The sequence below is a fragment of the Arachis hypogaea genome, chromosome 17 (genome assembly GCF_003086295.3).
Source record: "Arachis hypogaea cultivar Tifrunner chromosome 17, arahy.Tifrunner.gnm2.J5K5, whole genome shotgun sequence".
NCBI lineage: Eukaryota > Viridiplantae > Streptophyta > Magnoliopsida > Fabales > Fabaceae > Arachis > Arachis hypogaea.
In genome coordinates this window covers 113992199-114136377 of record NC_092052.1, presented here as the reverse complement: position 1 = coordinate 114136377, position 144179 = coordinate 113992199, and the positions used below count along the sequence as shown (strand labels likewise).

The 144179-nt window shown below is 36.5% G+C and overlaps 10 protein-coding genes, 2 long non-coding RNA genes, 2 other non-coding genes and 1 pseudogene across 23 annotated transcripts in view; 9 read left to right on the top strand and 6 right to left on the bottom strand.

Annotated features, from left to right (window-relative positions):
* Positions 1-5959: 5959 nt before the first annotated feature.
* LOC112763690 (uncharacterized) lies at positions 5960-6727 on the bottom strand. The gene has a single exon (XM_029294298.1). The coding sequence runs from the start codon at positions 6725-6727 to the stop codon at positions 5960-5962; it is 768 nt and encodes a 255-aa protein (XP_029150131.1).
* Positions 6728-6976: 249 nt separating this feature from the next.
* On the bottom strand, positions 6977-8302 carry LOC114925654 (uncharacterized). Its single transcript, XM_029294297.1, has one exon. It carries the CDS (start codon positions 8300-8302, stop codon positions 6977-6979), a length of 1326 nt encoding a protein of 441 aa, XP_029150130.1.
* Positions 8303-17772: 9470 nt separating this feature from the next.
* LOC112768327 (small nucleolar RNA R71) lies at positions 17773-17880 on the bottom strand. The gene has a single exon (XR_003185763.1). It is a non-coding gene; the product is annotated as a small nucleolar RNA R71 (small nucleolar RNA).
* A 41589-nt stretch (positions 17881-59469) lies between these two features.
* LOC112765051 (uncharacterized) lies at positions 59470-65803 on the top strand. 6 transcript variants are annotated; one of them, XM_025810913.3, is made up of 19 exons: positions 59596-60337; positions 60551-60653; positions 60922-60961; positions 61055-61371; positions 61595-61672; positions 61784-62004; positions 62229-62321; positions 62513-62596; positions 62706-62816; positions 63130-63235; positions 63341-63403; positions 63565-63618; positions 63799-63856; positions 64129-64205; positions 64593-64663; positions 64741-64801; positions 64907-64966; positions 65105-65167; positions 65402-65803. In XM_025810913.3, the coding sequence occupies exons 3-19, from the start codon at positions 60922-60924 to the stop codon at positions 65528-65530; spliced, it is 1686 nt and encodes a 561-aa protein (XP_025666698.1). In that variant the 5' UTR covers positions 59596-60337; positions 60551-60653; the 3' UTR covers positions 65531-65803. The 6 variants fall into 6 exon arrangements, with proteins under 6 accessions (XP_025666695.1, XP_025666700.1, XP_025666699.1 ...); XM_025810912.3 differs by having other exon boundaries at positions 59647-60337; positions 60566-60653; XM_025810915.3 differs by lacking the exon at positions 60922-60961 and having other exon boundaries at positions 59473-60337.
* A 261-nt stretch (positions 65804-66064) lies between these two features.
* LOC112763689 (uncharacterized) lies at positions 66065-70818 on the bottom strand (annotated as a pseudogene).
* A 1485-nt stretch (positions 70819-72303) lies between these two features.
* Positions 72304-72803, top strand: LOC112763688 (uncharacterized). Its single transcript, XM_025809294.1, has 2 exons — positions 72304-72325; positions 72466-72803. Exons 1-2 carry the CDS (start codon positions 72304-72306, stop codon positions 72801-72803), a joined length of 360 nt encoding a protein of 119 aa, XP_025665079.1.
* An 8635-nt stretch (positions 72804-81438) lies between these two features.
* On the top strand, positions 81439-85207 carry LOC112763687 (zinc finger BED domain-containing protein RICESLEEPER 2-like). The gene is made up of 6 exons (XM_025809293.1): positions 81439-81766; positions 81886-82035; positions 82125-82622; positions 84382-84640; positions 84819-84913; positions 85137-85207. The coding sequence occupies exons 1-6, from the start codon at positions 81439-81441 to the stop codon at positions 85205-85207; spliced, it is 1401 nt and encodes a 466-aa protein (XP_025665078.1).
* Positions 85208-89156: 3949 nt separating this feature from the next.
* LOC112767499 (small nucleolar RNA R71) lies at positions 89157-89263 on the bottom strand. Its single transcript, XR_003184941.1, has one exon. It is a non-coding gene; the product is annotated as a small nucleolar RNA R71 (small nucleolar RNA).
* A 9449-nt stretch (positions 89264-98712) lies between these two features.
* Positions 98713-103066, top strand: LOC112765850 (signal recognition particle 19 kDa protein). The gene is made up of 4 exons (XM_025811711.3): positions 98713-99217; positions 101560-101752; positions 101839-101938; positions 102661-103066. The coding sequence occupies exons 2-4, from the start codon at positions 101570-101572 to the stop codon at positions 102795-102797; spliced, it is 420 nt and encodes a 139-aa protein (XP_025667496.1). The 5' UTR covers positions 98713-99217; positions 101560-101569; the 3' UTR covers positions 102798-103066.
* Positions 103067-103580: 514 nt separating this feature from the next.
* LOC112763686 (kinesin-like protein KIN-12C) lies at positions 103581-113906 on the bottom strand. Of its 5 annotated transcripts, XM_072223313.1 has the most exons (14): positions 113154-113827; positions 112809-112963; positions 108486-109264; positions 107620-108355; positions 107192-107299; positions 106194-106266; positions 106006-106081; positions 105618-105859; positions 105306-105404; positions 105145-105219; positions 105010-105062; positions 104434-104545; positions 104237-104344; positions 103581-104156 (listed from the first exon to the last, which is right to left on the bottom strand). In XM_072223313.1, the coding sequence occupies exons 9-14, from the start codon at positions 105363-105365 to the stop codon at positions 103947-103949; spliced, it is 618 nt and encodes a 205-aa protein (XP_072079414.1). In that variant the 5' UTR covers positions 105366-105404; positions 105618-105859; positions 106006-106081; positions 106194-106266; positions 107192-107299; positions 107620-108355; positions 108486-109264; positions 112809-112963; positions 113154-113827; the 3' UTR covers positions 103581-103946. The 5 variants fall into 5 exon arrangements, 3 of the variants coding, with proteins under 3 accessions (XP_072079414.1, XP_029150552.1, XP_072079415.1); XM_029294719.2 differs by having other exon boundaries at positions 112809-113906; XM_072223314.1 differs by lacking the exons at positions 112809-112963; positions 113154-113827 and having other exon boundaries at positions 108457-109264.
* On the top strand, positions 112250-114209 carry LOC140181025 (uncharacterized). The gene is made up of 2 exons (XR_011875528.1): positions 112250-112590; positions 112719-114209. It is a non-coding gene; the product is annotated as an uncharacterized lncRNA (long non-coding RNA).
* Positions 114210-117671: 3462 nt separating this feature from the next.
* LOC112763684 (uncharacterized) lies at positions 117672-119779 on the top strand. Its single transcript, XM_025809292.1, has 3 exons — positions 117672-118580; positions 118679-119572; positions 119678-119779. The coding sequence occupies exons 1-3, from the start codon at positions 117672-117674 to the stop codon at positions 119777-119779; spliced, it is 1905 nt and encodes a 634-aa protein (XP_025665077.1).
* A 15374-nt stretch (positions 119780-135153) lies between these two features.
* LOC112764198 (uncharacterized) lies at positions 135154-139514 on the top strand. The gene is made up of 2 exons (XM_025809742.3): positions 135154-136828; positions 139148-139514. The coding sequence occupies exons 1-2, from the start codon at positions 135633-135635 to the stop codon at positions 139170-139172; spliced, it is 1221 nt and encodes a 406-aa protein (XP_025665527.1). The 5' UTR covers positions 135154-135632; the 3' UTR covers positions 139173-139514.
* A 1559-nt stretch (positions 139515-141073) lies between these two features.
* On the top strand, positions 141074-142939 carry LOC112766003 (uncharacterized). The gene has a single exon (XM_025811856.2). The coding sequence runs from the start codon at positions 141074-141076 to the stop codon at positions 142937-142939; it is 1866 nt and encodes a 621-aa protein (XP_025667641.1).
* A 554-nt stretch (positions 142940-143493) lies between these two features.
* LOC140181024 (uncharacterized) overlaps positions 143494-144179 on the top strand; it is a 3049-nt gene continuing 2363 nt past the window's right edge. Inside the window, exon 1 of the long non-coding RNA XR_011875525.1 lies at positions 143494-143867. This is a non-coding gene — a long non-coding RNA (uncharacterized lncRNA). The remainder of the gene's footprint in view (positions 143868-144179) is intronic.

Genomic DNA, 144179 nt, shown 5'->3' with positions numbered 1-144179 from the left:
TGAAAATTTTGATAATCAGGCACACATTAAGGGGGAGCACATTGAACAAAAGAAAGGGGGAGAAACTTGCAAAACTTCAAAGGGAAGTTCTCTACCCTAACTCCTTCAATTCAGTTTTAATAATTTTTATCATCAAGGGGGAGATTGTTGAGTTTAGAAAAATTAAGTTAAAATTAATATGATGAACAAATATTATTAAAAATATTATTGAATGTTTATTTAATTATATCCAATTGGTTGTTTGATAAATTTGGTGAGTGTACAGGAAAACAACTCATTCTTCATAATGGGCCAAAAGCAAAACAAGCCCAATTTGATCATTAAATTAATTAAGCCTTGTGCAAAATTAATACTGGCTGAATCTTGAAGTAAAGGAAGAAAAGTCAAGCCCAAATCACAAGCCTAAAAGCCAAGTATGAGGAACCAAAGAGAGAAACCAAGTCCAATTAGTATAGAACTAAAGTTTCATTCGGTTACCTACCCCTTGGTTAAAGTGACACGTTTTCCAAGTTCCAACTCACATTGCAAAGTCTTCATTTCTTGGTTACTGGGAGTTGAAATTCAATTGAGTTTAATTTCCTTGATATCTTCCACCGAAAGCTTTTTCTCCATTCTCTCTCCTTTCTCATGCTTCGGTCAAATCATGAAATTATCTAAGAAGAAGAAAAAAGGAAATAGAAAGATCAGAGACTAGATTTTGAAGAAAGGAAAAAAAGGTTTTTGCCAAATCAAAGTGAAGAAAGGAAGGCTACAAACTGTAGCTACTCTCTTGGTCAAAATACAACAAAAGTTTATTTCCTCATTTGTGCTTCACCAAGGTTCAACAAAAAAGGTTCAAGCTCTCATGCATGGAAGAGGCAACCATGGAGAACGTGAAGACTTCAAGGGTCAGAACCACATCAACGTTCAGAATCAATTCTTGGGGCCAAAGTCAAGCTCAATGGCCAAGATTGAAGAAGATAGATGAAAAAGGATGAGAGAGATGCATGCAACAGATTCGGGCTCTCTCTCTCCTCTGTTGTAGCCGCTGCTACTCTGATGTTGGAGAAGAATTTGCTGGGTTGGTTGAACCGATTCAACCTTGGAAGCTTCATCCTTCTATATTAAGGGTGAATGGCCAAGGGTTAAAAGCAAGGAGAGTAAGTGAAAAAGCACAGAGTTCTCATAGCTAGTCGAAAGCTGCATGAGTTCTTCTCCTTCAACGATGTTCATTTAGTTTTCTTTTTCTTAGTTCTTCTCCTTCAACGATGTTCATTCAGAGTTTTTTTCTTACACCTTTCTGTTGTGAGTCGTGATCCTGTGGGAATTTTCTTTCAAGTTGTGTTAGCACTTTGTAGTTGAAAGCTTGGTTTGAGTCCAAGTCAGATTCGGATTGGGGATAGAATCTGAATTTGTCCTTGATAGGATTGGGTTGATCCTAGGGAAGAATTTGTGTTTGTAATCTTGAAAAAGACAGTGAAATTCCATCATTGTTGTGATGAAGACTGGATGTAAGCTACATTGCACCTAGTAGCTGAACCAGGATATATCTGGTGTCATTTCTTCTTCTCTGCCTCATTTCTATTTCTGTTACTCAGGAGACAAAATGAAAAAGTCTCTCAACTTGTTACGAGACAAAAGTGAAAATATCTCTTGAAGTTTGTTGAAATGGTAAAAGTAATATTCTGCGAAAAGGGAAGCTAAGATTCAATGTCCCCTTCTCTTAGCCACTGACTACCATAAAAAATGATGAAAACTGAGTTTGAATTATGAAATTGAATGAATATAATAAACAAGGCATGACTGTGATTCATTGATGATGAGTATGTTTGTGTTTTCTCTCTGGTTGTAAGGGTGATAGGGCACCTATTCCTTCTAATGGTGGCAGGGCACATAATTCCTCTAATGGTGACAGGGCACGTATTCCCTCTAATGGTGACAGGACATGTATTCCCTCTAATGGTATTAATGCGCAACAGAGAGACAGTGTCTGCGTTAGCTACCGAACATGTCGTGTTTGGCTACATAACTGACAAATGAGCTCATCAGCCATAGGACATGCATACATCATGTGCATTTGTATGTTTTGCTTGAGTGTGTATTGTTTTGGTTTCCTTAATTACTTAACTCTGCTTATCTGCTACTTGTTCTACTTGCTGTAATTGCACCTCTATCTATGATTTCCTTGCTTGAATTTCATGTGTATGTTTTCTGAGAGACCCCTCTTGGCGGAGGTGTGAGGGGGGTGTTGTTCCACCAGTGATTCAGAGGATTGGAGGAGACAGAAAGTGAAGTGTTAAGTTAAAGTTAGATTTAGAACTTGAATACTTTAAATAACTTACTTAATTTCTGGTTTAGCTGGGTCTTTAAGCTGAAATCTGAGTGTCAGAGTTTTAGAAATGCCTCTGGCTTTTTCGGGACCTTTTATATTAACAATGCGGGCACCTTTACCATGCTGAGAACCTCCAGTTCTCATTCCATATATATTCTGTTATTTTTCAGATACAGGTTGAGAGGCACCTCGTTGAGTGTTTGGAGACTCTCCTTTCATGCGAAGAACTGTCTTTTGGACTGTTATATTTTGTTTTAGGCTATGTATATATGTATGTAGAATCTTCGCATGTATATTTTGTATTTTGCCCTCTTAGAGGTTGCTTTTGGAGAAATAGGTGTTTTATTTATGTTTTGGGAAAAACTTTTGATTATATATATATGTATACTCTGGCTGGCCTTTGTTTCGCAGGTCGAGTCTAGAGCTTGATATCTGTGTTTTGGAATTCTGATCTGTATATTATGTTTTTAGCCTTCTTTTGATCTCACCTATCCATTTTATGATTAACCTTGCGAGTGTGACACGATTTTCTGTTTTTGCTTTTGTTTAGCTTATTCTTTAAGACTCCTAGATATGAATTCTTTCATCTATATTATGTACGTATTTTACTTTTAGAGGTCGTCATACCTTGCCACCTCTGCTTTACGATTTAAGCGTAAGGCTTTATGTGGTAGGGTGTTACACTTTTGATTATCAACATAAATAAATCAAATTATCTTCGCACTATTCCTTCATCTTTCACCAGATATCTTATGGAAAAAGAATCATAAGGTTCTTTAATTAAGTCGGTGTTCTCTAAAATTTTTATGATTACTCTGGTTACTACTTTCTGTTTTATTCTTCATAATACATATAATAATATTCTTATAAAATAATAGTTTTTATAAATAATAATTATAATAATAATTTACTCTAATGTAAATGAGTAATTTTAAACAAATATTTAAAACAATATTCATAATACTCTTAAAACTTATTTTATAAAACCTTATATTCAAACTTTTATTAATTACTTTCTAAACTACGAACTCCTTAATAATTTATTTTTAGCCTCAATATTTTATAGAATTACATTTAAACCTTCACTCTTTGTTTCATATTTATAAAATAACCCTGAACTTTTATAAATTACCTGTTTTATCCCTGAACTTTATTTATTACCGAAAATACCCAAAAATTTATATAATTATAATATTAAACTCAATCTTTTCATAAAAAAATATTTACATCCCCCAAAAATAGTTCTTCATTGCTGTTTTTTCTCTTCACAAAGAACCAAAATCCTTCTTATTTTCTTTTCAAAATATACATTTAAATCTTAATCCGTTTTTGCATTTTATGGTTACCGATTCGCCGTAACTTTTATATAATCACTTAGTCACTTAAACTTTATCAAATTTTACTTAATTTTCAACATTGTGACAGCTCAAATTTTGTTAATGCATCACGGTTTGGGATGCTCCTTGCTGGCCGAACCATCATCAATCACCAATTATCAAAGTTTCACAAAAGCTCAACATAATCTCAAGAAAATTCAATCAATGATCAATTCCAATATTAATTCACTTATTAAATATAAATTTAATTGGTGAAAATTTACCGAAATCCTACCTCTGTATGAAATCAAAACAATGAAAACTTCGGAGAAACTTTTTGATTGAGCTGCTGAAGAAAAAAACGTCAGAAATCGTCTGTGTCTCCTAGAACTTCAATTGGCCGAACTCAAGGAGAAGGGGAGCTACGTCACCGTCAACTTCTATCGAACAAAAGTGATGCCAACGTGTAGAAGAGAAAGATATGAATACTTTTATTAGATTAAATTTTTTATTAGAGTTACAGATCACAAGAAATTAAAGCTAGAAGTCATGGAGGTTTCACAGTTTTCTCTCTCTCACTCTCGGTCACTTCTCTTCTCATCGTGCATGAAAATGAAAACCAAATGAAGTTAGACGATGATAATTAGAGGCTAATGGGGTAAACGAAGAGTTTGTGGTGTTAAGGCATTACAGGTGTCATGGTTAATAAATGAAAAAAAGCATATGTCATTATTATATATAGGATTCCGCTAGGGAGACAATGGGCTATTTGTACAATGTGTACAATGGGCTATTGAATTACAAAATGAACATCCCCCATACTATTTAGAATAACCATCCGAGTACTAGCAATAATAAACATCTTTCTAAAACCTTAAACTAATTTTGGGGTTCACCAAGGATCGAACTCTTAACCTTTCGGATCTAAGGCTCTAATACCATGTCATGATACCACTCATTCCAAAAGCTTCAGCTGATGGAAAAAGGTAACACTAATGATTATATCTCTAATACTCCCTAAACCTCCATTGTACACATTGTCTAAATATTCCATTGGCTACTCATACTTTCCCTTATATATATGCATATATATGCTTACATGCCACGTTTCATTTCCTTTCTTTGTTCCCTTAATGGCTTCGGCCAATTGAATGCAACTAATGGCAATGATAATGATTAATGATAATATATTGGCTAGGTGTCAAATTCTGGAGTTGCTGAGTCAGCGATTCAAGTTATAAATATCTTAAACGAATAATAATTATGACAATCGAATATATTAAAACACAAGTAATATATATATATATATTATATATATATGGGTTAATATATATGAGTTACTAATATAAATGATATTAGTAATTTAAGGATAAAAGATATTTGATGAAGCATTAGCAACTCTAAACTCATCAAGAAATACCGATAATTATTTATATCGACAAATATCGGACTTGATAATAATAATAATAATAATAATAATAATAATAATAATAATAATAATAATAATAATAATAATAATAATAATATCTAGGCTCTATTATAATTATAACATGTAAAATAAATTAATAACATAATAATAAGATTGTATTATCATTATTTTACTTCGAAACTCAGAATTAACTCATCAAAATAAAACTAATCACTGAAAATAACAATTTTTGAAAAACATCGCGCTGACATAAAAATTTGGGTTGTTGCAGAAAATGTCAATGATTTTTTTTAATTAATTTAAAAATATACAAAATGTCAATGATATTTTGTATTTTTTGAACAAAAATTTACAGCAGAGTAAAACTCACCTAAAGCCAAATAATCTTGTATAATACACATCTTTGACCAATATTAAAAAAAATTAGCCCATTTTTTAAACAAAGTTCCCAACTCATCATGCATTTGTGCTTCGTACGTGCGTGCGTTGCTTTTTCTTCTTCTTCATCTTCTTTCTCCTCTTTCGTTATTATCGTCATTGTCTTCTTCTTCTTTTATGCACTTATTTCTTTAATGTCGTTGTCATCATCGCTGCCACCACCATTGTTTCCTCTTCTTCATCCTCTCCTTCCTCTTCCTCCTCCTCTTCCTTGTTGTTGTTGTTGTTGTTGTTGTTGTTGTTGTTGTTGTTGTTTAATTTCTTCTTTTTTTTTCCTCATCATCCTCCTTTATTATTATCACAATCAGTGACGAATCCAGAAAATTTTATCCATAGGGCAAAATATATATAGTATAATAATAATTTATATAATTATACTATAGTATTATAAAATATAATTATTCCTAAAAAATTATTTAACTAACAAATTAAAATAATAAAATAATAATTTAAATAATAAATAATTTAAAATTCCATTCTTCTGGATTTCATATTTTGGAAAGATTGAATCTTTTCATTGTCAATACAATCAAATGTTTCTCTTTCTATGTATGTCACTAAACAATCATTTAAAAATTCATCTCCCATACGGTTGCGAAGCCGACTCTTTATGATGTTCATAGCAGAAAAGGTTCTTTCAACTGATGCAGTTGCTACAGGAAAAACTAAAGCTAACTTCAAAAGAAGAAACACTAATGGATAAACAATATTTTTTCGAGTCTCAACCAATTTCTGAGAAAGAGCACCAATCCCATTTAAGTTTGAGAATTGATCATCAGAACGCACATCTAGTATGAAGTTCTCAAGTTGACTATCAAGTGCCAAAAGTTGAGTAGAAGAAAATTCTAATGGATAGAATTGAGCTAACTGGATTAACTTCTCCTTATCAAATGCAAGAAATGAGTGTCTTGGATTCAGACAAGCTATACAAAGAAGTAATTCAGTATTCACCTCTATAAAACGGTTGTTGAGTTCTTGAAGTTGTCTATCAACTACTTGATAGAATATCTCAACTTGAAAATGATGCAAATTTGAGATCTTTTGAGCTTTGCGTCTTGATCTTCCTTGTGACACAAATATATCATCCATTTTTGGAACAGTAATATTATATTTGTCATAAAACAATGAGACTTCGTCAACTAAAAGAGACCAACCATCATCTCTTATAGTTTGCAACCGTTGCTTAGACACTTTAACCAATGCCATAGCATTTACAATGTTTTGATCATTCATTTGTAATGCTTGAGATAATTCATTAGTAACTCCCAAGATATTTTTCATCAAGTGCAAGTTGAAAATGAATTCAAAGGATTGAATGACATTCAATAAATGACATGCTTCAGCTCTTTGTTCTGAATTATTTCCATCTTCCTCAACATATTCAAGAACATTGACCACGGAAGGAAACAAAGAAATTAATCTAAGTATAGTTCCATAGTGTGAACCCCATCTAGTATCTCCAGCTCTTTTCAAAGCTATTTCTTAATTCAAACCACGTCCACTAGCAATTTCTCCACTTTTTAATGCTTCAATTGTCTTAGTCATCTGACTATCATGAAGCATATCTCTTCGTTTACACGAAGCTCCAACAACATTGCACAAATTGGTTAACAAATTAAAAAGCAAAGCAATTTCAACTTGTTTTTTTGCAACCGTTACAAGAGCTAACTGAAGTTGGTGAGCAAAGCAATGTACATAGAAAGCATAAGAATTTTCTTTCAATATCAAAGTTTTTAAACCATTAAATTCTCCTTGCATATTACTTGCACCATTATATCCTTGGCCACGTACTCTTGATAAACTTAAATTATATGTTTCTAATAATGACTCCAATGCTAATTTTAGAGATAAAGCATTAGTATTAGAAACATGAACAAGACCAAGAAAATGCTCCCTAACTTGCCCTTCTTTATTCACATACCTTAAACAAACTGACAGTTGCTCCTTAATAGAAATGTCGCGGGCTTCATCAACCAAAACAGCAAACAATTCATCCCCAAGATCATTAACAATAACTTTTGTCGTTTCACTTGCAGCAGCTTTTACAATATCTTTTTGAATTGAGGGAGCTCTTAGTTTAAGATTCCCACGAGCATTTTTGAAAGTACGACCAATCTCTTCATTATGTTCCGCAAGAAAGTTTAGAAGTTCCAAAAAATTTTCTTGATTAACAGAATCATCTGTCTCATCATTACCACGAAAGGCCAATCCTTGTCGCAAAAGAAATCTAATACAATCAATTGTGGCTGTCAAATGAATTTGATAATTCTTTTTAGCTTGCTCAGATTGTTTTTCAATAGCAGCACTAATATGTTGTTTTGGTTTCATAAGTGCTTCATATTTTCTCCAAGCTTGATTATGAGCACTATCATGAATCCTAACATGAGTTTGTAATCTCTCCTTTTTTTTCCAATTTGAAAAGCCATTGGTTACAAAAGCATCGCCACCTTCAGTCTCAGGTTTCATAAGATAACAACAAAGACAAAAAATAGCATCTTTTGATATACTATACTCTAACCAATTGCCATAATCATCAAACCAATTAGGATTAAATCTTCGAAAAGAAGAACCACAAGCAGTTTGTGAAAAATCATGATTCCTTAGTTGACAAGGACCTTTTTGCAAATATGCACATCTAACTTTGTCTCTGTCATTCGGATGATAACTTGAAATCTTTGGTTGTTGTCCTGGATCTGCTATGAGGCTCTCTACTTCGAATTCTAAAAATATCCTCTTGTTAGAAGAAGTCGATGAATTGTTTTGGGATCCAATCTCCAATGATGAAGTTCTTTTGAAATATTTCTCCATTACTAATAGAATAAAATTATAAACCTAAATTAATTCACAATTCTATACAAATTGAGAAGTTCAGTATAAAATTATAAATATAAAATTGATCAATTAATAAAATTAATGAAAGCTATATCGGTGACTCATTTCTCTGAACTCATTGAAACAATAATAGTGATCATATTTATCACATGTTATACTGATAATATATTGAGAGTTTATACTGATAATATATTCTTACATGATGAATTACTTAATATATTCATATAAAAGATCCATTAAAATAAGAATATAAGAGTATATAGCTTTAATTTATTAGAAACATTTGAAGCTAGCCCTTTTCCTCAGCATATTATAAATACATCATCAATTCATCATAATTGAATACCACAAAAGTACAATGAAGAAAGATATTCAAATGAGATATTACATATAACACAAGTTAAAGAAAATTAAAACGCAAGTCCATAATTTGAATTAATTATCTTAATAGAGATTTAAAGGTACAAATTTTAGTTTCTTTGCCAGTAGCCAATTGTAGATGGCAGAGCTTTGATGTACAGAGTTCATGCTTTGGAAGCTAGGAATGAATGATCAGAATGTACTTTAAAGTGCTTGCTATAAAAACTGAAAGCTATGTACTATAAGCTTCTAAATCATTATCCCTTCTAACATTCATATCATAATCCCCTGATTCCCGTCTCATTCTTATTCATATCATAAGTCCCTAGATCTGTGTTTCTTTATTTTCGAAATAATTCTTCTAATATAAGAAAATGTCAAGCCAATTACATCAAAACACAATTACATTATAACTCCATTAAAATTCCATCAGAACACAATTGTTAATTAACAAAGTAACCAACAATTATATTAGAACTCTATCAGTCTATTAGAACACAATTACATGATTTACATCAGAATAAATTCAATCACATAAAAACAAATTAATCAACTATATCAAATTGAATGAATTAATGAACTATATCAAATTAATAACAATGCAGCAAATGAGAATAAAAACTGAATGAAGCAGGGTACCCAACGGCAGAACCAGCGGCATGGCGGCACCCAGTGGCAGAACCAGCGACACCCCGCACACCCTGAACTGTTGAAGACAGAACCAGATCTACACGCCGAAGGAACGGGAAGACAGAACCAGACGAGAATTTAAGGCTTGCAGCTGTGAAGACCGAGGAAGAAGAACAAGAATACCTCACCATACACCAGACGCTGAAGAAACGCAGCACCAGAACCAGACGCGGGCACGCTGTGATGCAACGAGAAACCGACGGAGCTGACGCAGGAGAAAGACTGAACGGAGTGGGCGAGTGGCGGTAGACGACAGTAACTGAGGGCTGGAGTCTGGAAACGGAGGTTGGAGGCTGGAGCAGAAGAACAAAATTGAAAAAGAGAAGGAGAAGGGTTAGCTGATTAGGGTTGGGAAGGTGGGGAGTGGGGTCAAAATGAATTAGATGGTGGGAGAAAATTAGACAATTCACTAAGAATTACTAATTAATTTTTCCAAATTCACTGGGGGCAGTTGCCCCCACTGAGTGCTGAGTAAATCCGTCCCTGATCACGATCATCGTCATCCTCGTCGTCTTCATCTTTTTCTCCTATATATGTTCAAAAAACTTGGAAACAGAAATTTTGATGTACAACACAGATAATTTTAGTATACCAAACCATATGGCTAGAACATTTTCACCCAACTAACAAAATATGCACAATACAAAAATTTTGGTGCATAGTATAAAAATTTTTTGAATGACTACATGTCCTAAACATTCATACCCAACTAACAAAATATGTATAACACATAAATTTCAGTGTATAGGATAAAAATTTTGGTGCACAATACAAAAATTTTTAAAGGACCACATGCCTAGAACATTGACTCACTCAATCAACAAAATATATTCGCAGCAAAAAATTATGTGCTATGTGTAAAAATTTTTGTGTTATGTGCAAATATTTCTATACTATAGCAATAAATTGGTATTATGTGCAAAAATTTCAATGCTATATCAATAAGTTTCTGTGCTCTCTAACAAAAATTTTTATACTAAAAAAATGTGAAAATGGAGAAGTGGTGACTCATGTGCCAGAAAATGTGCGCATATGTCACCATATCCCCTTTTCTGTGATTCTGCAGCGCATAAATTTTTTAATAAAGAACACATAAATTTATTGATATAGCACAAATATTTTTGCACATAACACAAACTTATTGATATAGTATAGAAAATGATGCCCTCGTAGTCCTAGTAAGTCTTAATCCATCAAAGTAGCTAAGTATTTACAAAATTAATATCAACCATTTTGAACCAACACATATATATTATACAACAAACAGTAACACTAAATACAAACATCATTAAAAAATAAAAAAAATAATATCAATAACTCTAATTAATCAACAATAAAAACTATACAAAATTACTAGAAATACTTAAATAATTAATATCAACAACTCCAAATAATTAAAATAAAAAATACAAAAATTATAGCATATTGATAAATTTCTTGAGATGCGGCTTAGAGGAGGGTTAAGGAGTCTATCTGATCATTATCCGATGGTAGTGGAGGATAGCATGATGGGTGGGAGGCCAAGGCCGTTCCGAAGCTTAGATTCTTGATTCACACATGAGGGTTTTCTTCGATTGGTAAAGGAAGAATGAAGGGGTCTAGGAGATGCTCATTTTACAGATAAGTTGAAGGCATTGACTATACCTTGATGTATGAGTATCATTGGTGCCTTTTTTATGTGATTTATATGGTATTCCATTGATTTATTAGAAGATTTTAGTAGATTATGCCCTATTGGATGCTACTTTGAGTTTCTGTGGCTTTTGATTGATTTCAAGTAGCATCCGGATGAAGATTTGATGAAAGCGCATGAAGAAGCAAATGAGCCTCATGCGTACGCATGCATATCGACCAGCAAGGGTGGTCATGCGTACGCAGGTGCTGTGCGTACGCATGACTGCAAGAGCTTAAATGAGACAATTCTCCTATGGACAGGTGGCGCTAAATGCCACAACTCGGCGTTTAGCGTCAGGAGCTTCGTAATTTGTACCTGGCCTTCTGGACATTGGGTGCTAAACTCCCACTCACCAGCGTTTAGTGCCGAGGACCATATTGTGCGTGCAAGGTTCATTGGACGGCTGGCGCTAAACACCCAATTACCAGCGTTTAGTGCCGATAGTGTGAACAACAATGGGGACCACAAGTTTGCAAGGAATCAGCAGAATGCTTAAAGATTTGATTTCAAATCAAATTACTATTAGAAAAGATTTATTAGGGTTTGATTTAAGTTTCAAATAAATTTTAATTAGTACTATAAATAGGATAGAGATCCATCCACGCAAAAACTTCTCTTCTCCTAATTTTCAATTCCGCACTTTTACACTTTTCTTTGTTAGGGTTTTTTACACACCATGAGCAACTAAACCTCCAGTGTTAAGGTTAGGGGCTTTGTTTACTTTGATGGATTAATAATGATTTATTTTTCTACTCTTGATTAATACATTGATTATTATTTAAGAATTGGTTTCGTTCTTTATCCTACGGATTAGTAAGTATTGGAAAATAATTCTAATCTAACTTGAATTCTATTGAATCTTGAAAAAGCTATATCATTAGAATTACATCTTGAAACTACTTTCTCATAAATTCTCAATTGTCTGGGTTTAATGTGGTATGTGATGTAAAACTGCATCATTCTTGGGTTCTTGGGATTTGTGTGGCTTATGAATAAGAAACTAGACTTAACCCTCTAATACAATTGATTGATCAAGGAATTGACGGTTGGTTGAATTAGACGAGATTAGATTGCCTAGAAATAGAAATTTAATCACTTGGGCTTTGTAAACTAAATCATTGCATGATCAAGGTAGTTGACATTGAGTATTAATCCGGATATTGAAACACCTCCAAAGCCTTAACTTTATTCTCATATCGTTTTATCAGCCATTTATTATTTGCTTTTCTTACTTTACTATCTTTTATGTTGTTTGATAATCAACCCTCTCATTTCAACTTGCCTAACTAGAGCAACTAATCAATAATTACTTGCTTAGTCCATTAATCCTCGTGGGATCGATATTCACTCACCTAAGTTTATTACTTGGTATGACCCGATGCACTTGCTGGTAAGTTGTGGATTGTAAATTCTGCACTAAGTTTTTGGCGCCGTTGCTGGGGATTAACTATGACTAACAACTACCAGTTGATTAGTTTCCTAGATTAGACTTTTTCTTTGTTTCACTTTTATTTTAGTTGCTATCTTTTATTTTTATTTTTATTCCTCTTAGATTTTCGTTTCTTTTTTTTATTTTATTTTGCCTTAATTTTCGTCCTTTAGTCTTTATTTATTTTAATTCTTTTCTTTTATTTTTGTGAGATTCACTGGGTTTCTCTTCACTGTGACATTGAGAATCTCACTTTTCCTTGTTTCTATTTGTTTATGTAGAGAAACAGGGATAAAGAACTTCTTCTATACGATCCTGAGATTCAAAGACTCTTCGAAAGCAAAGGAAACAAGCTAGAGCTCAAAAGGTTCAAGAAATCTTTAGGGACAAGTCTGAAGAGGAAGTTGAATTCAGTATGGCTGATAATATTAAGAATCTTGTGGTCAATAACCCCAATAATGCCCCACCTATTAGAAGAACTCTGGGGTCATGTACTAACCCCAATCCCGGGAATTGTGTGGAAAGCATTGTACCCCCGGTTGTACATGCTAACAACTTTGAGTTAAAGCATCAACTCATCTCTTTGGCTTAGCAAAATTGTCAGTTCAGTGAAAGCCTGTAGGAGGACCCTAATCTATTTATATCTAATTTTATGAGGATATATGATACAGTCAAGACCAATGGGGTTCCCGCCAGCGTGTAGAAGTTGATGTTATTCCCTTTTGCTATGAGCGACCGAGCTAGTCAGTGGCTTGAGACACAACCTAAGGAAAGTATAGCAACCTGGGTGGGCTTGGTTAGTAAATTCTTAACCAAATTCTTTCCACCTCAGAGGTTGACTAAGATGAGATTTGACATTCAGATATTCAGACAACTTAACAGAGAGTCTCTCTATAAAGCTTGGGAGAGATACAAGTCTATGGTGAGAAAGTGTACTCTGGACATATTTGTGGATTGGGTACAATTATAGATTTTCTATGATGGTATCACTCTGGTTTTGAGACTTTCTTTGGATAATTCTAAAGGAGGTTCTTTGCATATGAAGACCAGTAATGAGGCCTTAGATTTGACAGAGATGGTGGCCAATAATCAGTACCTATATTCTTCAAAGAGAACCGTGAAGAAAGGTGTTCATACACCGGTCCGAGTTCTAAGGCCGAGTTTGAGGATGACAAAGGGACCGACCTCATGAAAGTTGGCCCATTGATGAGCGGATAATTTATACACTTTTTGGCATTATTTTTACATAGTTTTTAGTATGATTTAGTTAGTTTTTAGTATATTTTTATTAGTTTTTAATAAAAATTCACATTTCTGTACTTTACTATGAGTTTGTGTGTTTTTCTGTGATTTCAAGTATTTTCTGGCTGAAATTGAGAGACTTGAGCAAAAATCAGATTCAGAGGCTGAGGAAGGACTACAGATGCTGCTAGATTCTGACCTCCCTGCACTCAAAGTAGACATCCAGGGCTTTCCAGCAATATATAATAGTCCATACTTTGCCCGAGTTTAGACGACGCAAACTGGCGTTCAACGCCAGTTCCATGTTGCATTCTGGAGTTAAACGCCAGAAACAGGTTGCAAAGTGGAGTTAAACGCCAGAAACAGGTTACAAACTGGCGTTCAACTCCAAGAGAAGCCTCTACACGTGTAAAGCTCAATGCTCAGCCCAAGCACACACCAAGTGGGCCCCAGAAGTGGATTTCTGCATCATTTACTCATTTCTGTAAACCCTAGTAACTAGTCTGATATAAATAAGACCTTTTACTATTGTATTAGACATCTTTGATCAGTTTTATGCTATCTTAGACCTTAAGGAGGGCTGGCCACTCGGCCATGCCTGGACCTTGTTCTTATGTATTTTCAACGGTAGAGTTTCTACACACCATAGATTAAGGTGTGGAGCTCTGTTGTTCCTCATGAATTAATACAAAGTACTATTGTTTTTCTATTCAGTTCAAGCTTATTCCGATTCTAAGATATTCATTCGCACTTCAATATGAATATGATGATCGTGACAGTCATCATCATTCCCAACCTATGAACGCGTGCCTGACAACCACTTCCGTTCTACCTTAGATTGAATGAATATCTCTGGGATTCCTTAATCAGAGTCTTTGTGGTATAAGTTAGAATCCATGGATGGCCATTCTTGAGATCTGGAAAGTCTAAACCTTGTCTGTGGTATTCCGAGTAGGATCTGGGAAGGGATGGCTGCGACGAGCTTCAAACTCGCGAGTGCTGGGCGTAGTGACAGACGCAAAAGGATCAATGGATCCTATTCCAGTATGATCGAGAACTGACAGATGATTAGCCATGCAGTGATAGCGCATTGGACCATTTTTAATGAGAGGACAGGATGTAGCCATTGACAACGGTGACGCCTAACATACAGCTTGCCATAGAAAGGAGTATGAATGATTGGATGAAGACAATAGGAAAGCAGAGGTTTAGGAGGAACAAGCATCTTCATACGCTTATCTGAAACTCTCACCAATGAATTACATAAGTGTCTGTATCTTTAATTTACGTTTTATTTATATTTTAATTATCAAATATCCATAACCATATGAATCTGCCTGACTGAGATTTGCAAGATGACCATAGCTTGCTTCAAGCCGATAATCTCCGTGGGATCGACCCTTACTCACGTAAGGTTTATTACTTGGACGACCCAGTGCACTTGCTGGTTAGTTGTGCAAAGTTGTGACAAAGAACTAAGATTATGAACGTAAGTATTAAGTTTTTAGCGCCGTTACCAAGGAATGAACCGTCACGATTTCTGCGCACCAAGTTTTTGGCGCCGTTGCCGGGGATTGTTCGAGTTTGGACAACTGACGGTTCATCTTGTTGCTCAGATTAGGTAATTTTATTTTAATTTTAAGCTTTTTGTTTTTATTATTCTTATTTTCGAAAAAAAATAATAAAAATAAATATTTTCAAAAATATATGTTCTTCAGAATTTTTAAGAAAGAATTCTAGAGTTTCATGAAGCATGTTGAAGCCTGGCTGGCTGTAAAGCCATGTCTAATTCATTTGGACTGGGGCTTCCACCTATCAGCATAGAATGAAGTTGGATGAAGTATCAACTGTTGTATGCCTGATTTGTATGCTAAAGCTTGGCTGGCCATTGGCCATGTCTAGTATTTTGGACCGGAGCTTTCACTGAAAGCTTGGCTGGCTAGTAAGCCATGTCTAATTCCTGGACCGGAGCTTTAGACTAACATTGCAAGATTCCTGGAATTCCTATTAAAAATTTTGAAATCCTTATTTTCCTTTTCAAAAGAGTTTTCGACAAATCTAAAAAAAAAATTAATAAAACCAAAAATATTTTATGTTTCTTGTTTGAGTCTAGAGTCAAATTTTAAGTTTGGTGTCAATTGTATATTTTCTAATTTTTCCTTAAAAATTTTTTGAAAATTCATGCATGATGTTCTTCATGATCTTCAAGTTGTTCTTGATAAGTCTTCTTGTTTGATCTTTAAAATTTCTTGTTTTGTGTCTTTTCTTGTTTTTCATATGCATTCTTGAATTCTTAGTGTCTAAATATTAAAAATTTCTAAGTTTGGTGTCTTGCATGTTTTCTTCTATTGAAATTTTTTCAAAACTACATACTTGATGTTCATCATGATCTTCAAAGTGTTCTTGGTGTTCATCTTTACATTCAAAGTGTTCTTGCATGTTTTCTTTGTTTTGATCCAAAATTTTTATGTCTTGAGTCCTTTTGATGTTTTTCTCTTTCCTTATTAAAATTCAAAAATAAAAAATATATCTTTCCTTGTTTTACTCATAAATTTCAATTTCAAAATTCTATCTTTTCAAATCTTTTTCAAAAATAAAATCTTTTTCATTTATTTTTATATTTTTTGAAATTTTTTTTAAAAAAATATTGATTTTCAAAATCTTTTTCCTATTCTTACTTCATATTTACAAAAATCTCACTAACATTTAATTTTTAGATTCAAAAATTTCAAGTTGTTACTTGCCTATTAAGAAAGGTTCAATCTTTAAATTTTAAAATCATATCTTTTTGTTTCTTGTTAGTCAAGTAATCAACTTTAATTTTCAAAATCATATCTTTTTAATTTTCAATCATATCTTTTTGATTGCTAATTTCAAAATCTTTTTCAAAATCAAATCTTTTTAATTTCTTCTTCAATCATATCTTTTCAATCATATTTTTTTTAATAAATTGCAATCATATCTTCTCAATCAAATCTTTTTCAAAATAATTTCAATCATTTCAATCAAATCTTCTTCAAAATCAATTTCAAAATCTTTTCTAACTTCTTATCTTTTCAAAATTGATTTTCAAATCTTTTTCAATTAACTACTTAACTTTTTGTTTGATTCTTATCTTTTTCAAAACTACCTAACTAATTTCCTCTCTTCAATTTTCGAAAATCACCTTCCTCTTTTTCAAAATTCCTTTTTAATTAACTAATTGTTTTAACTTTTAATTTAATTTCATTTTTCTTTTTTTTTAATTTTCAAATTTTTAATTTTAATTTTAATTTAAAAAAATACTTTTATTTTATTTTATTTAATTTTCAAATTCTCTCATCTCTCATCTCTTTCTAATTATTTATTCATCTACTAACACCCCTCTTTCACCCAAGAATTCGAACTCATTCCTCTCCCTTGTGTTTGAATTCTTATCTTTTCCTTCCTCCATTATTCTCTTCTTATACTTACATAAGGAATCTCTATACTGTGACATAGAGGATTCCATATTTTCTTTTTTGTTTTCTTCTTTTTCATATGAGCAGGAACAAGGATAAGAACATTCTTGTTGAAGCTAACCCTGAACCTGAAAGGACTCTGAAGAGGAAGCTAAGGGAAGCTAAAGCACAACTCTCTAGAGAAAATCTGATAGAAATTTTCGAAAAAGAAGGAGATATGGCTGAAAATAATAACAATGCAAGGAAGATGCTTGGTGACTTTACTGCACCTAATTCCAATTTACATGGAAGAAGCATCTCAATCCTTGCCATTGGAGCAAACAATTTTGAGTTGAAACCTCAATTAGTTTCTCTGATGCAATAGAATTGCAAGTTTTATGGACTTCCATCCGAAGATCCCTTTCAGTTCTTAACTGAATTCTTGCAGATCTGTGATACTGTTAAGACCAATGGGGTTGATTCCGAGGTCTACAGGCTTATGCTTTTCCCATTTGCTGTAAGAGATAGAGCTAGAATATGGTTGGACTCTCAACCTAAAGACAGCCTGAACTCTTGGGATAAGCTAGTCACGGCTTTCTTAGCCAAGTTCTTTCCTCCTCAAAAGCTTAGCAAGCTTAGAGTGGATGTTCAAACCTTCAGACAGAAGGAAGGTGAATCCCTCTATGAAGCTTGGGAGAGATACAAGGAACTGACCAAAAAGTGTCCTTCTGACATGCTTTCAGAATGGACCATCCTGGATATATTCTATGATGGTCTGTCTGAATTATCAAAGATGTCATTGGACCATTCTGCAGGTGGATCCATTCACCTAAAGAAAACGCCTGCAGAAGCTCAAGAACTCATTGACATGGTTGCAAATAACCAGTTCATGTACACTTCTGAAAGGAATCCTGTGAGTAATGGGACGCCTCAGAGAAAGGGAGTTCTTGAAATTGATACTCTAAATGCCATATTGACTCAGAATAAAATATTGACTCAGCAAGTCAATATGATCTCTCAGAGTCTGAATGGATTGAAGGAATCATCCAACAGTACTAAAGAGGCATCTTCTGAAGAAGAAGCTTATGGTCCTGAGAACCCTGCAATAGCAGAGGTAAATTACATGGGTGAACCCTATGGAAACACCTATAATCCCTCATGGAGAAATCATCCAAATTTCTCATGGAAGGATCAACAAAAGCCTCAACAAGGCTTTAATAATGGTAGAAGAAACAGGTTTAGCAATAGCAAGCCTTTTCCATCATCCACTCAGCAACAGACAGAGAATTCTGAGCAGAATCCATCTATCTTAGCAAATATAGTCTCTGATCTATCTAAGGCCACTGTAAGTTTCATGAATGAAACAAGGTCCTCCATTAGAAATTTGGAGGCACAAGTGGGCCAGCTGAGTAAAAGAGTCATTGAAACTCCTCCTAGTACTCTCCCAAGCAATACAGAAGAAAATCCAAAGAGAGAGTGCAAGGCCGTTGATTTAACCATCATGGCTGAACCTACAAGGGAGGAGGAGGACGTGAATCCTAGTGAGGAAGACCTCCTGGGACGTCCAGTGACCAATAAGGAGTTTCCCTTCGAGGAACCAAAGGAATCGGAGGCTCAATTAGAGACCATAGAGATTCCATTGAACCTCCTTTTGCCCTTCATGAGCTCTGATGAGTATTCGTCCTCTGAAGAGGATGAAGAAATTACTGAAGAGCAAGTTGCTAAGTACCTTGGTGCAATCATGAAGCTGAATGCCAAATTATTTGGTAATGAGACTTGGAAAGATGAACCTCCCTTGCTCACCAATGAACTGAATGCATTGGATAGGCAGAAATTACCTTAAAAGAAACAGGATCCTGGAAAATTCTTAATACCCTGTACCATAGGCACCATGACCTTTAAGAAGGCTCTGTGTGACCTGGGGTCAGGAATAAACTTAATGCCACTCTCTGTAATGGAGAAACTTGGGATCTTTGAGGTGCAAGCTGCCAGAATCTCATTAGAGATGGCAGACAACTCAAGAAAACAGGCTTATGGACAAGTAGAGGACGTGTTAGTAAAGGTTGAAGGCCTTTACATCCCTGCTAATTTCATAATCCTAGACACTGGGAAGGAAGAGGATCAATCCATCATCCTTGGAAGACCCTTCCTAGCCACAGCAAGAGATGTGATTGATGTGGACAGAGGAGAATTAGTCCTTCAACTGAATGAGGATAACCTTGTGTTTAAAACTCAAGGATCTCCTTCTGTAACCATGGAGAGGAAGCATGAAAAGCTTTTCTCACTGCAGAGTCAACCAAAGCCCCCACAATCAAACTCTAAGTTTGGTGTTGGGAGGCCACAACCAAACTCTAAGTTTGGTGTTGAACCCCCACAGTCAAACTCTAAGTTTGGTGTTGGGAGGTCCCAACAATGCTCTGAACATCTGTGAGGCTCCATGAGAGCTCACTGTCAAGCTATTGACATTAAAGAAGCGCTTATTGGGAGGCAACCCAATGTTATTTAATTATATCTATTTTATTTTCCTTGTGTTATTAGGTTGATGATCATGTGGAGTCACAAAAACTACTGAAAAATCAAAAACAGCATGAAAAATAGCATTAAAAAATAGCACACCCTGGAGGAGAGCAGTCTGGTGTTTAAATGCCAGAAACAAGCATCTGTCTGGCGTTTAATGCCAGAAACAAGCATCTGTCTGGCGTTTAACGCCAGAAACAAGCACCAAGCTGGCGTTTAATGCCAGAAATAAGCATCTGCCTGGCGTTAAACGCCAAAAATAGGCTACATTTGGGCATTTAACGCCAGCAACAAGCAGCAATCTGGTGTTAAACGCCAGGATTGCACAGCAAGGGCGTTTTACACGCGTAATTGGAGCAGAGATGTTAAATCCTTGGCCCCACTGGATCTGTGGACCCCACAGGATCCCCACATTTTCTTCTCTCCTCTTCACACCTTTTCATAACTCTCTTCCCCAAATACCCTTCACCAATCACCTCAATCACTCTTTCCCATCACCTCTTCACCACTCACATCCATCCTCTCTTCCCCATAAACCCCACCTACCTCCAAAATTCAAACTATTTTCCCTCCCAAACCCAACCTTAATAGCTGAACCCTAAATCCCATCCCACCCCTATATAAACCCTTCTTTCCTTCTTCATTTTCACACAACACAACCCTCTCTTCTTACCCTTGGCCGATTACACCTTCTCCCTCCATATCCTCCATTCTCTTTCTTCTTCTCCTTCTTTCTTTCTTCTTTTGCTCGGGGATGAGCAAACATTTTAAGTTTGGTGTGGTAAAAGCATAGCTTTTTATTTTTCCATAACCATTTATGGCACCTAAGGCCAAAGAAACCTCTAGAAAGAGGAAAGGGAAGGCAATTGCTTCCACCTCTGAGTCATGGAAGATGGAGAGATTCATCTCAAAGGTCCATCAAGACCACTTCTATGAAGTTGTGGCTAAGAAGAAAGTGATCCCTGAGGTTCCTTTCAAGCCCAAAAAGAATGAGTATCCAGAGATCCGACATGAGATCCGAATAAGAGGTTGGGAAGTTCTCACCAACCCCATTCAACAAGTCGGGATCTTAATGGTCCAAGAGTTCTATGCAAATGCATGGATCACTAGGAACCATGATCAAAGTGTGAACTCAAATCCAAAGCATTGGCTCACCATGGTTCGGGGAAATACTTAGATTTCAGTCCAGAAAATGTAAGGCTGGCGTTCAACTTGCCAATGATGGAAGAGAACGCACGCCCCTACACAAGAAGGGTCAACTTTAATCAAAGGTTGGACCAAGTCCTCATAGACATATGTGAGGAAGGAGCTCAATGGAAAATTGACTCAAGAGGCAAGCCAGTTCAATTAAGAAGGCATGACCTCAAACCAGTGGCTAGGGGATGGCTAGAGTTCATTCAACGCTCAATCATTCCTACTAGTAACCGGTCTGAAGTTACTATAGACCGGGCCATCATGATCCATAGTATCATGATTGGAGAGGAGGTGGAAGTTCATGAGATTATACCTCAAGAACTTTACAAGGTGGCTGACAAGTCCTCCACTTGGGCAAGGTTAGCCTTTCCTCACCTCATATGCCACCTCTGCAATTCGGCTGGCATTGACATAGAGGGAGACATCCTCATTAAAGAGGACAAGCCCATCACTAAGAAAATGATGGAGCAAATAAGAGATCATGGACCTCAACAAGAGCATGAGAAAATTCTCCACCATGAAATCCTTGAGATGCCTCAAGGGATGCACCTTCCTCCACAAAGCTATTGGGAGCAAATCAACACCTCCCTAGGAGAATTAAGTTCCAACATGAGACAACTAAGGGTGGAGCATCAAGAGCACTCCATCATCCTTCATGAGATTAGAGAAGATCAAAGAGCTATGAGGGAGGAGCAACAAAGGCAAGGAAGAGACATAGAGGAGCTCAAAAGCACCATTGGTTCTTCAAGAAGAGGAAGACGCCACCCTCACTAAGGTGGACTCATTCCTTAATCTCCTTGTCTATTTATTTTACTGTTTTTTGTTTACTATGCTTTATGTTTTATTTATGTTTATGTCTTCACTATATGATCATTAGTGTTTAAGTGTCTATGTCTTAAAGCTATGAATGTCCTATGAATCTATCACCTTTCTTAAATGAAAAATGCTTTAATTACAAAAGAACAAGAAGTACATGGTTTCGAATTCATCCTTGAAACTAGTTTAGTTATTTTGATGTGGTGACAATACTTTTTGTTTTCTGAATGAATGCTTGAACAGTGCATATGTCTTTTGAAATTGTTGTTTATGAATGTTAAATATGTTGGCTCTTGAAAGAATGATGAAAAAGGAGACATGTTATTTGATAATCTGAAAAATCATAAAAATGATTCTTGAAGCAAGAAAAAGCAGTGAATACAAAAGCTTGCAGAAAAAAAAAAGCAAGCAGAAAAAGCCAATAGCCCTTAAAACCAAAAGGCAAGGGTAAAAAGGATTCAAGGCTTTGAGCATCAGTGGATAGGAGGGCCTAAAGGAATAAAATCCTGGCCTAAGCGGCTAAACCAAGCTGTCCCTAACCATGTGCTTGTGGCGTGAAGGTGTCAAGTGAAAACTTGAGACTGAGCGGTTAAAGTCGAGGTCCAAAGCAAAAAGAAGAGTGTGCTTAAGAACCCTGGACACCTCTAATTGGGGACTCTAGCAAAGCTGAGTCACAATCTGAAAAGGTTCACCCAGTTATGTGTCTGTGGCATTTATGTATCCGGTGGTAATACTGGAAAACAAAGTGCTTAGAGCCACGGCCAAGACTCACAAAGTAGCTGTGTTCAAGAATCAACATACTGAACTAGGAGAATCAATAACACTATCTGAATTCTAAGTTCCTATAGATGCCAATCATTCTGAACTTCAATGGATAAAGTGAGATGCCAAAACTATTCAAGAGGCAAAAAGCTACTAGTCCCGCTCAACTGATTGGAGCTAAGTTTCATTGATATTTTGGAATTCATAGTATATTCTCTTCTTTTTTTCCTATTTGATTTTCAGTTGCTTGGGGACAAGAAACAATTTAAGTTTGGTGTTGTGATGAGCAGATAATTTATATGCTTTTTGGCATTATTTTTACATAGTTTTTAGTATGATTTAGTTAGTTTTTAGTATATTTTTATTTGTTTTTAATAAAAATTCACATTTTTGGACTTTACTATGAGTTTGTGTGTTTTTCTGTGATTTCAGGTATTTTCTGGCTGAAATTGAGAGACTTGAGCAAAAATTATATTCAGAGGCTGAGGAAGGACTGCAGATGCTGCTGGATTCTGACCTTCCTGCACTCAAAGTAGACATCCAGGGCTTTCCATCAATATATAATAGTCCATACTTTGCCCGAGTTTAGACGACGCAAACTGGCGTTCAACGCCAGTTCCATGTTGCATTCTGGAGTTAAACGCCAGAAATAGGTTGCAAAGTGGAGTTAAACGCCAGAAACAGGTTACAAACTGGCGTTCAACTCCAAGAGAAGCCTCTACACGTGTAAAGCTCAATGCTCAGCCCAAGCACACACCAAGTGGGCCCCAGAAGTGGATTTCTGCATCATTTACTCATTTCTGTAAACCCTAGTAACTAGTCTGATATAAATAAGACCTTTTACTATTGTATTAGACATCTTTGATGAGTTTTATGCTATCTTAGACCTTTAGGATGGCTGGCCACTCGGCCATGCCTGGACCTTGTTCTTATGTATTTTCAACGGTAGATTTCTACACACCATAGATTAAGGTGTGGAGCTCTACTGTTCCTCATGAATTAATACAAAGTACTATTATTTTTCTATTCAGTTCAAGCTTATTCCGATTCTAAGATATTCATTCGCACTTCAATATGAATATGATGATCGTGACAGTCATCATCATTCCCAACCTATGAACGCGTGCCTGACAACCACTTCCGTTCTACCTTAGATTGAATGAATATCTCTGGGATTCCTTAATCAGAGTCTTTGTGGTATAAGTTAGAATCCATGGATGGCCATTCTTGAGATCTGGAAAGTCTAAACCTTGTCTGTGGTATTCCGAGTAGGATCTGGGAAGGGATGGCTGCGACGAGCTTCAAACTCGCGAGTGCTGGGCGTAGTGACAGACGCAAAAGGATCAATGGATCCTATTCCAGTATGATCGAGAACTGACAGATGATTAGCCATGCAGTGATAGCGCATTGGACCATTTTTAATGAGAGGACAGGATGTAGCCATTGACAACGGTGACGCCTAACATACAGCTTGCCATAGAAAGGAGTATGAATGATTGGATGAAGACAATAGGAAAGCAGAGGTTTAGGAGGAACAAGCATCTTCATACGCTTATCTGAAACTCTCACCAATGAATTACATAAGTGTCTGTATCTTTAATTTACGTTTTATTTATATTTTAATTATCAAATATCCATAACCATATGAATCTGCCTGACTGAGATTTGCAAGATGACCATAGCTTGCTTCAAGCCGATAATCTCCGTGGGATCGACCCTTACTCACGTAAGGTTTATTACTTGGACGACCCAGTGCACTTGCTGGTTAGTTGTGCAAAGTTGTGACAAAGAACTAAGATTATGAACGTAAGTATTAAGTTTTTAGCGCCGTTACCAAGGAATGAACCGTCACGATTTTTGCGCACCACCCATCGCCGGCCTTTTTGCCAAAGAGCTCGGACAAATGCACTGAGGCCCAAGAAGGCCCAGAGACAAGGAACCACCGACCACTAGAAGGCGGTTGACCCAAAGATATGATCTCACCCCTAATAGATAAGATAAGATAATAACTTATCTCAAAGGAAGATCATCAAGTATTACTATAAATACATTGGAGCACCCAGGTATAACATATACTTCAATTCTACTAAAAACATGCCAAAAAGCCCGTACTGACTTAAGCATCGGAGTCTCTTGCAGGTACCACCCCCCTCCGGTGATCGAGGACCAGCCGCATCTCAAGCTCCAGCAAGTCGGGCACAACAGCCTTGACCGGATCAGGAGGTCTCATCCGAGATCAGCCTCCCTGTTTCAGGTAACCCTCGGAACTTTGGCGTCATTGCCGGGAACCTGAAAGTCATCCTATCACCATGGAAAGTAACCCTGCCAACGACTTCAACTCTAGATTAGAAGAAGGAACGCCATTCAAGGACACGAATACAATACCAAACTCCCCAAAGGATGCTCACCATTCTAAGGGAGACAAGCAGACTCAATGCTGAAATTTTTTATGCCATTCATGAACAGCAAGATCGCCTCAAACAGCTCGAACAAGAAGCCGAACGGCAGCGTGAAGCCGAGCGAGATCTCCGGAGAGAAACTAGACGGCGTCGAGAGCTGGAAGACAAACTCTTAAAGCTCGAAGCCGACCTCAAAACTAAAGCTCCTCAGTCCAACTGCGAAGATAGCCCCTGCAAGGACCAAGATCCATTCATAAAAGAAATCATGAAGGCTAAAGTCCCGAAGGACTTTAAAGCCCCTGACATGACCCCATATGATGGTACGTCCGACCTGAGTCATCACCTTAGCAGCTTCAGAAGTCGTATGTACCTCACAGATGCCTCAGATGCAAGGTCAATCACAAGCTTGCCACCAAGGTTAATCACAAGCTTTGATGACCTCGCCAAGAAGTTCTTAGCCAGGTTCTCCATCCAGAAAGACAAAGACAAACACACTCCAAGCCTGTTAGGGATTAAGTAAGGAGATCGGGAAAGCCTCCGCAATTATATGGAAAGATTCAATAAAACATGTCTTGACATACATAATCTCCCTATAGAAGCAGCAATTATGGGACTCATCAACAGACTACGAGAAGGACTCTTTAGCCACTTCATATCCAAGAAACACCCAATATCTCTGAACGAGGTGCAAGAACGGGTGAAAAAGTATATCAATATGGAGGAGAACTCTCGATTAGGAGAAGCTTCAAAGATCGGATTCTCCTACCCACCACGGGACAAGGATAAAGAGTCCAGGAAAAAAGAAGACCAACCCACTGAGAAACCTAGAAAGTACCATAACTACTTCCCTCTTCAGGTGTCCCTTGTGGATGTCTATCGAGAAATATGCAACACTGAGAAGATCCCACCCCCTCGTCCGATCAAACACAAGAGAGGAGGAAGTCGGACAGAGTATTGCGAATACCACCGAATCTACGGGCACCCTACAAACGAGTGCTACGACCTGAAGAATGTCATAGAAAATTTGGCAAGAGAGGGGAGACTAGATCAGTTCTTAGCCAATAGAGCAGACGAACCAAAATAAAGAAGAAGGAACGAAGAGGGCGAACGAGCTGAACGTCCCCCTCACACCCCTGAGAGACATATTCACATGATAAACGGAGGATTCGCAGGAGGAGGGATCTCTAATTCATCCCGCAAAAGACACCTTAAAGAGGTATACCATGTCGAAGGAAGGGACAGGTCGGTCGACCTCCCACTATTACCTTCACTTAAGAAGATGCCACAGGCATCATCCCAGGGCATGATGACCCCGTGGTCGTTACCATCATACTCGTCAACGCTAATCTCCACCGAACACTAATCTGCATATATCCTATTCAAATCTATCTTCGACAAACTTGGCCTACAAGAAAAGGAACTCAAAGCATATCCTAATAGCCTATTCGGGCTCGGAGATGCCCCAATCCAACCATTTGGGTACATCCCATTGCGCACAACCTTTGGAAAAGGGACCCGATCTAGAACTCTAAATATAGACTACATCGTCGTCGACGTGAGCTCTGCATACAACGCCCTCATAGCTCGGACAACGCTGAACCAGCTCGCCGCGGTAGTCTCCACTCCACACCTGTGCATGAAGTTCCCAACACCAGAAGGGATCGCCACTGTAAAAGGAGACCAAAAACTCGTGCGACACTGTTACAACGAAAGTCTGAACCTCAAGGGTGACCCCAGAGGAAAAGAAGCTAACTCTATCGAACTCGGGGGAACTCGAGCTCGTGAAGAACTTCGACCCCAACCGGAAGGTGAGACCAAAGAAGTTTAGATAGGAGATACCCAAGACAAAACAACAAACATATAGGCGAACCTAAAAGATGACTTAAAGGAGCTGCTGAGAAAGTTCTTAAGGGAGAATTCTGACCTATTCGCCTGGAAGGCCGCCGACATGCCCAGTATTGATCCCGGACTAATGTGCCATAAATTGGCAATATACCCTGGATCTCGGCCAGTACAACAGAAACGCAGAAAGCTTGGCCCAAAAAGATCGCAAGCCGTGGAGGAACAGGTACAGGCCTTATTAGAAGCAGGGTTAATAAGGGAGGTCAAGTACCCATTATGGCTGGCCAACGTTGTACTGGTCAAAAAGTCAAATGGGAAGTGGCAGATGTGCATTGATTACACCGACTTCAATAAAGCCTACCCAAAAGATCCCTACCCACTCCCGAATATAGACGTCCTAGTCAACGCATCATCGGGATACAAATACCTCTCTTTCATGGACGCCTACTCAGGGTAAAACCAAATACCAATGTATCAACCCGACCAAGAGAAAACCTCGTTCATAACCCCAAAGGTAAACTACTGCTATGTAGTTATGCCGTTCGGACTTAAAAACGCAGGGGCTACATACCAAAGGTTGATGAACAAAATTTTTGCCAACCACATTGAAAAACTGATGGAGGTCTATGTCGACGACATGTTGATAAAGACACAAAGGGAAGAAGGGCTACTACTCGACCTCGTCGAAGTATTTGACATTATAAGAAAGCACGGGATGAGGCTAAATCCCGCAAAGTGTACTTTCGCAGTAGAGGCCGGAAAATTCTTGGGCTTCATGCTCACACAGAGAGGAATTAAAGCAAATCTAGATAAATGTTAGGCCATATCAGCATGAAAAGCCCGACCTGTGTCAAAGAGGTGCAGCAGCTAAATGGAAGATTAACGGCTCTGTCTAGATTCCTAGCTGGATCAGCCTTAAGATCTCCTCCTTTTTAGGCAACATTAAGGAAAGGAAAGAAGTTTGAATGGACCCCAGAATGTGAACAAGCCTTCCAGGACTTCAAGACATTTTTGGGACAACCACCCATCCTAACTCGACCCCGGCTAGGAGAGGAATTGATCCTTTACCTCGCCGTGGGAAATCGGGCAATAGCCTCGGCCCTCGTCAGGGAGGACGAAAACGGACAACAGCCCATCTACTTCATTAGTAAGGCTTTATAAGGGGATGAACTCAACTACCAAAAGATAGAGAAGTTCGCCTACGCTCTCATACTCTCCTCCTGACGGCTCCGACCATACTTTCAGGCCCATACCATCAGAATACGGACCAACCAACCCATGAAGGGTATCCTACAAAAAACTGACTTAGCTGGAAGAATATTGCAGTGGGCAGTGGAGTTGTTTGAATTTTACCTTAAGTATGAAGCTCGAACAGCCATCAAGTCGCAATACCTGGCCGATTTTGTCGCTGAGTACACTGACACCCCAGACACCCCCGCTAACTGGAACCTCTATGTCGACGGCTCATCAAACAAAGCTAGAAGTGGAGCAGGTGTCATCCTGGAAAGTGACCAAGAAATCCAACTCGGACTCTCTCTAAGGTTTAAGTTCCCTGCCTCAAACAACCAAGCCGAGTATGAGGCCCTACTAGCTGGTTTAAAACTGGCTAGGGAAATTAGAGCTCAAAAGCTTACAATATTCAGCGACTCGCAAGTAGTCACCTCACAAATAGAAGGGAGCTATCAGGCCAAGGATCCCACTATGAAGAAGTACCTAGACAAAACCAAAGAACAACTCACAAAATTTATGGAATACGAGATTCGACATATACCTCGGGAACAAAATACCCGAGCTGATGCACTTTCAAAGATAGCCAGCACCAAACCAGGGGAAAACAACAGAAGCCTCATCCAATAAACATTGCAAAATCCGTCAACCTCAGAAGAAGAGTAGGTCCTAACCATATCAGATCAAGACCAAGGATGGATGAATCCCATAATCAACTACCTCAAATCTGAGATACTTCCCCACAGACAAAAAGGAAGCGAAAAGGCTTATAAAGAAGGCACAGTACTACACCTTGATGGATAACATCCTATACAGAAGAGGGATCTCAACACCCCTCCTCAAGTGCATCCCGACCTCTGCCACAAAAGAGGTCCTAGAGGAAGTCCACAGTGGCATGTGCGGCAACCACCTTGGTGCACGAGCTCTTTCTAAGAAGGTTCTCCGAGCTGGTTTCTATTGGCGACCTTACAAAAAGAAGCAACAGAGTTCGTCAAGACATGTCTCCCATGTCAGAAGCACGCCAACTTCCATATAGCTCCACCTGAAGAACTCATCTGCGTCGCCTTACCCTGGCCGTTCGCAAAATGGGGGCTCGACCTCCTCGGACCATTCCCCCAAGGGTCAGGACAAGTCAAGTTCCTCATTGTAGGAATCAACTATTTCACAAATGGATTGAGGCAGAACCATTAGCCACTACCACCGCCCAAAGAAGTCGGAAGTTCCTGTATAGAAACATTGTCACAAGGTTTGGAATCCCATACTCCATCACCACTGACAATGGCACTCAATTCACAGATCCAGGCTTCAGGAACTTGGTAGCCGACCTAAAAATCAAGCACCAATTCACCTCGGTGGAACACCCACAAGCCAACAGACAGGCGGAGGCCGCTAACAAAGTTATATTGGCCGGGTTAAAATGGAGGCTACAAAATGCAAAGAGAGCTTGGGCTAAAGAGCTCCCGCAAGTCCTATGAGCATATCGGACAACATCACACTCTACAACCGAAGAATCACCTTTCCGACTTGCTTACAGAATGGAAGCAATGATTCCCATAGAAATAAAAGAAAGATCCCCTAGAGTGATCCTCTACAATGACAACACCAACTCCCAAGCACAAAGGGAGGAGCTCGACCTACTTCAAAAGTCCGAGAAGGAGTCCAGATTAGAGAGGAAGCGCTAAAGCGTCGAATGGCTTTAAGGTATAATCGGAAGGTAATCCGACAAAGCTTTACTACCAACGATCTCATTCTAATCTGAAATGATATCGGAGCAGGTCAGTCAGGGGAAGGAAAGCTAGCAGCCAACTGGAAAGGGCCATACCGAGTAACAGAAGTACTAGGTAAAGGTTATGGTGCACGAAATTGTGATCTCAGGCAACGGCGCCAAAAACTCTGTACGCACGTCTTAATAAATCGTTTTTCATTCACAACTTCGATACAACTAACCAGCAAGTTCACCGGGTCGTCAAAGTAATAAACCTTACGTGAGTAAGGGTCGATCTCACGGAGATTGTTGGTATGAAGCAAGCTATGGTCATCTTGTAGATCTCAGTCAGGCGGATATCAAATAGTTATGGAGTTTTCGAAAATAATAATAAATAAACAGAGAATAAAGATAGAAATACTTATGTATATCATTGGTGAGAATTTCAGATAAACATATAGAGATGCTTTCGTCCCTCTGAACTTCTGCTTTCCTGCTGTCTTCATCCAATCAGTCCTACTCCTTTCTATGGCTGGCTTTATGTAAGGACATCACCATTGTCAATGGCTACTTTTCATCCTCTCTATGAAAATGGTCCGATGCGCTGTCACTGCATGGCTAATCATCTGGAGGCATCACCGTGGTCAATGGCTGCATCCTATCCTCTTGTGAAAATGGTCCAAATGCTCTGTCACAGCACGGCTAATCATCTGAGGTTCTCGATGATACTGGAATAGGATTCACCCTCCTTTTGCGTCTGTCACTACGCCCAACACTCGCGAGTTTGAAGTTCGTCACAGTCATTCAATCCCGGAATCCTACTCGGAATACCACAGACAAGGTTTAGACTTTCTGGATTCTCATGAATGCCGCCATCAATCTAGCTTATACCACCAAGATTCTGATTAAGAGATCCAAGAAATAATCATTCAATCTAAGGTGGAACGGAAGTGGTTGTCAGGCACGCGTTCGTGGGGGAATGATGATGATTGTCACGTTCATCACATTCATGTTGAAGTGCGAATGAATATCTTAGAAGCGGAACAAGTTGAATTGAATAGAAAAATAGTAGTACTTTGTATTGATTCATGAGGAACAGCAGAGCTCCACACCTTAATCTATGGAGTGTAGAAACTCTACCGTTAAAAATACTTAGGTGATGAAGGTCCAGGCATGGCCGAATGGCCAGCCCCCAAACGTGATCACAGGATCAAAAATACAATCCAGGATGTCTAATACAATAGTAAAAAGTCCTATTTATACTAAACTAGTTACTAGGGTTTACAGAAATAAGTAATTGATGCATAAATCCACTTCTGGGGCCCACTTGGTGTGTGCTTGGAATGAGCTTGAAGTTTACACATGCAGAGGCTTCTTCTGGAGTTGAACGCCAGTTTGTAACGTGTTTCTGGCGTTCAACTCTGGCTTGTGATGTGTTTCTGGCGTTTAACTCCAGACTGCAGCGTAGAACTGGCGTTCAACGCCCTTTTGCGTCGTTTACACTCGGCCAAAGTATGGACTATTATATATTTCTGGAAAGCCCTGGATGTCTACTTTCCAACGCAATTGGAAGCGCGCCATTTTGAGTTCTGTAGCTCCAGAAAATCCACTTTGAGTACAGGGAGGTCAGAATCCAACAGCATCAGTAGTCCTTCTTCAACCTCTGAATCTGATTTTTGCACAAGTCCCTCAATTTCAGCCAGAAAATATCTGAAATCACAGAAAAACACACAAACTCATAGTAAAGTCCAGAAATGTGAATTTAACATAAAAACTAATAAAAACATCCCTAAAAGTAACTAGATCCTACTAAAAACATACTAAAAACAATGCCAAAAAGCGTATAAATTATCCGCTCATCAGGTTACTACAAGGTGGCCGACCTAGAAGGACGGGAGCTACCAAGGTCATGACACGCCTGTAACCTAAGAAGGTACTATAGCTAGAAAGATATCTCAGGCTAAGGTACACTCTTTTTCCTAAAAAGGTTTTTTAATGAGGCGCCGAGTCAAGATCTACAAGCTGCTCGAAATAGAAGGGTAAGAACTCACATGTACATACTCATTTATACTTTTATCTTATTACTTGAATAAAATCTTTTAGATTTCCTAAAAAATTTCCTATCAAGACGCATTAATTTACGCTCAAAAACGCGAAATTCATCGCCCGACCACAAGAGGTCGACAAGGTGAAGCGACAAAGCTCAAGATTAATGTAAGACGTTATAAAAAGTAACCCATAAAAAGTGACCTGACGAGGTCAGACTAGAAATGGGATTACTAAAAATAACTTGAGAAGGACCTACAGAGAAGTCGGACCAAGAGAAAGGATCACTAAAAAAGGGGAACAAACATCATACAAAGGCCAAAAGGGATGAAAAAACCAAGGCCGAAGTGCTTAGCCAAAAGGGGTGTTACCTAAAAGGCAAAAGCACGATCCCAACACTAGGCTACAAAGTCGTCACAAAAGCTAAAAAGGGTTCTATGCAAAGAACATTAAAAAGTTATTGGACATCGACTAAAAGCCTGGGCTGCAAAGACAGGTATAGCTGATTGAAGAAAGGATGTCAATGCAGTCAAAGAAAAGGCATAGTTAAAAAGGCCAAAAAGGGAAACCCATAAGGTAAACGCCACCTCAAAGGGTGTCGAACCAAGGAAACCCAAAGCACCTACATAAAGGTTGAAGAGTAACCTCCAAACAAAGGTTGAAAAATAACTTCCAAATACACGCATATTGACACAAGCAAAGTCAATGCATCACTCAACACAAATTAAAACATTAAAAACTTAAAGGCTACCTAAATGGCAGCCCAATATTTTAAAGTGTGTTTTAAGTTGCGGAACAGCAACCAAATGTCAAATAGTTATCCATCAGAAACATTACAAAACTAGAAGTTAAGATCCACAGACCGGATCACATCAAAATACAAATTGAAAGAGATATAAAAAGAGAATTATAAGGGCTCCAAGTCTGCCTGATGCGAGTGAATCCGTCGGTTAAGAATTCCTTCTTGGTAAAGGAGAAATAATCTCGTTGCAAGTATAGTTCTCAACCAACAAGTAACGCTTGATCAAAGTTTATAATTTCTAATCTAAACCGAGATCGAGAGAAATTCAAACCTCGGGTCGTTCTCCCTAGGAATGCAAATGAAATGTTACGCTTTCGGTTGTTAAGAGAACAAAAGGGGTTTTGTAATCAAAGAACAAAAGATTAAAAGAGCTAAGCAATAAAAGAACTAAGCAATGATCAAAATTAGAATTAATGCAAGTAAGAGGAAGACAAGATCAAAACTTAGTGAAAATGCTATAAATGCAATAAAGAGCCTTGACTTGGGAATGAGTATCTAAGGAATCCTATCATCGCCATAACCTCAACTATGGTAATTATGATGAGTCAATCTTGCCTAGTCAACCCCAACCATCGAGGAGTAAGTCAAGCAAGCATAATTGACCTTAATCCATAAGTCCTAACCAACTTACCAAACTAGTTGATAAAAGGCTAGCGTCAATGGAAGCAAGAGTAAACTAACTACCTAAGAATTACCACTAAATATCGGACATTATGACTCTAGTATCCTAGGAACTCAAACCACAAGCCAAGGTGGGAAAATCTATTCAAAATCTAGAGTTGGCATTTTCACAAACACCTTGTATGCATAAAAGTAAAACATGGAAATTTTCAAAGTAAAATGGAAAACTATAACCAACTATCAACAAAATCAAGCATAAACAAGCAATCAAACATAAAGGAAGCATGAAACATAAAATTCATTAATCAAAACTTCAAGAAACACAAAATTGCAATATGAACAAAGTAACTTAAACCAAAAGGAAGTGAAAGTAAAAGTGCTTTAATTAAAGAGGAAATTGAGAGTACTTACAACTGAAGAAGCAAATTCAAAATCAAAGCTTGCTATAAAATGCTACAATGGAAATTGATAAACCTTAAGAGAGCTCTCTACTCTACACTACTCCTACTCCTAATTCATTTTCTATCTAATCTACCCTAATGAAAGCTTGTGTTAATATGTGTTGAATCCCCTTATATAGCACTCCAAAATCAACATCCAAGCCTTCCAAAATGGGCCAAAAGCCCTCAGAAAATGCAGAGCACGCGTTTCATTAACAAAATCACGTGCAGAGACCTGTGCAGACGCACAGATGTGTGCATCCGCACACTTGCCTATTTTGGCTCCTGTGCGTACGCACGGGTACTTGTGTGCACGCACGCATAAAAATTTCCTCTTGTGCGTACGCACGCTGGCTTGTGTGCACGCACACTTGGCTGATGCGGTCTTGTGCGTACGCACGCTTGCTTGTGCGCACGCACACCTTGCTGTGGTTTTCCTTGTTTTCTTCATGTGTTCTCCCTTCCACATGCCTTCTTCCCCTTTTGCTTAGCCAATCTTGCCAAAATGACCTGAAATCACTCACAAAACATATCATGGCATCGAATGACATAAAAGTGGAATTAAATTACTCGATTTAAGCACAAAAATGCATGTTTTCACATTTAAGTCCAAATTAGGGATCAAACACAAAAGTATGCTATTTTGGTGCTTAAGTGTGAGTTCATGTGCTAGAATCCATCCAAATTGAGTCAAAATATATCATCAAATATGGACTCATCACCGCCCCAGTAGCTGCATCCTTGGAAGGAGGGGGAATCATTGATATCGGGGTGGCTCCAACAATTCCGTCTAGGCTATTAAGGATCTCCACATCAGGATCGGGCCTAGGAGGGATCACCTCGGCAGAAGAAGCGGCAGTAGCAGAAGCTGAGGAGGCCTTCATTGGTGGCACAAGAGGAGGACCTTCATCTTCATCATCTGGGGCAGGCACAATCTTGCCATCCTCCACCACGTTGTCCATACTAAATAAAGAAAGGTCGACGTCAGGAGCAAAAACTCGGACCTGGGCCTTCAGGTTTTCATACATGTTGGTCATACTGCTCACCATATGGCCCTGTAGCTCGGCATAATCATCCTGAGCAGATTGAAGTCTCTCTCTAGTCTCCAACAACTCGGCATAAGTCCGAGTATAGCTTTCCTTGTATTTTTTAGCTGTCTCCTCGGACAGGTTAGCAGCTGCCTCCGCCGTAATAGCTCGAGCCTTCTCCTTCTCTGCATCAATCTCCAACTTAACAACCTTGGCATCCAGCTCACCTTTCAGACTCTTCACCCTGTCATATTCAGCCTTGGCATCCTCCATAAAGGCCTTGGTAGCATGGACCGGGGTCTCCCGGACAACTCAAGATAAGGTCGCGCTAAGGTTGGCCATCCGAATACTGTTGCTTGATATAAAATCAAGATGGTTGAGGATTGACACGTCGTCCAGAGGAACCTTTCCATGAGGAGCAATCAACTCCGTGGCAAAAGCCACACCATCAAACTCTTTATCATTCAGATTATAAGCCCCAACAATTTTTAGTTTCTTAGGAGGGGGACTAGCAACAGTAGGGGAGGAAGCAGCACCCGAGGTCGACTGAGGCGGTTCAGAGGAGGCCGGCTGAACTCGCGGGGTCGGTATAATCTTCCTCGGCCCCTGAGATTCAATTACCGATTTCTTTAGAGACAGCTGCTCCGAAGAACCCTCCCCTGAAGTCCTCCTTGACAAATTCTGGGCAGCCACTGCTTTCTTTGCTTTGCGAAACATTTTTATTGAATCGGAAGAAGACACCAGCTCTGAAAAGAAGCCAGCAAAATACTCATACAGTAGAATGACAAGATCACAATCAATAAAAGAAAACTAATATGAAAAAGAAGGTCGGACACTACCTAGTTCGGACCGGAGAAGGGAAGGATCTCCTAGAAATCTCTTTGTGTCCAGATGAGGAGGTTCCCCCCAATGCTCCTCTAAAACACCCACCAAGGCCTGTTCTACTTTATCTAAACTCTCCCAAGGATACTTGAGGACTATAGGGTCTTTTTGCCACCATAAAGGAAAGGTTGGATCATCATTTTCATCCAGAAAAAAAAGGTTAGCACCCTCAACAGCTCGGACTTTGAAATAATAATTTTTAAAGTCCCGAAAGGAGTCATCAAACATGGAAAATACTTTTCTACTTTGGGTAGCTCGAAAAGAGATCTAAGAAGCTTTCTTCCTGGTCGCCCCAGGTTTAGTTAGCACAAACAAGAAGAGAAAAAGAGATAGGGTAGGTCGGACACCTAGCTCTTGGCATAATAGTTGAAAAATCTTCATAAAAGCCCAGGAGTTCGGGTGAAGCTGTGAAGGGGCCACATTACAATTCCACAAGAGTTCGGTCTCAAAATCAGTAAAATGAAGGGTAATACCTAACTGGGTAAAGAAGTAGTCATAGGCATAGAAAAAAGGATGCTCTGCCTGATCTAAGGGAGGGAAACTAACTCTCTACTAAGGATCGGGCGATACTAGTTCATAATTCTTCTCATCATCCCTACTACTACAAATCCTATGAAACCTCCTAAATTTCTCACAGTACTCAGGGTCGGCTACAGTAACACACATCAGGACTATGGAATCTAACCAATCGGTCATACTAGCAGGGACCTTTGTGGACATCTCGACAATATTCTTACGAGAAGACATATAGCAACTACACCTACAGCAAAAAAATATAAACGGTCTCTACCAAACAACTCAGACAGCAATAGAAAAGGAAGAAACAACCAACAAGCCACAAGTCTGGCAGTAAAAGGGCACCCTATGATTCACATAAAGCAAAGAAATCAACACCAAAAGCCCATGGGCACCCTTTGGAGGCAACGATACAGAACATAGAAAAAGAAATATTGCAGAAAAATAAAACCCTAAGTCCCGACACCAAAACCCAAAGAGAAAATACAAATGGTCCACCCAAGCATCGACATTTTCGCAAGAATAAAGCAACAAAGATAAAAATATTTCAGAGAAATAAAGCATGCAACAACCATCAGAAAGCAAAACAGAGCAGTAAGATAATACAAAGAGATAGCAAATAGAATAACCAACCTGGAAGGCAGGAGGACAAATACGCAAGCAGCGAGTCACGAACAACCACCACGGAGAGATGAAAACTCCGAAAGACTAAGAAAGAAACAAAATCTTGGGTGTTGGTGCAAACAGAGGATGAAGGAAAGGAAGCTTCTTTCGCTGAGCAAATAAAACGCATGAACGATCTAAAAGAAAAACTCCAGGAAAGAAGCAAGCTTGGGGCAAAATCAAAGGGGTCAGACGAACGAAGTTTTGCAAAGAAGCAAAGAAGCAGGGAAGCAGAAGAGAGAAGGAAACGGAAAAAGCAAAACCTCTTCTTTGATTTCAAACAAAGTTTAAAGAAGGAAAAGAAACGGCAAAACAAAATAAAAATCCCAATCAATAGGCATTAAAAGCGCATGCGTATTCCCAAGGAAGTAAAAACACAGCAATAAAAAAGCGAAAGCAAAACGCTTCGCATTAAAGAAAAAACAGCGCCAGACTCGCACAAGGAGGAGTAAATCAAAATCAACCAAGTCAAATGCTCGAGCACGACTTTCCTAAAAGATCAAAGCTGGGAAGCACGACCTCATGGGACGATCGAATCTTAAGCAGAGGCACTGTTTATATACCGGTCCAAGTTCTAAGGACGAGTTTAAGGATGACAAAGGGACCGACCTCATGAAAGGTTAGCCCATCGCCGACCTTTTCGCCAAAGAGCTCGGACAAACGCACTGAGGCCCAATAAGGCCCAGAGACAAGGAACCGCCGACCATTAGAAGGTGGTTGACCCAATGATATGATCTCACCCCTAATAGATAAGATAAGATAACAACTTATCTCAAAGGAAGATCATCAAGCATTACTATAAATACATTGGAGCACCCAGGTATAACATATACTCCAATTCTACTAAAAACCTGCCAAAAAGCCCGTACTGACTTAATCATCGGAGTCTCTTGCAGGTACCACCCCCTCCAGTGATCGAGGACCAGCCGCATCTCAAGCTCCAGCAAGTCGGGCACAGTAGCCTTGACCGGATCAGGAGGTGTCATGGAGTTGGATGCCTTGGTGCTATTTTGGCTCAGAACAAAGCTATGTCTCAGCAGATTAATGCCATCACTCAACATTTGGGAGGTATGCAAGTGTCCTCTGTTGCTACCTAAGATCCTTCTTTTGACATGAGTGGTGGAGTGTCTCAATTTGGAAGCTTTGGTTATGAGCCACCCCCTCTTGAACAAGTTAATTACATGGATAATTCTTCAAGACCAGCTAATAATGATCCCTTTTCTAAGACATATAACCCGAGATAGAGAAATCACCCAAATTTTAGCTGGAAAAATCAAAACCAGAATCAAAGGCAATCCAACTTCAACAACCAAAACCAGTTCAACCGGCCAAATCCTTTTAACTAGCAATATCAATCCTTTCAATCACACAATTCAACCCCAGCTACTCGCCTCAGCATTGGAAGCATCATTAGCAAAACTCTTCAAAACCACTCGTAGTTTCATTCAAGAAACCAGAGCTACAATTAAAAATTTGGAGGTTTAAATAGGACAGTTGAGCAAGCAAGTTGTTGAGAGGCCCCCTAATACATTCCCCAATGATACAATTTCAAACCTAAGAGAGGAATGTAAGGCCATCTCTGTGATAAGTGGAAAATGGGTGGATACCCAACTCTCTAGTGATGAGGAGTCAATTGGAGAAAGTATGAAGGAAGCTGGAGACTTTGAAGAGCCCACTCTCTCTCCCTACACACACCAAGATTGAGCAACCCAAGGTGGAGAACACATTGCTTGAGCACAACCCAAGAGCCTCACCTCTTCAAGAGCTTCAGGAAGAACACAAGATTGATTAATGCTTTAAGATCTTGGAGGTATTTAAGATACTACACATTAACACCCCTTTCATAGAAGTTCTTGAGAAAATGCCTATGTATACTTACTTCATGAAGGAGTTGTTGTCTGAGAAGATATCTCTGAAAGGAGACCAAACAGTGATACTAACTAGAAAGTATAGTGCCATCATTCAGAAAAATTTGCCAAGTAAGATGCCAGATCTGAGAAGTTTTCAAATCCCATGTACTATTAGAAACAACACCTTTGAAGGCATATTGTGTGATTTAGGGGCAAGCATAAACTTGATGCTTCTCTCTATGATGAAAAAGTTACAAATTCAAGAGGTGAATCCACAAGGATAACTCTTCAATTGGTAAATAAATCCATAAAGCAGGCACATGGGTGGTGGAGAATGTTCTAGTCAAGGTGGAAAAGTTCTTCCTTCCAATAGATTTTGTGATCCTTGACGTGGAGGAAGATGAAAATTTCTCCATTATTCTGGGAAGACCATTCTTAGCCATTAGATGATCTCTCATTGATATGGAAAAAGGTGAATTAATATTGAGAGTGCATGATGAGCACTTGGTCTTTCATGTCTTCAAAACCTTACATCACTCCAATGAAGAAGAGAGGTGCATGAAAACTGAGTCTACTAATCAATTCCCTCCAGAATCACCTGATAATACCAAATATGAGTTACAATCCAAAGCTTCTATGGTAAAAACCAATAAAATTTCCCCTGACATCAAATCTAAGTTTGGTGTTAGGTGTGCGGCATCAATTCCGAAGGAGCCTCACAGGAAGAAGGCACCCAGGGGTTGGAGGAACAAGAAGAGCTCCACTAAAGATTTGTCTCTTGGATTGAAAGTTGTGTTAACTCACCATCCAACATTTTTGTATACAGTGAACAGAATTCTCTCGCTTGAGCATGTTGAGTTAATTCATGAGGACACATAGAGAATATTCACAGTGAAAGGGGAGGAGTTAAAACAATATGATCAACCTCTTCCTTAACAACAGGGGTAAACTATCAAGCTAATGACGCTAAAGAAGTACTTATTGGGAGGCAACCCAATGCTTTAGTATCCTTTAATTATGTTTCATTCTTCACATTTTATTTAGTTTATTTTCATAGTTCATAGTTTTCCTTATTTTTAACTATATTAGAGTCATACACTTTGAGAAAAATAGGAACAAGTGCGTTTGGAACGGAGCTGGGAGCGCGAAGGAAGATTTTGATTCTGGTGGTTGGGTGCCAAATGACAGGACCTGGCGTTTAGCGCCAAAGGGCACGTCATTCGAAGGGGGAGCTCACTGCCACCCTGGCGTCTAGCGCCAACTTTGGGCGTCTAGCGCTAGGGGTGGTAATTTTGTGAAATTGGGCCCTGCCACCTTGGCATCTAGCGCCTGCTTAAAAAAAAAGGGTTGGGCGCTAAATGCCAAGGGTTCGGCGTTTAGTGCCAAGAGCACAAATTTGCATGGAATTACTTTGGGAGGGGCAGCACTAGATGCCCGCAACCCGGCGTTTAGCGCCAAGTATGCTCCACCAGCTCCCCCACCCTTTTTGAATTCAAATCCTCACCAACCCTCCTTGATTCCCTCCCCATGCCCCTCCCTTTTTTTTTTTATCAAATCTCTCCTCTTCCCATATCTTCTTTTCCCCATACCGCCTCCCCTCTTATCAAATCTCTCCTCTTCCCCATACCTTTCTCACCAATCCCATCACTTCCTAAGAATTCCTCCCCTTCCCAATACAACCCACCAACCCCCTTCCATAAATCCCCCTATCCATCCCCCCCCCCCTCTCTCTCTCTCTCATTCTTTTTTTCCCATCTTTCCACACAACCACAACATTCCTTCATCATCTTCTTCTTCATTCTTTTTCAAAACACATGTCCCTCACTTTCCTTCTGTTCTTATTATTTATTTTCTTCTTTTTCTATTCCCACCACCACTCCACTTCCAACATCTCAACCTCCTCTCCACATCTTCTTTCTTTCTTCTTTTCCTACCTCACCATACCAAACCACTACTACTTTTTCTTCTTCAATCTTCTTCTTCTTCACATGCCACTCCTTCTCCCCTTCTAAGCCTAAACCGTGACCTCCCACTCTCCTTGCTCTATTTTATTTTGCTCAGAGATGAGTAAACTTTTAAGTTTAGTGTTGTTGCGCTGCTCTTCTTCTATTTTTTCATCAATGGTACCAAAAGGAGGAGAATCATCCTCAAGAAAGAGAAAGGGAAAGACACCACAATCTGGTGACTTTGACTCATAGGTTCTCCTCTAAATTACATGAGGGGCACTTTTTCGAGATCACAAGCAAGAAGAAAGTGATCCCGGAAGTGACATTCGACCTCAAGCTGGATGAATATCCGGAAATTTAGCAACAAATAGAGAGAAGAGGTTAACAATTTTTGAGCAATTTGCATACCGATGTGGGCCAGCTAAAGGTGCAAGAGTTCTACGGTAATCCGTGAATCACCTACAAGGATCTTGTTCGTGGGGTGGATGAGAAGAACTACCAAACCTATGTAAGAGAAAAGGTCTTGTACTTCAATCTAAGAATGGTTAGGGTCACCCTTCGACTACCACCTCCAAATTATGGTTTGGAGACTTACAGTGAGAGAATGAGCCAGGATCGGAAGTATGACCAAGTGCTTGCTGACATTTGCCTCCCAGGAGCTCAGTAGAGGTTGAGTTCAGACGAGCAGCCGAACCAATTGGGCCGACATGACCTCAAGTCGATTGTTAGAAGATGGTTGGAGTTCATCCAACGCTCTATTATCCTGCTAGCAACCGCTCGGAGTGCACAGTTGAAAGAGCCATCATGATCCATTGTATCATGATCGGTTATGAGGTGGCGGTGGAGGACATTATCCCACAACAAATATATAGCATTTCCTCTAATGCCAACACACATGCTAAGCTGGCCTTTCCTCACCTTATTTACCGGCTTTTTGAGGTCGTAGAGGACCGCTTGGACAATAATTTTTCTATCCACATTGAGCGGCCAATCTCAAGAAAGACTGTGGAGCATGCAAAAGAGTATGCAAGGGTTCCGACGGGAGGACAAGAGTACTACTTCCCATGCCAAGAGTACTGGCAGCAGCTGACATCCTCCACCACCACCACCTCCCATGGCTCAAGAGCACTACTTTCCACCTCAAGAGTACTGGCAGCAGCTGACATCCTCACTCGAGCAGATGGGGGTCACTCAAGATAGCCACGGCATCCTCCTCCATCAGATTGTGGCAGAGTAAGAGAGTCAATACCACGAGCTTCGCCAAGTGAGGCAAGACATAAGGCGTCCGAGAGGACCATATGGAGCACAGCCTGAGGAAGGAGATGGCCACCGCAATGACTGAGGTGGTTGAATTTCTTTCATTATATTTCCCTTTCCATTATGCTTATGTTTATTCTCCTGTTTCCTATTTTCTAGTATTTACTATGTAGTGCATGACTCTTAATTTCGATTTCCTTTAGTTTCTAGTCCGTTTTTAGTTATGCTTTTATTTTCAATGGTGTCTCATGTACCGTCCTCAAGAAAATCTTCCAAGAAAAAGAGAGAAAAAGTGGTGTTTAATGTTAGAAAGTTGAGTTTATTTTACTATTATCTTGTTACATTGCATATGGTAGTATTCATAATTGTGATTATGATTGCATTAAAAGAATAATGTGTAAAGTTTCTTGAACAAGAGGAATGTTGACTCTTGAGGAACAAAAATTTGGAAAAGTGTTATGAAACCTCCCCAAATGAGCAAGAGGATGATCCATGAACCAAAAGAATTGAAAAGAAAAATAAGAAAAATAGAGAAAAAGAAAGAGTAAGAAAAAGAAAAAAATAATGACAAGATAAAAAAGAAAGCTAAGTTGCAAAGTTCTGAGCATCAAAGACTGAAATCCAAATATGTGCCTGTGGTGTTTATTGTCCAAGGACGGCTTGGGTGATTAGATCCAAGGGGTGCTTCATCACCCGATAACTTGGATCAACTGGTCCGAGATTGTCGATTGAAAACCTGCTACTCGAGCCACCTTGAGATGAGACATTTTGCAGTCCAAAGAGGCTCTGGGCAATGATGGGTTTGGGATCAAAATCTCGGTTATATGCTTGTGATACGACCGTGTCAAAGAGAGGCTTGAGCAAGTAGACCTGTAGGGTGCTTTATCACCCGGTAACTTTGGCCAACTGGTCCGAGATTGCCAATCGAACGCAAACTATCAAGAGTTGCCTTGAGAGGGAGTATTTAGAGTTGTCAACAAAAAAATTCTCTCTAAATTCAAAGAAAAGAAATTCAAGGATCAATTAGAACTTAATGGGAGTGAGATTTCATAACATCATCCGGGTTCTAGTTCCTTTTAGCTGTTGACATCCGCAAGAGGAGGACACCTAAGGATGCACTCATGATTACAATGATTGATAAACCCTACTCTTAGAACAAGAATAAGCTTTACTAAAACTTCAACTTTTACCCAAAACCACTTTAGTTTTCAGTGTTTAAGTTGCTTGAAGACAAGCAACACTTCAAGTTTGGTGTTGTGATACGTGAGCATCATTGGTCCCTTTTCTATGTGATTTATATGGTATTCCATTGATTTATTAGAGGATTTTAGTAGATTATGTCCCATTGGATGGTACTTTGAATCTCTGTGGCTTTTGATTAATTTCAGGTAGCATTCGGATGAAGATTTGATGAAAAGTGCATGAAGAAGCAAAAGAGCCTCATGCGTACGCATCATACATGCGTACGCATCACTGGAGCAGCAAGGGAGGTCATGCGTACGTAGGTGCTGTGCGTATGCATGACTGCAAGAGCTTAAATGAGGCAATTCTCCTTTGGACAGGTGGTGCTAAACGCCACGACTCGGCGTTTAGCACTGGAAGCTTTGTAAATTTGAGCCTACTTTTTTGGACGTTGGGTGCTAAACGCCTACTCACTGACATTTAGCACTAAGGACCATATTGTGCATGCAAGGTTCACTAGACGGCTGGCGCTAAACGCCCAGTCACCGGCGTTTAGCGCCGATAGCATGAACAACAATGGGGACCACACATTTGCAAGGAATCAGCTGAAGGCTTAAAGATTTGATTTCAAATCAAATAACTATTAAAAAAGATTTATTAGGGTTTTATTTGTGTTTCAAATCAATTTTAATTAGGACTATAAATAGGATTGAGATCCGCCCATGCGAAAACTTCTCTCTTAATTTTTAATTCCGTACTTTTATACATTTCTTTGCCAGGGTTTTCTACACACCATGAGTAACTAAACCTCCATTATTAATGTTAGGAGCTCTGTTTACTTTGATGGATTAATAATTATTTGTTCTTCTACTCTTGGTTAATGTATTGGTTATTGTTTAAGAATTGGTTTCGTTCTTCATCCTACGGATTAGTGAGTATTGGAAAATAATTCTAATATAACTTGAATTCTATTGAATCTTGAAAAAGCTATATCATTAGAATTATAGCTTCAAACTACTTTCTCATAAATTCTCAATTGTCTGGGTTTAATGTGGTATGTAACATATAACTGCATCATTCTTGGGTTCTTGGGGTTTGTGTGGCTTATAAATCAGAAATTGGACCTAACCCTCTAATACAGTTGATTGATCAAGGAATTGACGGTTGGTTGAATTAGAGGAGATTGGATTGCCTAGGAATAGAAATTTAATCACTTGGGATTTGCCATAAACTAAATCATTGCATGATCAAGGTAGTTGACATTGAATATTAATCCGGATATTTAAACACCTCCAAAACCTTAACTTTATTCTCATATCATTTTTTCAACAGTTTATTGTTTGCTTTTCTTACTTTACTGTCTTTTATGTTATTTGATAATCAACCCTCTCATTTCAACATGTCTAACTAGAACAACTAATGAATAATTGCTTTCTTAGTCCATTAACCTCGTAGGACCGATACTTATTCACCTGAGTTTATTATTTGGTACGATCTGGTGCACTTGCTGGTAAGTTATGGATTGTAAATTCCGCATCATATCTTTGAGTAGATGGCATAAGCAACACTTTGTTAATGTTGATTTACGGATAAAACAATTTGAGGATAAAATAAAAAGGGTAGATGATATGGTCAGTAATGGAGTGTATGATGGTATAATGGATGTGAGAAGAAAATCTCGTTAGTTTCTGTAAGAAATGGTATGTTTGGAAGGAAGTACATTGGAAGCAGATGTCAACATCTTGGCATACTAAGCAGATGGATAAGAACACAAGATACTTTCATCATTTAGCCTCTGCAAGGAGGAGAAACAATAGGATTTAAGCTCTAATGATAAACAAACAGTTGGTAAGGAATCAAGCTCAAAATAAAGATTGTTATAAAAGAATTTTACAAGAATTTATATCATCAGGAAGCTTCGGCATTGATTGGTTTTTGTGATGGGTTGGTTAATCGGATACATGAAGACGAGATGGCTAAGTTGGAGAGAATGGCATCGGTTAAAGAAATAAAGAAAGCAGTATGAAATTGTGAGTCGTCGAAGACACCAAGTAGTGATGGTTACAATATGAACTTCATTAAGAAGTGTTGGGGAGATATTGGGTCAGAATTCACTACAGTAGTGGTGGATTTTTTTTAGACTGCGAAGCTACCAAGAGACTCTAATGTTAGCTGGGTGGCTCTGGCTCCTAAGTTTATTGGGACAAAAGATATCAAAGACATTTGCCCAATCAGCATGGTAGGATGTGTGTACAAAGTCATATCAAAGGTATTGGTACAAAAAATAAGGAGTGTAATGCCAGGATTAGTAGGAGAGACACAGAGTGCTTCTGTGAAGGGAAGGAAGATACTTGATGGAGCTTTGATTACTTGTGAGACTATGCAGTAACTGAAGACAAGAAAAAAGAGTTCGACAAGAAAAAAGAGTTCAACAATAATTAAGTTGGATTTTCAAAAAGCGTAGGACATATTTGATAAGGGGCCAGATACCGATTCAGAAATTGACTAGTTAAAAAACTCGAATCTCGTTGCAAGAATAGTTTCAAACCGGCAAATAGCCCTATCAAAGTTTAATTTGTTTGTTACGAATGCAAACTAATAAAAATCAAGAGTATTAGATCTCAGGTCGTCTCTCAAAGGAATTGGAGTGAGGTGTACGTACTATTGGTTATAAGAAAACAGGGATTTTAAAGACAAAAAGGCAAGAAACTAAATTATAAGAAGGTTTAATTACTCCGTTGGTACCTATAGTTTCGCAAAATTTTCAATTAGGTCCCTATACTTTTTTTTCCTTTTAATTGGGTCTTGCACCAATTTTTTTTCAATTAGGTCCCTCTTGGTAGTAATTGGCTTAATTGCATAGGGATCCAACTAAAAAAAATTGGTGCAGGGACTCAAATAAAAGGAAAAAAAATGTAGGGACTCAATTAAAAAAAATTGGTGCAGGGACTCAATTAAAAGGAAAAAAAGTATAGGGACCTAATTAAAAATTTTGCGAAACTATAGGGACCAACAAAGTAATTAAACCTTATAAGAAAGTAGAGCTAACAAATGCTAAAAAAGTATCTTGGCTAGGATTGAGAATCAATGTTTTCTATCCTTGTTATTAATCATAACATAACAATGATCAAGAGTAACCCTATTTTGTCATCTCCTACACCGGGAGAAGGTAAAATAGGCATAGTTAACCCTAATTCATAAGTCCTAATCAATTTACTAATTGAATTAGCAAACGATTAGAGTCAATGGAGATAAGATTAACTAACAATTCTAGATTACCAATCTAAATTGGACATTAATGACTTAAGGTCACCTAATTTTCTAATTCTAAGCCAAGAATACAAAAATCTACTCTAAACTAAACCAAGCATTATATCAAATACTTGAAAGTAATAAAATAAAAGTATATTAAATTACAATAATTAAAAAAAATCTAACGCTACCAAATGCAAGAAATAAATAACAATAACTCAAACAAGCATCAAGAAAACATAAAACAACAAATTACATTAAAGAAAATTGAAAATTGACAATTATTCATAAAGTAAAAAGTAGCAAATAGAGAAATTAACAAGAGAAACTAGGCAAATTAAGATACTAGAACAAGAAAGTATAAAGAGAATTAAACTGAAACAATAATTAAAACCTAAATCTAAGGAGAAATTAACCTAAGAATCCTAAATTCTAGAGAGAAGATGGAGCTTATCTCTTTAGAATTCTAATCTAAACTATGCTCTAAACTATACTAATGGCTTCCCCTTGATCCCTCTTGAGAATAGCTTCAAATACTTCAGAAATAAGTTGGATTAGGCCCAAGAAAGCCCTGAAATTGCGACCCACGTGTCATTTTAAGTAAATCACATGCTGACAGTTATGCGTATGCATCTGCCATGCATCGCCCGACTTGAGATTCATGCATACGCATAAGGCATGCGTACGCGCAATTTGGGATTCATGTGTACGCATAAGGCATGCATACGTATGACTATGAGAATCTCTAATATTTATTTCTTCATGAATTCTCCACTTTTGCATGATTTTTCTTCACTTCCTCAAGCCATCCTTGCCTTCTAAGGCTGAAATCACTCAACAAATACATCAAGGCATCGAATGGAATTAAAGTGAATTAAATTTAGCAATTTAAGAGCTTAAAAATCATGTTTTTAATCATGAAGCACAATTAGGAGAAATTCATAAAACTATGTTATTTCAATGAATAAACGTGAGAAAAGTCAACAAATTTCACTCATTTAAAGCAGATAAATACCATGAAATGTGGATTTATCAACCTCCCCACACTTTAACAATAGCATGTCCTCATGCTAAACATAAAAAAAAGACAAGATCAAAGGGTGTTCAAAATTTATTGAAAGAAAACTATCTATATCTATTCTATCTATCTACGTATATGTACCTATCTACTTGGTCAAAAGATATTAATTTCTAAGAAAACATATAAACAATCAAGGGCTTAACTAAGATATCATTCAATGCAATTCCCATGAATCAATTTGAGTTCTTAAAGAAGCATAATAACTTGCAAGATAAGAGATAATAACAGGTGGAAACATAGAATTGAGCAATCAAACCCCTCATCGGATGTGTATACTCTCTAATCGCTCAAGTGTATAGGGTTGATTCGCTCAATTCTCTTTTAATCTTGCTTTCTAAGACCTGTTTCTCATCTAACAATTAATAATTATTCAATGTATGCATACAAATATCATGAGGACTTTTCAAGGGTTATAATGGGGCTAGGGTCAAGGTAAGGATGTATATGGTTAAGTGAGCTAGAATTTGAATCTTTGATTAGCCTAAACTCCCACCTAACATTTAACAACCTATACAATTCTAATGCAAATCTAACTACCCATTAATTCACTTTTCACACAATCATGCATTCTTTTCAATTCACATCTCATGCGCACTGTTATTATTACTTTTCTTTAGGGTCTTTGTCCCCTTTTTATTTTTTTCATTTCTCTTTCTTTCTTTTTTTTTTTTATAAAACATCGAATAGAATAATACAAAAATATTAATGTATGCGGTTTAAACATTCATGCATGAGTATGTATCCAATTTCCAATATTTTCAATAAAAATTCAAAACACATTTTTATCTCAACCAATGTTCCCAAATTTTGCACACTTAAATGATAGACACCCTCACTAGCCTAAGCTAATCAAAGATCCAAATAAGGGACATTTATTATTTTTCACTTAAGGCTAGTAATGTATTGAAGTTAAGAACAAAATGGGATTAAATAGCTCAAAATTGGTTAACAAAGATAGATGAAAGGTAGGCTATTTGGGTAAGTAAGTTAAATAAAACAATGGCCTCAATCATATAATTTCATATATACATAGAATAATGGACATAAAGAATTAAACAAGTCAAAGATTACAATCATAGAAAGAGAATAACACACACAAGAATGGAAATAGTGGTTAAAATGATGCAACCACACATTAAAAGCTCAAAAATTCACAAGATTGTGTGTTTTAGCTCTACTATATTCCACAATATTTTTCAAGCAAGTTCAATGAAACATTTTTCAACTCAAATCAACTTGGGATGCCCTATAAAGAATGTTTTTCTTAGAAAATTCATTTATTTGACTAAGCTTATTCTATATATAATAATGTGATTGGATGAAAAATCATCAAAATGTGTAAGTTCATTTCCTATTCTCAATCAATCCAAAACATCATGATAGAAAATTAAATTAGGTTCAATTATCACATTATCCAATCACAACTAACTACTAAAAGCTAAAGATATATATATGTACAAACCAAAATATGAAAATGCAATAAACCAAAGTAACTAGACTATGTAGCAAAGATATATACAAACTAAAATAACAAAGTGAAAAAGCTAGAAAAGTATCCAAAATAACAAAAATTAAAGCTAAGAGTGTTCAGAACAGAAACAATTTCACCAAAAAATTTGTCAATTCGGTCAGACGACCTCCCTACACTTAAAATCAACCATCGTCCTCAGTGTTCACATGGAATGGAAGGAGTCATCGTCATCTCCATTCAGCTGGCAGATCCTGCTCCTCCTCCTCACTAGGCATTGATGAGGTGTCCAACTCCTCTATCATCTCATCTCAATCCCAATCCCAATCCCGGTTCTAGCGCTTGATGTTCTCGTAGCAGCGCTCCAAGTGAGCTATCTTCTGAAATAACCGGTAGACTAGATGGTAGATCGGATCTCATGATGACGATGGTGCTGCTGGTGCAGGTGGCGACTGCTGATGATGCTGAGGTCTGAAGGGCCTGCTTCTCTTGTGGATGTTGGCTAATGGCGGCCTATGTGTCTAGTGGTTGGCTGAGACTTATACCAGTTGCCATGTGGTATCACTTTCTTTCTCCTAATGAATGTTGGTCTCTCATCAGTGGTCAGTCAGATAATCTCGGCCTCCGTAGCTAACTGGGTGATCAAACACGAGAAGGCCAGGTTGCCAATGTAGTGAGCCTGACTCATATGCTTTCTGATGAGCCTTGGAAGGTACAGCTATTTACCCTCCAAGACACGCCAGATCAAGACTGTCATGTATGCAGTAATCTCTACCTCGTGGGTGCTCGGCATCATATAATTAGATATGATCTGCTGCCATATCCTAGCTTCCATCGTCAGCGCATGAACTAAAATAGCTTTGGGAGCTGTTTTGTTAGATCCATATATCCACTGACTCCCAGGCTTCACAATGATGTCCATCACTTTATCCCAGTTGAAGGTCATCATTTTTCTCTCACTTTCTACCTATTCATAAGCATCCTTCTCAACTGTCTTAGGCAGAAAGTGGAGGATTTTCTTGATCGACTCCTCAGTAACTGAGATCTTCTTGCCCTTCAAGGGAATTGGATTGAGGGCCCCCTGTAGTAATTGACGTAGGACTCACGGATCCACGATGCATTCATAGCCACAAGTTTCCTATCTGGGAATACCCATCCCCATTGAGTAATCTGATCCTCAGTATATTGTTACAGCTCTTCGGGGATTTGGAGCTTCCTCTCAACGTGCAGACTGCATTTTCAAAAGTCCAGGAACTTCAGCTCTGAGTACAGGTTAGAGAATTTGAACTCATCACTAGGAGACAAACTTTGATTCTCTTTATCTCTCCTACTGATGGTTCTTTTTTTTTTAGCCTCATCTGCTGATTCAGCGGCCTATTGTGTTCTCTTTCTTTTACCCGACTCTATGGTCTTACCCTTTCCTTTTCTATCAGACATCCTGAAAAAGAACAAAGGAAACGGGCATATGAAATGCATTCTAAAGGCACACAAAGTAAAATGATATAACAAGCAGGCAAGAATTAAGAAACTGAGGTAAATAACAACATACTTGTGAAGTGAACAGAGAAAATATAATTGATTTGAAGTGTATGTGAAATTTAAAACAAAACCAAAACTAAACAGAAATAACACTGCAATCAATCAAAGTTAATTAAAGTTTGTTAACTTGCCTGTTTAACAAAAAGAAGGTAAAGGAACATTATATTGTTGCTATTCACTTTGAGAAAGAAAAAGAATTAGTTGAAAAAGAAAATTTAGTGGTTACGTACATAGCAAACATGGTCCTTAACTCGGAAACGTTTTCAAAATGTGCAAAACAGGCAAGCTTACATTCAACTTCCCTCTATATGCATTATGATAAAATGAGCGGTTTAAAGGTATGTGTAGCGCACATATTCAACAAAACGGTTCAACATATCATTAAAGCATAAGCATAGCAATTGACGAACGAAAAAGCAAAAATAACAATGAAACACAACATTCTCAACCATCAATGCATTCAAATGAACCACAAGATTAATGTTAAAAGAGTTAAGGTTGCACCTATGATAACTCCAACAAACAAGCATGAAGAAAGTGAATAAAACAAGTTACATAGGCTGAAATTTGTTAATATTGTGAATTCAAGTAAAAGAAACCTCAAGTATGTAAAGTATATAGGTTTTGGTCATTTTGGAATTCAAAACAAATATCTCAATGCATTTAGGACAAATGATAGGAAAAACAAGCATTGAAATAGGAAATTGACCAAAAACTATCATTAAAAGCTCTAGAGGTAATCTTGCTTATTATCCGGTGTATAAGGTCTTATTGACATAGAATACCGTCAATGAGAACCTTGCATCACCGGCTCACAAAACACAACTTCAATATATAAAAAAATTCAGCAGCATATAGTAGTAAATAGGAATCAAATGAGCTCAGTGGTTGGTCAATTGAGCATAGCATAATATCATGATAATCTAACACATTATCAAACAATTTTAGCATAATACCTCAGCTCAATTGACATCAATTACTAAGGATGTACAATGAAAAACAATTAAACAATTTCGGTAGCATAAATCAACAAAAACCAGCAACCATCCATGAATTTGACAATTCACCAAATCAGACAAGAATATCAAGTCAATTCATGAAGTAGTCATATAATATCAGCAACAATTTAACAATTTAACATAACATTTTACTTAATCAACCATTTTTCAAATGAATTTAGCAATTCTTTACTTAATTCATGGGAATTCAAACAATTATGCGCAATTGAGTAAAGTATCAAAGTTCAACATAATCAACAAATGAACGATGAAACCATCAATCATTCAAGAAAATAGCAGAAAAATCCAAACCAAACACAATCACAACAACAAAATAAATAGACCTAAATCCACTACATACTATGTTCAACCTACCTAATTCTAATCTAACAAAACTAACTTATTAAACTAAAAATTAAACTAATAGAAAATAAAAAGGAAAATGGTAAAAAACTAGAACAAAAAACTAAACGGAGAAAAAGGAAAGGGAAAGGATAGACTGGCGGCAGCAGAATGGTGTCCAACTAGGAAGATGGTGCAATGGTGGTGCAGCAACAGCAGTGATGGCTACTGGCAGCTAGAGGCTTTTCTGCGAAAATAGAGAAGAACAAGGGCGACAGTTCATGGATAGGAAGAGGAGAAAGAGGAGAAAAAGGGTGGTTGTGGTGGCGTCCATGGCGGCTATGGTGGTCACCGACAGTGGTTGAAGGTTAGAGCTAACAACAATGGAGGTTTGGGGTGGGTTGCATTTAAATACGATGAAGATAAGTGGAAGGGGGTAATGAGTCATACGAATTAGGGATTCGCATAAGTAGCTGAAATTTGAATTTGTGCGTACGCGTGTAAGATGCGTATGCACAAGTTGTATGATTTTGTAAAGAGGTGCGTATGCATTAGTCATGCGTACGCATGAGTGGTTGTGCGAAATGGTTGCGTATGCGAGTAAAGACATGCGACGCGAGCTATTGCCACTGACCCCTTATGTCGCATACGCGAGAAATGGTTGCGCACGCAACTTTGTCAAAAACTTAGTGTTTGCGTGTATGCATTAGCCACGCATGCGCGCGAGCTTGCTCTCATTTTTTTTTTCAAAACTTTTTTCCACTTTTTCACCAAACCAAGAATCTCAAACACCTAATTAAGATACCAAATCAATGTCAGACTTTATTAAACAAGTTAAACTACCAATTAAACTGAACAAACCTAATTAAAAATGAAAATTTAACTTACTTACCAATATATACAAAAGAGAAAATGGAAAGAGTTTACCATGGTGGGGTGTCTCTCACCTAGCACTTTTAGCTAAAGGCCTTAAGTTGGACATTTTGGTGAGCTCTTTTCATAGTGGCTTATGCTTGAACTTATCCTGAAACTTCCACCAGTGCTTGATCTTCAAGTGATTGCCAGAATTTTTAATCAAGTGCACCAAACCTTGATGAAGTTTCACACAAGTCAAGAGCTCCCAAAATTAATCCTCATCTTGTAATCCGGGATCCCAAGTTTTCACACCCGCCTTCTAATTGATTCTTGTGATTTCACTCGGGTGACATCACTCTAGAATTCTCCTTTAGACACCAAAGCACCTCCTAAACCCAATCAATTGAGCACTATGCTAACCTTTGCACTTAAACTTTGAAGTTTCAACCTTAATGAGCATTGATTTATAATGGCAACCACTAACCATCTCTCTGTTACTCTTCACTCCATAAAGAGCCCTAAGTTGACCATCTGTCTCTAGCAAACTGTATTCAAGTGGGACAATAAAGTTAAAGGATACAAGTTTTACCCACTTGAATGATGTGATGGATGGTAGTGTCTTACGAAGAGAGGGTTCCAACAACCTTGGCAATGCAATTTCCATTCCTTGTTTGACAACTTCTTCTAATTCTTTATCACTTATGAAATGTCTTGGAGGTTGTGCACATTCCTCCTTAACTTTGCTTTCATGCCCAACGAAAGAAGGTTTAACAAGATCATCGAGGTGATTGGTTAGTATGGACAAAAAATCATCAATGATGAAATCCATTTTTTTGATAAATTTCTCCCAATTCTTCAACCACTTCTTCAAATTTAAGGATCTCAACATCCTCCACTTGTGGCAATTCATGCTTCCTTTCCTCTTTTCTCTTGAAGCTCAAGACTTTCTTCCAAACTACGCTCTTCGGTTGATCCTTCACATCCGTCAATGGGAGTGCTTTGATCGTATGAACGTAGGAAGACTAAGAGATTCACGGCTTCGGCTATAGTAGCCACCATGGTTTCTTGCCTCTTGTGCTCTTGTTCTTGCTCTTGGAGAAAAAAGCGAAGCTCTCTTTGTTCTTGAAGAGCCTCTTCCAACCACCCTTCTTCTTTCGATTAAGAATTCAAGCTTTCTTCTACACCACTCTCTTTGGTTGACTCTACTCCTGCACATACGTCTAATGGTTGTACAAGAGAAGAGATGGTAGTTATGCTTATGGAAATTCGGTCCATTAATTCCCTGAGGTGATCCGATTGCTCATCTTGTTCTTGAAGAAATGATCAAAGCTCTTTTTGGTCTTGAATTAATGGTTGGAGAGCTTCGTCTATTGAGGGTTATGGTGAAAAAGAAGGTTGATTGTGTTGGAAGTGGTTATCATATGTGGGAGGTAGTTCATATTGGTGATTAGATTAAGGTGGGGTATATAGGAGTGGTGGTTGGGAATATCGGTGTTGGAATGATGGTAGTTCTAAATATAGGTTGTATGGCTCATATGGTAGTGTTTGGTGGTAAGATGTGGCTTGTAAGTAAGGTGGTTGAGGGCTATGTTGAGGAGATTGATAAGCATATGGTGGTTGAGATTGATAAACCATAAGAAGATCTACCATATCCGTTGGATTAGTATGCATTACGGGATGTATTGTGACCATAAGAGACTGGAGGAGGTTGTTGCCCAGAAGGTTGTCTGTAAGCATGTGGCTCCCCGCTCAATTGAATTTCTGATCCATAATGTAATCCATCATTGAAGTTTTCATTTCCAAACTCATAGCTAAAATGGTGAGAATTCAAAGTGAAAAGAAAAAATAAAAAAGGTAATAAGAAACAAAGAAAAACAAACTCCTAAAACTAGCAAAAGCAAGTAAAGAATAAAAAACAAGATAATCACAATATTCAAATATGAACAATAACCAATAACAAGAATACATTGTGAGTTGGATACATGAAGATGAGGTGGCTGAGTTGGAGAGAATGGCATCAGTTGAAGAAATAAAGAAAGCAGTATGAAATTGTGAGTCGTCTAAGGCACCAAGTAGTGATGGTTACAATATGAATTTCATTAAGAAGTGTTGGGGAGATATTGGGTTGAAATTCACTACAACAATGGTGAATTTTTTTTTAACTGCTACCAAGAGACTCTAATGTTGTTACCTAGGTGGCTCTGGCTCCTAGGTTTATTGGGACAAAGGATATCAAAGACATTTGCCCAATCAGCATGGTATGATATGTATACGAGGTCATATCAAAGGTATTGGTACAAAGATTGAGGAGCGTAATGCCAGAATTAGTAGGAAAGACACGGAGTATTTTTGTGAAGGGAAGGAAGATACATGATGGAGCTTTGATTGCTTATGAGACTGTGCAGTGGCTGAAGACGAGGAAGAATAATTCAGCAATAATTAAGTTAGATTTAAAAAAAGCATATGACAGATTTGATAAGGGACTAGATACCAGTTCAGAAATTCACAAGTTATAAATCTCGAATCTCGTTGCAAGCATAGTTCCAAACCGGCAAATAGCCCTATCAAAGTTTAATTTGTTTGTCACAAATGCAAACCAATAAAAACTGAGAGTATTAGATCTTAGGTCGTCTCTCAAAGGAGTTGCAGTGAGGTGTACGTGCTATTGGTTATGAGAAAACAGGGTTTTGAAGACAAAAAGGCAAGAAACTAAATTGCAAGAAAGTAGAGCTAACAAATGCTAAAAGGGCATCTTAGCTAGGATTGAGAATCAAGATTTTCTATCTTTGTCATTAATCATAACATAACAATTATCAAGAGTAACCTTATTTCGTTATCTCCTACATCGGGAGAAGGTCAAATAGGCATAGTTAACCCTAATCTATAAGTCCTAATCAATTTACTAATTGAATTAGGAAACAGTTAGAGTCAATGGAGACAAGATTAACTAACAACTCTAGATTACCAATTTAAATTAGACATTAATGACTCAAGATCACCTAATTTTTCATTTTCAAGTCAAGAATACAAAAATCTACTCTAAAGCTAAACCAAACATTTTATCAAACACTTAGAAGGGATAAAAAAAGCATATTAAATTGCAATAATAAAAAAATCTAACGCTACCAAATGTAAGAAATTAATAACAATAACTCAAACAAGCATCAAGAAAACATAAAATAACAAATTGCATTAAAGAAAATTGACAATTGTTCATAAAATAAAAAGTAGCAAAGTAGAGAAATTAACAAGAGAAACTAGGAAAATTAAGATACTAGAACAAGAAACTATAAAGAGAATTAAATTGAAACAAGAATTAAAACCTAAATCTAAGGAGAAATTAACCTGAGAACCCTAAATTCTAGAGAGAAAAGGGAGCTTCTCTCTCTAGAATTCTAACCTAAACCATGATTTAAACTATACTAATGGCTCCCCCTTGATCCATCTTGAGACTAGCTTCAAATGTTTCAAAATGAGTTGGATTAGGCCTAAGAAAGCCCTAAAATCACGATCCACGTGCCATTTTAAGTAAATCACGTGCTGACAGTCATGCGTACACATCTGTCATGCATACGCGCGACTTGAGATTCATGCGTACACGCAACTTGGGATTCATGCGTACGCATAAGGCATGCGTACGCATGACTATGATAATCTCTAATCTCCATTTCTTCATGAATTCTCCACTTTTGCATGCTTTTTCTTCACTTCTTCAAGCCATCCTTGCCTTCTAAGTCTGAAATCACTCAACAAATAAATCAAGGCATCGAATGAAATTAAAGTGAATTAAATTTAGCAATTTAAGAGCCTAAAAGCATGTTTTAAATCATTAAGCACAATTAGGAGAAATTCACAAAACTATGTTATTTTAATGAATAAACGTGAGAAATGTCGATGAATTTCACTCATTTAAAGCAGATAAATACTATAAAATGTGGATTTATGAAGATTCAAGTGGAGTTTTGTGGATATTGTCCTTCAGAAGATGGGTTTTGGTAATAGATGGTGAAGGTGGGTCAAGGAGTGTGTTTGCTCGGCGTCTATGTCGATTTTGATAAATGGTTCACCATCTAAATCCTTCAAGATGGAACAAGGCTTGAGGCAAGGCGATCCTCTTTCCCTTTTTATCTTTGTTCTTGTTGTTAATGTGCTCCATACGATGGTAGGTAAGGCTGTGAGGAATAGCAGGATTTCTCCATTATTGATTGGAAGGGACAATATTAAATTGTCTTACTTACAGTTTGTAAATAACACCATCATGTTCTGTCCACAAGATGAGGACACAATAAAAAATTACACGATACTTTTATGGTGTTCTAAGGTGATGTCTAGGCTGAGTATTAATTTTGATAAATCAAGCTTGATTCTAGTTAATTGTGAGTGTGAGTAGACACGGATAATGTGCAGATTGTTGGGGTGTAAAAAAGCATCCTTGCTAGTTAAATATTTTGGTGTTCCACTGGGAGCGAATCTGAGACTTGTCAAGACATGAAAATTGATTATAGACAAGATGAAAGAGAAATTCAATTTGTGGAAAGTAAAAATTTTAAATAAAGTTGGTAAGCTGGTTCTTATTAAATCAGAGTTTAATAGTCTGCCAGTGTATTATCTCATCTTATACAAAATGCCAAAAACAGTAGCAGAGAAGTTAATTTCATTGCAAAGGAGATTTCTCTGGAGTAACAAAAATAGCAAACATGGGATACCCTTAGTGAATGAGAAATAGTACAAGCTCCAAAAAAAGAGTAGGAAGTTTAGAAGTTGGAGATGCAGTAATTCAGAATATCGCTCTTTTATTCAAATGGTGGTAGCGGTTCTCTAAGGATGATTGTCCATTATGAAAAAAAGATTGTGTGTTCTTGTAATAATTTAAATCCTAATGTATTGTTTTTCATCAGTCTGTACCTACAAGAGGAGGTCCATGGAAGAATAAATGTCAGTTGCAGATAAAGGAGCAGGAGGTGAGAGATAAGATGATCCAGGGTTTATCTCTAGAGGTAAGAAAAGGTAGAAGAGTCCAATGAAGAAGATGCCATTCGTTTGATGAGAAATAAAAAAGGAATATCGAAAATTCGAGTGGCTGAAGCTGAAGCAGCTACTTTCGGAGTAACAGAAAGAAAAGCAACGACTAGAGTGGGTATTTTATACTCCTCAATATACTCTTTTCTACTCATTCTATTAACTGAATATGGGAGGACAATTGGTTTTCAGGTAGTGTGTTGAAGGACATTTTCCAAGGTTTTTCTCAGTTTCAAATCAGAACAGTTCTGTTATAGGAGATTATATGTTTTGGGATAGGTTTGAGTGGATATAGAACTTTCAGTAGAGAAGGAAACTATTCCAATGGGAGTTGGAACTAGTTAACCAACTTCATGGAGTTCTACGGTCAGTCAACTTAACAACTGAAAGAGAGGATCGACTAGTGTGGAAATTTGATAAACAGGCGTTTAGTTTACTAATTCCTTTGTGCAAGTTTTGCAGGCGAAAATACTTCTAGAGGATATTACAAGCTATAGTTTCACTAGTTCTATTTGGAGAGGTTTAGTACCTCCATGAATTGAGTTATTCATCTGATTTGTGTTAGTTGGTAGAGTCAATACTAAGGAGAGATTATGTAGGTTAGGCGTTATTGATCAACGTGTGTGTGTGTGTAGGATTTTCATCACTTATTTTTTGGTTGTGAATTTACTTGGCAGGTGTGGTGTACGTGGTTGTTTGACTATGGTAGATTGTAGGTTATTCCAAAGACAATTAAGCAACATTTTGAGAGCTGGACAGGAGTGCTTGTAAGAAAGAAGGAGTGTAAAAGGTGGTTAATTGATTTTTTTGCTATCATTTGACATATATGAATAGAAAGGAATAAAAAAAATTTCAGGAGTCAAAAAGCAGGAGTAGCAAAAGTTATCAATAGGTCGCTTATGAGCTACGAAGAGTTGAATAGAGTTGATCCTAATGGTTGTTGATGGTAATGTCAGAGATGACTATAGATTGAACTTTTGTACTTGCTGTTTAGTTTTCTTTTTGTTCTGTTGTTGCTCTACCTTATTATATTGAGCTCTTTTACTTCAAAAAAAATAATCAATAAAATATCTCTAATACTTACCACTAATTTCTAAATAATTATCTAAATAATTATATCTATATTTCTAAGTAAATAACTCAAAATAATTATCTCTATATTTCTAAATCATTAAGCCAAAATAATTATAACAAAATTTTTAAATAATTAAGGATAAATAGTTATTGTTATATTTTTTTAAATTATTAACTCAAAATAATTAACTCTATATTTCTAAATAATTATCTCTAAATAATTATACTTAACAATAATTTTAAAAATATTTATTTTAAATTTAAAAATAACATTAAATAAATTATATAATAAAAAAATAATTTAAAAAAGTTACTTGAAAATTGACATGAGATGAAAGGAGAGAAGAAGTAAAATATAAGAAGAAAAAGTGACGAGAAGAAGAGGTTTTTCTTCATTGGAGTGAGAAATGAGAGAGGCGGGACCATGCGGTTTATCTAAGTTACACAAAATTCGCTGCACTAAAGGCGAACTTTTTACTTTTCATAAAATTCACTGCTCATTTCTGTAAGTTCGTTGATGTATTAGGTGAAGGTATTGCTGCGTCCAAAAAACTGAATCTCAAAAAATAAAGATGGAAAATTTGTTATGAGAAATAATGATTTTTTTTTTTTTCAGAAGAAATCCTCTTTATTGCTCGTACAAGAAGCCTATATTGCTGGTTAAGACAATCTATACGTGCTACAGTACTACCAGTCATGATCAATTATGCTCTATGAGAGAAGAACGCAACGTTGATACAGTTTCAAATTGTGATTAATTATTGTACATTAAACCATTTTCAGGCACGGAGACCGGACCACGTAACATCACTCTAATCAATATTTCCAATATTAACAGTGATAGATTGCCTCGTTTATTACCAAGAAAAAAAATAAGAAAAAGGAAAAACAATAATAGATCAGTCCATATCATGATGTAGATGTATTGTTATCACATCACATGCGCAAAACTTGTGTTGCTCGTGGCACAAGCGATTAAATAAAGATGGAAAATAAAAAGGCATTGGTATCGTATGATTCCGATTTTGATTTGAGTAGTTTTTTAATTTTAGTCACTTTATTTTTATTATTAGTTTCCCAAAAATTGTGGCCGGGATTTACTTATCCACGGCAGAACCAGAAAAATTGAGTAGAAAAATGCAAAAAAGCTCTTACCAGCACGGCTCCCTCGTGGTCCTCCACGTGGCATCATCATCATCATCTCAAATCCCAAGTCTCAACTCACGAAACGGAACCACCCTCTTCTCTCTTCTCTACCCTTCTTTATTTCTCCACCAACGTCGCACATTTTCCCCAACCCACCAAAGCACTGATATTGTCTAAGGAAGATGAATCATCATAGTAGACAAATACAATGCTAGAAGTAATAAATAGCCACTAAGGAAAGGGGGAATTAATTCCTTCCTGAAAATGAATTAATTTAGTACAATAGTGACTAGTGAGTGATTATTATTCATTTATAACCAATTCTAGGGGAGGAATAATCCTTTCCTGATGCGGTGCCATGTGTGATATACCTTCCAAAAATCGAAATCCAATTTTCCAACTAAGCTTGAATATTAAGTGGTAAGGTAAATGCTGGTGCAGCTGCATTTCCTAGCTGTAATTGCATTTGCACCTGAAACGCTCGTTTTGCAGAATCTGATTCCCTCGCAATCGCGGTTTCCACCTCCACGACCACCATCATCATCACCATGCCTATGCCTATTTAACAATCACTTCGCCATGCGAATACCGAAGAAGCCTTTATCGCTCTTTTCTCTCTCAACCTTCTCTTCCTATCAGCTCGCGCCTCTTTTCTCTTCCCGCCTTCGATTCTCTTCTGGAATCTCCGCAAAACCGCCTCGCTCTCTCGCCAACGCCACCTCACGAGGTTCGGTTTTTTCGTTTTCGTTTTTCCCTCTCGTTTGCCTCGATTTCCGAGTTTCCGTTTTCTTGCGCTCTAAGATTTTTTGGTGTCGCCTTGCGTTGTTTGTTTTAAGCAAGTCACTAGTTCGGTCAAGTCTTCATTATGGATTGGTGGTGGGAAATATTAGATTATAGTAGGAAGTAGGAGAACTTAGAGAATTGCTTTTGTTAATTTCAGAAGTTGAATTTCTAGGTGTTTCTTGGAGCCTAGCTTGGGGAATTCCTAGAGTTGGAACATAGCCTAGTGCATTGTGCGCTTTTAATTCTTTCGAAACTAAAAGGTAAGATGTCCAAATTTCTTTCTATTAATGCTATTTTTGTGAGGTCTCGCCATCTTGTTCTTTTGCAGTTTAACTTGTGAGAGTAATTAAAGTTTCAGGGTTTGTTGCTGCATAATTTTGTGCTGAATCATCTAATGTATATATGTACTTCTTTGTTCTAAGAGACTAATTAATCTCTGTTATCCTGAATAAATATATGTCTATCTGATTAACATGTAGCAGTTTTTATTTCAATGAAACCCCTAATTGTTGTCTTTTTGGTATGAAGATGTCTGGTTTGAAGACCAAGAGTGTGGAAAGTTCTTTAGGTTCATTTTAACACCCTGTGGTTGTTATCTATACCAAAGTGATTCAAATGTAATGCCTGAGTATAATTCTTTGTAATGGCTTAAATCTATCAGGAGCTAATCACTTGCATGCTAGACATCCAATGGATGGGAACAATGGTATTGGTGTACATGACCAAACTTTAGTGGATTTGCCTGCTGCTGGTAATGGAGCAAAGCCACATGTATGGTCATCATATCCTGAGCATGGATGTAAAACTGATATACGCAAGCAGATCTTTTGTAACCGGTCACTGAACATGAAGAACATCGTTGCTGTGGGATTTGACATGGATTATACTCTGGCTCAATACAAGCCTGAAACGTTTGAATCTCTTGCTTATCAAGGCACTATTAAAAAGTTGGTTTATGATTTGGGATATCCTCGTGAGGTTTGTCCAATTAATTTATGTAGCACTTCTTTCCATGTTTGATCATTTTTCTTCCTGTAGCAACTATGATGAAAATGCTGTTGGGGTTCACTTTGGTAAAGGATTTTGTTTATTCTACTGTTCTCCATGGGTATAATCAAATTATATTATGACGTTCTTGTTGTTGTTGCTGCTGCTGCTGCTGCCTGGTTATTTAGGGCTAAAAGCTTTACCTCTGCTGCAGTTGCTAAATTGGTGCTTTGACTGGAAATACATGGTCCGGGGCTTGGTTCTTGACAAAAAAAGAGGCAATATCTTGAAGGTTACACTGAACACATTTTCTTTTTCAATGATGAAATATACTGGCTAACTATGATGATAACTAACTTTTAGCTCCTGTTTGGTTGTTGAACTATTGGCTGTATGTATTTAGATGGATCGTCATAAGTATGTCAAAGTTGCCTACCATGGATTTAAAGAGTTGTCAAAAGAAGATAAAGTGGGGACCTATGGAAATACATTAGTTCGTGATTCTTTTGATGAGCCTGACTATGCTTTAATTGATACACTTTTTTCACTTGCGGAAGCCTACTTGTTTGCTCAACTGGTTGATTTTAAGGATGAAAATCCTGGAAAGATTCAAGAAAGTGTTGAGTAAGTCTTATTTTTACTTCAGTTCTTTTTTTTTTTCTTTTTTCTTTTTTTTTTTTTTTTTTTGCTGAACTTTTGTATGCTTTTTGTTTCTATTTTCAAGATGAAACCATATTAGGACTGCTGCAATCATAGTTTGTCTTGAAACCCTCCAATCGGCAGTAAATAATTACTAATATGAGTGTTTTTTGCTACATGCATGTATTCTTTTTGAATGTTCCTTCCAGCTATGCTCGCATGTACAAAGATGTTAGAGCTGCAGTTGATTTGTGCCACCGTGATGGAACATTGAAGCAAATGGTTGCTAAAGATCCAAAAAGGTATAACATAAAATTGCTAACCTATTAAAGTGAGAAATAAATGAACAATTTTGTTTGGGTGGTGAAATTTCAGATTCAGTGTAATAACCCTTTGTAAAACATGCTGTCCCCTAAATTTCTCGTAGTGTATATGAATTTTTTGATGAAATTATTCTGACTTGGTCATTTTTTGTGTATAAATTATATCTCAGGTATATTAATGAAGATCCTTCAATAGTTCCCATGCTTGAAATGCTCAGAGAATCCGGACGTGCAACATTTTTAGTGACAAATAGGTACTTATGAATTTTCTATGTAAGCCTTAAGAAGAAAGGGGTATTAATGACTAGTCAAACCATCTTGTGGTTATTACTGACGGATGGAACATTAATATGGCATTTGCAGTTTGTGGGACTACACAAACATTGTCATGAATTTCCTCTCTGGATCCAGTGAGGTAGATGGAAGTAAAAGTTTTGCCTGGCTTCAATACTTCGATGTTGTTATCACTGGCAGGTCATGTTCTTTTCCAAGGATCTGTATTTGTTTATGTTTGTTTGGCCACATCATTCTGGATATTGTGAATTTTGCCCTATATTATCAAATTATAGAATTTTCATTTCCACAACATGCAAGTTTTATTACGTCCCTGTATTATTCTGTGCATTGTACTTGCAATTTGTTTTCCTTTGATGAGATATCATGTATCACACATTTTATGAACTAGATAATTTATAAGAAACATACAAGTTAAAACTTAGAACATATTTTTATGAGAATATAACATGACTTTTCGTTGTTAACCCAATCAATTCTTCAATTCATACAGTGCAAAGCCAGGATTTTTTCATGAGGAAAATCGCGCCAACCTATTTGGGGTTGTGCCTGAGACTGGAATGCTTCTCAATACAGATAATGGCTCTCCTATGCCTCAGGTTAGCAGTACAGCAGATTATATTATTGATTTCTTCAATGGTCTTGTATGAAAACTTGAATCATCCTTTTCCTCTTTTTTTTTTTTTATTTTTTTTTTATGGAAGGTGGGTAATATCTCTGCAAGGTTATTCACAGAACAGAAGAATCATGCTTGTCAAGTATTCCAGGTATATTATTCATCATCTTACATAAAATTACAAGTTTTTTAAGTTTACGTGGAACGTTTTGAAGGTAGTGTTAATTTAATATTTCATCTGTATCCAATAATGGTTTGATAGTTGAGCATTTCATTCAGAATATATATAGTGATTATGACCTTCTATTGCAGGGAGGCAATGTTGCTCATCTGCATAAGCTACTTTCCATTGAATCAAGTTCACAGGTACTGTCTTTCTTTACGGAGTATACGTGAACAATTGGTAATAACTCACATCATTTTGTTTCTGATTTGACGAGTCGATTGTTTTAATATAATCGTGGTAGTTGATTTAAGAACTGTAGTAATTGTCGGTTGCTGCAATACTAAAGTTTCCTGTGAAAATTTGAATGCTTTTACATGTAGGTTCTGTATGTTGGGGATCACATTTACGGAGATATACTACGCAGCAAAAAGGTTCTTGGTATATCATATGATTCCTTCCAGCTATTATATTAAATATATTTTTGCATTCAATTCTATTAACTAGTCTTTTATGGCATCTCTTCTGGCTATGATCTGAGAAATAGTACAGATACATGAAAATCTGAGACTGAAATTGATTGAATTTTTCAAGAAATGAATCCAATCGCTGCTTGCTTATGTAGAATTCCTTCTTTAAAAATTTATTTATATTTGCGGATTCTTCTTGAAGTAACTTATATCTTATTGTGATGCTATGTGCTCAATGAGCAGGATGGAGGACCATGCTTGTAATACCAGAGCTTGAGAAGGAGGTTCAGCTGCTGTGGGAGTCAAGAGATACCCGCAAGGTACATTTAAATTTTATTACATATATTTTTTATTTTTATTTTTTTATTTTGAAAATTTTGATCAAATGGCCAGGATAAATTAATCCATAAAAGATTTGAGTTATGCTACACTACTAGAATTTTAACAGAGGTCAAGTACAGTCAATTGTTATCATTGAATAGAATAAAGTGGTAGGAATGCTACGCCTATCTAAGAGTCAACAATCATATCAAGCTTTTTGCTATGGTAAAATAGTTCTGGTTGTCTATCATTTTTAAGAATACTTTTTAATAGGCATTTGATGCTTTTAATAAGGCGTTCTTTTGAATTCTTATCCCTCTTGTTGATTGACAATTGACAAGCCAATACACATTCAGGAAGAATTTTACATATATAGTCTTGTACAGGAACTTCAATTCCTGAGGAGCGAGCGTGATCGCATTGAAGATGAGATACATCATTTGAAGTGGTCTCTCAAGTTAGTATAACTCTGGACCTCTCATAAGTCCTGCTCATTTTCTGTCTGCGGTCTTAGAGTAGTGCGTTATTTTTCAGATTCAAAAATCCAGATGGTGATGCCAAGCAGAAGCTATCTACAGAGCTTGAAAAATTGGAGGTTGGGCCTTTACGTCCATGCTCATCTCCTGCTTGAATTGCAATTTCAGAGATTTGATAATAAGTGACTGATTTTTATTATTATTTATTATCATTATTTTCTCAGCTTGAGAGGGAGAGTGTGAGATTAAGTCATCAAGAAGCTCAGCGAAAATTACATCAAAAGGTAGAAAATTCACCTGTTACCTTTTTCATTATCTTTAGTACTCTTTCTAGTAGTAGTGATGATCACAAACTTATAATAGTCAATGTATCAATTCTCATTGAATAGTAGATGTTGATTGTTCTTAATCTATCATTGCAGTTTCACGAGCCATGGGGTCAGCTTTTGAAAACTGGTTATCAGAACTCTCGTTTTGCTCATCAGGTAAAATGTGTGAATAGTCAATAGCACATTGCACTTGTTAAATTTTCCTCTAAGTTGCTGCTAGGGCGACTTTGCAGCGTAATAGTGTTAGACAAATCACATACCAACCCTTGCAAAATCACACTTTTAACATATCAGAATCATGCATGAAGAGGAGGATGCTTTTTATTCCTTAAACATTATCAAAATTGATGTTAATCGATTTAATTCACTTCCGTAATATGCGTGGTGCAGGTTGAGAGATTTGCCTGCCTTTATTCAAGCCAAGTATCCAACTTGGCGTTGTACTCACCAGACAAGTATTACAGACCCAGTGAAGATTTTATGCAGCATGAATTTGGCATTGTGGGATCTGGCTTATGAGCCACGTAAAATGAATGCATGAGTTCAGGGCAGCGTTCATTGGGGTTTCGAAAGCTGTGTTCTGCTCTTCTACAATTTGTTCCTCGTCTCCGCTTCCCTTCACTCTTTTTCTTTATCTTTTTCTGTGGGGTTACATGTCTTTCAATGTCCCCTTTTAAGTCGGTCTTTAAATGGCTGCTGAAAAAATGCTTACTAGATATTAGCCTTGTATAGTTTCATTAGGCGCTTTATAGAATGCAAGTGGTGAAAATACGAAGCCGCGATTAGATAAAATGCCTTTCTTAATTCAATTCAATATAAACTTGCATATTGTAATCTGTTCATTAGTTTTAGTTGCATAACAGGAGGAATTCATACTTTAATCTAAATAAGTCTGGCCGTTAATAGACAAATCATCCTAATCAACGTTGCTAGTTTGATTTTGATCGGAGAATAAAGTCAAGATAAATAGAATCTATTTAGTTTGATATGGTCTAATTGCTCCCCAGCCCTTGCTTCTGTGCTTTCCAATTGGTTTCCAACCAAGCATTTCTCTTTTCCTTTAAATAAACTGAAGCCGAACTCCCTTTGAACCTCCCTGCCCCAACTCTTTCTTTCATTCTCCAAAAACACTGGCAAATTAAGAGAGAGAGAGAGAGAGGACCGCAACAGATTCATACAAGCCCTTATAATTGACTGGACTGGGTGTAGGAGTAACTGAAGACTGACTAGTAATCCTTGGACTTAGTGTTCATCTTGCCTCTCGATGCCTTGCGTTGCCAATGGTTCAGGGAAAATTCCATTGGATGACCTCTTATGGATGGATGAGAGATCCATTCCACCACTACCTTGAGAACCTACTCTTCCTGAGTGTTTAAAGCAATTGGTACCCTCTCTGTTTGTATGCCCTGTGCCTGTGGCTGTAGAAATCTCTGATGAGCTCAGTCTCCAGCTACCCAAGATTGCAAAGCTCCAAGATCTAGATGAACTCGTTCTTAACCTTGAACTATAACTTTCTTCTCTGACAACATTAACAGGATTTTCCAAGGCTTTTAGGACATATCTCATAGGGGGGCGTTTAGAAGGCTTGGGACTCAGGCATGACTTGGCCACAATTGCCACTGCCCATACCTCTTCCAATAAATCATCATCTACTATTAAATTCGGGTCAACAATCTTACTTACTTGATCTTTGTCATATATACTTATGTCAGACAGGGTGTGCTCTAACCACTCTTTAGTGGCAGCATCGTCTGAATTACTGAAACCGATATTACCCGTAATGAGCTCTAGTAAAACCTTTCCAAAACAGTACACGTCCTGGGAACAAGTTGCAAATGATGAACCTGTTCATTGCCACATTAAGAAACGGACAACAATGAATTCCAAATGTTTCAATGAATAAAATACTTCTGTACTAACATGTAGCAGAATCAGAAGTAAAAGTAGGGAGTAATATTCCATGGATTAGCCTTATATGTAAAAAATTACAATTTTTATACATAAGAGTTGCTATTTACTCTTTACTTTCACCCCCTAACCAAACACAAGAAATTTCTTGGCGTTAATTGCATTGATTAATAACTAGATAAAAAAAACCCGTAAAGAATAAAGATTAAAGGTCATGTTTGTATCATTGCCCTGATGAAATCCACTGCAAATGTGGGTAAAGTAAATTACATGGGGAAAAAAAAAATTAAAGGCAACCTACAAGGGCATAAACCAACTTACTCACCAGAATTGCCTTGATCAAAAGATCTGCACATGATAAAATATTTTAAAAAATGTTAGCACGTTACAACTTCGTACAGCAGAATAAGTTTAAACATCAAAAGTAAATACAAATCAGTAAATATATAACAGTGTGTGCTCAACTTTTTTTTTTTGCACTTTGTGCCGCTTGAATATTACCTGTTAATAAGACTACATCTATCTTGTTATCTAAAGAAATTACAGGTATACAATTTCAGCCTCGTGATCCAATCCAGAGACTGAAATTTATCATCTGAACAGGTGATACTGTGCAAAGAAGTAGCCAAATCTCCATTTGGCATATATTTGTAAACTGAATTTCTCATGCTCGTTCTCCAAGCAGTGTCCCAAGGCCGGCACTACGGGTGGCAAGCAGGGAAGTCCGCCCTGCCAGAATCCCCTTTGGCGAGCTAGTCCGCCCCGCCCCGCCTAGTGATGCAGTCTTAGAATCCCACCCTGCGCCCTCTAACTGTGGGCTGGTTGATTAAACCTGCCAAAACTTTTTTTTTTTACTATTAACTACAAAATAATATATATAATTTCACAACCATATTAATAAATTTTTAATTTCTAAAAACATAAAAAAATTATTTTTTTTTATATTCACAAACATTAAAGTTTTTGTAATTATAAATATTGTCTCCAAAGCAAAATAAACATAATCCAAAACATAATTATAAATATTGTATCCAAAGCAACATAAACATAATCCAAAACACTCAATTTTCATCTTCATACTCTTGTAAGTTGGGTCGAGGGAAGTTGGATTTTAGCAAAAAAATTGTAAAAATACTCCCTTGCCAAAAAAAAAACTAAGCCCAGCGGGGAAGCCCGCTCCGCCCCGCCAAAGCCCGCAGTTTAAGCGGTGCGGGTTAGGCGGACTTTTACTCTTTGACGGTCCTAATTTTCCAATTCGGCCCGTTTTTTTGGCGGGTTACGCGAGCAGACCCAGCGGATTTAGGCCCGTTTGCCACCCCTAGCCGGCACCAATCTTGCATGTGAAACCTTACTAAATAGTCCTAACTCTACCAAGTATGATTCTTTCTTCAATACATTCAATTGAACCTTCTTTATAACCACATTACTCCACCTCCCAAGGATCCCAAGAATAGGTCTCTAGAATGACTGATACGTATTTCAAATGTTCATGATATGAAGAGTTCAAATGTTATTTAAAATATATTAGTTTATATTTTTAGAATATTTTAATTTAATTTGATATATTTTGATTTTGTTTATTTAATTACTAGACCGGGTCTTATGTATATGGGTTTTATAGTTTTAGGGTTTTCTTTGTTTTAACCTAATAAGAGGTTATAAATACTTCCTTAACTAATCAACTTGGGTTAGTCGAGTGGTCAGCTCACTCGTCCGTTTAAGCAAGTGTCGGGGTTTCGAATCCCGCCTTGTGCATGCAGCAACCCATCGGCTAACGGCAGCCGCAACGGATTAGTCCTTGACTTATCGGGTTGGGGGATACCGTGGAAAACAAAAAAAAATTCCTCCTTAGCTATTGTAGTCGAATATAGAATGATTTAGAGGTTTAAAAATCACTTTTTGGTTTCGTGATAAAACCATGATGTAGACAATTGAGATTGAGGAGTCCCTCTCTTGTTGCATCGGAGGATTGGGTATAAGGTTGATGAGTTCCTTTGATTCAATTTCCAAACTATGGCGTTGACAAGTTATGTTGAGGAGTCCCTTTTTTGTTGCGTCAAGAAATTGGGTAGAAAGTAGAGTGATTCTCTTTGTCCTCAATTTCAATCTATCATTTTTGTTTCTATTCAATTTTAATGTATCTTTTTTTTATTCAGTTTAAATCTTTATTTTTTTGTTTATCTTTTATTTCTTTATCAACGACCATGTTTGATTAAATTTGCTTCAGCAAAGTTATAAGTGAAATGGAGCATTTGCTCATAAGAAAAAGATTCACCCAAGCTAGCTTTAAACTCATGATCTTTAGGAGGTGCAGTAGGATTTTCCACTTCAGGATCAGTCCCCACATTTGTGGTCCCTCTTTGTCTTTGGATTGTAATGATGCTACCATGATTTTCACCTCTTTTTAGCAGAACTACAAGGACCGGTATAAGAATCATGATAAAGCCAAGTCCAACAAATATACCTACCAGAATGAATATTACTTCTTTATTGTTCCTTGACTTTGAATTTTGCAAGGGTGATTGCGCAGGTCCTTGAGCACTACCTGGACTAAATGCTAATCTCCTCTGAACATAGAACACCCTACATGCCCCAAAATTCCTCTGATTTGGAATCATCCTTAGGCAATTTCTAGCAAGAGCAGTAACATCATTATTAAAACCACCAATTTGCACCTCACCTTGGAAATAACATACCCCAAAATTCCTCTGATTTGGAATCATCCTTAGGCAATTTCTAGCAAGAGCAGTAACATCATTATTAAAACCACCAATTTGCACCTCACCTTGGAAATAGTTATTGGACAAGTCAATTACTTTAAACTTGCTAAGCAAAATGTTATTAAGAGATCCATACAACAAATTATTGGAGACATTAAAGGTGGCACCACTATAATTAACATTGTTTGAGGTAGCCAGTTTTGGCAAGGGACCAGTAATTTTGTATCCGGATAAATCAAGAAATTGCAAGTTGATCCCTGACCACAAGGTAGCAGGAATAGTCCCATCAAAAGCATTCTCATTTAGAATGAGAACTTCAAGTTTAAAAAGGATTGAAAACAAAACACTGGGCAATGACCCAGACAGAGAATTCTTGCTGAGATCAAGAGTGACCAAGCTAGAAAGGCTACCCAGATGAAGAAGGAGTGAACCAGTGAAGGCATTGTCGGAAAGATTCAAACTTTGGACTTTGGAGATTAGAAAGTGCAGCCAAACCAAGTGGAACATACCCAGATAGAAAATTACGAGAAAGGTCAATCCTTGTAAGGTACCTCAGAGAAGACACTGTGTTGGGAACTGTTCCGGTCAGGGAATTGTCAGAAAGATCAAGAACGGTCAACCCCGACAGCCTTCCTAGCTCCGAAGGCAATCTACCCGTGAGTTCATTGCCCGAAAGTGACAGAAACGTTAACTCAGTCAAACCACCAAGCGAAGAAGGAATCGAACCCGTGAGGGAACAAAACCTGAGATCAAGGACTTGGAGCTTGGTAAGGCGCTGCCCGAATCACTCGGGAATGGAACATTTGAGCGCGAAACCGGAAGCACTGAACGAAGGTAAGAAAGTGAGGTTCGTAAGAGAGTGAGAGTCCAGTGCCGACTGCTGAGAAGAAGTGAGGTTATTGAAGAGTATTGATTCTGGTTCGCCTTAAACCAGTGATGTTAAGGGCAACGACTCGACCGTTTCGACATTTTACTCCGGTCCAGTTCCGGCACGGTTCAGCTTTTTTATGGACCAGTCTTTGGGGCTAATCGGCTAATCCCCAACGACTTGCGAAGTTGTACTAACGCTTGCCTTTCAGTTTCAGTGGCGGTTGTTGTCGTTGAGCTGAAACCAAACTGGACGAAGAAGAAGAGTGTTATAAGTGTTACGAACACTCCTCGGTGAAGCTCCATGGCCATTATTATTGCATGTACGTAGGGGTTGTTTACCTATTACTGATTCAGTGATTTGTTTTTGTGAGAAGGTAACAGTGGTTTTGCATCGGATACTGCTTATTAGCTTCTTCGGAGTGTATAGTGTAGTGCAATTTATTCATGATGATTCAAGGGAGGGAGGTGATTTTGCTCTCCTCAACAGCCACATCACTGTCACTTTCAGATTCACCTGTGGTTATTAATGCCAACTTGTCTTCGATTCTATACTAGTTTTAATTTCCCATCTGTGTTAATCAACACTAACCCTGTCAAATTAGGATTAATCCGACTTAAGATTTTTTAGCAATTTTAACGGAATACTTTTTAGGTATCATTTCTAACATTTACATTAACCGAACTGAATTAAAACTAAAATTTATATTTGATATAATATTTAAAATGAGACCGATATCAATAAAAAAGAGATTGTATCACTTTATTATATATTCAACTAATAAAATCTTTGTGATCAATAAGTCAAAATCGATTACATAATCCAGAGAATGATTGTGGAAGGGACAATTCAAAAAGAATTCAAATTTAAGAAAATAAACGCAAACAATTATTTCGTGAGCTGATGGGCAAGTGACGCATTGTGAGATGATCGGGTGTAATCACCTATAAATTGACAATCCGCAAAAGAATTGAGGTAGTGTCAACAACATGGTGTTCAAGCAAGAAGACTCGATTGGTGGTCTTTTTTACTTAGGGTGAACTCAGTTTTAAAAGTTGGTAAACGTGATGTATGAGACAGTTATCGACGTGTTTGAAGGAACGGTTATTTTTAAGTCTGTTTTAAGGTCAACACGTGGAAGTATAGGATTGGTGGAAAGTGCATATAAATAAAGCGATAAGTTGTGAACAAAAAGATTAGAAATTTTACTGAGAAATAAATTTACTCTCTTACACATCCCAACGACTTTCTGTGATCTTGCCTATGTTAGCTTTCTGTGTACGTTTCCTTTCACACTTTCTTTTATGTTCATTTCAATTCTGCAATCTTTATTTTTTGCAAAGTTATATGTTTTGTAACATTGTTTATTAAGTTTACTTCTTTTCATCTTTGTAATTTGTACTCCGATTTGCTATGAAGTTTTAATTTATTTTGCACACATTTTGAATTTTTGAAAAATGTTCTTTAAAGTTATTCAAACAAAGTTTATTTTTACATCATAGATTAATTCTACGGAATTTTTCTTTCTTTATCATTGACAAAGTAAAATATTTTGATGCACATAAAACTGGTATCTGTAAAGAGGAGTAGATTTCGCTTCTAGATATTAGATTTTAAACCACTAGTTTAATTGTAGTTGATCATTACTTTTAATTACTAAAAATTTGCATTACAAATTAGCATGTCTAGTGGAATAACTTTATTAATTGTGCCAAAATTTTTGCTCATTTCAATGTCATCTATATAATGTTTTCTATTGTTAGTGCATGTTATTACACAGTGATAAAATTATTAACATGGCGGAAGAAATTTTTGGTAGTAAGTAGAGTTAAAGTAGTTGTTGCACAAACTTCTGCAAATTCAATATCACATGTAGAGGAAAGTACCCATAATTCAGAAAAAATTATGAAAAAAATATTGTTCAATTTAAAACAATGAAATTGATTCTCGATACATAGGTCCGTTTGAGATCCTGAAGAAGATCGTTTCTGTGGCGTATCAAGTGGTTTTACTGCCACATCTTTCGAACTTGCACGACGTATTTCACGTTTCGCAACTTCAGAAGTATACTCTGGACGCGACTCATGTATTGGATTTCGAACTAGTTCAATTGAAGGAGAATCTAACTTTTCAAGTTGCTCCGGTTCGGATTGATGATGTAAGCGACAAGAAGCTCCGCAGAAAAGAAGTTCAATTAGTTAAGGTGGCTTGGAGTCGATCAGGCATCGAAGAGCATACTTGGGAGTTGGAAATATACATGAGGAAGGACTATCCGCAATTATTCACAGGTAACTAAAATTTTGATGGCAAAATTTCTAATTAGATGGGTAGGATGTAAGACCTAAGAAAATTATAAAAAGATTAATTGGATAATCAATCATTAAATTAAAATAGTTAAAAAGTGTCCAGACGGGGTCGGAAATTAAAACTACATAATTTGAAAATCTAACGATGATATTTGGATTCGGAGAATTTTTTCAAGTGAGAAAATGTAATTTATTTCGGAAAAATGTGTAAAGGCACGTATCTGCTTAAATCCGTTCGGCACTGTGAATGAGAAAATTAATTTATGAGTGAATAAAGTTAAGAAATTAAAATTTATAATTTGGAAAAGTAAAAATGTTTAAAATGCAAATTAAAACACTTATCTTAAAGGTTTTTGCCTAAAGTTAGGCCAAACACACCAAAAATAAACTTGACCACAATTGGACCCAAGGCTCACTCACTAACCCACCCCATTCAGCCAAAGCTAGTACACATTATCCCAATTTCACCAAAACACTAACACTATGCCCTAGGAGAGAAGAGAGGAGAAGAAAGCTTTCACTATTCACTTCCAATTTAAATTGCTCATAACTTATGATCCGAAACTCCGATCGCCACATCGTTTATAGCCACGCGAAGTTCGTCTTCTCCTCTTCATTTATATTTAAAAATTTTGGTAAGTATCTCCCTCACTAAACTATAGTTTTGTTTTTCCTATGAGAATTACATTTTTGGCTTGTTTGTTCATGAAACTTGGTGATTCTTGTGCTTAGGAGAAGCTCTAGGTTGAGTTCTAGCTAAGTTTTATCACTAATTTTGATGGGTAAAGATAAGAAAAAAAATTTTCATGTGTTCATAAAATTTTATGAAGTCCTAGTGATTGAATACTGTGTATATTATATGAAAACAGTGTAAATTGAGTATTAAAGGCATTAAGTAATTGATCATTGGTGGTGCTTGAGCTTGGTGGAGGTGAACTTCAAGCTTAAACTTGGTGGAATTCAAGAATTGAGGATTTGATTTTGGCTTCCTAGAGGTACGGTTTAAGTTTCATTTAAATACCATGTAATGTGACATGAAGTCTTAGGCTAGATGCCCTTAGGAATAAGATTGAATTGTGTAATCGGATGGAATTGAAATGTTGTACTCGATGAATTGTTGAATTTGATTTTGGTTGGTGATTGGTTGATGTTATGATATTGTGAATTAAGTGAAATTATTGATTATGATTTATGAGTCGAATTGATAAATTTTGGGTCGGAGGCCGTGAAAGAAAAGCTTGGTAAGTTGATGGAATGCATTGAATGTTTATGCATGAGATTGAGATGATGATTATGTAACTGAGCATATGAAAATCTGGTAATAAATTGTTGAAATAGAGGAATTGATGAATTAAGATGTGATAATGATGAATTAGAGTTGTAATGTAAATTAAGTAGGCTTGAACTTGATTGAAAATAAAGAAGTGAATTGAAAAGTGACTAATTACTAGGAAAATTGACATTATAGGTCTTAAATGATTTTAACATAAATTGCGAATGATGATGGATCATTGAGGAGGCTTAAAATGTGGTTTAGATTGGTTTTGAAAAGAATGAGTTTGAGAAATGGTAAAAAAATTGAGTTATGCAGAATTTGGTTAAAAAGTGGTTTTTAGCCAATTTCGACGGGTTGTAACTCCGCGCTCGGAGTTCGGAATTAGATAAAATTTATCTCGAATTAAATCTTATTAAAAGATCTTTAAAACCATCTAAAGATGAGGGAAATAAAAATTTTGTAGAGGAAGTTATGGAGGTTTGAAAATGGGTGTAAAAAACTAAATTTTTAAGTAGCAGAAAAATTTGGGGTCACGCGCGCGATAAGCAATCTCGTGCGCTATGTTTACCTTCAGGCAACAAGTCGTGCGTAACACAAGCTGGAAAGTGTGTTGGGTTGTCCGTACGCACGAGGTATGCATACGAACAAGTCCTGTTTTCTTCAATAAGCTCTGTTTTAACTGTTTGGCCTTCCCGGCAAGCTTGTAAATTCCTGTAACCCCCTGTTTGAGATCCAATAACTAGTTCTAGGATTTGGAATGAATCCTATGCCTTTAACCATTTTATTGACTTTCCAAACTTCCATAAAACCCTATAACGAGTATAGAGACGGTGGATTAGAGAGTAGAAAGTGTTGGGAAGAAAACTATTGAGATAAATTGAATTGGAAGTGATTAAATTAATGATTGGATGAAGAAATTGAGTCTGATTAAAATGTACCTGCCTGGGTAGATGCGGTGGCGTTGTTCCACTTGCTCCGGAATGTAGTGAAATATACCTGTTTGGATAGATGCAGTGGCGTTGTTCCACTTGCTCCAGGATGTGGTGAAATGTACTTGCTTGGGTAGATGCAGTGGCGTTGTTCCACTTGTTTCGAGTTGTGGTGAAATGCACTTGCCTGGATAGATCCAGGGACTGTGGCCTGTGTCCCACTTGCTTCTGGTTAAGAGTAAGAGACTTTGTTGACCCTCCATCGCAAGATGTGACTGGGCACTTAGACGTTTTCGGATGTTCCCCATGATATTGATAAATGAATATGAGTATGAGCTTGTGGATGCACGCACCGAGAGACTGTCTAGGGTTCACTACCGGACATGTCGGATTTTGGATTATAACCGACAGATGAGCTCATTGGCCATAGGGCAGGCATGCATCATTTGTATTTGATTAATTTGTTTGTGTTTGCTACTTGTCATGGCTTGTTTAATTGTACATATTAAATGACTATGTGCTAATTTTTTTACCTGAATTTTACTTGTGTATTATTTGTTTGTCTTGCTTGTGTTTGAACATCTGAGAAGTTTCTCAAGCTAGTGTCGGTTGACGCTGAAGGCTGTTCTGTTTAGAGTTTGGAGAGTTGTGGAAACAATGAAAAAGGTGAATTAGATTAGAATTCCTTATGATAGTTGCCTAATCACAGACTAGTGAGAACTTATGATGGAAAGATTGCTCTATGGAAGCTTAAGATTACTTAGAGAGTTCTTGTTGTCTTATATTGTATCTATTTGGCATTTTTACCATACTGAAAATCTATGGATTGGGAGTTCTCATTCTGTATATATTTCTTATTTTTCAAATATAGATCCTGGTGCTCTGCGGTAAGCTAGAGTTTGTCTGGAAGACGGTGAAGTTCTCTTGAATTCTGTGTTGTATTTTGTTTAGATTTCTCTCTCCCCTTATTTTGGAAAACTTAAATTATGTATATATATATTATTTTGAAACCCTGCCTTTAGAGGCTTTTATGTATATTTGGGAGAGATAGAAATTATAATCATTTGTTTTTACTTCTATAACCCTAGCCGACTTAAACTTCGAAGGTCGTGACTAGTGGCTATCATACATACATACATACATATATATATATATATATATATATATATTCTATCTTTACTCTATTCTTCCTTTAAGTTTTAATTTTTATCCCACTTTTCTGAACGCGTTATATTCGATACTTATGTGTTTGCGCTTGCGATTTTCTTTAATTCCTTTTCAAACTTCTCGTTTAATAATTTCTTATAACTATATATGTATTATAACTCCGTCTTGAATCGTACCACCTTATTGTCATTGACTTATGACTCGAGTATAAGAATATGAATGGTAGGGTGTTATAGGGGGGCCAATTATGCACCCCGAAGATGATTTGGAAGTGTGCTAGTTGTGGTAAATAACCAACCACCTTTTTCTTATCCTGACATGAGTTGAGATTATCAAGTCGGCTCATCATCGACTAGTGCAAGATCGATACCTGCTTTTTTTACCACATACGGGTGAAAGCTATCACGATTTATTAAATTTGCTAACTCAACAAATGACTACCATTTTGAACCCTATTATGGCTGATAATAATACCAAGTATGATCAGTTGGCTAGATGGTCAAAAGAATTGCTAGGATCATAGATTATGATGAAGGACATGGTGATCCTCAAAATCTAGTTGGGTTTGATAATGAGGATATCCCACAAAACAACTCAGATGAGAAAGTTCATCCTCACGTTGTTCGACGAGGTCAAAAAGCTGATGAAGTTTTGAATAAAATTTAAGCTAATCAGCATGGTGATCAATATCAAATGACAAGGATTGTTGAAAACTCCCTTAATCGAGTAGGAATAAATATAGGCTTTATAAATCGATCCTATTTTGATTCAGTTGTCCCTTACGCAATCCAAATGGCTGAAGTGCCAATGGGTATAAAAAATTCCAAAATTATGACAAAAATTTTTCGGGGAAGCAGGTGAGTCTACTGTCGAGCACATTACTTGATATTTGGTCGAATTTGGGAATTTTACAAACAATGAAGATTTAAAAATAATTTTTCCCTTCTTCTTTTACAAAAAACAATTTTACCTGGTTTTTTAATTTAAGACACAATTTAGTTTTAATATGGACACAATTGAAAAATGCTTTTCATAGTCAATTTTATAGAGGGGAGTTAAAGGTAACTCTGACTGACTTATTTGTATTAAAGCAAAACAATGATGAATCGATTGATGATTATATGATTCGATTAAAAAATGCTCACAATTAAGGTTATGTATATATTCCTGAAAGCGAGATGGTCAAGATGGCAACTATGGGACTGGATTTAATATGCATCGAAAATTAGTTAATGTGCATATTCCTAACTTAGCTCATTTAGCTAAAAGAGATAGACAAATTGCGTTGCTTAAGAAAGAAAAAGAGTAGTTTAGAAAGGAAAGCAAATACAAAAATTATAAGTCTTTAGCTCGAAAAGAAAAAGTCTCATATATCGAAATGGAGTCTTCAAGTGAAGACTCGGAACATGAATGTGTCAAAGTCAATTTGGCTTAATTAAAGAAAGCTCTTCCTTATGTTTGCCTTTCACTAAAGAAAACTGTTATTTTTGATAAATCTAACAAATCAAAATAAAAGAGTGAAAAGAAGTATAGTTTCGATATTACGAAATCGGAACAATTTTTTCATGTGTTTCTTAAAGATAAGCAATTTGTTTTACCTAAAGAAAAAATCACGCCTCTTCCAAAAAACTTAAAGAAAAACCTTGTTGCAAATTTTTCATCAAGCAACTAGCCATTCAAGTAAAAGTTGTGTTCTTTTTAGGGATTTTGTTCAAGAAGCCATTATGGTGGGCAGACTGAAATTTGATGAAGCTAAAAAAGAGATGAAGGTTGACACTGATCCTTTCAACATAAGTGCTACTTTTGTGGAACCCAATTTTTTGGGAGTTAATATGGTTGGATTCACTTTTCTGGAGTTTGACACTTCCTTAGGATATTTTGAAGCCAATATTTGACAAGTTTGTCTTGGAGTGGGAGAAGGTTTGTTGGACTTCCTGATGCATCAAAAGCTAAAAGATAGAGACATTTTACTATGCACAAGGTGCAACGCTGTGTTTGAAAGGGAAAGGATGAAGAAATAATTGGCTCATAAAGAAGAGTAAGCTTGACAGCAACATCCGACATGGCGTTCAAATGGTCAATCTTCTCAAAACCCTCAGGATAACTATTCGCCTTCATTCCGTCGATCCCAGGCTATCAGGGTCAGATGGATAAAAAATTGTCAAAAATTTAGAGATCGGATATGCGAGAGTATCAATAGCAACAGGCTCGACGTGGCTACCACGGACGAGGTCGAGGATGTAGTCGTAACCCAAATCCTTAAGGAAGGAGTAGGGAAATTGAGGTGGTCTACAATTTTGTCGAGTTCATGCTAGTGTTCCTTCTACTTTGACATATTAAGGGGACAAAGCCATATGGATCGTATTATTTTTCCAATAGATGGTGAAACATTTGCCAAAGGAAAGGATCATGTGATCATCGAAGGGAAAGATAAAGTTGTTGAAACTTCATTGCCCAAAACAAATAAAACTAATACTGTTGATCCTGATGTCAATGAAGATTTTTTCGAGGAAGAGGGTGAGGAGATGGATGGTACTATTTCTATTATGCCATCTAAATTTGTTCGGAAATATGAAGGTAGTCTTAGTGGGGACTACAATCCTGAGTCAAGCGACAATGACATGTTGCATATTAAAGCAACTTTGAGTGGCATCCTCACTAACAAGGTCCTTATTAATGATGGTACTGTTATTAGTATTTTGCTAGAAAGAATGTTGCTTAAAGTCGAAAAACATATCGATGACCTTGTGCTGATGAATATTTCACCGACAAATTATGGTGGAGTTTTGACACCAGCAAAGGTTTAGTTACCCTCTTAGTTAAAGTGGGATCATTGACAAGGAGGAATGTGTTTATGATAGTTACTTCTGGAGCCAATTATAATGCCTTACTTGGGCCTGGGGTGTTCGTGATGTGGTTTAGTTCGCTTATTTAAGAAAAGTCATCCATTCCAATTTTATATTAATGCTTCGATTCGGTTTGGTTCAGTTTTTCAATTAATTCAAATAAAAATCTGTCCTACTATTTTACAAAGTTATAACATGAAATAATACAACACAATAACTAACAAAAGTCTTGATACAATGAAGTTCAACGACAAAAAAATTACAATATTACAACTAAAGTCTTGAAACGATCAATAGTCAATACAACAAAAGATAAAACTAATTAAAACTATCCTCACATGTCCAAACTTAACCAAAATCCAATTGAATTCCCTACTGATTAATGATAATGACTCAAAGAAAATTATATTTTATTAATACTAAACACAAATTTTTTCACTACCAAAACAAAACTCAACAATAATGGCAATATATTAGTTTCTCACTAGGAAATTCAGTACTTTTTCACAATGGTAGAGTTGATGATGTCGATGAACTCTGGCTAATGATACACAAGTTTAAAACAAAGTTAGTTACGTAAATACAAAGAAAAAAATGAATAAACCAACCACAACTAAAATAATGTGGTGAAAAATTACCTTCAAAGAAGCAACACAAAACAAAAATCTATCAACACCTATCAATTCTTTGCGATTTCCACCGTTTACAAAACATGTAATTAACAAGTGGCATTTAAATAAGACTCACAACATGCATTTATTATATCTCAATTGAAAATGAAAAAAATAAATAAAATAGGTTAAAAGTGCAACAGGGAGTACCTCCATAGATGATTAGTACTGATGAAGCAACTTCACATTGCTTGAAGCCATTTCCGCAAATTAGCAATATTAGTCGTGTATTCAAAGCAAAGACATCATAAACAGATTTATATATAGGTAGGGGTGGCAAAAGGGCCTAAACCCGTCGGGTCAGCCCACGTAATCCGCCAAAAAAGGGGGGTAAGGCTGAAAAATTGGGACTGCCAAATAACAAAAGCCCGCCTAACCCGCACCGCTTAAACCGTGGGCTTTGGCGAGGCGGGGCAGGCTTCCCTGGCGGGTTGAGCATATTTTTGGCAGCGGGTGTTTTTGTATTTTTTGGCCAAAAGTCCAGAACCCAACTTCCCCCACAACCCCGACCCGACCCAATGAAACCCTACCCGCCCTAAATCCCTAATTGCATCATGCTCACTCCCTCCAACTCACAACACAGAGCTTCAGCTTCTCCAGTCTCCATCTCCACCCGTAGTCACTCACAAGTCACACCAGCCGCCACTGACCGCTCCTAACCTACTACGTCTGGCACCGTCGCAGTCTCGCACAGACAACAAAGTCTCGTGGCGCTCTTCATCACCGTCGCTCTTCGGTCCTCCTGGGTTCTAGCCACCGCTGCTGCTCCATCTAGCCATCGTCGCTGCTGGTCTCGGTCCTAGGCTCCTGGGTCCTGTCCTCTCGCCCTCTGGGTTTGCTCGTCTGTCCTCTCGCTCTCTGGGTCTGCTCGTCTGTCCTCATCGCCGCTATTCCTTGCCTCATCTATCCTGGTGGTCGGCTCGTCACTGCTGTCATATCAGATTTTTGGTATGTTAGTTTTTTGGCTTAGTTTTTATATCAGAGATTTAGGTTTATTTGCTGTGTTGTGTTGTTTGATAATGGTTGAGTTTTGATTAAATCAGAATTGCTGATACTTGTTTTAAAATGGTTTTGAGTTTTGATTAAATCTAATTTAGATTCATATATTGTTTGCTATTTTTTATGTTGTTTGATAATGGTTGAGTTTTGATTAAATCAGAATTGTTGATACTTGTTTTAAAATGGTTTTGAATTTTGATTAAATATGATGTAGATTCATATATTGTTTGCTATTTTTTGTTTTGTTTGATAATGGTTGAGTTTTGATTAAATTGGAATTGTTGATGCTTGTTTTGAAATGGTTTTGAGTGTTGATTAAATCTGATGCAGATTTACTGTGTTTTGTTTTGTTTGATAATAATTTTGAGTTTTGACTAAATCAGAATGGTTGATACCTGGTTTAACAATTAACATTTGATTTTATTTCAAAAAATATGAATTCTGAAACTATGAATAACCTTGTTACTGCTGGAGCTGGTTCTGAGGCTACTCCGGTCGAGGTTGATGAACCTAGTTCGAAAAGAGCCAGACTAGCAACATCTGATGTTTGGAATCTTTTCAGAAAACTCAGTCCAGATAAGAATGGAGTAGAACGTTCTGAGTGTAAAGGATGCAAGAAGGTGTTTAAAGTTGGAGATAACTGATATGGCACTTCTACTCTAAAATGATATCTTGATACTTATACTCAAATTAAGCATGAAGATATTTGTCAAACTATAGTAGAATTGCAAATTAAAATGGGTTCACTTAAGATTGATTTAGAAGTGGCTAGAGATACGTTTGTTTCTTATGTAGTTACTGGGGATAAGCCATTCAATATGGTTGATGATAGGAGATTTAGAAATTGGGTGAAATATATAAGTCCAACTTTGAAACTTCCTACTAGGAATACGGTTAAGTCTGACATAGTGAAAGTTCACAAGAGAGAAGCTGTGAAACTTAAAAAAATTTTAGTTTCCATTGCAAATAGAATTTGCCTAACATCTGATCTTTGGACATCCAGTACCAATGAGGGGTATATATGTTTGACTGCACATTTTGTTGATGAGAACTGGAAATTACAGAGTAAAATTCTCAATTTTTGTCATATGCCTCCTCCTCATACGGGATTTGATTTGTCTTCTAAAATCTTTACGCTTTTGAATGAGTGAAAATTTGATAAAAGATTTTTTCCATTACTTTAGATAATGCTTCTTCTAATGATACTTGTGTTGATCACTTGAAAAGTACTTTGGATGTGCATGGTTCATTGTTGTGTGGTGGTGAATTCTTTCATGTTCGTTGCTCTGCTCATATTTTAAATCTTATTGTCCAAGATGGAATGAAAATATATGGTGATGTAGTGCATATAAGATTAGAGAGTGTATTAAGTATCTGAGAAAATCTAAAAGTCAAATGGTTAAGTTTAAAGAATGTTTTCAAGATATTGAGGGACTTGAGTATACAACTACATTATGTTTAGATGTTCCTACTAAGTGGAATTCACTTTATACAATGCTTGCAAGTGCTATTCCATATAAGAAAATTTTTGAAATGTATAAAGTAAAAGAAGATGAATTTAGGGATAGTTGCCCTTCATCAAATGAGTGGAAAAGAACTGAAAAGATATGTGGTTTCTTGTTACCATTTTACGAAACTACCAAGTTGATGTCTGGAACTTCTTACCCAACATCCAACTTGTATATTTTACAAGTTTGGCAAATTCAGCTTATTTTGATGAATAGTTTGAAGAATGATGAAGTGCTTATAAGGCACATGGGAGAACAAATGATGATCAAGTTCAAGAAATATTGGGATGAATATAGTGTTGGTCTTGCATTTGGGACAGTTCTTGATCCTAGATTTAAACTCAACACTTTGGCTCATTGCTATAATGAGATTGATCCTATTAGTACTAAAGACAAAGTGGAGCATGTGAAGAGTAAGTTATACAAGCTCTTTGAGTTTTATGACCACAATTCCTTTACAACTATAGAGTGCTTCCCAAATTCCAAGTATGGTTTCTCAAGCGACATCTTCTACAATAGGAACTCAGCTTATTAAAATTGTTGGTGTAAGTATTTTTATCTTATATTCACTCTACTTGGTTATATGTATTTTTTATTGTTCATGTTTTTTGAGTCATATATTGTTTGCAATGAAAAGGATTTGATGTCCCATAATCAAGAAGCTGAAGTGAAAAGTGGAAAGAACCAACTTGATATTTATTTGAGTGAGGCAATATTATTTTGCAATGATGCAATCATAGATGTTTTAAAATGGTGGAAAGACAAACATCATCATTTTCCAACACTATCACTAATGGCACGAGATTTGTTGAGCATTCCTATTACCATCGTGGCTTCAGAATCTGCATTTAGCATAGGTTCTCATGTTTTGAATAACTATAGAAGTCGTTTATTGCCAAATAATGTTGAAGCTGTGATTTGCACTCGAAATTGGACAACTTATTAATTTAGTTAGTAAAAGATTAATATTAGTAGAAACAAAATTAATGAATATCTCTAGATTATCAATCAACTTAGATATCAATGATTCAAGTTCACCCAAATTTTCAACCCAAGTCGAGGATACAAAATCTACTCTATAATTAGTTCAAGCATTTTATCAAATACATAGAGTGCATAAACATAAAACTTCATAAATTTCAAGAATTAGTAAAATAGACAACTACCCAATTCGAGAAAGCAATAATAACGAATCAATTAAGCATGAATAGAACATAAAAGATAAAATATCAAATTGCATTAATAAAAAATTAAAAATTCAACAATAGTTCATAAACTAAAATGACATAAACAAGAAAAACTAACAAGAGAATTCTATCAAACTAAGATATTAGAACAAGAAAAAGTAAATAAGACTAAACTAAAATAAGATTAAAAACTAAAATAAGAGAGAATTAAGGTAGAAACCCTAAGAATTTCAGAGAGAAGTTGGAACTTCTCTCTCTAGAATTCATTAAAACATCCTAAAAACTAAAAACTAAATACTACTTTCCTTTTTTTCTCTTGCATTTTCCTCTTAAATACTTCAAAAATTTAATGCTTGGGGGACCTTTTTGGGACCAAATCATGAGCCCATGTGCATTTTTTTAACGAACCACGTGGAGTCATCTTGCGCACACAAGAATCTTGCTCAAGCGAAGAAGGTTTGCTTACACAAGCTGCCAGAAAGCTCCGCTCCTGAATCACTTCTCAAATTCGCTTTTTCACTCCATTCTTTTCAATTTCTTAGAGGCCATTGATGTATCCAAACTTTGAAACTCTTAAATAAATTTGATCACGACATCGAATGACATAAAAAGAGATTGAGAAATTAATGATTAGGAGCATAAAAAAGCATCTTTTTCACACACACTTCATTGGAAGAAAAATTCAAAAAACTCAATTAGTTAAGCCAAAATTGTGTAATTTTGTTGACAAACTCCATATTTTTTTAACACAATTTAGAATGATAAAATGGAGTTTATCAAGTGTTCTCACTGTTTTGTGTATATTAATTAGGGTTAGGGTAATATGGGATTTTTATTGATATACCAGTTTGGTTTGGTTCATATTTTACCTGCCAGAACTAAAAATCGAACCAAACTAATAAAAAACTGCAAAAATTTAATTTTTCAATTTTTTAGTTTTCAATTTGTTTGATTCAGTTTGTCAGTTTTGTTATGTTTGAATTAGTTTTGAACACCCCTAGGCGTGACTCGATTCATAGTGTGAAAGCAGTACCTTTGATTGTGCATCAAAGTCTTCTCCTTTGGATTGATAAAAGAAAGACTGAAGTGATTAGTGTTGATGATAGCCTTTATGTTGAGCAAATGCATGTTAACTTCAAGGTTTATAATTACCAGTTAAAGCCTCTTGATGTCGACAGGAACCTCAATCTCTACAATTGCGAAGGATATTTTCTAACTACTGAGGGGCTCAATGTAAAGCTCAGGCACCCAAAGATCCAATATACTCCAATTGGTTGGGAGTAGTTTTTTTTTAAAGGAGGAATCTCTATCAACAAAATCTACCAAATGTCTGATGAAGAAGAAGTTGTGTCGAGATATTTATTTTCTTTAAGTAATTATGTTGCTAGTTTTGATTCTACAACGTACTTTTCTTTCTTGTAGTGGTTCTTCTGATCCAGTTGAACCTATTAGGATTTTAAATTCTGCAACATGTATTTCACTTTCTAGTTCAAATTTAGCTGATGAAGTTGATCCAGGTAGGGATTTATTATTTGTAGCATGTACTTTTTCTTATAGTCCTATGATTTTAAGTTCAATCAGTTCTGATAAAGCCTATATTATCAGCCGATTCCCTGTCAATGTATCTCAAGCATCTTGTACCTAAAAGGATTCGACAGCTATTTTGGCTGATAATATTAACAAAAGTAGCTCTTTCTCTCATGATTATGTTAAGTTTCCTTTGCCTTTGCAATGAATTAGAACCTGTCGGGACTAGTGGCATCCCTTGGAGCCACTACAAATCAAAGAAGTTAGTTTCAAATTGGGTCTGAATTCGGTAAAAATCGATTGTTGTTTAAATGGTTGTATGCTGTATTACAAAGGGGACGTAGATCTAACTACTTGTAGATTTTGTAATGCACCGAGATTTAAAGTCGAGGAGAGTTAAAGAGAATTTCAAACAAATGGATGCACTACTTGCCCTTAATCCATAGGCTAAAATGATCGTATACATTGATAAGTTTAGTCCCTCACATGACCTGGCATAGTAAAAACAAGAGAGGTGATAGTTTTATGACATACCCGTCACATGGAAATGCTTAGAAGCACTTTGATAGGTCCACCATATATTTTTTAGAGAGGCCAAAAATGTTAGATTAGCTTTGTGCTCTGACGGGTGATGAGCGGATATTTTATACGCTTTTTGGCATCATTTTCATATAGTTTTTAGTATGTTTTGTTTAGTTTTTATTAAGTTTTTATAGGTTTTAGTGAAAAATTCACATTTTTGGATTATATTTTGAGTTTGTGTATTTTTGTACAATTTCAGATAATTTCTGGCTGAAATTGAGGAGTTGGAGCTAAAGTCTGATTCAGAGACAGAGAAAGTACTACAGATGTTGTCTGGATCTGACCTCCTTACATTCAAAAGAGCTTTTCTGGAGCTACAGAAGTTCAAATGGAGCGTTCTTAATGGCTATGGAAAGTTGACTTCCATAGCTTTCCATCAATACATAATAGTCCATACTTTGCTTCAGATTAGACGGCCTAAAACTGCGTCCAACGCCAGCCTCCTGCCCCTTTTCTGGCGTCCAGTGCCCACGGAGTAGAGACCAGCGTCCAAACGCCCAAAGAGGACCCGCTAGCCAGCGTTCAATGCCCAGGAGACCTCAAAACACATGAATCTCATCAAAGCTCAGCCCAAACACTCACCAAGTGGGCTCCAGAAGTGGATTTTAGTACTAAAAAGACTGTTTTACCCTTACTAGTCATTTGTTTAGTATTTAAGGGATTAGATTTATGTTATTCACAACTTTTACAATACCTTTTACCGAGACTTTACACCATATTCGAGTTTTACCATTGTATTTTCTATCAGTATGAGTTTCTAAACCTCCTAGGTTGAGGGGAAGAGCCCTGCTAAGTCTTATGAATTAATAAAAGTATTACTGTTTCTCTTTGATCCGTGTTTGATTTAATTCTAAGATGTATACTCGTTCTTCAACATAGTGAATAGGATGATCAGTGACAATCAGCTCTGTTTATTATACTAGGACTGCGTGCCTGAGAACCACTCGTGTCTACTTGGGTTCGTGTGAATACGTGACTGAAAGCACGAACCGCCAGCTTGACTATACATCTCTCAGACGGCTAACCCACGACTTCGTTGGTGCTTCTCGAGACACCAGTTCAGCCGATTTCTGGGGAGATTAGGGTCTCTGTGGTAGAGGCTAGAACCTAAAGAAGCAGCATTCTCTGATCCGGAAGATTCGACCTTGTCTGTGGCGTTTTGAGTAGGATCGCCAGGAGAATGAACTGCTAGAGCTTCACCCTCCATCAGATTGGATGACCATGGCCAATGGTGTTTGATCTGGAGCAGAGGAGATTGACGACCACGGCCCATGGCATTGATCACATACAGCCTGCCATACAAGAAATGACTCACAAGCAAAGAAGACAGTAATACCAGAGTTAATTCAGAAAGACAAAGCAACTCCAATCCTTAACCATATTCCTATTACTGATTCCCTTCTAATATACAGAGTACTTTTTTTTATTTACATGTCAATTTAGTTTAGATCTCACAAATACAAATTGCGAATAACTCTTCTATCTGCCTGACTAAGACCTGCAAGATAACCATAGCTTGCTTCAAGCCACAATCTTCGTGGGATCGACCTTGACTCGCTCAGGTATTACTTGGACGACCCAGTGCACTTGCTGGTACAGCTGTATGAAGGTGTGGGAATTCGTGCACCAAATTTTTGGCACTATTGTCGGGGATTATTCGAGTTTGGACAAACTAACGGATTTTCTTGCTCCCTAGATCAGGTATTTTTATTTTGAGTCTTTTATTTTTATTTTCTTCTTCTCTATTTACAAAAAAATAAAAAAAAAAATTTTTCAAAAATTTTTATTTTCTTTGTTCTTGGTTTACCTGTTTCCTGTTTTTCTTTCCAAAAATTTTAAAACTTTTTCAAAAATATTTTTCTTTTATTTACTAATCTTTGTTCTTAGTTTGAGTCTTTTATTTTTGTTCTTAGTTAAATTTTCGTTTTCTTTGAGTCTTTCTTTCTAAAAATTTTCAAAAATATTTTTTTGGTTAAATCTTGTGTCAAATTTTTAAGTTTGGTGTTTTCTTGTTGTTTTTCTTTAAATTTTCGAAAATTTTATGTTTGGTTTTCAAAAAACTTTAAGTTTGGTATCTTTTGTATGTTCTTGTGTTTTTTGAATTTCTTGAGTCTTGTTCTTAGAATTCTTTTTAATCTTCAAAGTGTTCTTGTGTTTTCTTTTTGTTATGATCTTAAAAATTTTTAAGTTTGGTGTCCATTTTGTGTTTTTCTTTAAATTTTCGAAAACTAGGTGCTTTTGATCTAAAAATTTTAAGTTTTGTGTCTTTTACTTGTTTTTCGCTCTCCTCATTAAATTCAAAAATAAAAAATATATTTTCTATCTTTATTTAATTATTAATTTCGAAAATTTTAAATAAAAAATTCAGATTTCAATTTTAAATTTTTATCTTATCTTATCTTAGTTTTTAATTTTCAAAAATCAAACCTTTTCAAAATAAAAAATCTTATCTTTGTCAAAATTAAAAAATCTTATCTTATCTTTTTCAAATTTAAACTTTAAGAATTCAAATTTCAAATTTCAAATTTTAAAATTAAAATCTTTTTCAAAATCAAATTTCAAATCTCATCTTTTTCAAATCTTTTTAAATTCTTATCTTCTTTTCTAATCTCAAATTTTAAAATCAAATCTTTTTAATTTCTTATCTTATCTTTTCTTATCTTTTTTAATTTCAAATTTCAAATTCAAATCTTTTCTTATCTTATCTCTTATCTTATTTTCAAATCCTTTCTTAATTAATTACCTATCTTCCCTCTCTCTTCTTTTTCAAAACTTCCTAACTAACTCTTCTCTCTTAATTTTCGAAAATTGCTTCCTCTTCTCTTTCTTCTATTTTTGAAAATTCACTAACTAATTTTCAATTCTTTTTAAATTATTAACTTAATTTTTGAAATTAACTAACAAATAAAATAAAAACAAAAATATTTTAATTCTTATTTATCTTTTCTATTTCTACTTCTTCTTCTATTCACTTCTATTTATTCGAATTACTCTTCTCTCTCATCCTCCATCTTCACTTTTCTATCTTCTTCTTCTTTCTTCACATCTCACTGGGAGTCTTCTATACTCAAATCATACATAGAAGCTTCCTTTCTTTCTTTTCTTTTTTTCTTGTTTATGACTAGGAACAGGGATAAAGAACCCCTCTTTGATCTTGATCTTGAACCTGAAAGGACTTTGAAGAAAAGCTTACAACAAGCTAGAGCACAACACTCCGGAAGAAACCTTTTAGAAAATCTTGAATAAGAAATAGAGGACATGGCCGAACCTGAAGGTGATGCCAGCAAGGTTCTTGGTGACTTCACCATGCCCACCTCTGACTTTTATGGCAGAAGTATCTCTGTACCTACCATTGGAGCTAACAATTTTGAGCTTAAACCTCAGTTAGTCTCCCTTCTGCAACAGAACTGCAAGTTCCATAAACTTCCAATGGAAGATCCACATCAGTTCTTAGCTAAATTCTTACAGATATGTGATACTGTAAAGACTAATGGGATAAATCCTGAAGTCTACAAGCTTATGCTCTTTCCCTTTGCTGTAAGAGACAAAGCTAAGATATGGTTGGATTCTCCACCAAAAGAGAGCCTAGACTCTTGGGAAAAGCTGGTTAATGCTTTTCTGGCTAAATTCTTTCCCCCTCAAAGGATGACCAAAATTAGAGTGGAAGTTCAAATTTTCAGACAAAGAGAAGGTGAATCCCTCTATGAAGCTTGGGAAAGATACAAGCAATTGATCAGAAGATGTCCTCTTGACATGCTCTCAGAATGGTCTATCATAGGCGTGTTCTATGATGGTCTGTCTGACATGTCCAAAATCTCATTGGACAGCTCTGTAGGTGGATCACTCCACTTGAAGAAAACACCTGTAGAAGCAAGAGAACTCATTGTGATGGTTGCAAAGAACAAATTCATGTACACCTCTGAGAGGAATCCTGTAAATCATGGGATCCTTCAGAAGAAAGGAGTTCTTGAAGTTGATACTCTGAATGCCATATTGGCTCAAAATAAGATCTTGACCCAACAGGTCAATATGATCTCTCAACATCTGATTGGACTGCCAACTGCAGCTGGCAGTACTCAGGAAACTTCTTCTGAAGTAGAAGCTTATGATCCTGATCAACCCACCATGATGGAGGTGAATTACATGGGAGAACCCTATGGAAACACCTACAATCCTTCATGGAGGAATCATCCTAATCTTTCATGGAAGGATCAACAGAAGCTTTAGCAAGGCTTCAGCAATAATCAAGGTGGAAGGAACCAGAATAGGTTCAATAACAGACCACCATTTCTATTTTCTCAAGGGAATATAAAAACCTCTAAGCAGAGCCTTTTTGACTTAGTAACTTTGGTTTCCAGCCTCTCTAAAACCACTCATAGTTTCATGAATGAAACAAGGTCCTCCATTAGAAATTTGGAGGTACAAGTTGGTCAACTGAGCAAGAGGATCCCTGAGACTCCTCCTGACACTCTTCCAAGCAACACTAAAGTGAACCCAAGAGAAGAGTGCAAGGTCATCACCTCTGAGGCCGAGGCCGAATCTAGAGAGAATGGGGTGGTGTTAAACGCCAGTGAAGAACATATCACTGGGCGTTCAACGCCCAATCTGGCAGCAAGCCTGGCGCTGAACGCCAGTAAAGAAGCCCTCACTGGGCGTTCAATGCCCAACCTGGCAGCAGAGCTGGCGTTGAACGCCAGCCAGGGAGTATTGGCTGGGCGTTCAACACCCAAACATGCAGGATCTCTGGCATTGAACGCTAGTGAGGAACCCCTCACTGGGCATTTTAACGCCCAAATAGTCAGGCAGTCTGGCGCTGAACGCCAGTGAGAAACCCCTCACTGGGCGTTCAACGCCCACATAGACAGGGAAACTGGCATTGAACGCCAGCAAGGATACCCCTGCTGGGCGTTCCACGCCCAAAAGGATAGAGAAACTGGCGTTTAATGCCAGTAAGGGTGCACAGCATGGGCATTCAACACCCAAAGAGCTAACAGAGCTGGCATTGAACGCCAGTAAAAGCACACCTTCTAAGTGCTCAATTCCCACTCAAGAAACCCCTATCCCAGAACCAAAGGGAGCCAAGGCTCACCTAAAGACCATAGAGGGTCCTTTGCATACACTTCTGCAGTGCATGAGTTCTGATGAATACTCATCCTCTGAAGAGGATGAAGACACTAGGGAAGAGCAAGTTGCTCGGTACCTAGGAGCTCTCATGAAGTTAAATGCCAAGCTATTTGGTACAAAGCCTCTGGAGGAAGAACCTCCATTGCTTTCCAAAGAACTCCATGCTTTGGTTCAGCAGAAGCTACCTCAGAAGCTTCCAGATCGTGGACGCTTCCTGATTCCTTGCACCATAGGCACTATGACCTTTGAAAAGGCTCTGTGTGACTTAGGGTCAAGCATAAACCTCATGCTACTTTCTGTAATGGAGAAGTTGGGCATCATTAAGGTGAAAGCTACAAACATCTCACTAGAAATGGCAGACAAGACAATGAGGAAGCCATATGGCTTTGTAGAGGATGTCTTGATAAAATTTGAAAACCACTACATCCCTGCAAACTTCATAGTCTTGGATATTGGAAAGGATGAGGATGACTCTGTCATCCTTGGAAGACCTTTCCTAGCCACTGCCAATGCTATCATTTATGTGACTAAGGGAGAACTGATTCTACAACTGGGTGAGGATGACATCTTGTTTAAGATGCCTCATCCAAATTCTCCATCTAAAAGAGAGATAACTGTGCAACACCTAGTGTTCCAACCCTCTCTTTCTGTGTAGAGCTTTACAGAGCCCCCAAATATAAATTCTAAGTTTGATATTAGTCAGCCATCAACAAGCTCTAAGCACAAAGGTACTAAGAAGAAAGTACCTAAAGGCTGGAGGGACAAGAAAGTCCCAACTGGAGGCCTCTCACCTGGTATGAGAGTTGTCTTCACTAAGAAACCAGTCTTATCACATACAGTGAGCCGTATCCTTTCTTTAGAGCATGTGGAGCTCATTCATGAGAAGACAGGAAGAAAGTTCACTATAAGAGGCAAAAATCTGAGCCCATACTCACCTCCGTAAGGAGCTAACCGTCAAGCTAATGACGTTAAAGAAGCGCTTGTTGGGAGGCAACCCAACCTTAAGTAATTATTTATTTATATTTTCTTTCATTTTGTTTTTCTTTAAGTTTTTTTAGGGTCATGATTATATGCAGCAGTTAGAACTGAGACAGAATTATTCAGCAGAGAAAACAGAACACTCTGGATGGAGTGTTATTGAAGTTGAACGCCAGCCAGGGAGCTCTGGCTGGGCGTGCAACGCCCCAAATGGGCAGCATTGCTGGCATTGAACGCCAACCAGAGAGCAGACCCTGGGCGTTCAAACGCCAGTGCAGAGGGCAGGGAATCTGAATTCCCTAGCCTCTCAAGACCAGTGGGTCCCATAATATCTTCACCTACCCCACTTACTTTCACCCTTCCCCGTACACACTTCCCTATAAACCCTAACCCAATCACATCCATATCACTTTCCCAAAACCATCATAACTCCCACCAACCCCCACCCACTTCAAAATCAAATTTCCCACCCAAAACCCAACCCATGGCTGAACCCTAACCTATCCCACTTCCTATAAATACCCCTCTTCATAACCCTTCATACACACACCTCTCATACACTCATAAATCCCCACGGCCGAGCCCTCTCTCTCCCTCTATCTTCTTCTATTTTCTTCTTTTTCTACTCCATTCTTCTCTTTTCTTTATTTTTGCTCGAGGACGAGCAAAAATTTTAAGTTTGGTGTTGGAAAAAGATTAGTTTTTTTTCTTTCCATTACCATTCATAGCACCCAAGGTTGGAGAATCCTCTAGAAAGAGGAAAGGAAAGGTAGTAGCCGCCACCTCTGAATCTTGGGAGATCGAGAGATTCATCACCAAAGCTCATCACGACCACTTCTATGAAGTACTTGCAGAGAAGAAAGTGATCCCTGAGGTCCCTTTCAGGCTCAAGAAGAATGAGTATCCAGAAATCCGAAGAGAGATCCGGAAAAGAGGTTGGGAAGTCCTAACCAATCCCATTCAAGATGTTGGATTCTAATGGTGCAAGAGTTATATGCTAATGCATGGGTTACTAAAAACCATGACACTAGTGTGAACCCAAATCCAAGGAATTGGATCACCATGGTCCGAGGGTGAATCTTAGATTTCGGCTCGGAAAGTGTGAGATTGGCATTCAACTTGCCTCTGATGCAAGGGGACCCACATCCTTACACTAGGAGAGTCAACTTTGATCAGAGATTCGATCAAGTGCTCTCAGATATCTGTGTGGAAGGAGCACAATGGAGAAGGGATTCCCAAGGCAAGCCCATTCAACTAAGAATGCTTGACCTATAGCCCATAGCTAGAGGATGGTTGGAATTCATCCAACGTTCCATCATCCCCACTAGCAACTGGTCAGAAGTGACTATTGACTGAGCCATCATGATTCATTGCATCATGATTGGAATTGAGGTGAAAGTACATGAGGTGATCCCTCAAGAACTGTACAAGATAGCTGAGAAGCCTTCCACCAATGCAAGGTTGTCATTCCCACACCTCATCTGTCATCTATTCAATTTAGCTGGAATTGTCATAGAATGAGATATTTCCATTGGGGAGGACAAGCCCATCACTAAAAAGAGGATGGAGCAAACTAGAGAGCATGCACAAGAGCCTGTGCAGCCGCCTCAGTATGAGATCTCTGAGATGCCTCAAGGGATATATTTTTCTCCTCAAAGCTATTGGGATCAATGGCAGACTTCTCTTGGAGAACTAAGCACTAACATGGAGCAATTGAGGGTGGAGCATCAAGAGCATTCCACCACCCTCAATGAAATAAGAGAAGATCAAAGAGCCATAAGGGAAGAACAAAGGGCTTTGAGGGACGAACAACAGAGGCAAAGGAGTGACATTGAAGAGATCAAGCATCACATTGGATCCTCAAGGAGGAGCATTAGCCGCTACCATTAAAGGTGGATTCGTTCTCTTTATCTCCTTTCCTGTTGTATTTTTCTATTTTCTGTTATGTTTTATCTGTTCTCTTGTTCTTGTTGCATGATCATTTGCATTGATGTCTTAAAGTTGTAAAATGTTCCATATATCTCTCACCTTGCTTAAAGAAAATTTTAATTGAAAAAAATTGAGAGATACATGAGTTTCAAGTTTAAAATAAGAATAGTTTAATTATGTTGATGTGGTGGCATTGCTTTTATTTTCTGAATGTATGAATAAACAGTGCATATTTGAAGTTGGAATTTTAGAATGTTGACTCTTGAAAGAATAAGAAAAAAGGAAAAGTATTATTGGTAATCTGAAAATCTAAATAAATTGATTCTTGAAGCAAGAGAAAGCAGCAAAAAGAAAAAGAAAAAGCTTGCATGCGAAAAAAAAAAGAGAAAGAAAAAATGGCAAAAAAATAAAAAATAAAAAGCAAACAGAAAAAGCCAAAAGCTCTTTAAACCAAAAGGCAAGAGCAAAAAGCCAATAACCCTTTAAACCAAAAGGCAAGGGTAAAAGGATCTAAGGCTTTGAGCATTAATTGATAGGAGGGCCTAAAGGAATAAAATCCTGGCCTAAGCGGCTCAACCAAGCTGTCCCTAACCATGTGCTTGTGGCATGAAGGTGTCAAGTGAAAAGCTTGAGACTGAGTGGTTAAAGTCGTGATCCAAATGAAAAAGAGTGTGTTTAAGAACTCTAGACATCTCTATATGGGGATTCTAGAAAAGATGAATCACAATCTAAAAAGGTTCACCCAGGTAAAGTGTCTGTGGCATTTATGTATCCGGTGGTAATACTGGAAAACAAAATGCTTAGGGTCACGGCCAAGACTCAGAAAGCTGTATTCAAGAATAAAAAAGAACCGAACTAGGAGAGTTAATAATATCATCTGGATTCTAAGTTCCTAAAGATGCCAACCATTCTAAGTTTCAATGGATAGTGAGATGCCAAAACTATTTAGAAGCAAAAAGCTACAAAGTCCCACTCATCTGATTGTAACTAAGCTTCATTGGAAACTTAGAAATTTATTGTATCTTAATTTTCTTTTTTTTATCCTATTGTGTTTTTGGTTGCTTGGGGACAAGCAACAGTCTAAGTTTGGTGTTGTACTGAGCGGATATTTTATATGCTTTTTGGCATCATCTTCATATAGTTTTTAGTATGTTTTGTTTAGTTTTTATTAAGTTTTATAGGTTTTAGTGTTAAATTCACATTTTTAGATTCTACTTTGAGTTTGTAAAGCTCAGCCCAAACACTCACCAAGTGGGCCCCAAAAGTGGATTTTAGCACTAAAAAGACTTTTTACCCTTACTAGTCATTTGTTTAGTATTTAAGGGATTAGATTTATGTTATTCACAACTTTTACAATATCTTTTACTGAGACTTTACACCATATTCGAGTTTTACCATTGTATTTTCTATTAGTATGAGTTTCTAAACCTCCTAGGTTGAGGGGTGGAACCCTGTTGAGTCCTATGAATTAATAAAAGTATTATTGTTTCTCTTCGATCCGTGTTTGATTTAATTCTAAGATGTATACTCATTTTTCAACATGGTGAATAGGATGATCAGTGACAATCAGCTCTGTTCATCATACTAGGACCGTGTGCCTGACAACTACCCGTGTCTACTTGGATTCATGTGAATACGTGACTGGAAAGTACGAATCGCCAGCTTGACTATACATCTCTCAAATGGCTAATCCACGATTTCGTCGGGGACTTCTCGAGACACCATTTCAGCCAATTTCCGGGAAGATTATGGTCTCTGTGGTAGAGGCTAGAACTCAAAGAAGCAACATTCTCTGACCCGGAAGATTCAACCTTGTCTGTGGTATTTTGAGTAGGATCGCCAGGAGAATGAACTGCTAGAGCTTCACCCTCCGTCAGATTGGATGACCACAGCCAATGGTGTTTGATTTGGAGAAGAGGAGATTGACGACCATGGCCCATGGCGTTGATCACATACAGCCTGCCATACAAGAAATCACTTACAAACAAAGAAGACAGTAATACCAGAGTTAATTCAGAAAGACAAAGCAACTCCAATCCTTAACCATATTCCTATTACTGATTCCCTTCTAATATACAGAGTACTTTATTTTATTTACATGTCAATTTAGTTTAGATCTCACAAATACAAATTACGAATAACTCTTCTATCCGCCTGACTAAGACCTGCAAGATAACCATAGCTTGTTTCAAGCCACAATCCTCATAGGATCGACCCTGTCTTGCTCAAGTATTACTTGGATGACCCAGTACACTTGCTGGTACAGCTGTACGAAGGTGTAGGGATTCATGCACCAACGGGTTTACACCAAATTTTAATTTCAGTAACGCGTACTTTTGTTCGCCTGTAGTGGTGACTCCTTATAACCTACCTTTCGAAATGTGCATGAAGGACCCATACATGATACATGTTCCTAACCTGTATCATACATGGTCCAAGCAATCCAAATGCCAAAATAGATGTCTTTTTGCAACCCTTGTGGATGAGTTGTTGAAATTGTGGGTTAATGGTGTAGAAACGTATGATATTTCAACCAAGACAAACTCCCAACTGCATGTTGTGTTGATGTTGACTATTAATAATTTTTTGCATACAGGATATTACCAAGTTGGTCCACTCATGGCAGAATGTTGTGTCCCATTTGTATGGAAGATACAAAGGCATTTTGGCTGATGAATGAGGATAATAATTTGTATTTTGATTGTCATCAAAGGTTCCTTGATATTGATCATCATTTTATGTGCTACAAAACTTAACGTAAATGATCTCACAGTTATGGAGAAGAACATTTCGATCATACTTTGTAAGTCAGAGAGAATATTCTTTCCTGAATTTTTTGACGTCATGGAACACTTAGCAATCTACCTGCCGTACAAAATAAGAGTATGTGAGCGAGTCCAATTTAGGTGGATGTACTCATTTGAGAGGATGATTGAATCATTCAAGTGCACCGTAAAAAACAGAGCTCGAATCGAGGGTAGTATCTGCGAAGCATTCCTAGCTAAAGAAACATATGCATTTTGCTCCTTCTATTTTGAGCCCCATGTTGGATCACATAGTAAGAGTTGGAAAGAATGATGAGAGGGGAGAATCCTCATCAAGAGGACCAACGTATCCAATATTTGTTCTCGAAGGAGTTGCAATGAGCGCAGGTAGTGAATATTGGTTAGAGAAAAAAGAAATGGATGCCGCACATCTGCATGTATTGTACTATGACCAGGTTTCACCTTACCTGATGTGAGTTTTTAAGTCTTCATAACTGTTGCATTTAGTAAGATACTATCTTCGTCATCTAATCAAAACCTCATTACACTAAAATTTTCTTATTTATCCTACTATATCATTGGTTATTTCAAGAAACAAATCCTGACACATCATTGAACAATTGTTTTAATTGGTTTAAAGAATACGTCAAAGTGCATCTAGCTGACACAATAGATTCAGAACTGGTTACACCTAGTTAGGGTCCAATGAATAAGGGCACAAGCTACTCGATATACAATGCTAATGGATATCGGTTCCGTTATTTACAATGGTCGATTGGAAAGAAAATAGATAACACCGGGGTTTGGGTTCGTGGGGATTTAGGCGGTGGTAATTCTGATTGGTATGGTGTGTTGCACAAGATAATTCAATTAAAGTATTTTGGTCGCACTACGTACAAGGTGTGCGTATTTAAATGTCAATGGTATGAGTGACAAAAAACACGAAAGCACAAGGATTACAATATCACTGAAGTAAATGTGACCAGAAAATATAGGCACTATGATCATTTTATTCTACCTCAAAATGCACGACAGGTATACTATTTGTGTAACACCCTAATTTTAGCATGTCATGATCGTACCAAAAGTAAGGCGTTACTAACTCGTTTTACTTATTTACTATTTAATATTGAGCCTTTAAGTCGATATCGCGTTTCAATTTTTAAGAAAATGCCAGAAAATTTTGTTTCTATTAATTAAAATCATATATCAAAGAATACCAAGTAATAATAATCACATAATAAATAATAATAATAATAAATGCTATACAAGAAAATCCATTATAAAACTCGAATAGAATGCCTATCCCTCTGGATAAAATAAAATCTATAGCAACAAGGGTGAGGGAACTCTATAAAAGCAGCAGGAATCACAAGTAAAATCTACTAATCGTCTGCAGCTTCTTACTGAGTCTTCGAACCTGTCACTGAAAGGGTGTAAATTTATGGGGTGAGAACAAACCACACATTCTCAGTAGGGAATAAAAATGCTGTAAAAGTAATGAAAATGATTTGGGACCACTTTAAGGAGTGTATTAAGCAGAATACTCATTGTGTTTGGAGTTGTGTACTAATTAAAATAGTTAAATTGTTATTTAGGCCATGTTACCGCATATTCAATAGAGTTTAAGGTTAAAATATTCATTTATCAATTGTTAATGTTAATATTATTCTAAGCAATTTATAAATCATTCAATTTTTATAAATTTGAGATTATTACTTGTGTATTATGATCAGTCTTGTGTTTATCCTTATTAATCTTTGTTAATTTTGTGCTAACAATCTTGTTAAAATTGTACATAAATTGTGATTGTCTTAATAATATAACGAGTATTACATTGTTATTAATTGATGAGATCAAATATTATTTAACTTTTGAGTTTATACTTTGATAAGATCATAAGACTTTGGTTGATGTGGTATTTTCTATTTGGATGATGATTTAAGGTTTATATCATGGTTCTGAAAATCGGACTAAATCGGCCAGTTCGATCGGTCTAACTGTGAATCGGTAGCAATCACAGTCTAGTTAACCCGTGAAATCGTTTCTCAAAAAATTGGAGAAGAACCATCGAACTAGAACTGGCCGGTTTAAAAGAAATGGCATCGTTTTTGGCAAATTTGACTTACTTTCACTGAACCATGCCTCTCACTCTCACTCTCACTCTCATTCTTCTCAGCCTTGCAAAACTTTGAATCAATGTTCTGAAAATTGAATCGGACCAACTGATTTGACCGGATTAATTGAGAACCGGTCTTTTGACAAGTTCGATTGATGCGACAAACCGCTCTGCACACAATCGATAAAAAATCGACCAAACCGATAGTTAACTGGTGAACAGTTGAAACCGACTGAGCTTTTAGAGAATAAACCCAATTCAAATTAAAAAAAAAAGCCCCTTTTTCCAAATCGGACCGTTTAGTTTTTGGAGAAAAAAAAAAAAGAAACGCTCCCAAATGGCCAAATCTCAATCCTCCAAGCAAAAGCAATAACCCACTAACTCTAAGATTTGAATCTTCTAAAGTTTGAATTTTACTTTAAAAAATAAAGTGTGATTTCTCACCAGTCACCATTAATTTTATAGGTAAAACCAAGAATAAATATGAAATAAAAACTATTCAAAAATAGAACATCACACTTTATTTAAAATTAATCCAAATCCTAACTCTAAATACCTCCTTTCTCTCTCTCTCACTCACTCAGACTTCATGCCCAACCAGCAGCCAGCGCCCAGCCCCGCCGTCGCCGAACTCTTCTCCTCACGTTGTCGTCGGCAGTGACAGACAGAGGGTCAGATCGAAGTTCTTCTCTTCTACGTCGTCGCCTCTGGACTTGCAGATCGAAGCTTGTGGCCGTCTTCTCTACGTCCGCATAGTCTCCTCTTCAATCCCGATCAGTTTGATTCCTCCCTCGCTGGTAAGTTTGCTCGATCCTCGTCTCTGTCTTGCCTTTCCTCCCTCGCCGTCAGCTTGGTTTCTCTCTCGCGGGTTTCGTTCCTCTGTCACCATATGTATGGTTCCTCCTTCGCGGATTTCGTTCCTCCTCCGTCACCGTATGCTTGGTTCATTTTTTTCTTTTGTTAATTTCTATGATTTTAAATTTCTTTGTATGATTCTGAACCTGAAATATTCAATTAATGAGTGTCTGATTATTTTGTTATTTTTTAATTAATTTTGTATGAAAAATTATGAAAATAATTGATTTCGTGTCCTTTTTGTTGATGCTGTTCTGTTTGTTAAATGGCTGTGTTGATGGTAGTACTTTGTTAAACTTTTTGGAATAATTTGTTGATGGTTAATTCTTTTTTGCTGAGTTAATCTTCTGATCGTGGTGCTATGTATTTTGCTGAGTTAATTTGTTTAAAACCAATTCTAATTGTGGTGTGGAGATGGAACAACTTAAAATAAATTTTTAATGATAAATTATAAATAATTTATTTTATATTTAACTAAACTGGTTGAACCTCGGTTGAATTTCGGTTAAATTTTTTTTATTTTTATTTATTTTCTAAAACAGATATAGATATGCTGCAATTTCTTCTAACTCCTATTAGTTAGTTCTGATCCCAGGGTCTTTGTTTGTTCTACCAACAACAGAAAACATAAACAAAAGAAAAAAAAATTGACCCTTTTTCATCCTTTGATGGAATTGAGACTTGAACATGAAAAATCCTATTTTTGTGGCTCCCTTTGAAAAAAATGGGATTCTTTACATATGGGTCTTTTTGTATGCCACTTATGACTGAATGTATGGTATCTGTGTTGATAACTCAGATGTTCATGTTTTTCTAGTATTAAGGCATGTTTAGCTTTTGATTTGAGAGTTTTTGATTAACTTAGATAAGTTAGTTAAGAATGGAGGAAGTTGAACAAGCTAATAGATTAGTTGTTGAAAGATATCATGGAGTTCTTAGTATTTTGTCTCAGCCAGGGGATCAAGTTCAGAATAGGAATTTAATGGTGGAAACTGGTGAAAGCTGTGTTATTAAGGTTCAAGAAAGTTGCTTTTTTGCTTCACAATGGTTTGGGTCATGCAAGAGTGAGGAAGCATAGAAAGCTTCAAGTACCCTTTTCTCAAAGCATACTCTTAGATAACCCGAATTGCTTCAAGAACAACAACCACCACCTTAATCATGATCAATCAAAGAAAGTAGTGATGCTGCCTGAAATTTTGATAATCCTTGTTAATCTTTGAAAAAGTTTGTCGCTCTTGTGTAACTTTTTATTGTGTTATTGTGATTTAATTATTGGTGTTGCTTTATTTTAAATTTTAATTGGTGTTGTTGTCTTGTAAGTTGTAATTTGCTATAATTTGGTGTAATTTTCTTAGTGTGCTGATCTTATAATTTGTTAATTATTCTTGTGTTATATGTTAACTTGTTTTAATTCTTTGTTGTGTTTGTCCTTGTGGTATGAATTCTTCTTATTTGAAGATTTTCTTTTTGGTTGTGAATAAGCCGGCATTTGACTTAGATGAACTTTTCTATGATGCTGTTTTTATATACGAATATTTAATTATTTTTTAATTCTAAGTCATTCAATTCGTCTGTTAGGTATTATGCCTTTAGCTTCATTATTGTCATTCATCAGTGATTAATTGAACTCCAATTCATTTTATTGCCTCTACTTCATTTGTCTTAGTTTAAGGTGGATATATGAGTTTTTAAATATGGTGATATGGTGACAAAGTTTTATCTTTGATTTCCATCTTATTTTCCCATATAAAGTATGAGTATCATGTCATTATGCAATAATAATAATTTAATCTTAGTCATCAAATGATATACATCATGGTACTTGGATGTTTGCTTCTTATTTTCTGGGAAGTTCATCAGTTTCTTGGTTATCCCTTTTAATACTTCGAGACTTCATTTATTCCAGTTTCGGCAAATGCTACATTATTTATTTGAGTTTGGACAAATGCTACATTATTTGTTCGGACATTAAAGATTGATTGTTACTATTTTTAAGTTTGTACTTTTTTAGGATATTTATTTATTATTTTACTATAAATTATTTTTCTGGTTGAACCACGGTTGGACTGGTTGAACTAGTGAACCAATGACTAGAGCAGTTTGATGACCGATCCGGTTTTCAGAACCTTGGTGTATATTAAGACTATAATTATGTTTTATTGTGTTTATTTATATTTTATTTATTATTTTATTATAAAATAGTTATTCCGGTTGAACCATGGTTGAACCGGTTAGACCAGTGAATCAATGACTAATGCGGTTTGATGACCGGACCGATTTTCAGAACCTTGATAATGAACGTGGATGGTGAATTGCCGAATATAAAGAGGTGGATTGTGTTGTACCCTGTTTACATGAATTCTAAGAAGACGATGGCAGAAGGAAGACGAATTGGACTCAGCAAAGCTTGCGAGAATCCCACGTGTGCTGAAATTGGCGATTGCTGCAGCTATCTGAAACTCCCTTTTGCAATTGAGGTATCTTTAAAGAATTTTTGGGTTTTATGAATATTTATTGCTATTAGATTTTTATTTATGTATGGTAACTTTGTTGATGAACACAGATTGACAAGGCTTACCCGCGTGATTTCATGCAAAAAGGGAGAGTGAGGGTGTTACTAAAGAAGGAAGATGGCACTCTTTTTAATCCCACTATCTCATCCAGTAAGTTGTTCAATATAGATTTGTAATCAAATTTTTGTGACTACCCATTTTACTTTATGTTTATGTAAAGTTAAATCAATGTAGTACTCTGATATTGTTTTTCTCTAACATCAATAGCTGTTGGGTGTTGGCTGAATCTTTACTGTTGAATGTTCAATCCAAGTGTTCCTTGACTTTTGTTATCTGCAAATAGTCATGGATTGGGTTGCAAACATCAATATGAAATTCCCCTAAATCAATTAGATTAAAGTCTAGCGCAGGTGTTGCTTATTAGGGTGGCATATTTTTAGGTCATGTTTATTGGTGACTATAGAGTTGAAAGTTTGACAAGACTCAAGTCATAAAATGTCGTTTCCCTTTGTAGCATCGGTAGTATCCTAATACTTTCGAATCTTGATGTATTTACTTGTTGCTAGCTTTGGAGTTGATGGGAATCATGTCCTGATGTTGGATGGTCTTAGTTGTTGATAGTAATTTATTCCAAATAACATTAACCACGACATGAGGTCGTGGTAGATTTTTCTTATGCTGCTCCATGGTTTTACCATGTGGTAGGTTACTGCTATTAGTTTTCCCTTTTCCATAGATGAGGGAGAGCTGCTTCAACGAGGCTGAAGTTTAGAGTCCATATTAGAATGTTGAGAAAAACATTTTTATTGTTACTTCTCATTTGTTGCACAAACATAACAAATTATTGAAACTGGTTGTTATTTTTCTTGCAGGAAAACAGCTAATGCTTCGTGTTGCAGACATGGTACCCAAACATCATGGAAGGACAAAGAAGCAGGAGGCGGCTGTGTCAACATCAAATGCAGGAGCTTCCAACAAATCTGGGAAAGGTGGAAAAAAGAGGAGATAATATTTAAAAATATTATCTTAATTATTGGATGTATTGTTGTAGGGGTAATTTGTCCTAATTGAGTTCAAGTTTTACCACCCGAATGAGTGTCCATGTATTTATGAACCTTCACCAAACAGTTTCAAGGGTCGTGCACTTGATTATAGGACATTTTATTCATATAATCCAATATTGGTAAAACTCTTTTTCTTCCCTTTTGTGGAGGGAAGAATCACATTATGTTTGTGCTTTACAACCAAGAAACAACTAATAGAACATGCATTTTGTTTTTTCTGGACCCATTATAAAAGACATATAATCGCATATATGCAAAAGTATATAATTGTGCATCCATCATATATCAATGTTGAATACAAAACTATCTTTTATTTCTAGTTTGTATTATGGTTTCCTCAAAGTTTGTGAAGTTTATTGATACACTCTCCAGTTTAGAGTAGTTTTACACGTGTATTTAATAATATAACAGTAAATCAGCAAAAATAACTATTTTTTACATTAACTACGTGAATAGTGATTCAAAAGGTTGGATATGATTGCACGACATATTTTACAGTGTCAGGGCATGAAAATTAAATTCAATTAATTTCTTGATTTTTATGATTCCAAAAGTTGTCTTTTAATTAAATATTATGAACATAGTTTTGAGAAGTTGCTTTGCTATAGTGTCACAAGGGTTATATTGAAGAATAGATTTCTATTCTGGTTTCAGAAGTCTATGCCAGATAAAGCAGTACAAGCATGTTTATGAAGCGTGTTGTCCTCGTTTTACTTGCTACAGAAACCTGCTACAGAAACCAAAACGCATTGTACATTCTGTTTAATTAAAAATATTGAAACATGATACATCGGCGTGCATGAATTCAACAAATATACTATGAATCAATTGAATTACAAGCCTCTTCCCTTCTCACAACTTCCCAGTGTTCAAGACAATGACAACAATGTTGTCCTAATTTATTGAACGCATACAAAATACAAAGCAAGTGAAAATGCACCTTTTCAAAAAATTACAGACTTTTTCCCTCACTATTTGGCTGTGAAGTGTTTGCAAATGCCAATATTACAATTGTTTTATGCACTCACATTTTTATGCAACCAAATACACAAGGAAATAAATCTACAAAATTGAAGGATTCAATTTTGGTTGAATCAATTCAAAAACCAGACTGGCATCTGTACAGTTGAAGTTAAACCCTGCAGCTTCAAACAAGAAAAATCTGGTTTATAGCCGTGTGAATCACTGCCAGCTGATTTACAATACCAAGCAAGTTCCTCATTAACTCGAGAAAGTCGTTCAGCTTGTGAAAACCTCCTATTGAGTCCATTGTTACTGGAATCCAAAGCACCCTTACCCTGTACCTATAAACCAAAAAATAAAAGGAACATGAGTAAGAAGAGGGGGTAAAAAGTACCAAGCACTGAAGGTTAAGGAAGCATGCCTGAATCCTTAACAACTGAGAAAGATGTTGGGTGATTTGTTTCCCAATAAATTTTTTCAGCATGTCATCCAATTCTGCAATCTTCCTCATTAGGTTGGTCTTATCCGTCTACAAGAAGAGGCAGTAAATACGGTGAACAACAAATTTGTAATTCTAGTGTGGACGTGTGTTGCTCACAATTGCATCTTGTGTCATACCTTCAACATTTCATTCTGTGCAGAAAGCAACTGATCTCGCTCTTGAAGTTGCTGCACTGCAATTTGAGCAGCAGTTACATCTTCGTCTTTAGTTTTGAGTTCCGATATGCAGCTGGGTGACAAATTTAGCAGTAAGAAAATTATGTACACTCCCCCATAAAAAAGTAGTAAGAAAATTGAAAAACAAATTTGGTGCAACTTTAAGTTTATAAATTAGAGTTAACCTCTAAAGTAGTCCTGAAATTGGCAACTTGCACTGAAATATTTCCTCAGATACTAATTGTACTATTTTAGTCATCCAGATTCGAAAAAATGCAGTACGCTAGTACCACACCCTAAACCCTAAATGTGGTGTGTTTCAGTAAACATTAAGCGAGAGTAGCATGCCACCATTTATATGGTATTTTACAAAATAAGAAGTTCCTATGCCTGGTTGATAAGTAAACATTAAGGATATAAGTTATATGATAGATTGATAGGAAACAGCAGTAATACTACAAAAACAGAAAACTAATAGATTCTACAAATATACAGGAAAATAACTTTGCTGACAGATGATTTTCCAGATGTACCAACCTTTCTCTTTCTTCAAGGAGATCATTCAGCCTCAGGTTGAGGTTCTCTTTTTCCTAATGCCAAATTGTAAAAACTAAGATAAACACGTGCCTGAAGGGTGAAAAATAGTTGGGTCATAATCTCAGCACTAGGTACCTTTGCAGAATATTCTTCTCTTTGATGATGAGCATCTTCTAACCATTTTACAATTTGATTTTGATCTATCAAATCCTAAAATATATCAGAAGCAAAATTGCAACACAATCAGGAATTGCATCCAGGAAATCCCACAATTTGAGAAAGAAGCTGAAACTTACAGCATAGTTGGTAATGTCCAGTTTGACACCTAGAAGGTCTCGAATGATATCATGAGTCATGCTTTCAACAGCAGCAAGCCTTGTTTGCAGCCTTCACACCTAATCCAATATAAAATTTTAATCCATTTTTGAGCTGCTAATTGTCATCACCACAGTTTAGTCTTTAAGAATCCATTTTAAAAGATATCTAGCCGAAAAAAATGAAGATATTCATTTGTTTTTGGATGAATAATGGCATGATTCACAGATTCTTTATTTTCTCTTGGATATATTAAACAAAACCAAAGGACACTGACCAAAAAGGCTAAATACCTCCTTTAGCCGGCTAGCTGCAAGCGGCTCAAGTTCTTCCGCACACGAGACCTTGCTGCTGATAATTCTTGTTCTTTCTCCTGATGCATCTGATGAACAAGATTCGAAATACATCTGAATGGTGAGCTTGAGCCTCTTGTCCTTATTGAGCTTTTCTCCATTTCCTCTGATGTTGATACCGTTGATGTTGAGTTTGAATTTTCTGCTTTCACTTCACGAAAGATGGACTCAAGGAACTTGTACTGAACCCAGAAGGATTGGGAAGCAAAAGTGAAAGCGAGGTAAGAATAATAGAGATACTATGTTTTGAGTTATCCACACAAAAATAGTATTAATCAAAATTGGACCGAGAAAAGTAGTTAAAAGAACATGAACTTGTGGTGTGCACCTTTTGTTGGTACTGCAATGCTTTGAGCTTCAGCATGCAATACAAGTTCGAAGATGTACTCTTGATACTTTTTAATCTTCCAAATAAAGAAAAATGCGAGACAACCAAACAAAAACAAAAGAAGGGTGTCATATGGTTTTCATAGCCTTTTTGGTGAAATGAAATTTCTTGGAATTTAAGGAGAATACCTCCTTATCTTGCTCTGCATTTTCCTTTTCAAGAAACTTTATCCGATTTAGTGCCTCATCAAGTTCCAATAACCTGCATTTGCATTTTTTGTATGATTAACGAAACGGAGAAGGGAACCCAAAACGAATAACAGAAGCAAAAATGGCTATTCCGGCCAAGTAATAAACAATACAAGAATAAATCAAAAGCCAATATACATTGAAATTAATTGATCAACTTCCAGGGTGAATGTTTGTTGTAACCATGATCTAATGTGACCTTACTCACCAAGAGTTTGACTTATCATGTAATCATTCTGGGACTCTTAGTAATGTGACAACATATGATTAGTTGAAAGCAAAAACAAGTTTACATTTTATCGATCTAGATTAAAGAACAACAAAAATCAAAGAAAGGATAGGACTTAGGAGTTCTAACCTAGATATCAGCTCATCAGGATGAACACTTTTGTTATCTGAATGTGCATGCTGAGGTACATTTCAACTAACAATAATCTCTCTTTCAATGAAGAGTCAAGGAATTGGAAATCAGATAATTAAGATTTGTCGTGAAAAAATTTTTGCATGCTTTAAAATAGATGGTTTGATTTTCCTAAAACATAAACATCTCCAAAACCCTTGAATCTTTCCATCATTATCTTCTCTCAATCAATATTCAAATTTATTGTCTCTTAAGCATTCAAGCACTCAAGGTTTCAAGTAAGACATAATCTTGTCTTCATCAATTCAGGTTTTATTGATCTAATTAGATATTCAATCTGATATTTGCTTACTCAGTCCTTTAATCTTCGTGGAAACAATATCTACTCACCGTGATATTACTTGAATAATTTGGTACATTTGCCAGAATCCGTGAGCTTTAGTTTTTGATCGTTACCAGTAAAAAGTCAATAAGAAGACCAGTGCAATTATCTCACTAGGCCATGCATGGATTTGGGTAACTTTGAATTATTTCCTTACGAATTTCCATATATGAGTGAACCGCATATGCAACTAACCTTTTCCTCCAATACATTTATTGTGCCCTCAAGCTCCTCAACAGAATGTTCCAGATTCTTGACTTCCTCTTCCTTTCGCTTAGCATAAAGCTTACATGACTCTGATTCCTACAAATGAGATCTCAATATTACATAAGGCAATTCCACTAAGGGTGTGTGTGGTTCAAGTATTACTTTATTACAAAGATTCCATTTCCATGGGAATCAAAGATACCCAAGGGAAAGGTGGGAATTGAAATGATGATATTTTGATGCCCTGGAATCAAATTTGCTTAGGAATAGCTTTACAAACTTTGAACCAAATATGAGAATATGATATTTCCATCTTAAAATTCCTAGAAATTATTTATAATTCCTCCAACCACACACACCCTAATAGTCATAGTAATAGTAAGTATAAAGAACCAGAATGGTCAGCACATAGATACCTGACGAGCTTCCATAGCAATAGCTTCCTTTTCATCAGCCAATGAAGAAGCCATCTCAAGCTTATCATTCAAGATACAAACTTCTTCATGTAGTTGGTCTCTCCATTATCACCTTTGTTAGTTCATTCTCAATGCTAGCAAACAAAGAAAGTGACTGATTCTCTAGTGAAGTGGTCAAATTAGCAACCTCTTTTTCCAAGCCCTTAATCATCTCTTCATGTTCGTCCACTTGCTCTTCATCTTCAGATTTCTTTGCATAGAGTTCTCCCAATAGCTCCCTCAGCTCAGCATTTTGATCAGGATATGTCAAACTTTATGAATTGCCTGAGAGGATATTCATAAAGTTTGACATATCCTGTCCCATCAGAAGAATATCGGAGTACATTATCATGAGTTTCTTCTCAACATCAGTTTGAAATTGCAAGAAACACTGTTTTAGCATTGAAACCATGTTTGACATCTCCAACAAAGAGATATGGATGTGATCCTGCAGTAATTGATTCTCTTCTTTATGAAGCATTAAAGAATTGTTTTTGAATCTCTTCTCTGCCAAGCTTGATCTCTCAATCATCAAACTTTCACCAACCTGCTTGCATGTAGCAGTCAACTGTTTTGAATCTTCAAGTGCTTTTGTCAAAGCATGCAGTGTAATATCTGCTTCCTTGACGGTTTCATGAACTTCCATAAATTTGGTTAAGAAGCAATCAGTGGGCTCAACGTCCCCAAAATTAAATACCTGAGTTGTAGACAATTAAAGAACAGAGATAAATGTTTTTGTTTCCATCAAGACAAAACTTCAATGGTTGTTGAAACTCAAAAAGAGCAATAGTTTCATACAGTTTCACCACCAAATGGGATGTTACTACCTCTGTCTCGTTCTCACAAGTTGCTTCATCATTCAGCCTCATCAAATGGAAAGATGGAGCCTCCTTCTTGAGATCTGTCATTTGTTATTATATGATTAGACTCCTCCATTACACTTGAGATGAAAAAATTGATCCAGCATTGTAGAAGTTATAATGTACATGGATGGATAAATGGGAGTAATAATGAAATCCTTTTGGGTAAGCACATGATCCATCATCCAATTCTTAGAGTCTATGGAAACTATCGTGTGTTGCATCTAATTCTTTGCTTAGAGAGGACACTGCTGCACCACAATGGATTGGGCTTTTCACAAGTTTGCTTATAGTTGACGATTTATCATCAGATTGAGTTACAATGCCTCCATCAGATTTCAGGCGCACCATCTGTTCAGCTACTTTTCTAGGAGAATAAAAATCGTAGGTATATTTGACTTGCTTGTGAAAGCAATGCTGTCACATTCAGCTGACAATTCAGAGACTAAAGAGCTATCAGCACTCAATTCATCAGCATCTACAAGATCTTCATCTGCCAGCTAAAACCTAGACACATCTTCCGTTCTAATACATTTTTGTATAATATGCAATCTTTTTTTCATATATGCACATTGGTCTTGTATCTGACGAAGAGTGTGATGATGATCAGTAAACACATGAAGAATGTTTGCATTTGCGGTTTGCGAGTCAACTGTATTACACTGAAACTTCTTCGATGCATCTTCAAATCCCTTACTTCTTTCGTGATGTCCTGAGTATCTTTAACCAACTCCTGAATTACCTCCCTGTATAAGACACCAGTTTAGAAGGCTACTGTATCTGTTTTTGAATTGGTAAAAAAATGCTCTTAGAGCATTCTCCATATCCAGTACTTCAAACTTTGCTGACTCAACTTGAGCTATTAAGTAATTTAGTATAAGATTATAAAAATTAAAATATCCTTTTAATTATAAATTTTAAAATGAAGAAAAATATCCTTTTATAGTTAATTTTGAAAAGACTAAAATATGCTTTTAGGTTTTTTTTTTTTGACAAAATATGCTTTTAGATTAAGGTAATATATAATTATATAGACATTAAAATGTTTTTACGCAAGAATATACTATCTCATGCAAACTCAATTTTAAGATATTTGCACATAATTGCAATAAAATATTGAAAATAAAAACCTTGAATTTTGATCTTCTAAAATGAGAAAGTTGGTGCTAAGGAATTATAACTCAAATGGTATAATGTCTCCCTCTTCACATAGAGATTTTGGATTCGAATATCACTCTTAACTTTGAAAAAAAAAAAGTGAAAAAGTTAGTAAAATAGTAAAGTAAGAGATTATTTATCATTAATTTTGTAATTTTTATGAAATGTATGTCCCACTATCTTAATTTAAAAATGATTAATTTTTTATTTCACTATTTTACCAACTTTTTCACTTTAAAAAATATTGATCCACGCATTAAAGTGGTAGAAATATTAATTAAGACGAAGGAGGTACATACTATTAATTTTTTTTGTATAATGAAATATTATATAAAAAATCTTAAACTTTATATTTAATTTAAAATTTCAACTAGATAATAATTATGATATTAAAGTATTTTGGTTCTTATACTAAAATTTATATATATGTATGATGAAATAAACAATATTAACTTTAAAGGGTATTTTTGTCTATAAATTTTAAATTAACAAAAAAGTTATCTTATTTTATTCTTTTTTAAGATCAAAATCAAATTTCTAATACAACTAAACAAATTTAAGATATGGTAAAAGGGTGTTTAAGTATTTTTAAAGCTAATCCTAAATTCAAGGTTTTAAAAAAATCTTTATTAATCTTATAAAGATATTTTAGTTTTTTTTTTAATTAATTGTATGAAGTCATTTTAATTTTTTAAAAATTACCTATAAAGGATTTTAGTCTTTTAAAATTAATTTAAAAATATATTTTAGTTTCTTAAAATGAACATTTTGAATATTTTTGTTTAACTAAAACGAAGGAGGTACTTATTATTAGTTTTTTTTTTTTGCATAATGAAATATTATGTGAAGATAGGTATTAAATATATAATTATTTTTGTCTTTATTTATATCAATTTAACTTTTTAAAAAAAGTGATTTAATGACAAATTTTCCGTTGGTTTTAGAATTCATTATTTACCTATAAATGAAGAAACTTTTATAGACTCAATGTATTAAGAAATTATTGAAACCCCTTTTCATTCCTAAAATAAAGTTTTCAGGCCTCCAGAGTGGACGAAGACAAGAAGTAATGGCATGCTGGATCCCAACGTGAACATGGGATCTGAAAACTGAAAAGGCTTAATGAAGACATGTGCAACTTGAGAAAGGACCATACCGTATGATCAAAATCTTAAAAAGAAGGGGAAAAAAAATAATTAATAAATCAAAGAGCTTCTAAATAATATTTTAGATGGTGATGTACTAATGTGGATCGAAGATAATGTATACATACTTTAGATTTTTTTAAGAGTAAAGTATTAAATTGATCTCTTACGTTTAGACATAATTTTATTTTAGTCTTTAAAATTTAAAGTGTTTTATTTGAATTTTAAAAAATTTTATTTAATTTTAGTTTTAAGCGGACCAGTGAATTAACCACTAGACCAACCCATCTTGGTTACGATAAGATTATATTAAACTTAAATAAAATTTTTTTGAATTCAAGTAGAATACTTTAAATTTTAAAGATTAAAACAGAACTACGTTTAAATATAAGAGACTAATTTAATATTTTTTTTATCTTTTTTAATTATTTTTGAATATACGTTATCTATCAAAAACAAACGATAAATTTCAAACTCTACCAAAATTCATCTTTCCCTAATTGGAAGACTGACTACAAAATGAAATCTACTATATATATATGATTTATAAAGATTGAATTCAGAAGATGACGTTTTTTTTGGTGACCGAAATAAATTAAACAAAGAAAAACAAAACAAACAAAACAAGGAACTGCCTAAATAGAGGGACAGTCCCGTTTAAGACTACTCTTAAACTCCTCCCAAGGTGAAAGAAGCTCCACATGCGAAAGTTGTAACTTCATCGCCATCTTTGCCATAGTATCTGCCACCGTGTTTGCATCTCTCATAATCAAACGAAAGTCAACCCGCCAATTCCAATGCATGATATCTCTTATTTTGAGCACCAGTGGATCAATAAACCCAAAACCATCTTGAGTAACAAGATTAAATGCTTCCACACAATCCGTCTCACAAATAACATCTCGTTGACCCACATCCCAAGCTCAGAGATATCCTCTCCAAATAGCAAACAATTCTCCTTGAAGAATACTATTACTCAATCATTCCCAAACACCCCCTTTGCCAGCTCCCATTACAATCTCTAATAACACAAGCAAAACCAACACTATCACCCGAACCAAAATAACTAGCATCACAATTAATCTTAAAAGTACCAATGGATGGGGGATTCCAAAAACCATTTAGAAGATGACGTTTAAACAAATTAATTTAATTATTGATAGTAAAAAAAATAAAAATAAATAAAGATGGTGACGCGTGTTAAATGCAGCAAATTAAAGGTGAGGCTCAAATTAATCAATAAAGTTGAAGTTAACAAGAACGGATGAGTTAGCTTGAAATTAAAATGGAAACATTTTATTGGAGATACCGTAGGGAAGATCATTAGAACCCGGTAAGTATTATTGGTAGAGAAGACAAGTTTTGTTGGCCTTTTAAAACATATGGGAAATATACTATAAAGACGGGATACTATGTTGTTAGGAAAGAGCTGAGTATTGATAATAACAATAGTCATTCAACTAGTGATGACTTCAGGGACTTATGGACGAATATTTGGAAATTAAAAGTGCCTCAAAAGATAAGATCATTTCTATGGCAGGCCTCACATAACATATTACCGGTATTTCAAAATCTTTATAATAAAAAAATTTTCTAACACTCCTATCTATGCTATTTGTTCGCAGAAACCCGAGTTCACTGAGCATGCGTTGCTGCTTTGTCCTTGGACAAGGGCTACGTGGTTTGGAGCTCAAATTTAGTACTGTCCTACGCCTCATACAATCTCATCTTTTGGAAGATGGATAATGGAGCTTTTTAAAAATATGAAGGTGTGTATAGGAACTAATTATGAACCGTGTATCAGCAGAGTTGGTTTTTTGGCTTAGGAGGTGTGGAAAGAAAGAAATCAAGCAGTACATCAGAGGTCTAAACCTAGTCCTTCAATGGTAATCTACAGGGTTAAACAGATGGAGACGAAATTTGCAGAAATGGCAGAAGAACCAGCTAATTGTTCCGTTATTGATAGAAGGACAGTTAGAAGGGTTACCTGGAGACCGCCTCCGCCAGGATGGGTTAAGTGTAATGTTGATGCAGCGTTCCTTGAAGTGCTTCATGGAGGTGCAACAGCAGCAGTTTTCAGAGACCACGTTGGTAACCTCCTCACAGCCTCTAACTTTAAAATAGCGACTACCTCGCCTTTAGCTGCGGAAGCATTAGCGGTTAGGGAAGGTCTAATAATAGCAAAGAACTTTCAACTGGAAAGAGTTATCTTTGAATCTGACAGTTTAATTCTCATCCAAGCTCTAAAATCAAAGGCAACAATTGTAGAGTTTCAAGTTATTTTGGATGATATTTTGGATTTAGCACGAAATATTTCAAATTGTGGGTTTACTTGGCTCCTAGAGAAGGGAATGCCTTAGCGCATGAAGTAGCCAAGCTTACAGCCAACGGTTCCCTGCATCAGAATTGAGAGTTCGAGAGTAATTTGGAAATGGATTTTGGCACCTCCACTATAGGGAGATTGTGGAATAGCAACTTTATTATTCTAATACTTTCCTTGTTTGGATCTGGGTTATTTTGGTGTCCCTAGGGGAGGAGGGGCGGCACTTGAAAGAGTGTGGGAAGGCATGTTGGATCTGCAGTTTTTTAAAGAAAGGAAGGGTGAATTTCTTGTTGGCCAATAGATTGGAGTTTTCTCAATGATGACTTTGAAGGCTGCTGTAGGTTTCAGGTTGGGTTGCCCAGATCTTCTAGAGGAGGCTCATTTCAGCCCAAAGTCTGTTTGTCCTAAGGCAATGGGTCTGCATGCATCCTAAGGGTGGTTGCATTGTGTGCTGCTCAGCGTTGCGGAGTGTTGATGAAGACGTCCTGGTTGCGGCTTCAGAAGTTGCAGGGTTGTTTTCTTGTTGGGCTGGGCGTGGAGCTTCTTTTCAGGACCAGAGCTAGGTAAGGAGTGCACCGTCGGAGAGGATGATAGCAACAACAACAACAATCCCTAATGCTACAAGCCTTGCTTCAACAATAGCAGATGTACTGCCCTGGCATGCTTGCCGCTGCAATGTTTTTTCAGGAGGGAGCTAATAAGAAAAGAAAAGCCCTCTTATGGTTTTTTGGACTATCATGACCGAGCATGTGCAATGCACTTGCGATAATGACATGGCTTGGATGGCAACTATATGATCAAGCACTCACTGTGATTTGGCCATATTGACTTGTAGTGATATCTCATCAATGTGAGATTGTTGACCTATGCTCTTCATGGTAACAGCAGAGTGGGTTTGGGAGTCATTGGCAACCTTACCAAGAACGGCGCATAAGGGAACTGATGGGAATTGTTTTCAGGTCGGGTGGGTCTGGGATGGTCCATCCGTTTTTTGTTCTTTGGGCCTTTGTAGGCTTGACACTGTCCAAAAAAAAAATTAAAATGGAAACTTCTTTTTGATTTCTGACGGTACTGACTACTGAGCTCCTTTTTTGTCCAAAAGAGATTAGCATGATGGATAATAAAAAAATTGGTTCGGGAAGGTGAATATGAGAATTCGATGCAACCGAGATTTGGTGGACCCTAAGAGCACTTCCAATGGCTGGTTTCCATTCCACTTTTTTCTAACACTTTGAGGAACCTAAGAAGAGAGAGTCCCTGCTTAGAGGGATTCATTGTAACTTGGCAAGTTATTATTAAAAATAAATAATTATATAAAATTTAAAATAATTAAATAATTATATTAAATAATTAAATAATAATTAAATTAATAATAATTATAATAAATAATTATTTCTCTATGTAATTAATAATTTATATTAATTATTTAAAATAATAATTAATTAAATAATTAAATCATAATTAATTTGTTAATAATTATAATAATTAATTAGATTAAATAATTAAAATGCTAACACTTATATAATTAAATAATTAAATTATAATTAATTTATTAAATAATTTTTATTTTTAAAATTTAAAATACTAACCACATTATTAAAATTAGTCGTTGCGAAACTAACTGTTGCAAAATTAGCCAATTTCACAATTGAAAGAGGATTTGATTGAACACAAATGGTAATTTCACAATGCTTGTCATCAACTATAGAGCTTAATTATGTTTTTCTTTGTATTAATTAATTTTATAAATTAGTGTAATTCTAAATTATATATTGTGTATTATTGTTATATATGAATTTATTTAATATTAATATTTTTTAATAGTGAATTATTTTTAAATTTTTAAATTTAAATTATATTATTGAAAAAAATTAATTACATTAATTTTAAGTATTTTAATTAATTAATTAAGTGGGACCACAACAGGGACTAAAGTTAGTTCCTTCTAATGGAGAAGAGAGAGATGCTTTGAGTTCCTATTTACTGTTTATGACGCAAAAGCTAATGTGGAGTTACTTTTTATGACAGGTAGGCCACAAATAGGAACTGGGATGAGTTCCCTACTAGAGATGGTCTAAATCTAAAAGAGGTTCAGGCCCTTTGTTCTCTAGGAATGTACCTGTCTTATCTCTAGGAATATACAGGGGTTTATTTTTTTTGTCTGTTGCTCTTATTTTTTTGTTGTGTATTTTGTTGTGATTACTTTGATATATAATTTTTGTAGTTGATATTATTGGGTTTTTACGCTATATAAACATGCACATAAATAAGACTAAATCATGGATAAAAATATTTTTAATTTAATTTTAGATCAGGCAATATCATCACTTATCAATATGGTTTAAATAATACAATAATTAGTACAATTACATTTGATGATCTAATTATACTAAATTTAAGTAAACGAGACCAAATGCACCTCAATTGACTATCGAAATTTACTCAAAAATCACCGAAACACAAGCACACAAACGTACAAGACTGAATCAAGAATAAAAACACATCTAAATCAATTTTGAATTAGACAACCTCATCAATATTGCAAAAATTTGATGATAACAATAATAATAACGACGATACGTATAAAAAGATGACGATGACGATAACGAATGATCATGATAATAATGGAGGAGGAGGATGAGAAAAAGAAAGGAGGAGAAGAAATTCAAATGAGAAAAAGGAGGAGGTGGTAGTAGTGGTGTTGGTGACGGCGATAACGAAAGAAGAACGTGCACACATAAATCTAAAATATTTTATAAGAGGTAATGACCAAATCAGTACCCGAAAGATTAAAACGCTGACATTGCGGTACTTGACTATTGAAAACGACAAAATGGTACCTGGTTGATTTTAAAAACTGACAAACGTATCCATAACCTGGCCGGACCTAAGCTTCGGTGAGGACAATGCTTACGTGGTCACCGAATTATGCTGACAAATCATGTTTTAATTGAGTTGTCATTTCTAATTAATTAATTTGCTAGCCTAGGTGGAAATTAGGTTAATTGGAATTCAATTTGCTCCCAAATCATTACCCTTTGTCCTAATCCCAAATCAACAAGTGTTGTTACTGCTGGGTGACTTACTGTGACTTAGTGTTTCACTAAGAGTAAAACTGAAAGGTCACGTAAAGAGGGAGAGACATTGCCCTGGTTACTTGGCGCGAAGAAGAACGAAGAGGATTTGAGAGACATTGTCGAAGTCGTAGCGTCAACAGGGAGGGGTTGGTAGTGGCATCATCGCAACCCCAGTCTTCGCCAGGAAGAACGCTACGTAGAGGTAAGTTCACCTTCACTCCATCCTCTCATTTACGTGCCTTCTGTCGACAGCATTATTATCATGTTGATTGTTTTATTCATTGTATCTTCCCTCTACAATTTTTTAGATGGATCGTCTAGTTACTTTTGTTTATCATCACATGGGTGCCTTGAAAAGGGGTGTTGACGGTAATGTGATATACGATGGGGGTTTAGTAACTGAGATACACAGGGTGAATGTGGAGACATGTAATTTGTTCTTTGTTGAGGGTTTATTTCTAGACTTGGGTTACCCTGGATACAATGAGGTGTACTGGCTAGAACCTGGTTTAGAGTTAGGTAAGGGTCTTAGAGTGCTTAGGACAGATGCTGAAGTCATGAGAATGTGTGAGAGTGCGATGAAGAATGACAACACTGTACACCTATATTTTGATCACCCCATTGACGCAAACCCTGAAATCATTGATGAAGAAGTCGTGTCTGATGGTAGTAGTGATAGTGTGGTTGAAGTCAATCCAGATGGTGATAGTGTCAAGGAGGATGAAGTTACTAATAAGGTTGACGGTCATGCTAATGAGAAGGAGAATGAAGGTGTGAATGAGACCAGTGGTGAGGTTAATGAATTGGAGATGGTGTTGAGTGTGGCTGTGAAGGAGAATATGAATGAGGGTGTAAATGAGGCCACTGTTGAAGTTGACGAGTCGAACAAAGGTGAGAGTGGTGCAGGGTTTGAAGCTGCAAATGACGGGAATGCGGAGAAAGACACTGAAGGAGCATCAGCTCCGGAGAAACCTGCTAAGAAGGTTAGAAAGAGACATCCAAGACCAGCCCATAGTGGTTTACCCCGAGAAAGAAGAGTTACCGAGAATGAGGGTGTAAATGAGAGTAACCATGGAGAAGCTGACGCTGGGAATGAACCCACACAGGAGACCAATGCTGATGATGTTGCTGGTCTCAATGGAGGTTCTGAATTTTGAGAACCTTTCGTGGATGAGGAAAGGGCAGAGGAACCTGTTACAGAAAACCCAACAGGTATATTAGTTTTTTTTTTAGTTAGAGGATATGTGAATAGAAATTGCTTCAATTCTCATGTATCTCAACTGACTTTGCAGCAGATAATGTAACACAAACTAGTGGGAGGGACAATACAAGGAGAAATCATCCAAGGCCTTAACCGTCTGGGCAAAGAATTGTACCTGGAAAGGAGGATGAAGCACCAAGGGTAGAGGTGCCAAACCCGAATAGAGAAGATGGTGATAGTGAACCTGAGATGTACCAATATGAATCTGAAGAACTCTGTAGCCCCCCTGCAACTGATGACGAAAACGAACCTGTATTTCCTCAACATAATCCCAACACGCCATATGGAAAAATAACTCTGGAGTTGAATATGGAGTTTGAGACCATGGAGCAGTTCAAAGCAGCAGTGCAGAAGTACAACATACAAATTAGGAGACAGGTGTTCTACCTTAGGAATGAGAAGAAGAGGTGTAGGGTGATCTGCTATGATCCAGACTGCCCTTGGTTGTGCTACTGTGCCAGGACCAACTACCCAGCATCCTTTCAGATAAAGACATTTGTGGACGAGCATACGTGCCCCAGGAGTAACAAGAGTAAATCTGTTTCATGTGCTTGGGTTGCTGAGGAACTGGTCCCAAATCTGAGGATCCATCCCAACATGCTGCATAGAGAGGCACAGGAATGGTTTAAAGTGGAGTATGACATCTCAGTCAACGAGAGGATGATGTATAGGGCTATGGACAAAGCCAAGGAAGTTATCGAGGGAACAGAGAAAGATCAATACCTAAGGCTCAGAGACTACCTTAACGAAATCATGAAGGCTAATCCTGGTTCAAGAGCCAACATGGGGACTACTCCACAGCCAGAGGGGTTGCCTAAGTTTAGAAACTTGTACATCTGTTTGGCTGCTTGCAAAAATGACTTTAGAGCAGGGTGTAGGCCATTTATTGTTTTGGATGGGACGTTTTTGAAAGGGTATTTTGGAGGGCAATTACTAACAGCAGTTGGTCAGGACGCGAACAATCAGCTGTTTCCAATAGCGTATGGGGTTGTTGATGCAGAAACTAGGGAAAATTGGAGATTCTTTCTGGAGGAGTTGCACACAGACATTGGGGACTTCAATGAGAATGGCTGGGTTTTTATGTCAGACCAGCAAAAGGTGATGTGGACTATCTTAATGTTTTTTGAGTTCTTGTAAGTATATATAAATTAGTTTTCAAATGTCCTCTAATTCATTGTGGTTACCATTCAATGCAGGGTTTAATCCCAGCATTACAGGACGTCATGCCAGGGGTGAAGCACAGATTCTGTTGTATGCATATGTGGAGAAATCTGAACAAGAGATGGAAGGATAAGGAACTTAAGGCAACATTTTGGCAATGTGCAAAGGCAACTACTGATCAGGAATTTAATGATGCAATGGGAGCTGTGAAACGGATCAACAAACAGGCCTGGGAGTATTTGTCAAAATTTGAACAAGAACAGTGGTCGAGATCAAGGTTTTCAGACTGGCCAAAGGTAGACAGTTTGACAAGCAACAACTGTGAGTCATTTAACTCAACAATCGTGGGACTTCGGGGGAAGAGCATCTTGACAATGCTTGAGGAGCTTAGGTTCTACATCATGAAGACAATGGCAACTCACAAAGACTCACTGATGGCTTATACTGGACAAATAGCCCTTGTACAAGTCAGTAGGTTAGAGAAAGAAAAAAGACAAGCCAATTACTGGGAAGCACAATGGTGTGGTGATGATGAGCACAATCAGTTTGAAGTAACAAAATGGCAGCATAGAGTGAGAGTCAATACACGAGAGAGGACATGCTCATGCAGAAAATGGCAGCTCACTGGACTACCATGCTGTCATGGAATTGCAGCAATTCAAAGAAAGAATGAGAAACCTGAAGATTATGTCCATCACAAGCTCACTATCGAGGCTTATAATAGGACTTATATGTTTCACATTAATAGCATACCGAGTCAGGAGTACTGGGAGCATCACGAAGGGCTGCCATGTCTGCCCCCTCCATACAAGAGGCCTATTGGCAGACCTACAAAGAAGAGAAGAAAGGATAGCACTGAGCAAAGTTCTGGCAGCCAATACAAGGCCAAGAGAAGATATGGACAGATAACATGCCAAACCTGCAAAAGGGTGAGCAACACAAAAACCATTACTTATATGTATTTACTTTACCTTTTATGTCCTATCTGCAACTTTATTAATGCTGCTTTACCTTACTCATGTGTTTTTTGCAAGGCTGGATATAATAGCAGAACTTGTCCTGACAAAGGAAGTGGAACAGTAGCTGAAGAACCAGATCTTGATGAGGATGAAGCTAGGGAGCAAGAAGCTAACTAGGAGGAGACCATGGAGGCTGCACACGCTGCACATGTTGCAGATGAGGAAGAGCTCACTCAAAACCATCCACAAACTCAGCCTGATCAGGTAAATGTTAATGATTTATTTTACCTTCTTGTACTAAACTATTGGATTTGTCTCCATAGAAGATTTGATTTCATGAATGCACAAACTGATGCAGAATAACATCAATGATGGCAACACCACAACAACTGCTTCAGCCCCTAATGTAGCCACCATACCAGCAGCAACCAACCCATGTGCTCCACCAGCTAGTTCAGAACCATCACCAGCACCAAAGAGGAGAGGCAGACCATCTTTTGTTAGGGGCAATACAGTTCCACCAAGAGGAAGAGGCAGCACCACTCGAAGAGGAATGGCAGCCATTACAACAACTCCAACTCCAGCACAAAATGCAGCAGCTGCACCACCACCCCCTGCTCAACCTAGTCTTGTCAGTCCTGATGTTGGGTCTAGATCCCAAATTCCTGCATCTCCATCTAATGTTGGGCCTCAGCCTCAAGGTCCATTACTTAGACCCACTCTTCAGGCCCAACCTACAGCACCATTTAGGCCCCCAACTGTGACTAGGGAGACCATGGTAGCAGCAAGCCCAGCCACCCAGAGCAGGTTCACAGGCTTCATGCCCACCCCATCCTTGAAGAAGAAAAAGCCATCCGGACCACCACCATCAAAGCCATCAACAAATGACAAGAAATGAGCTTAGATTCTTGGGTTTTTTAGTTTGTTGTTATTTGCATTTTGGACATGATTTACTTAAAATGCACCCAACTGCCATTATGGCATGTAAGTGCTAACCTAGTGTTTCTGTGTTTTGTTACTGTCATCTTGGGTCTGTAGCAGTTACTATGAACATGTGTCATTTTGGTTGTCTTATTTAGGGCCTGAACTTTGTTACTCTAAATAGTTAATAGTTATAACTTGATGTTATTTTGGTGTTTTATTCAGTTTATGTTTACAAAACTAATTGACATGGCTTACATAGACTCCATGTATCTTGGTCAAATCACAACAACAACAACTCAATCAAAGCACAACAAGAACACAACATACATTAATTTATCTCAATTACATTGAGGACAAGATTACAAAATTCCAATCTCTCACTGTTATACTATTATAATCTACAATGTCTACCTACTTAGCCACCCTAAACATAATCAAAGCCACATTTAACCTAATCAAAATACACATAAAAATTAGGCACAACTCAACCCTCTTCAGATTCTCCTTCATGTCATTCACCACAGATAGTACCATCATCATCCTTTGAATTTCCTGGCCATCCCCACAGTCAAGATTGATTCTGCCTTTCTTTTTGGGTTCTGATTTGCCCAGCATATTACTGTTCTCTGAAGAAACCTCTCCTTCCACACATTCCGCTTGTATTTCATCCAACCATTGGAAATACCCGCAACGCATTTCTGTGTTCTGGCACAACACGAAGAGTTCAAACATCAGACAACAATCGAAATCTAAAAATGAATAAGAATAGACGATACACCAAGAAGGGATATTATTCTACTTCCTCACATATTCATCACAATTCCAATCTTACCTTCCACAGAGGGCAGCGTAGAAACCATCTATCAGGGTTGCTACTTGTCTTCGACTTCAACGGAACCACAGGAAGGGGACAAAAGCAACAGCCATCGTAACTTTTACTCACAATGCCCGAAGCACCATCCACGTCGCAAGCTTGCATCGAGGGCTGCCTTCTCAGCATTGCAGATTTTCCACGAGCCCTTGCAGAATGCATCTTCCAATCTTGGATCCCCTACTGCGAATGAACGAACAGAAAGCGTTGTTGATTTGGGATTAGGGCAAAGAGTAATGATTTGGGGGCAAATTGAATTCCAATTAACCTAATTTCTACCTAGGCTAGCAAATTAATTAATTAGAAATGACAACTCAATTAAAACATGATTTGTCAGCATAATCCGGTGACCACGTAAGCATTGTCCTCACCGGAGCTTAGGTCCGACCAGGTTATGGATACGTTTGTCAGTTTTTAAAATCAACTAGGTACCATTTTGTCGTTTCCAATAGTCAGGTACCGCAATGTCAGCGTTTTAATCTTTCGGGTACTGATTTGGTCATTACCTCTATTTTATAATAACTTAGTTGAATTTAGTTAAATAGTTTATTTAATTGTAAAATTTTATTGATTAAAATTAGGCTTAACACATTAATTAATGAGAAGGAAAGAAAATGAGACTACAAAAACATTAATTCTAAGAACCTTCTCATACATGTATGAAGAATTAAACGATTAAAACTAATTGATCCTAATATAATTAGGATAAAATAGTGAAAAATTAAAGAAAGAAAGAATCTCGTGGTTACTAAAGTAGAAAATTAATACTACAGAGAATACACTGTTTGAAGGAATGGAATGGAGCTAATGATGTAGTTTCGAATATGCAACATGATGCTAACCAAATCATATATTGCTACCATTCTCAGAGGAGATGCAATGCAGAAAATTATTGTTAATTATATATTAAATTGCTTAATTATCTTTCTTGTATCACAAACTAAATCACTTAATGCAAGGATTTCAAAGTTCAGCATGCATGATTACATAATCAATTTTTTTTGGAAGTATGATAACCAATTTTCGTCATTAAAACTATAACATAATTTTAGAAATACCATTAACGCATCTTTTCAAAGTTTTCAGGAGTAGAGGCGTCAGAATCCCTTTTGTTGATGGCAATGCCAAAGATGACAACGGAATATATTTTTGCTTTGTATGGTGCTACCTGGTTGTGTTAACTTATGTTTGTGTTTCTTATTTTGCTCCACTTTTGTGTTGAGCTCCTTTGTTTCAAAAAAAAATCTTTAGAAATGTAAAATTTTTTAGATAAAAAATGAATTTATGAGTTTATAACAAATTATATCAGATATAGAAATAATCATATATATATATATATATATATATATATATATATATATATATATATAATTGCTAACTTTATTTTGGGTTTAAATAATCGCCATAACATGAAAGAATTATAAAATCCGAAGTTACAATTTCTTGAGGTTTGATACAATTCTTTGATTTACAAAATGATAAACTACGGTTTTCATGTGAATTGAATTTTTTTTATTTAAATATGATTCATATCACAAGTTGGAAAATTTGTACTAGAAATAAGGGGGGATTTGTTGTTTATACTAAAAGAAATGGCAAATTACGTTGTGGTCTTAGTGCGATGCCAATATTCTTCAAAAATATGAAAAGTCAGAGATTTTACTAAAGTTGTTGTATTTGCTTATCAGACATATCTTAGATATAATATTCATTTAATATATGTATTTTAATTTAAAATAAAAATATTTTTTTGAACACATTTAGACACATTTAAATACCATTAAGTATTAGTGTATTCAATTTTATTCTTAATCTATATTCTTGAAATAAATTTAAAAATAATATATTATTATTTGTTAAAATAAAAAATTATTTTAAATATTTTATATAATTAAAAAAATAAAAATAATTAAAATATTATTATAAGAGTAAAGTATCGTTTTTATCCCCAACATTTGGGGTAAATCCTATTTGTGTCCCTAACGTTTAAATCGTCCTATTTGTATCCTTAACATTTATAAAAGTGATTCAATGTTATCCTACTATCAATTATACTAACAAATCAGATTATATTTTTCAATTATTCTCACTTTGATGTATTCATTCTCAATTAGGTCTCACTTGGATGTGTTCGATTTTAATATTATACCCACTATTTGTGTTTAGATTCAATTATGTTCCTAGAAAAGTGAATTATGTAAATGTTGTAAGAATTAGTTTCAACATTTGATGAGCTATTTTTCGGAGTAGATCATTAATTATATCCCAGACATTTGTATTCTAACTTCAAGAAGAGATTTTTAAAACTCAAACTAAAGCGCTCATGATGTGTAATTGACGGCAGGATAACATTGAATCACTTTTACAAACGTTAGGGATATAAATAGGACGATTTAAACGTTAGGGACACAAATAGGATTTACTCTAAACGTTGGGGACAAAAATGATACTTTACTCTTATTATAATTTGTCTAAAATATATTTTATATTATATATGTAATATGTCATCATATCTTAAAAAAAAAGTTAAAATTCAAGTTTTCACATACTTTATGTTGTATTGTATTTCATATCCGTATTAGTGTCAATGCCTATATATATTTCATAGCTATATACTAGAGGTGATGTGATTTGTTTTTGGGTATGAAGTATATAAAGATTATTTTGTCTTCATACATTTTAACTTTTACTACTACAATTGAATGCATGTTAGCCTAAGATGATGGAGTAGGCAATAAAAGAGAAATATATTATCTAAGTCGAGTTTTATCTGATGTTGAGTCTCGATATTTTCCTGCTGAAAAATTATGTTTGTCACTTTATTATGCTTGTATAAAAAATGTTACATGATTGCTAAAACTATTAAAGTAATTGCAAAGACAGATCTCGTAAAGTATATGATGTCCTATCCACTCTTGCGTGGTCAAATAGGTAAATAGATGCTTGCTTTGATCTAATTCGATTTACAATATATTCGTGTGAGGATGTAAAAGATCAGGTCATTGTAGATTTTTTAGTCGATCGACATATTAATTTGAATGACTAGGGAGAAAATTATATTAAAGTCAAATCTTGGAAATTGTATTTTGATAGATCGAAACATAAAGATGGTGCTAGAGTTGGTATTCTAATTATATCTCCAAATGATATCCCATCGAAGTTCTTATTTGAATTGAAATATCAATGTTCTAATAATGTAACTTAATACGAGGCATTAATACTTTAACGAGATTATGCAGGTGGAGGAGAGAAAGTATGCTGTCAAATTAACAGGGTTTTAGTAAGAATTGGATAAAAGAAGATATGAAATTGGTGGATTTTTCCTTAGCGATCTTGCAATTGGATTGACAGAATTTTAGTAAGATTGGAGTGGTTGAAGATATTTCCACGAGTACAAAATTAGGAGTACAAAATCAGTAGTACACTACAAAATTAATGAAGAGGCAAATGAATTAGCCCAAATTACTTTGAAATACAAAATTTTTCCTTATACATTAGACAAATTGGCAAAGGTGCAATAAGTTTTAGTGCTAGTTGGAGAAAGAGAAGTATCGGTGATAGATGATTGGGATGATGATGATTGGTGAAAACTAATTGCTTCATATTTAAAGAATCCTAACACAGGTTGATAGAAAATTAAAGTTGCAATCGATGAACTTTGTAATGATGGGAGGTGGGTTATACAAGAAAAGTGTCGATAGAAATGTTATGAAGTGTTTAAGCGAATCTGAGGCTATGATGCTTTAGGTGAAGTTCATGAAGGAATTTGTGGAGCACATCAAGCTTGTGAAAGAATGAAATGGGTTTTTCGTCGTGATTGAGTATGTTGGCCAACTATCGTAAGGGGTTGTATTGGATATGCTAAAGCTTGTTTGGAATATAAAAAATACGCGGTAGTTCAACAAATTCCTGCATCAAACTTGCATTCTATTATCAAGTCATGACCATTTTCAAGGTTGGATTTTAGACATAATTTGTTTGATTCATCCATCATCATCGAAGGGTCATAAGTATATTTTAGTGGCGATCGATTATTTTACCAAATAAGTCGAAGCTATAGCTTTGGTGATGTAACATAAAGTGTTATTGTGAATTTTATCGAGGAAAACATTATCCATCAATTTGACATCCTCCAAAAATAAGTATTGACCAAGGAACTATGTTTGTTGGTCGACACATAACTAAATTTGCAGCATCTAGGGATATTAAATTGGTTACATTGATGCCTTACTATGCACAAGAAAATAGCCAAGTAAAGGCACCAAATAAAATTATAATAGGTTTAATTAAAAAACATGTTAGTCGTAAACCTCGCAATTGGCATGAAACTTTAAGGCAAGTGTTGTGAGCATATCAAAATTCACCAAGAGGTTCAACTAAAACATCTCCTTATAAGTTAGTCTACAATCACAGTGCTATTTTTCCTTTAGAAATTAACTTGAATACTATAAGAGTGATGAAACAAGAAGATTTGTCTGTCGAAGATTATTAGAATGCAATGTTTGATGAATTGAATGAGTTAGATAATGAACATTCAATTTTATTGGATAATATCATTCGACAGAAAGAAAATAAAGCTAATGGATATAATCGACACGTGAAGAGTAAAGTCTTTTAAATTGGCGAGTTGGTGATGAAAGTCATTCTTTCGTTTAAAGAGAAATTGAAAGTATATGGTAAATCGTCACCAAATTGGGAAGATCCTTACCAAATAGTTAAAGAGTATTTAGGACATGCATATAAAATTAAAGACATCGATACTTGTAGGAAATTGAAATCAATAAATGGCAAATACTTAAAGTAATTCAAAGTCAGCGAGTCAAGTGAATGATAAGCAAGTATCGAAAAGTGTTATGACAAAAAAAGCATTATAGAATTTAAAGCAATACAAAATTCACTTGGCATACCAAACCTTCAGTCTTCGTATGGTTGCAAAAGTTGATCCAGTTCATCCTTTAAAATGTTTTTCTCTTGCTCGAGCATTTGAACCTTTTGCAGTTATTTCTTTTCTATAACACGAACATGAGTAGTTCAAGCCTCTAGATCAGTTTTCTCCTTTGATAAAGATAAAATTTCTTGGTAAAGAGTTTGTTTCCTTTGTTAAATCTTCTCGAAGGGACTTCGAAGGAAGGTTTCATTCTGTTTGATCTCAGCAAGCTTTATCTTTAATGCTTCTTTTATTTTTTCTTTGAAACTTTTTCCTTCTTAATGATCAGGGAAGTATCGAGCTTTGTATCTTGATCTTCAATTATTTCCAATTCTTTCCTTTGGTATTCAAGTTTGCCTTGGTATTTGAAGAGTTTCTTAGCATGGTTGATAAAAGATTTGACAGGATCAGTGAAGTCAGGAAAAATTTAAAATTAAATAATGGAGCTCAAAATGTCATTAAGAGAAGTGTTTAGACCGTTTTGAGTGGACCATGCTTTGACAGGGTTGGCAAGTTGAGTTCTCAATTGTTTCAAAATTTCAAACATGTTGGGATCCATGGTGGGTTTGATCGAGACTTGATGTTGAACTTCCTTAAGAGGACTTGAAATTTTGGAACCAATTTTTAAATGTTCTAATTTGTTCTCTGAACTTGACAAATCTTTATCCTTCCCTTTGGAAATTTTTGACATGACACCAAGAACCTCACTAAGATTAAGTTCATCTTGATCTACCTTCTTGACTTCAACTTCTTGGTCGATTGCTTTGGGATCAAGTTGAAGCAAATGAGAATGTGGATGTTGCTCAAATGAGGTAATGTCTCGGTCCTCGAAAATTGGGATCAGGTCAATAATGTTTGAATCATCCCTAACATTGCTTACAGGGCTAGCTTCTTTATTTTCTTCAACATTAAAAGGAAGTATTGAATCAGAGCTAAATGACGTTGAAGAATGTGTAGATTGGGCTTTAGTTTCTGGTTCCTCCACATGGGGGGCTAGTTTCTGTAATTTTGGGAGTTAGCAACCTTTTTCTACATATCAAAATAAATGGAGGTAATATACTAAACTTTTAATTGAGAAAATATGTACAAGGTAGTGTAAATACCTTAGTAGCTTATAAATCTACGAAGTTGAAAGAACTGATGGAGAAGACATCCTCGAAATTAGTATTGACATTTTCAACTCTTGATTTGGAGATCTTAATATTGGAACCTTTGGAGGGAAAATTAGTGGATTTGGTTGGTTTTTGGGCTAAAACTTGTCCTTGCTTAGACTTCTAAAAAAGAGAGAAAAGAAGGAAATGGAGTTAATGAACTATTGATAAAGGAAAAAAATTAAAGGATCAAAATTTATTCTAATTTACCTTTGCCAAATTTGAAGTTGTGGATGATACTTTCGATACTATGATTTTCTTCTTGGAAGAATTGGAAGTTTTTGCTTTATGTTTTAAGACCACTTTATTAGCAGGTTTCTCAACCATTATAAGGCAAACCTTTATCCTACCATGAAAAATTTGTTCAAGACTTCGATTATATTGTGAAAAATATTTTTGCCACCAGATAAGAAAGGACTTCGTGACATAAGAGCTGGGAACAAAGTCAATGGTTCGTAGTCAGATCGATGAGCTTCGTTTTGATTTAAGAGTTGATATATCTGCTTCGTCGAGTTGTAAACTTGCCTACTAGGCTGACTAAACAATTTTGACCCAAACAGATTTGGTAGGACTTGAGAAAATTAAATTTGTTGAGCAACCAAGTCAGGAGCATGAAGGGATACTCGATATTGATCCTTCTTATATACAGAGCAAACACTTCAATAACTGTGAACTTAGCCTAAGTGTTATCGACATAACATTGTACCTTTTCATTTTCAGATTTAGAGATCCTGAAGGCTTGAAACCAAGTTGGAGCACACTTGCGCTCAACAAAAAGGAGCAAAATTGAGTTCTTCATTTTGGAAAGATTTGGCATTATAAAGCTTGGTGAAAACCTCCTAGAATAAATCTTCCATAGTGAAACCTAAAAATTTAGGTTTCAACACTAACAACCTATTGCCTTTGATACGTTATTTTGTTGCAGTGGAACGCCATCAACAAACATGAACTTCTCAAAAATAGCATTAACCACAATTGAAAAAACCAAGGTGAAAACTTCCAGCAATAAGAGGAGTTCGCTCGCACAGACCTTCTACCATCTGGCCCAACTCATCCTATAAAATGCCTAAAAAGAGCTTGGCCAGGCAATAACTTGATGTGCCTTCATGAATGAGTATAGCTAAAGGCTGCTAAAGCTTTTGCAAGGTCATATTACGCGAGCAGAAAACTATCCCATTCAGCCAAAAGCATAGGAAGCAATATGTTCTTCGTCAGTGATAGGGTCATCACGTTGCCCCATGTTGTTTTTTATAAATTTTCCATAGGTTGGATTGTTCTAATTAATATCATACTCCTTGGTTGGCTTTAAGTCTGGAGAAATGTCGAACAATGTTAGACCTACCATTCCACACGGAAGGTGCAAATTGTTGGTTGTTCAACTCCAGCAATAAAGGGTGGCTCCGATCATCCAACGATGGGTAGTGAGTGGATATTGAGATAATCAAATAAGGTCGTATATGCCTCTAAAAGCCCAGAAATCTTTTTTGTGTGACTCAAGTCTTTTAAACCAAGTTAAGAAGTTGGCATTCTTGAAGGAGATTTTAGGGTTGTTTCAAAAACTACGAGTGACATCATCGAACGGAGCCATATATATGTCATTTTGTAAAGTTGGAAAGAAGGGTAAGACTTTATCGATACTGGAAGGGGACAGAAGAAGACTTAGAAAGCAATACACCTGATCATCGATAGCAAAAGGAAATTTTTTTTTTCTATATTGATGGTATTGATAGGATGCTCGATGGTGTCTAAGTCTCTCAATAAAACCTTAAGATTGGTGCTAGAAGTTTCCCTAATTGGTTTTCTCCATTTTCTTGGTATTTCAACGGCCTTTTTAGATGCCATAGCTAAAAAAAAAAAAGAAAATGAAAAAGAAAAAAGGGGTATTTTTAATATCAGTAGAAGCAAAATAGATTATTTCTAACTAATAAAAGAAAGAAGAAATAACAAATAGTGATACTTAGAAAGTAGGTTAATTTTGAAATATATCTATAAAATAAAACCAAGCTTCAGATACAGATTAACATTAGTATCAAATGAATTTGGAGCAATAAAGTTGTGGAGTAGTATCTAGATTCACAAGAGACGAAGCTTTAATTTTTGAAAATGGAAATGGGACTAGTTCTTAGTAGCAGCACATAGATAATGAAGAAATGGTCTTTCTGAGTTAAAGGGGAAGATGGTGCATGAAAGTATGAATATATTGAGAAAAAAGAGTTTAAAAAAGCTTTTTTTTACTGAATGTGAAAAGCGTGAGGCTGAATTGTAATTAAGTATTTATAAGCAAATAAGTTAAAAAGATAAAGCGTTTTGTTTCCGTTTTGAAAAAAGAGAAAGCTTGAAGTTAGTGGGAAGACATGTGTCATGAGACACACATTTAGAGGATATGATAGCAGGAGCAGTTATGAAAATAATGCCAGTTACAGAGTGTTGATTTTTTCAAATTTGATTGTTAGTAGGTCAAGAAATAATAAAGTTTTTATGGCCAACGAGTCAAAATTAATTACATAATCGAAGAAGGTCAAGAGAGTAGTAATTGTCAAAGGGAGAACTCAAAAAAAAATTTCAAATTCAAGGAAATATGTGTGAATAGTTATTTGGTGAGTTGATGGGCAAGTGACGCATCGTGAGATGATTAAGTGTAATCACCTACAAATTGACAGTCCACAATAGAATTGAGGTGGTGTCAATAGCATGGTGTTCGAGCAAAAAGACTTGATTGGTGGTCTTTTCGGCTGAGGGTGACATCAGTTTCAAAAATTGGTGAACGTAGTATATGAGATAATTATCAGACATGTGTTTGGCGGGAACGTTTATTCTTAGGTCCATTTTAAGGTAAACACGTGGAAACACAAAATTGGTAGAAGGTGGCTATAAATAAAGTGACAAATGATGAACAAAGGGTTGAAAATTTCACTGAAAAATACACTTACTCTCTTACACATTCCAATGACTTTCTATGATTTTGTCTAAGTTAGCTTTTTATGTAGGTTTTCTTCCACACTTTCTTTTATATTCATTTTAATTTTGCAATCTTTATTTTCTACAAAATTATATCTTTTGTAATTTTATTTTTTTAAATTAACTTTTTTTTCATCTTTGTAATTTGCACTCCAATTTGCTATGGAGTTTTTATTTATTTTGCACACATTTTGAATTTTTGAAAAGTGTTCTTTAAGTTTATCCAAACAAAGTTTATTTTTACCTCATAGATTAATTCTACAGAGTTTTTTTGACTTCATTATTGACAAAGTAAAAGATTTTGGTGCGCATAAAATTGGTATTCATAAATAGAAGTAGGTTTCACTCGCAAATATTTGATTTTGAACCACGTGAATTAATTTCAGTTGATTATTACTTTTGATTGCTAAAAATCTATATAACACACATAGAAACAAAAACCCAATCAAATGTTATCACTTGCATAATATATTAAATGAAATAATTAAAAATGATATATAATTTTAATTGAGTTGAGATCAAGCATTGAAATGACAAATCTCATAATGAGTCTTAAATTAATTTTTATGAGATGTAGTCTCACAAATTTTTTTTTGAAATAAAAAACTCAACACAACAAGGTGGAGCATCAACGTCTCAACAGAAAAGTACTAAACAGATAAAATAAACTAATTCCTAATCATCTTCGACAAAAGCCGTCAACAACCTAAAAAATCAAATATCACTCCATTCTTTGTAACTCTTAATCGACCTGTTAACTACTCTTGCAACACTTGATTCTTGATTCCTAAAAATTCTGTCATTCCTTTTCAACCAAGTGCTCCAAATGATAATAATGAAACCAAACTCACCAATATTCTATTAATTTAACTGCACGATTGACCCCCTGAACCACGTAAACTTACGATCATTCAGCTCTATATCCACCAGTTCGATAAGCTGTTAACACACTAGCACCTTTTCTTTCTTCCAACTGCACAACCTCATTGAAGACACCCATGTAGCAAAGAGGAACTTGACATATTTCCGATAAAAAACTCAACTTTTCCCACACTGCAAGCTTCTCTTCCCTTGTATGCGCACCATACACCAAGCAAACAGCACAAATAAAATTATTGTTTGTCAATTCCCCTTCTATACACAACCATCTCTTCCCTTTGTAACAATTACTCAACCTAAGCATCAAAACATCCCACATTATTAATAAACCTCCTGAAGCACCTTCCGATCCCACAAATTCCAAACTCACCGCATCATTACCCCAAAATTGCACTACATCAAACTCAGAAATCACCTCCTTCTTTGTCTTTATCAATCCTAATATATTCACATTATTTTTACTCTTAAAATTTTTACCATTTTCCACTTTCCAACACCCCCTAAACCCCTCATATTTCACAAACTAAAATCATTTAAAAACTTTATTACACACCTTATTTTGGTTTTTAGGGCGGCACCTTCTTGCTTTCTCTTTCTGTTTTGCTTGCCTTCTTTTTTGTGCCAATACTTCATTCTGAGCTTGGAGAATAGCCATAATGTCCTCATCCTCGTCATATAAAACAGCTCCTGATTCGACAGTCAGATCCCAAGCAGCCCTATTTTCAGCCATATCTTTATCCCAACTTGCTCCATGTTCCTCTTGATTAATTTCACCGTCTGCATCCTGCTCTGAGTCATCCGAATCTTCCAAGTTCTTTACGACCCTTTCATCATCCAACCCAATTTTCTGCACCACTGTATTCTCATCCTCTAAATCTGAATCTTGCATTGCATCACTCCTCATTAGACATATGCCAACATGCTGCTTACCACTCTCGTCCAAACTAGCGTGGATCTCATTAACTACACCTAGTGGAATGTTTTTCTCTACTGTGCTGTTCGAACAATTCTCCGCACCTCCGCCAATCTCTTTTCCAGCTTGATTCTGCTCGTTGGGTGTATAAGGGGCTTCATGCTCCTCCCTGTCCTCCATGCCATCAAGTTCAGCGCGGACATTATCACCTCCGCCACTAGCAGCTGACTTCCACACTGCTCCCAAATCTGCCTTGTCGGTGCTGTTCACTGTGGCATCAACCCACGAACTCCATGACTAGCCACGCCCCTCTCGTCACCGTCACCTGTAGCAGCTAGCAATGAGGCCATTTTAAAACGCACAATGACGTACTCTCCGTCGCACCACACAGCCACTTCGCCGCCACACCCCACTAACATTTGGGCCTTATATGCTTCAACTCAGCCCCAACTGAACTTTTGTTCAACACCAGATCAACCCCTTCCTTCCGTTTATCCCCGTATTCCCAAGTTTCTGTTCTTTCAGAGATTGCTTCGTTGCTGATTGTTTGAGATCCCATAGATTCCGCACTCACCATAACTGTCGGATATATCAAAGGATTATCCGTTCGCGTTTTCAAAAAACCCTCATGACACTCATCCAAATCCTCAACAGCAAATACCTTTCTATCCTTGTCATGCTCTGCCTCCCGTAGCCCATGTGGCATCATTACCACCGCATCCCATCCCACCTCCAACGGTTCCCTCTGAATTTCTAGTTCTTCACTTCTATGGTGTTCCAAGACAACTCTCTCTTTCTCGTTCACCTCAAAATTCTTTTCTTTGATTTTTTCTTGTTTTCCATCAAGAGACTCCCTGACATCTTCATCGTGTGTAGTGGTTTTTCTTTGGACATCAATCTTCCTCCTGTACTTAGCTTCACCCACAAAGATCTCTTTGCTCCTTAATCGCATTCCATTCATCTCCTTGATGGCCTTTAATGCACCTCCTTTTGTAGTATACCTGATAAAAGCAAACAGATGGATCCGGCCATACTTCTCCTTACGTGCCAAATTGATGTCATTTATCCTTCCTATCCACTTGAACATATGAAATAATTCATTCTTTGAAACATTTCCAGGTAAATTATCCACAAAAATTGTGAATGATTCACTCTCCAATCGGAGATACGCTTTCCAATTCCAAATCCGTGGATCTTTTTTAACATGAGGCTGTCTAACTTTATCCCGCCTTACATTAGATATAGATAGATTATAGTCTCACAAATATTTATATAACATTTTGTAAGATCCAAAATAAAATTAAACTAAAACCAAGTATTAGGAATGCTCTTAATCACAGCAAAAAAAAGTGGGTCGATAAAAGGATTTTATAATACACTATCCATATACATACAAAATTTTCAATGGCTAAGAATAATGGTGGAGGAACTGAATTGGTTCCAAAAACTTACTATGATACATATCTTATGACCTCCAATTCCATAACTATTTCTTATGGATTTAAATGATTTATGTTTTTTTAAACATTTTATTTTTGGATTTTTACGGTATCCCTCAATTCGACAACTCAATGACTAATTCATCGCAAACTAGAGTTTTATTTAAGGGTTTGTCGTTGACTAATATTGCTGCATGTACAAAACAAGATTTAAAACTCCAACCATACCACCATAGTTATCAGAACCAAACCGATAATCAAACCGGTCAAACTACTGGGTCACTAGTTTAACCAGTGGATCACATGTTGAACTAGTTGATTCGGTCATAATTAAATAATTATATAAAATTTAATTTAATTTTTATTTTCATAATAAATGTCTTTTTCTTTAATTTTATTTTATATTCAATTGATTATTATTTTCAAATTTTAATAACTTATCAATTAATTTATATTTATTATACTCTCAAGTATTTATAAATTCATATTTATTAAAATCTTACGTATTTATGGAAAAAAATAAAAATAATAATCATAGAAATAAAAAATATATTGTAATTAATAAATATTATGTTTTCTTTAAATTTGTAAATTTAATTTAATTTTATTTACATAATACATTTATTAAAAAAATTATGTATAAAAAAATATTTTTTTTAGTTTAACCGGATTAAACCGGGTCGATTTAAAGTGATTTTGTATGGATTTCACCGAATTGTATCGAATTTGACTAAGTTTGACTAGATTAATTGTTTGATCAGTTCAAATAATAATTCACACCAAATTGATAATCGGATGACCAAATTTTCGGTCTAACCAGTAGGACTGGAAGTGAGAGTTGAGTCAAGCTATACCAAACTCAAGCTCGACTCATAAAAAACGAGCTTGGCTCACGCTTCGGCTAATTAACAATCGAGTTTATTTTTTAAACTCAAACTCAGCTCACTAAAAACTCACAAACTGGTTCAAATAATAGGAACATAATCTATAATTCTCTATCAATAAATTATAACTTATATATTTTAAAATTATTTAAAAAGATCAATTCTATATATTATTTATCTATCAATAAATTATAAATTTTTTATTTATGTCCTACATCAAAATTATATATAAAAAATAAATATAAAATTTTAAATAATTAAAAGCATTAATATATATAATCGAACAATCACGAACTAATGAGTCGAATTTATCCAAATTCAAACTCGACTCATTTAATTTATAAATTTAATTCTAAGTTCAAATTTAGTTCACCAGCTCACGAATTTAACATATAATTTAACCACCTGAAGTATGGTTTAACCAGTTGAGCTAGGGCTCAGCTGCAATCGGTTCTAGTTTAATAACTATGACTCCAACATTCTGTCAAAGTGCCCCGTGTTCATATCAAAATTGATACAGAAATTTAAGTCTTCATTCATTGTTTTGAGAAGCCATTATCCAATCACGTTTTTTGTTTTTTGGTCGCTACCGTTTTACGTTTTCTAGGCAAAAAATAGTACGAAGCGAAACCGAAACGGAAACCAATCATTGTGGGCTTCTTTCAAGATTATGGGCCATAGTAAACTTGGGCCGACCAAGTACAAGTTCACGTGCAACACGCAAAGAGAGAGAGCGAGCGAGCGAGCGAGCGAGCGCCATATCAAGATTCAAGAACAGCATAGAACAGGAATTGATGTATCTTTGTTGATGAAAGTTGATGAATTGATGATGATGAAGAAAAGTCGTACAGCGCAGTTTGATTAAAGCTGAGTGACTTCAATTCGACCACATTGCCTAGCCCACTCTCTCATATCACTCCAACGCCACCCAATCATTATTTTCTGTCGCCCACTCTTCTAGAAACCCACCCTGCGGCTGCCGCTGCCGCCGCCGCCATCATCACCACCACCACCGTCACCGTAACCCTATTTTTCTGACGTAATTACTTTGCTGAATTGGCAATCAATTGAATCTGGGTGACATATGGGTGAACAAACACTAGGTCAAGAACAATCCCTAACACCAACCCCGATTGACCCTCCACCTCAACCTCCCTCCAATACCCCCGCTGCCGCGCCTGTCATCGAGACCACCACCGTTGCCAACGCCACCATTGCTCATGTTTCCCCCACAGAATCCGAACTGAGCAACAATAATGCTCCTCCTCCGCCAACAAACCCTACCGCACCACCTTCCAAAATCCCCCTCCGCCCTCGCAAGATCCGGAAGCTCTCCCCTGACCCCGCCGTCTCCCAGCCTCAATTGTCCTCCGCCGCCATCACTGAACCTCCAAAACCAACCTCATCCTCCAACTCGTCCTCCGCAGCCAAGTCTGCCAGCCGGAGCACCAAAACCGCTCAGCAGCAGCAGCAGCAACAGCAACAACAACAACGAGCCCTAGCGGTTCCGAGGGTTGTAGCGAGGTCGCTATCGTGCGAAGGAGAGGTGGAGATCGCACTCCGCTACCTCCGCAACTCGGATCCGCTCCTCTCCCCTCTAATCGACATCCACCAAGCACCAACCTTCGACAATTTCCACACCCCTTTCCTTGCCCTAACGCGCAGCATTCTCTATCAGCAGCTCGCCTATAAGGCTGGAACCTCTATCTATACTCGATTCATCTCTCTCTGCGGCGGCGAAGCCGGCGTTGTTCCTGAAACCGTTCTTGCCCTAACTCCTCAGCAGCTCCGCCAAATTGGGGTTTCTGGAAGGAAGGCCAGTTACCTTCACGACTTGGCGAGGAAGTACCAGAATGGGATACTCTCCGATTCGGCCATTGTAAATATGGATGATAAATCTCTGTTCACCATGCTCACAATGGTGAACGGGATTGGGTCCTGGTCTGTTCATATGTTCATGATATTCTCACTCCATAGACCCGATGTTCTTCCCATCAACGATCTTGGAGTCCGCAAAGGGGTTCAGCTTCTCTACAATCTTGAGGACTTGCCCCGCCCTTCTCAGATGGATCAGTTGTGTGAGAAATGGAGGCCTTATCGCTCTGTTGCTTCGTGGTATATGTGGAGATTCGTTGAAGCCAAGGGAACGCCTTCTAGTGCGGTGGCTGTGGCCACTGGTGCGAGTTTGCAGCACCACCAGCAGGAGCAGCAGCAGCAACAGCAGCAGCACCCTTCACAGCCTCAGCTTCTGGATCCCATAAACACCATGTTTAATATGGGGTAAGAACATTACTGATTTATTTCATATGCTTAATATATGGTGGTTTACCCTACGGTCCTCATGCTTGATGATAGGTGGGTTTTGTATATTAATGCTATAGTTGTGCATTTGCTCCCACAATATTTGGAATCCCATTTAATTTGTGATTCTTTTGGTCTCTTGTTTTCTTCCTTAAGAAAATGAAAAGAGATTGCTTCCTCAAGATTGTGGATGTTGTTGCTCATGCTTATTTGTGTTAGTAACGAAAACCATGTTAGTCTAAGGGGTTCTAACGCCTTGGAGCAAGACTCAAGAGGCGCCCAAGGGTGCTCAACAATAAAAAATCATAAAACACTTAACTAATAGGCATACACAAGGCACTTAGGCTTCTAAAGATTAGAGTTTATAATTAAACTAGTTGAATTGTATGATAGCGGTAAAGTTAATAAAATAGCAAATCTCTAAAGTTAAGGTCAGTCCAAAGTCAAGCGGTGATTCAATTCAGTTTAGCAGTGGATTGGCGCTGTAAATGACACGACTTCCTGTCTTCTCTGTCCTCTGGTCTCGAGGTGGAATGGTGTTGTAGGGCATCAATTTGTTACCCTCTCTAATCCAATTTTCAAGTAGTGGAGTGGTGCTGGACTAGGCTGTTTACTTTCCCCCTTCTCCTCTGCTTCTGGCAAAGGAGTGGGTTCATGGGCAATTTTCCCCCCATCTTGGCACCTTACCTTGGTTCAAACATAAAGCATTTCCCAAGTGTTTGATATTTTGAGAACTTTCAGGTGATGATGGTCGTCCTTCTAGGACATGCATGAATCGTGTATGAAATGTGGGAGTGGGAGCACAACCTTGGAAAATGATGTGAAACCTTCAAATGTCGTTGTAGCTCTTGTTCACAAGATCCTTTATGTTGTTGCTTCTTCCTAGATTGTTTTTCTTAATTTGTTGGACAGGTTTTCCTTTTATAATCTTCCCTTTCTTTTGAGTAGTTAATCACATTTAAGATGCTCTTTCATCTTATGGAGCGTGAGCTATTCTCTTTATTTCTTGTTTACTTTTCTGTTGATTTGGTAGGTTGGCTCTTGGCTGACCACCTGACTCTATCCTTTTTTTTGTTCTCTTTTTTGTTGGGATGGGGATTTCTCCTTTTTTTTTTTTCTAGAAAGATTTTTAAAAAGGTGATGGATATCTCAATGATCCCACATGGGACGTGCTCTATATTAGAAGATTTAGTACATGGTCAGATTTAATCATTTCATTGAACATGATGCATATTTTTAGGATGACGCTATCTTTTTTATCTGTCCTTTGGCCAAAGGAAGCAAGATAAAAATAGCTATCACTACTCTATGTTGGATGAGATTATTGTCGCATAACTTAATGAGTCAATGGACTTTGGCCAAATTAAATTGTAACATTCATAAATGTCTTTACCGTGTTATGTAACATTTAAGAAGAACACGCCTCCAACACATGGACATGGTACCAAAATATTGTGTCCATCCTTATACATAATGCCCAAGTTGGGAGGCATTGTATGTAAATGAGTAAAGGGGATGTATGACTCCTCTTCTTGTTTGATCATTCTAACAGAAGTGGTTTGAATTCAGGGCTACTTTTGTTATGCAAATTAATTAGACTCTCGGACAAATTGTATTTTGAAATTTCATCTTTATTTTTCTTCAGCTTTTACTTTTTCCATATTAAGGTTTCTGTCGATATGTCTGTTATGGCTTGTTTTGCATCCTTATTGAGCAAATTTTAGTATTTTGTTTTGTTGTCAGTGTGATTGGATTAAAATATAATAGGACTTTTCATTTGAAGGAAGCTAGTGTGGTCCATTATAGAGTCCTGAGCTTAACATTATCCATAGTGCCCTTGTCATATCAAGACAATATTACGGCAGGAATTTATTTCTTTGCCTGGTTCTTTAGAATATATATCCTCTGTGATTGGCTAATATATACCATTGTTTACCCCTCTGTTTTGTGGATTATATTTTAATTTTTTTTATTGTGTGTTCATTACATATGTTTCGTGTTTGTTGGTGTCAAGTTTTTTTTTCTAATTTATTCATGCATATACATACCTTTTTATTTTAAGCTCTTAACGAAAATTTGTGAATCTCAATTTGTAATTTTTTTTTTTGTTTAATTGCAAATTCAAATGTTGATCTATTCCGTGTTTTACAATCGACTAGACAGACTTGTATTGTTCAGTAACTCTTTCTTTTTTTTTTTTTTTTTTTTTTGGTTGGGGGGGGGTGGTTCTTGATTATTCTGTCTGACCGATTACATAATTTGCATGAAGTCCTCTCATGTAGTTGTAATATGGTACAGGGCGGCCTGTGCTTGGGGACAATGATTGCCGTGGAATGTAGAGAAGTGAAGCCATCAGATAGCGGTCGATCAGATTTGAAGTTGCAAATTCTAGGCATGAAGTGTACTTATTGGTAGATTTAGGTTGAAACTCGAACAATGGAGCATTTAAGGATACGAGTGTATGGATTGCCTTGTGTTCAGCAAGACCAGGGCAAGAGTAATAAAGGCTTGTCCTTAATTTTGTTTCATTATTGTTGCAGCAGGAGACCATTTTGAATATGTCAAGTGGTCTTTCATATGACAATACTAAAGAGTGCACTGCTCCACTGTGTTCGGCTTTTTGCCGCTTGGACCCTTGTATCTATTGTCAATGTTTGACTCCTTATCTCTCCTGCTTCTGACTGGCCCCTTATCTATGTTAACTAGTTACATTTTAAATAACCGATTCAGCGTTGACTAATTCCTAATTATCCTGATAAATACGTTATACACCTGTGCACCACTGCCATGTGGTCGTAAAATCACGGGGAAAAAAAAGAAAAACATACACACACGAGCGCAAAGTTTTACTCAACATTAGAATGTGTTTGTCATGCCAAAATAGTGAGAAATAAGTAAATTACACTGAAAATTTTATATTAATATTGAGAAAATGGTGTATCATGTTCTTGAAATTTTGATCGAGTTATAGCTCGTTTTAAACAAAGGTTAGAGGGATTGACGGTGTGGGTATTTACAAAAAGGGGATTTTGTAGACTATAAATTTTTGTTTAATTTGTTTAAAAGTAGAGATAGAATAAGGTAGGATTTATCTCTCTATTTTTAAATCATATGAGTAAATATTAGACATTATAAAAGAAACTTTCCAAAAGTTACTTTAATACTTAAGTTATAGAATATTTTGAAACTTAAAACTTACCTATTGTTGACAATTAGATAATTATTCTTTTCAACTATTGAATGGAATGTAGAATTTATATATATAAAAAAAATAATACTAGAAGGTCATAAAAAATAAAGTATGTTGTTGGATTAATAGACTAAAGGAACTAGATTAAAGGAATTGAATTGATGATTAAATAATGACAAAAAAATAAATCAATTCTGATGGCTCATAGTATTTTTCTTTATATAATATAAATTCTAAATTCTATCCAACTAATGAAGGGAGTGAGTTAATTTGATATATAAGAAGTAAGTTTGCAACATTAAATTAACATGCATGTTAATTTTTACTTTAAACTTAGAATGTTTGATTAAAATAATGGTTTTGATTGGAGTTTGCAAACTAGAAATGTCCTTAAATATAAATGTGAATCATATAGTCTATATCATAATTTTATTTGAAGGTAATTCCAAGGAAACAACGTGCTATGCATTAGGAGTGTTGTAGTTAAAGAGTCCCCACCCTCGGTACGCTTCCATTTAGGAAAGTTGCATTGCCAGCCCTTATTAGCACAAAAATGGAACGATTTTGCTGAATGGAGAATACACTATTCTTCAAGATAAAATCAGAATTCAGAAGATGCTACTATCTTTACAACAAGACAGTAGTGAGTGATTAAGGATAGCAATCTACTTTTTAAAAATACAAGAAATATTGGGGATTTCGGGGACGGCCATAGTATATCAGCAACATCACAAATCCAACAACAACAACCCGACAGTAATTGTTGTTACAGCTTTACTCCAGTGGGATATGCTATTAGCATATGCCTTTATTCCTCCTAGTTTTCGTAATCATCACTACCTCCTCATGCAATTCAATTCAGTCCTTTGTCCCATATTATGTAATCCATTCATACATTTTACATTTAAAATGAAATAATTAACGAATGACAAGTTAATTAACTTAAAATATGTACATTACACATTGAATCATCTAAAATGTTTTGACTATAAATAGAGAAATGATCAGCTCCCAGTTTCCGCAGAGAAATTAAAATGAAGTACGAGTATGAGAATTATGACCCTTCATTCCCTGACCAACCGGTGGTTGATCAATACCTGCCGGTATGGTCTAGGCTACCGGCATTTGGGTCCAAGCCAGCATTCATTTGGGCTCATGACACCATCCTAACCTACTCACAACTCAATGCCTCAGTTGACCACATCTCCTCCCACCTTCTCACTACTCCCACTCTTCAAAGAGGTGACACTCTCCTTCTTCTCTCTTCTCCAGGTCTTCACTTTGTTGAACTCATCTTCGCTTCCCAAAGGGCTGGTCTTTTATCTGTCCCTATAGTCCCTCCTCACCCTTCTTTCGCTAATGAAAATTATCACCACCTTCTTAGAGTTATCTCGCAGACTAAACCCAAAGCTGCAGTTGCTCATTCTTCTTACATTTCATGTATCCAACGCTATCTCTCTGATCACAACAACATTAATCATAATCTTAATCTTATTCGTGCGTTACAAACCATGAACTGGATTTCCATTGAGGACATCAAGCATGGTGCTAATAATAATAAAAATAATGATAAATTTGGTGGATCCCTAACATACAATGGTTGCAGGGAGAATGATGTGTATCTTGTTCAGTACACTTCTGGCGCCACCGGGATTCCGAAACCGGTTCTTGTAACGGCGGGTTCAGCCGCACATAACGTCAGAGCTGCTAGGAGAGTCTATGATCTTCACCCAAACAGTGTTATTGTTTCGTGGCTTCCTCAGTACCATGACGCTGGCCTCATGTTTTTGTTGTTAACCATTGTTTCTGGTGCTACTTGTGTTCTTACTTCACCAACCTCGTTCATCAAACGTCCCAGGTTGTGGCTTGAATTGATCTCTGAATTCAAGGCCACGTGTACTCCTGTACCTTCTTTCACGTTGCCACTGGTTCTCAAACGTGGAGGAGTTGATAAAGGAGTTTCTCCCATTAATCTCTCCCATTTGAGGAACCTTATACTCATCAACGAACCTATTTACAGAGACTGTGTCGAAGAGTTTGTTGGAGTCTTCGGTCCCTTTGGGTTAAGCTCTTGTGCCGTTTCTCCTTCTTATGGTTTAGCTGAAAACTGCACCTTTGTTTCCAGTGCATGGAGGAGTGAAAGTGACGCGTATTCTTCTAGTAGCTTCCACGATTTTCCAACTCACAACAAGCTTTTACCGGTTGCGAGACTATGTAGGAAGGAGGAACAAGAAGACATGGAAATCGTGGTGGTTAATGAAGAGACTCATGAGCCAGTTGAGGATGGCGTTGAAGGTGAGATTTGGGTTTCATCACCAAGCAATGCTTCTGGATACTTGGGACACCCTTCTTTGACGAGAGAAGTGTTCCATGGAAGACTGAGGAACATGGTTGGAAGATGCTTTCTTAGAACACGTGACACAGGGATTGTTAAAGGAGAGGGGAGATACCTCTTTGTTACTGGAAGGTGTGAAGATATAATCAAGCTCCAAAATGGTGAAAAGATTCATCCTCATTACATTGAATCTGCAGCCTATAACAGTTGCACAAAGTTTTTGAGAGGTGGTTGTGTTGCGGCGTTTAAAGTTTCTGAAACAGTTGTTGCAGTGGTGGCGGAGTTACAGAGAACTGAGAAAGAGATAATGGTGGATAATGAGGTGTTGGGTAGCGTTTGTAATGGGATCAAAGAAAGTGTTTTGAAGAAGGAGAATGTTCAAGTTGGGTGGGTTGTTTTGGTTAAGAGTGAAAGTGTTCCAAAAACCACTTCTGGGAAATTGCAAAGATGGCTTGCTAAGGAGAAGATTCTTGGTGGGAAAATGAAGGTTGTGATGGAGATGAAATTTGGTGATGATGATGTTAGTAGAACTTTACCAACTGGGTCGTTACTTTCACTTCTCTGATCACATACATAAAAACTGTATGGTTAGTAAAGTAATCTATGACGAGTTTATGTATTATTATTACTGTTGCAAGAGATGAGTGTAAATAGTTGTTGAAGATTGAGTCTACACCAATACCTCTGTATTATTGTATGGTGTTTACTCTGATACATATTTGGATTGTGCATAGATAGAGGGAGAAAAAAAAAAAAAGAGAGAATAAATACTATTTTGTGGATATATATATGGGTGATGGTGAATGAAAGAGAATCGCCAACCTGTGAACGACACATGGTTTGAAAGGGGTAGAAGATCAAATTTGTTGACTCCACGGTGAATTCGCTAATGGAGGCATAGTAAATGTTTTCTATGCTAAACCATGATAATTAATTAACAAATAAATTAGTGAATGATGGAAATAATCTGTAGTTGGATTTTTTTAAATGTCATACACTCCCATTATTGAAGAATGGGAAGAATAGAAATAGAAAGAATGGGAAGAATAGAAATAGAAATTAAAAGGTAAAATTAAATTTTTTTTATATTTATGAGCTAAATGAACAAACATTCAAAGTATTTGAGAAAATTAAGGTTCAATCTAAAATTCAGTGCTCAGTTGTGGGAGGTGGGACGAAGGTCATCTTCGACGTCGCTTCTGGAAGTGGATTCATTGAGGAAAGTTTAAAAGAAGGATACAATCGTTGGTGGAGACGACTTCATCCGAGGGCAACATCAGAATCAGCATATTCGCTAGCAACTCAGAGAGAGGAGTGGAACCCTAGGCTTTGCTCTATTATCTTCTCTCCTCGGTCTTCTTTCCTTTTTCTCTGTCTATCTCTCTCAAGGCTGGAAATCCTGAACCCTGGCATTCAGTGCTAGCTCTCTGCCACCTCCAGTGTCCATCGTCTCTCTTCCTATGTGTGGCTGTTGTTCTGATGGTAGACAATTGGTAATGTTTGTCCTTCTTGTGTGCTCTAATTTTAGTGTTTTTTTTTTCAAAATCAGATGAATATATGCAATTGTTTTGAATTTGCTGAGATGGTTTTGTGTCAATTGATTCTATTAGGCATATGATATACTGGTTTTGTTCCAAACAAATTGCACATACATGGTGAATTTGAATTTCCAAAACGAAATAAATAAATTGAAAATAGAAAACAGTTATAATATTCAACATCAAGATGATCCATATAATCAATCACCCCAAAATTGTTTCTTATCGGCTCCTTTTAACTCTGCATCCTCCAAATAATTGATTGGA

What these genes read in the sequence shown, in the direction of transcription:
- LOC112763690 (XM_029294298.1), bottom strand. Translation starts at nt 6,727, where the DNA reads ATGAATGATCAAAACATTGTAAATGCTATGGCATTGGTTAAAGTGTCT.
- LOC112763687 (XM_025809293.1), top strand. Translation starts at nt 81,439, where the DNA reads ATGGGTTCACTTAAGATTGATTTAGAAGTGGCTAGAGATACGTTTGTT. An exon ending in TGAGAACTGGAAATTACAGA is followed by an intron (nt 81,767 to 81,885) that starts GTAAAATTCTCA and finishes CCATTACTTTAG; the next exon opens with ATAATGCTTCTTCTAATGAT. An exon ending in GGGCTCAATGTAAAGCTCAG is followed by an intron (nt 84,641 to 84,818) that starts GCACCCAAAGAT and finishes TCTTTCTTGTAG; the next exon opens with TGGTTCTTCTGATCCAGTTG.
- LOC112763688 (XM_025809294.1), top strand. Translation starts at nt 72,304, where the DNA reads ATGGCGGAAGAAATTTTTGGTA. An exon ending in GGCGGAAGAAATTTTTGGTA is followed by an intron (nt 72,326 to 72,465) that starts GTAAGTAGAGTT and finishes CTCGATACATAG; the next exon opens with GTCCGTTTGAGATCCTGAAG.
- LOC112763686 (XM_029294719.2), bottom strand. Translation starts at nt 105,365, where the DNA reads ATGACTCATGATATCATTCGAGACCTTCTAGGTGTCAAACTGGACATT. An exon ending in GAGAAGAATATTCTGCAAAG is followed by an intron (nt 105,063 to 105,144) that starts GTACCTAGTGCT and finishes ATTTGGCATTAG; the next exon opens with GAAAAAGAGAACCTCAACCT. An exon ending in CTCAGTTGTTAAGGATTCAG is followed by an intron (nt 104,157 to 104,236) that starts GCATGCTTCCTT and finishes TTTGGTTTATAG; the next exon opens with GTACAGGGTAAGGGTGCTTT.
- LOC112765850 (XM_025811711.3), top strand. Translation starts at nt 101,570, where the DNA reads ATGAACGTGGATGGTGAATTGCCGAATATAAAGAGGTGGATTGTGTTG. An exon ending in AACTCCCTTTTGCAATTGAG is followed by an intron (nt 101,753 to 101,838) that starts GTATCTTTAAAG and finishes TGATGAACACAG; the next exon opens with ATTGACAAGGCTTACCCGCG. An exon ending in TAATCCCACTATCTCATCCA is followed by an intron (nt 101,939 to 102,660) that starts GTAAGTTGTTCA and finishes TTTTTCTTGCAG; the next exon opens with GAAAACAGCTAATGCTTCGT.
- LOC114925654 (XM_029294297.1), bottom strand. Translation starts at nt 8,302, where the DNA reads ATGGAGAAATATTTCAAAAGAACTTCATCATTGGAGATTGGATCCCAA.
- LOC112764198 (XM_025809742.3), top strand. Translation starts at nt 135,633, where the DNA reads ATGGGTGAACAAACACTAGGTCAAGAACAATCCCTAACACCAACCCCG. An exon ending in AACACCATGTTTAATATGGG is followed by an intron (nt 136,829 to 139,147) that starts GTAAGAACATTA and finishes AATATGGTACAG; the next exon opens with GGCGGCCTGTGCTTGGGGAC.
- LOC112766003 (XM_025811856.2), top strand. Translation starts at nt 141,074, where the DNA reads ATGAAGTACGAGTATGAGAATTATGACCCTTCATTCCCTGACCAACCG.
- LOC112765051 (XM_025810910.3), top strand. Translation starts at nt 60,040, where the DNA reads ATGCTGGTGCAGCTGCATTTCCTAGCTGTAATTGCATTTGCACCTGAA. An exon ending in ATGGCTCTCCTATGCCTCAG is followed by an intron (nt 63,236 to 63,340) that starts GTTAGCAGTACA and finishes TTTTTATGGAAG; the next exon opens with GTGGGTAATATCTCTGCAAG. An exon ending in CATTTGAAGTGGTCTCTCAA is followed by an intron (nt 64,664 to 64,740) that starts GTTAGTATAACT and finishes GTTATTTTTCAG; the next exon opens with ATTCAAAAATCCAGATGGTG.
- LOC112763684 (XM_025809292.1), top strand. Translation starts at nt 117,672, where the DNA reads ATGTACCAATATGAATCTGAAGAACTCTGTAGCCCCCCTGCAACTGAT. An exon ending in TTATGTCAGACCAGCAAAAG is followed by an intron (nt 118,581 to 118,678) that starts GTGATGTGGACT and finishes CATTCAATGCAG; the next exon opens with GGTTTAATCCCAGCATTACA. An exon ending in CATGCCAAACCTGCAAAAGG is followed by an intron (nt 119,573 to 119,677) that starts GTGAGCAACACA and finishes GTTTTTTGCAAG; the next exon opens with GCTGGATATAATAGCAGAAC.